This window comes from Lycorma delicatula, chromosome 4 (assembly GCF_047948215.1).
Source record: "Lycorma delicatula isolate Av1 chromosome 4, ASM4794821v1, whole genome shotgun sequence".
NCBI classification, from domain to species: Eukaryota; Metazoa; Arthropoda; class Insecta; order Hemiptera; family Fulgoridae; genus Lycorma; species Lycorma delicatula.
Window position 1 is genome coordinate 205,068,785 of NC_134458.1, and position 120,018 is coordinate 205,188,802.

General features: G+C 32.2%; 1 protein-coding gene across 8 annotated transcripts; it reads right to left on the reverse strand.

Annotated features, from left to right (window-relative positions):
- Nucleotides 1–19,414: 19,414 nt before the first annotated feature.
- On the reverse strand, nucleotides 19,415–84,238 carry LOC142324237 (uncharacterized). 8 transcript variants are annotated; one of them, XM_075365082.1, is made up of 7 exons: nucleotides 44,759–44,875; nucleotides 43,856–44,007; nucleotides 41,930–41,972; nucleotides 36,434–36,505; nucleotides 29,316–33,777; nucleotides 25,138–25,233; nucleotides 19,416–20,562 (listed from the first exon to the last, which is right to left on the reverse strand). In XM_075365082.1, the coding sequence occupies exons 3-7, from the start codon at nucleotides 41,938–41,940 to the stop codon at nucleotides 20,485–20,487; spliced, it is 4,719 nt and encodes a 1,572-aa protein (XP_075221197.1). In that variant the 5' UTR covers nucleotides 41,941–41,972; nucleotides 43,856–44,007; nucleotides 44,759–44,875; the 3' UTR covers nucleotides 19,416–20,484. The 8 variants fall into 8 exon arrangements, with proteins under 8 accessions (XP_075221190.1, XP_075221189.1, XP_075221197.1 ...); XM_075365076.1 differs by having other exon boundaries at nucleotides 36,224–36,505; XM_075365075.1 differs by lacking the exons at nucleotides 43,856–44,007; nucleotides 44,759–44,875 and adding an exon at nucleotides 84,014–84,238 and having other exon boundaries at nucleotides 19,415–20,562; nucleotides 36,224–36,505.
- Nucleotides 84,239–120,018: the final 35,780 nt, after the last annotated feature.

The window sequence follows — 120,018 nt, forward strand, 5'->3', positions numbered from 1 at the left end:
AAGAAATGAACAATAGCCTATTCTGCTTCCTTGTGGAGTCTATTCTTTTGAATGTAACATCTAGTAAGCAACAACCATCAGCCAAGCAGGAGTACAATAACTCAAAAAATAAAAACTATTTTTTTATTTAGAAAATCTATTTTCCTTACTTTGCTACCAGTTTTGGAGTTTAGTAATTATGTTGGTTACTAAAAACTTTCTGTTATATAAAAACAAATATTAAATACTTCATATTAAAAAATATACAAACGTTAACACACATGGCATTATTTAAGATGTAGTTAGTAGGCAGCAATGCATTCTTGCTTTTAAAATTATTTCATTTTACTAACAACAGTTTTAATAATGATATCATATTGTATGATATTCTTTTTGTTTTAATTTACTTATGACATAATATAAATACTTAGCTTTTATATTATTAATGTTAACTAATGCATTACCTTTTGTAATGTAAAGTTTGTATCATGCTCTGAGACTAGTGGTAGAATAAGGAAAACAGGATTGAAGGCTATGAATAAAAGTTATTGTTAATTAATTTTTATTATTTTAAATTAATGTAATGTAACCAGTACTTTTAGTAGTTATGGTTATATAAGATGCTGTAAATACTTCTGGCATATTTACTTTTATTGTTTGCAATAAATAGTTATATAGTATATAATTGATGTTAATTTTGGATTAATAAAGTTTATTTGGAATTTGCTGTCCCTTACAGTAGTTTTTTTTTATAATTACCACATTTCATTTCTCAGAATTTATTTCTCTGCTAGTTTGAATGTTAGACCTTCTGAACTATAGTCTATTTTATGATTACAGAAAATATTTTTACAGACCTATTATACAATAAAAAAAATCACAGGTTTGATGGTTTAATTTTTACTTGAAAATTGTATTATTCTGTGTAAAATAACTTCTGTATTTTAATGAAAGATCCAGGATATTTCACTTTTAAATTAAATCAATAGTAACATTAAAAAAAGGAAATGTTCAATAAACATTTAAGAAAATAATAATAAAATAACAGTTCTTGAGCAGTTTTTCTTTACTTTTATTTTAATAATTGTTCAGCACAGCTCTGTTTTGTATATTTAAAAATTAAATGCTATTGGCTTAAATGTATTTAATTTTTAATATTAATGTGTAATCAATTCAAAGCAAAAGAAATATAATATTTTTAAAAAATTAGATAAATAATTTTTTTATATTAACATTCAGTTAAATATGCCTATATTGTAATTTTATGTACATTTATATATCAACATAGCATCATATATTTTTCCTATACCCAATTATGTTAGCTTATAGAGTTCAAATGAACAGACTGCGCGTACAAGTGTTCAGGTGGCCGATTCACAAGCATCTCCTATAAATTCTGATGCATTAAAAGAAACTATGTGACGTTAATATTCAGTAACCACACGCTATTATATTTTACAAAAATTATACATATATTTTAAATTTAAATAAATTAAGACATGTTAAATAATCAATGATTATTTCTTACCTTGTTGTACATCTGATAACCCATGAGTATTTTATTCATTGAAACTTTCTATTGTTATGTAGTTTCCTTGAGTTTTTTGAGTTATGAAATTGCCAATTATCCATTAACAGTAAAATGTCACTAACATTTTACATTAATTCCTATGATAAGAAACAAATAATAAATTCAATTCAGTTTTCATCATTTGATTGCGAGAAATCTGTAGTGCTGCAGCATTTCCATTCCTGCTGGTCCATTTTATCAATGGATTTTAAGCATAAATTTTTATCTTCAAATATTTTAAAAGTAGTATTTTTTGATGCTGGGATGTAATCAAAGCATGATTTTACCACTAGAACTTGCTAACTCATCACTTTTATACATATTAAAATTACTTTTAATATGCAAAATCCTTTGCAATAATTGGGCCTTTTGAACAACAAGTTCATCCTTTTCAAAACTCATTCCTTTTGAAATTAGCCATATTTTGATTTTATTCTTTTTCCAAGACATGGCTGGAAATATTTCCTTTTTACATGATTGATAAGGGGCATTGTCTAAGACAATAACTGAATTATCTTCTAGAAGAGAACATATCGCTAAACCATTTCTAAAGACATGTTCATCTCATTATGATAGTCTCCTTTAGATTTAGATTAAAAAAGCCAGAGACCACCATTAAGAAACCTGGTATAACTGTTGATATATGTAATTATGAGATGCCTATTACCCAATGGAGCCTTATTACTGGTTGATAAGTAACAGAGAAAGGCATCTTTCGATGAATTCACAGCTTTATCTTTCCAAATGAAACTTTTTGTATGGTCTTCATTGACCCAAGTAAACCATATAGTGTATTCTGTGGTCTTCTTGCCACATTTTCTTTATTTCAGTGAGGTAATGTTTTTGCCATATAATGATATCATCCCTGTCAATTAAAGTACTTTCCTGGCTCTGTTCTTTGTATTTAAAATTCATACTTTTTAACAATTTGTAAAGTCATTCTTAAAAAATCTGGTAGATCATTATCATCATTTACAACTCATACACTTTGTCCATTGTAGGCAGTTGGTTTCAAAAATAAATTCAGGTAGTTTTTTTTTATGAATCCTGTTTTTACTGAAATCATCAACTTTTTCTTCAACAGACCAGTGTTTTTTTATTCTTAGGAGACCGCAATTCAGTAGTAGATTTATACTTTCAAATCACATTGTACACTGAAGCAGCACAACTTCTACTTAGCAGTTTTATTATCGACTTCCAAAATCAATGCCACTGGATTACTTTGTAATTTTTTTTGTAAGCATTTAAAATTTGTTTTTCCGCATGACTTAAGGGCTTTTGACATGGCCTTTTTTTTGGAGTGGATCATCAATAATCGTGCACTATTATCAGCTGAATCGGTATCAGACATGGTGCCATAATAATGGTATAACTCAAGTTGTACAGACACAAATCTAGGAATACACTACACTCAAGTTCCAGTAAACTTAAAAAATTGCATTATATTAACTTTAAATAACATTAGAGTAAATAAATAACAGAAACTCAAAAATTAAACATGAGAACAAAAGAGTGATCATTAGTAAAGATCAAGGGTTTTAATAGAACTGATAAGAACCCACCGGGTTGGTCTAGTGGTGAACGCGTCTTCCCAAATCAGCTGATTTGGAAGTCAAGAGTTCCAGCGTTCAAGTCCTAGTAAAGCCAGCTATTTTTACATGGACTTGAATACTAGATCGTGGATACCGGTGTTCTTTGGTGGTTGGGTTTCCATTAACCACACATCTCAGGTATGGTCGAACTGAGAATATACAAGACTACACTTCATTCACACTCATACATATCATCCTCTATCTAAAACGGTAGTTACCGGAGGCTAAACAGGAAAAGAAAGAAAGAATAGAACTGATAAGACATAACATTATATGAACATTTGATTACATAACTACTATATGACTAATTATACGGTGGCTAATGTATGGGTAATGATTATAGTGTTGTATATAGATATATGGCTGTGTTGTGAATCGGCACTGATTCATGGGATGTGACTCAGCAGAATCATAATGAACTCATTCACACAAATGTAACATTTGTTTATTCTTCACTCTATAAGCTATAAGCCTAATACTGTATAGTAGGTTTTGTAGCATATTTTCATAAATTAAAAACAATGTTAAACATGACTTGTAAACAACACACTTTGTATTTTTAATTTGGATTGCAAGTTGATGTTACTAAAAATGCAGGTGTATGCAAAAAATTCTTTGATTAACTTCTTTTCTTATTGAAAAATGACTCTTTGATAAATTTTAAAATTTAGGTACAACAAACAACTGCAACATCTAGTTTGTATAAACACAGCCTTATGGTGGTACATGTAGCAATTAAGAACAACCCTACAGCTTAATTGATCACTAAATGCTGCCTCTCGTCTTGAGCACCGCTTTGGAATTATCACACCATCCCTCCATAAATCTTGCTTTATCCAAAATGCAGTTCCCTTGAAGTTTCATATCATTATAATCAATCAGGACAGAATCTTTAATGCTGTCATAACAATGTTTAAGATCTATCTGATGGGATTGATTTCTTGTTTATTACCTTGTAAGCATATAATTGTTTACATTGTTGGGCAGTCTAAAAGATTATTATACTAAATATTTGTAATTCAGACACAGCACAATAATTGATTCTTCTTTTTTTTTGTTAGTGAATGCAACCTGCTCTGCCTCACATCAGTTTCTTTTGTCAATATTTAGACATTCATGGCTGACCATATTGACTTCTGTACTTCTAACTGATCCCACTCTAATCAGTGTAGGGAGAGTACTTTGAAGTCCTTTAAGACAGAACTAAATCCTTCAAGAAATCCCAAAATGTCCCAGTACATTAAAACTTTTACTCCTTATAAACACTATTCTACTAATTGCCTGCTTATACTCGTACATAAAGTGCAATTCATGTTTTTTGTGGTAGTGTTGGTATAAAATAACATAAATGAGAAGGGTTACCACCACCAGTTTAGTTTACTTTTACTAGTTTTAATAATAATTTTACAATTATTTCAGATACTGTTCATTTGAAAAAGATTTTATTTATTTGATAACAAAGTACACTAACTAGAAACTAAATTAGTAATAAAATTCATTACAACCTTTTTTTATGTTTATAATTATATGATGTGCATTGTTTAGTTGTATGAGTGTTTCTTTTACAGAGTTGCTTTACATTGAATCTAATCATTACTTACAAAGTTTGATATATTTTTACAGTTTTGTGCAGCTCATCCAGAGTATTTGCTATATGCATTAAGAAAAAAAATATTTTGTGTATAACAGTTATGTTGCTGAAGATGAATTTGTGATTATTACCAATATGAGTAATTTATTTACGGTGATTTAGAATGTATTAATATATCATGGGCATCATTATTAATAATAAGTTTAATTTTGTACTAAATCATACTTTCCTAAAAAAAATGTTCTAAAATTCAAAACTGATCAGATCAATCTTTATCTGTTGTATTGGAAAATTGAAAACAAAAATATTCTTTTGATTTATTCTCATAAACTGATGATACCATGAAAACACTTTAGGACAAAAATAGCCAATTATTAATGCATATTCCACAATTATTATTATTATAACCACATGTAAATACCCATAGTGGAACTTATGTAATTTTTTATATATACATTTATACTTTATTTAATGATCATGCTGTTAATATTATAAAACAAGAAAAAGAAATGGCAGAGGTGTAAAACTGTTCAATTTAGGTTTCTCAAACATTTAAAATTTTCTCCCCTCAATGTTGGTATCAAAATGTATAAAAAGACTGTGATTTTGGTTTTTGTATCATAAAATACTATTGATTAAAACCCTGACAAGGTTTACCGACAACTAACATGAGGTTTTTAGGTATTCAATCACATTAATTTTATTTGTGAAGAAACTGTGTACCATTGTAAGTTGAAGCTAAGTTAATAATACAGCAGTAACTCAAATACACTGAGAAAATGATTTTAAAGCAACAATTTCAGCATAAATTAATTGCATTTTTATAAAAAAAGAGACAGCAGCTCTGGTATTAATTAGTGGGATATACAGTGTTTTGGGCCAAACACTAAATTACTCCCATTAGAGTCTATCCGTTAGTGGGGTAAAATCCCTTTCTTCCCATCCCATTTCCTAACTATCCTTTCTTCCTTGGTTCAATGTCAGTTGCTGCTATTGTTCCATCTATGAAATTATGCTAGCACTTTCTAATATGGCAGGACAATTGCTTCTTTATTGAGGCTCAGTAGGGAAGTGTTTAAAAACTTGTTTTCTGGGTTGCACAAAAACTCACACTAATGATGAGATGCCTACTTGATAAAGCTAGAACTGCTATACTTATAAAATCTGTTCAAAAGTGTTATTTTCAAGTACACAGTGTTAGTTACATTAAAAAATGTAGTGGCTAGATGTTTGATAATCAGAATATACAGCAATTTTATTTTGTTGAATTGTTTACTTTTCTTTGGAGTATTGCAGAAAAAAATGTGATATCTGTTGCATTTCAACATATTATATAAAGCCTGAGTGACCTTATCTGTGTAGATTATTAGTGCATTAAGTATGTACCATGCATGTTCATATATAAAGGTAGTTCATTAGTAATGCCATTTACCTAAATTTGATTGAATTTATCCAAAATATTCCAGATTTGGGCATTGGCCTCAAAACTAATTTTGTCAGTGTAATACAGCATTAGATTGTAGCTATTTCAAGTGTTGAGTCAGAATTAATTTTTGTGCTGTTACCTAATAAATTTTGAGATGGCTATATTAATGGAACAGTAGTTTGTATAAATGTTCTGTGTATCTTTTGGGAAAAATATAACAGACAGATAAGTTGGTCTTTGACAGAAACTGTGTCCAATCGGTCATTAGTATGCATTTTTGGTGATATGGGAACTTTAAAATTGATTGTTGTGATTATGATAACATGAAGGTCCCCACACTTTGTAACTATTGAAAAAGGTGCAAAAACATTTCAGTAGCTACTCTGTGATTATGTGTATTGGACTGATCATTACCTTATTGAATTCAATATATTTATAAAAAGGATCTGCTGAATTTTTTTTAGCATTGAGAATTTTTTATGATTCAAAAGGCTATTTTGAACATTATCATCAATTAATATCTGACCTGTTTTATATATATTACACACACACGAGTAAATCTTTAAAATATGATGAATATATTATGTTATGTGATGGATAAATAATTATTGCTACTCTAATGTTAGCATCTCTACCACTTAACAAAATAATCCAGAACAAATTGATTAGGTGCTATTGTAGATTAATGTAAATAAATACTTTTTGGTATCACCTTGTAATTGAGATTGGTTAATCTCAGTATAGTGTTTGAAGAAAATTTGCTTTAGCATTAAAACTATTTCTTTTAGGTGAAGATGTGATAATTTTCTTTAGTATAATCAATAGTATAATCTAGTATACTAATTATTCAAACATTACTGTGAAAGTCAAAATTACTTAATGCAATTAATTTTATGTGTATCAATGTTTATAATATATTGCACACATTAATTAATAATGAACAAATTAAATTATTTGTCTAAATTATACTGTTTCTTTATTTCATTAATCTTACCTTTGTTTCATTCAGTTAAATAACACTGTTGAAGGTAAATTGCATAGTTCATCAATCAGCCCTTATTTTTAAAATATTCAGTTTGTTCTGCTTCTCAAACAGTGATAGTGGTTGTTTTATAATGTACTTTTTTTAAATATTAGAAATTGGAAACTAGAAGTAAAAACATGTTAAAAGAAAAAAGATTATTATTTGTTGTTTGATAAAAAAAAAATGTATTTTGCAGGGCAGCAGCTTTGCTACGTAACCACTTGTGCTAGTTCAGAAATGAACCAGTCATATTGTTGACAGCTATTTTAGTTGAATTATTCCTCAGTTGGTAGCCATTTTGTTGATATGTTGTTTGTTTATACCTCATGTGGTTTACACTAGTTACTGTTTATTTTGTCTAATTATATTATAGTTATATTTCAAGATTAATGTTTGTGAAACAATTTAGCTTTTTATTAAGAAATGTAAATTTTAATTATAACTGAAGACTTTAATTATAACCTAAATGAAATGAGCTGAATTTTGACAGACTACATAAAATACAACCTTTACTTGACATGATATTGAACATTTAAACCACATCAGAATGTCACTGTCGATCATCGTATGATGAAATTTAAGGGACAACGTGTAATTAAACAATTTACGAGGGATAAACCAAATTAAAAGAGGATACAGAATCTGGATGTTGTACAGTGAATCAGCATACAATTTAAAATCTCAGATTTTTGTGGAAAAAATTAAGAATAAACTAAAATTAAAAATAAAGTAAAATAATCAGAGTTTTAATCAACTTCAATCTGGCGCGTCCCCAGGTGGCGGATAGGGGAAATGCTCTGTAGATATACAGAGTAGGTGGGAAATAAAATACCACCCGCGGACCAAAATGATTTAACAACAAATCCACCAGCATCTGTCTTGTATCAAGCGGCTGGATGATGGTCAGCGTCTGTTCACCAGAGGTGCGACTGTAAACCTAACCTCGAGGCTAACAACCCCGAGTGTACTCTTAGGGGGCTCGTCCTCCTAACACTTCAAAAACAAGAAATCAACAAAGACGAACATGCACAATGTAAGAGATATTACTCCAGGGAGTAACCAACCTCCCATCCATTCAAAGAGGATGAAAAGCAGGAATTCGGATTCTGGGGGCCTGCAATAATGTGCGAATGTGGATGAGTCGGAACATCCTTTAACTCTAGATAAACTACTAAAAATGAAACACAAAAACATAAATTATTTAGCTACATTCAATGTAAACTCACTCTTAAAAACTAGGAAACTCAAAATTCTCACAGACTATTTAAAGAAGAAAAACATTATGATTACAGGAAACAAGGTACACAGATGAGCACCCCTTTGACTCAGAAGGTTTTAGAATATTCAAAAGCAAACCAGGAAAAAGAGTCATGAGAAGCGTTATGCAGTTTGGCACAGGGTTCATTGTGAGTAAGAACATAATACACTCAATAGTGGAATTCAAGTCTATTAACGAGAGACTGTCAACGCTCACTCTTAAATCAACCAACAAGATTTTAATGCACAGTTAGGCAAAGAACGCAAACATAGGGGAATAGTAGGAAAATATCCTGCACACAAAAGAACCACGTTAAATGAGGATAAACTAATAAGTCTATGCAGAGAACATGGTATGGTAATGAAGTCTACGTTCTTCAAGAAACTTCCCAGAAAACAAACCACCTGGGTTTCACCTAACTCGCTCTATGGTGAGAAACAACTAGATCATGTGGCCATAAGCAGACACTCTGCTAATGAAATACTGAACATTAAAGTTGACAAGAGCGCTAATCTGGATTCTGATCACTACATATCAATAATTAAATTCAAGATAAGACCCATCAATAGAAAAAAGAAACAACACCAACCCAAGAGATACGACACACAAAAACTGACAAAAGATAATAGCTTCAAAAGTCTCCTAGAAAAGAAAACGCCAAAGAACTGGAAAGAACTATAGAAAGACATTAGAAATAGCAGAAAGCACAATCCCTCTCACCAAAAGGTGCAAACATGCCTGGTGGAATGATGAGTGCAGTGACTTACTCATCAAAAGACTGAAAGTATGGAACAGGAACAAGACCGATGATAATGAAAAACCTTTTGGTGAAATAAGAAGAATAGCATCAAAGGGATTCAAAAAAATAAGACAGCAATACCTTAAAGACCAACTCACTTCGATAGAAACAGATTTCAAGAAAAATAATAAAAGAGATTTTTACAGAACATTCAAAACCAACTTAACAAAATACAAACCACCTAGTTTACAGTTCAAAGACCCTAAAACTTCCAAAATAGCCTACAATAACATGGAAAACTGCAAAATACTTGCCGAATATTTCACCAAACTACACAATTGTGAACCACCACAGGAGATTTTTGACTTCCAAGAAATTAAGAGTCCACCTGACTCGAAACCACCAAGTCAAGAAGTCAAGGACATCATCTAACAAAAAACAATAAAGCATCAGGCTAAGACAACATAGTCGCAGAACTGTGGAAACACCCAGTGACAGTATGATAGAATGTCTGAAAGAAATTTTACAGGAGATCTGGAAAACAAACTTCCAGATCATTGGACTATGGTGTTAATACATCCATTACATAAGAAAGGTGACAAAACAAACCCAAACAATTACAAAGGAATATCCTTACTACCTGTAACTTATAAAATCCTTTCCAAAGCACTCTTAAACAGGGCTGAGACAACACTTGATCCACAACTGGGTGAATATCAGGGAAGGTTTAGGAAGGGCAGGTCATGCGTAGAACAAATACTAAACCTTAGAAGCCTGATGGATATTAAAAGAATCAGAAATTTAAAGTATGTCATAACTTTCATTGACTTTAAGAAGGCCTATGATTCCATAGACAGAGACACATTAATCAACATTTTAAGAGGACTGGGACTGGACAGTAAAACTACAGAGTTGATCAAAGCCACATTAACAAACACCACCTCCAAAGTTAAATTCATGGGAGAACTATCAGAGCCGTTTAAAATTAAAACAGGAGTAAGACAAGGAGATGGCTTATCACCGTTATTGTTAAATTGCGTTTTAGAGAATGGAGAAAGGCGATTAACACCAAAGGCCTACATCTCGGAACAAAAAACAAGAGAGTTGTTATAGACTGCTTAGGTTTTGCTGATGATATGGCGTTAATCACCGATACAATAGAACACAAGAACAAATAACAGAACTCCAAAGACAAGCAGCTAAGGCTGCCTTACAGATCTCCTTTGAGTAAACACAATACATTACAAACATCAAGAACGCGCCACAACATCGTAAAATAAACAGAAATAAAACAGCCAGAACTGACAGTTTTAAATACCTAGGAGAATGGATAACACAAAACAATAGTGAAAAAATAGCTCTAGAAAACAGATTACTCAAAATAGAAAAAGCATACAATATCACGAAGAATACCTGCAACAAGAAATCCCTTTCCTGGAACACCAAACTAAGACACTACCAAACAGTACTTAAACCAGAAATACTATATGCGGCAGAAACTACATAAAGTACATTAGAGAGAATAGAGAGAAGAATCTTACGGAAAATATTAGGCCCAAAAAACAACACAGGATTAGATTATAGACAAAGATCAAACCAAGAGCTATATTCCAATAGAAAAAATAAGATGTGATCAGGAAGAGAAGACTGCAATTATATGGACACACATACAGAATGGAGAACACCAGACTAACAAAACAGATCTTCACCCTACTAAAAACTCACAAGAACAAGATAACCTGGCTTAAAGAAATAGACAATGACCTAGTAAACAATTCAATAGACTCGGACATTTTAAAAGACAGAGCAACATTCAGAAATTAGAGTTTCAGGAGAGGAGAAAACTCACTTGTAGAAGAGGGAGAAAATGGACTCAAGAAGACAAAGAACACCACTCTAGAAAAATGAAAGAAGCATGGGCTAAAAAGTTGATTAAGCGTGCCCTCTAAATTGGCTATTCAAAAAGAAAAAAGTAAAGTAATAGAATAAAGTAAAATAAAATAAAAATTAAGAGTGGTTTTAGATCTAACAGATTAATAGACAAAAATCACAGTGTTCTTGGATAATCTCTTTTTATCTATTCAGCTGTTTGAAAAATTGAAGTAAGAAAATTTTTGCTTGCGTACAGTCAATACATTAATGATTTAATGTAGTTACACAAGCAGGGCAGTGGTTATACCACACAACCACTTTTAATTATGTAATACTATACAATTTTAGTTAAATTTGTGTTTTTAACATTTCTTACCTCTATTGTTAACCCTTGAAATACAGAGCTTTTTTGTTACAATTATTATCAAAGGGGGTTCCTAGGGCCTGCAGCAGTCGGGCTTCATTGGTACCAATAAAATATAAACTACCCATGTTAAGAACCAATATATTAAATTAATACAGTTTAATCTAAATTTTACTATATAATGCCTTTTTAGGGTTTACAATTATTAGAGTTTATTTTAAAAAAAGTGTTAGGTATTTACTTTTTTAGACATTGTTAAATAGAAACACATTCATTCAGAGTTACTTCAGAAACACAGAGTGCAGTTTACCAGTTTCTAATTGATTCTTGTACACATGTCTGTTGCAGGAACAACAATATTGAAATTGTTTGTTCACATTATATACTTTGTGCGTATAACATTGACCTCTACTCCTGGGCAGTTCTTGCCTCAGCGTCTGTACCTAATTAATTCTCTTATTCAAAATTTTCCATACCAACAATTATGTATTTGTGTTACCCATCAGTATTTCTTTCTTTAATATACAGCTTGATGAGATTCAACCAAACATCCAAAAAAAAAACTTCTTGCACCTTTCATGGAATTGTAGAAAAGATTTATATTGACTTTTTTCCTTTCTGCCTTGAGTTATGTCTTTGTTCACAGTGGAAAGCATAATTAAATTTCTCTTGGGTTTTTCTTTTATAAAATCAAATACCAAAGAAACTAACTGGTGGCCAATTTGTAGATGGATCTAAATAAAAACACAGACAAGTAGAGATCTCAGTTAGTTGTACTTCTAATAAGTGAAGGTATGTGTTGTTTACAGTTAGCTTGTAACGTCCCTGCTACTGTTAGTCTGAAATCTGTATAAAGAGTTTCAGGAGTTCAACAACAGTATAGTATTTTTTTTTTGTAGTTATCTTTCAACCAGTCTTTCAGTGGAGTTACCAACTGTTTGACAACAGCTGCGCTAGGATTAAATCCAGGTGGTGTATTTACATGTTTACCTGCATACGGTTCCATATTTAGAATATCTCAGGGTTTTCATCCATATAAATATTGAAAGGGCAATTACCACTAAAAAAGCTGAACATTTCATCTAAAGTTACATTTATTCAGAGATTATAGTCATGAAACTGTTGTTTATTTTTTCAAAAATTTCATAGAAGGTAATAAATCTATATGGAAATTGCTATGGAAAGAAGAAAATGCTCTGTGTTTGATGTGTGATCTGCCGACCTCCATGGCATGAGTGGTAGTGTCTCTGCCTTTCATCCGGAGGTCCCGGTCAGGATGGCATTTTCACACATCATTCATCTTCATCCTCTGAAGAATGCCTAACTGTGGATCCAGAGGTTAAAAAAAAAGTGTGATCTATTATGAGCTGCTAAAACCTGGCGAAACCGTTAATACTGAATGCTACAGACAACAAATGACTTATGACTTATTTGAATCAAGCATTGCGTGAAAAACAACTAGAATATCAAAAAAGGCAACACAGTGATGTTGCTTCATCATAATGCACAATCACACACAGCAAAACTGGTCAAGGAAATGATTGAGGTGTTCAGTTGGGAAATACTTCACAAGCAGTTTACTCATCAGACTTGGCTCTGTCCGACTACTATTTATTTGTATCGATGGGACACGCACTTGCTGAGCAGCGCTTCACTTCTTATGAAGATATACAAAAATGGCTTGATGACTAGTTTGCCTCAAAAGATAAACAGTTTTTGGAGTGGCATTCATAAATTGTCAGAGATGGGAAAAATATATAGCTGACAATATTTTGAATGAAATATTTTTTTTCATTTTCATATAATAAATGTGTATTTTCTATACAAAAATTCCAGTTTCATATTTACACTTCTGGTATGTATGACCAATCAGACTTGGCCACAAATCTTTTGGATCTCTTCTTTAGTTTCCTCACTACTACTTCTCACTAGTATTATCATCACGATTTTGTTCACTTCTAAAGCCTATAAACATCTTCATATTCACTCACTCCTACTTCCCCATTAACACTTGCATGTTCATTAACAGATTCCAAATCTTCTGTAACTCTTTTTACAGATAAATCAAGATTGCTGGAGCTCTTTTACTCGTGCATAAACAAAAGATACTAATAATAAAAAAAAACCAATGTACAACAAATATCTGATGGCTGTAAATGAAATATTAACTGATGAAAATTGCAGGTTTACCACAACACTAACAAAATATTATGGTTTCACAAAACTACCAGTATATCAAAGAATGAAAACAGTGCATTATAATTCTATTTCTGATGAACTTGTGAATTTAAGCAGTTAAGTTCACTCTTCCGAAGCGAGTGAAAAGTTTTTAAAACTCCCAAAAATCTATCAGGATAGCATAAAGCTAGGAAGGGTTAGGGCTAGGAAGCAGATGGCATAACAACGGGTTGCTCGGAAGCCACAACTATATGGTTTGTTTGTTTTTTACTCAAGATTAATAATCTTGTCATTTCTGACACAAACTCATATACCATGGTTTTTCCTGATATGTACTTTTTTTTGTGTTAGTTAATGCCAACCAACCACTCAATTTTCATTGTAATTATTCTGATTCACGTGATAGAAAATTAAAATAAAACACCTCTGCACAAACTTTAATTATTTTAGAATAAAATTGAACCCTTTAATAATGAAAAAGATGAGTTATCATGTAGACTGAGCTGAGTTATTTATGAACCCTGCTACATAGTGCTGAGAATCAAGTGTTTTACTTATACAAAATGCCTGTCACAATTTTAAGTTTTTGGTACACTTTGCAAATCATGCCAATTATTTTTTGTTTTTACTGAAAACAATTACAGTTCAAAGAAATAAATTAAAATAGAAATTGTTGAATAAGGCAGAAGCAAATACAATAAAATTAACAATTAAATAAAGGATAGTTTTCATAAAACTTTTATGTACATAAATAACAAGTCAAGAAAATTAAATTTTTTTTAAACGAGAAAGTATGGCTGATTTTGTAATTGAAATTTCTTCTGAAATAAAAAATGTATGGTGAATGTAATATGACAATTTTGGATTTTCTGCTGTAATTTGCTATAGGTAGATCTTTCTTTACATTCCTGTATTCCAGTAATCATCTAACATTTCTGTATTCAATTTTCCCTGGTATCGTGTTTCCATTGTAGATATTTCCTGGTGAAAGTGTTCTTCACTGATAATGCAGAGATTGTCAGGGAAAAAATTCAAATCTGAATGTAAGAAATGGATTTTGAGTGACATGTTACACCAAAGTTCTTTGTAAATTTGAAAGAGTTCACTCAAAAGTTCTCTGTAGTTACTTACCAGCCTTATGGCTTCTAAGAAAGTTGTTTACCACATTTTGAAATGATTGCAGCAACCTCACTGAAACAATTCTTCGAATGCCAGATCACTTAGTTTTCTTATTTGTGGTCCAACAAATATACCCTTAGTTTATTTTAGCATCACTTATATTAGGGAATTGTTTTTTAGAAACTGAAACCCTGCACCATTATGATGCATTGCTTTAACAAAATTTTTGAATATACTTAATGTGTAGTGGCAGAAGATAAGACTGCCTGACAACATTCTTCTACTACAGTCAGTACATCTCTCTTTGGCAACCATTCTTTATGTAATGGTTTTTCTTATCACTGTTGTCCCACTCGCACAAAAAGCAACAGAACTTAAGTGTACTCAAGTTACAGTCCAAGTAAAGCGCTATTACTTTCAGATCTCCACAAATACGCCATAAATATTTCTCATACTGAATCCTGCTCAATACAAGTTTCATATTTTCATAAGACTATGTGAACAGCATATGGTAATTGTATTGACAAGTACTTATTTTCAATTTGAAGTAGAAAAGCTTTCAAACTAAGCTTTGATGAATCAATAAAATGTCGCTATTCATCAAGGGGTGCATATGTCCAAAAGCTTTTGGTACAGAGAAGAAATGTTCAAATTCTGACTGACTTGTAACAGAAAACAATTGTAAAAGATGCCATCCTTTTCATTCTTGATGCCAGTACTTCTGTTTGATTTTTTGATAAATTTAGATCACGAACCAATCATTTAATTCTTCATCGCCTGATAAGTTAGCACAATATTCGACATTTTCATCTTAAGTTTCATGTTTCTGGTGGTACTGGAATTGGAAGCTCTTTGCTATATGGCACTTGCTGCATGGCATATTTAACAGTACGTCTAGTTTTAGCTGTTATCCCAGATATTATTAGATAAAAATAACAGTTTGTGTTGTGATTCTTTGGTTCTCTCTTAAATCATTGAAATTGCATTCACTTCAACAACAAAACAAAAGTCAGCTACAAAACTGTGACACACAGTTACACAAAAACTCACACTTGAATTGAGAGTAAAAATATTTCTCTAGTCTGCATGGACAGTTTATAAATAATGCGGCAGAAATAACTAATGAGTGGATGATATGTTTATAAAGATAAAATAGGAAGAAAGTCACATTCTCGTTCATTTTAATTAGTGTGTAAATATTAAACATAATGACTAATGTCTAACAAAGCTATTTATTTGATTAATAACGCTATGCTATGGAGTTCATGCATGATACTACGTGAAAATAAGAATGGTAATTATAAAAAACTAAGCCTGACAGAAGAATTCTGATTTCATATTTGAAATCAGCATGAAAAATACTATAAGAATCAGTTTATTCACTCATTTAACAAAATCATTGTTGATGAAGTACACATCAATAAGTATTAGAAAAAAACTTATAACCTTTTTATTTTCACTATGATCAGAGACCTTGCCGACTGTGAGCGCATATATAAAAGGGGATGAGAATTTAATAATAGTAGGAGATTGGAATGTAAGCATCTGAAAAGCCAAATAAAGAAATATAGTAGGTGAATACAAGTTTTGCATGAAGTATAATTTAATAATCATAATAGATTGGGGTTTAAAAACCTAAAGAAAGTGTCAGATGAATCTGTAGAGAAGCCTGAGGAAGAGGAGGTAAAGAAGATTTTTGAGGAGAGTATCGCAAGAGATCTGAGTAAAAAAGATAAGGTCATATTCAAGAAGAATGGGAGAATGTAAAAAGGAAATTCTTAAATCAGTAAAAGTAAACTTAGGTGGAAAAGGATATATGTCAGAGGATATATTGCAGCTGATGAACGTACAAAGTATAAGAATGCTAGTGGAACTAACAATAATTAAGAAATACTATAAACAGGAAGTGTAAATTAGTGAGAAAATTTGGTAAAATAGACTGAGCATACAGGAAAAGGTTAAAATCTAATAATGTGTTAAAAGATTGTATGCTGATTTATAATGCGAAATAAAAGGTAGATAGGTAGGTGGAATATATTTTAGTTATATGGAGGGAAATTAATTAGAAACTGGTGTTATAGAGGAGTAGGATGAAAAGGGAGATCTGAAGCAATAGAGTTCTATATAGAAGAATTGAGAGGAGAATGGAAGAAGCGACAAATTTGGTTTCACGAAAAATATAGGATCAAAGGAAGTAATTTTAGCAGTTTAATAGTAGAAGGAAGATTAAAGAAAAACCAATATACAGGATGATTCAAAGAAACGGGAAATTTTGAAAGTTGTGTTGGAAGCCGTGGATGATTGGTACCACTTGATAAGTGGCGCCAGCCTCTCTAACCTAACCTGCCATTTAGTTGTCATGGATCCTTGAAGTGGTGTGCAACGTGCATTTGCTATCAAAGCGTTTTACAAAAACAATGACAGTGTGGAGGGAGCACGTAGAGAATTTCACCCTCATTTTAATCTGGGACGGCACGACTGTTTCCATCAGCACATGCAATTAAAACACGGGTATCTAATTTTGAGGAAACTGGTTCGGCAATGAAAAAAAAACCTCCAGTCTGTGAGCGAACTGTCCATACACTACAGAATGTTCAAGCTTTACAAGACGCTGTCACACGAAGTCCACATCGGTCAATCCGTCGACTCTCAGCATCTTTACAATTGCATAGTTCCAAGTGTTCGAAGAATGTTAGTGAAGGACTTGCAATTCCATCCGTACAAGTTGCAGATCGTCCAGGAACTGAAACCGAACGATGCAGTTGTGCGAGCACAATTCTGTAATGTAATGCTTCAGAAGATAAATGATAGTTTGTTCACGAACTGTGGATGTCAGACAAAGCGCATTTCCACCTCAGTGGATTTGTTTACAAGCAAAATTTCAGATACTGGGCACAAGAAAATCCTACGCAGCTACACCAGCATCCGTTGCACAGCCAGAAAGTGACCGTATGGTGTGCTGTGTCATCTTATGGTGTTATAGGCCCTTATTTTTTTTAAGGATGACAACGGTCTTGCGATTACAGTGACGTCGGCTCGTTATGTAGCCATGCTTGAAACCTTTGTTGTGGAACAACAAAAGAGATTTCCACTAATTTTTAACACAGCCTGGTTTCAACAAGACGGAGGAGCAACGTCACATACTGCACGAATATCGATGGCAGCTGTACGCCGATTGTCTGAACAACGTGTCATTTCACGAAATGGTGACATTAGATGGCCTCCCAGATCGCCTGATCTCTCTGCTTGCGATTACTTTTTGTGGGGTCACCTTAAAAGCAAAGTGTTCCACAGCAGACCTGCTACAACGGAAGAACTGAAGGCAAAGATTCGAGAAGCAATTGCGGAAATTCCAGTTGAGATGTTACATCAAACCATGAACAATTTAACGAAGAGACTTTGTGAGCGTTTACGTAGAAGAGGTCACCTGCAAGATGTCATCTTTAAAAAATAAACTAAAATGTATATATCCTAAAATGAATTTTATTTCAAGTAACTTAAACATTTTCTAAAAAAATTTCATTAATGTTATTTAATTTTTTTAATTTCCTGTTTCTTTGAATCACCTGTACATGGGATTTATAGAATTTGTATAAGCATTTGACTGACAGACTGGAATAAAATGTTCAGCATTTTAAAAAGTTTAGGATCAAGTATAGAAAAAGCATTTTGATAACAAGCTGGAATAACATGTTCAACATTTTAACATATAAATTTTAAGATTCAAGTAGAGATATAGAAGAACAATTGCTAACATTTACAGGAACCAAACTGCAACAGTAATAATCAAAGAGCATAAGAAAGATGTAGTAATAAAGAGGAGCCTCATTTAGAAGAAACAGTGAATGGCATGGATGAAGTCCTTCGCAAGAACTACCGCATGAAAATAAACAATAACAAAACAAAAGTAATGAAATGTAGTAAAAATAAGGTAGATGGAGTACTGAATATAAAAAAAGGATGAGAAAAGACTAAAGAGGTAGAAGAATTTTGTTATTTGGGAAACTATTAAAGATAGATGAAGCAAGAGCAATATAAAATGCTGAATAGCACGAGCTTTCAGTTAGAAATGTAATTTGCTTACATCAAAAATTAATTTAAACATCAGGAAAGCATTTTTAAAATTATGTTTGGAGCGTAGTTTTACATATAAGCTTTTGAATGTGGTGTTATAGGATAATGTTAAAAATCAGGTGGGTGGATAAAATGATAAATTGTTAAAGAAAGAAGCATTTAGCAAAATACAGGTAAAAGTGGAGAGACTTAAAGGCCACATCTTAAAGACATCCTGTAATGGTTGTTTTGATATTGGAGGGACGGGTAGATGGGAAAAATTGTGCAGGCAGGCAATGTTTCGAATGTGTAAACAGATTGTTAGGGATGTAGGATGTAGGGGTATACTGAAAAGAAGCAACTAGCACTAGATAGGAAATCTTCGAGAGCTGCATCAAACCAGTCAAATGACAAAAAACCTTTTTATTAAAATGAGAAATTCAGATTTTTAATTAAGTAAATGTGTCTTCAATTAAAAATGCTCTTCAAAATAAAAAAAATATTACTAAGAAATATTAAAGGCAGTGAGAACATGCCACGTTAGGAATTAAAACCATATTTAATACAAGAAATATTGTTTATAGAAGACTTTCACAGAGTAATCAAAATAAAACCATAATAATTATCATTATTATTATTTAGGCAATACTATGGTGATATGTATGTTAACTATAAAATTATACAGATTTATATTTTGGATTAAACTATAATGTACTTTACCATAAATGTTTTTGAAACATTCTCCATTTTACTTCTCTGCTAATTAAACTTCTGATAAACTACTTGGATTAAGAGCTTTGTATTAAAAATTTGATTTTGTAGTACAATGTAAAAATTCTGCTAAGTTTTTACAGTTGGTCTGACTTTTTACTTTTTGAAATATTACTACTTATATGTCGGCACATTATCATCAATGAAATTTTTTTTAGTCTAATACAAAACAGTAGAGACCACAATCATCATATTTGCATCTTATCCAATGATGCTATAAACAATTTTTACTGTACAATGGAATTTATTTTAGCGAAACATACATGGCAACAAAATAAACATTTCCTCACATACTACACAAACAGTAAAAATTAAATTAACAAATAAAATAAAAGATAACAAATAATTTAAAAAAAATTTATCTTTCTCATGAAATAACATAAATATAATCATAAAAACATTTAACCATATATGTAAAAGCTTTTCTTTTAATAAAATATATTTTATGTATACTCAACATCTATATACCTACTACTATTAGTTATTATAACAATATGGTTAAATGTATTTTTTACACATAAAACAATAAAATACACACTATATTTAACTAGGCAAATATAGGCTACCTACACTTCACAAGTTTCATTAACTTAAAAAACAAAGTATTAAAAAAATAAAAAACAATCTACTTAAAAATAAATTATGAAATAAACTTAATGCAGATTCAATAAAAAATTCCCTTGCTTTTTCAATAAAAAATAGAAACAAAATAATTTTACAAAAATTATGAAAATATTGTTTATGATACGAATACGTAAAAATCCGTACATAAACTTACCATCTATCCAAATTTACTACACAATATAAAAAAATACCAATATTTCAGTAAGATACAACAAAATACAGGGTTAAAATAATTAAAATTTATTATAATTTATGGTAAAACTTATATTTAAATATTTACACTTTCTAAAATATAATAAAATATTTGTGTCTTTTATTTTACTATTACTGATTTTGTAAGTTTTCTTTAAAAGTTTCCAACTTTTGGCAAAATTGAAAATGAACGTTATTCCAGTCCTTTGTCTGAAACAAAATGAAGTAAAAAGTTGAAATTAATGATAAATTTAAATTCACATATTGTATAAATTAAAACCTTTTAACCAGACATTATTTCTTCTAACCATATTCATGTTTCATTTAATCTTAATCAGTTATCTATTTGTAATAGTAGTATGGTAATCAGATTCTCATCACTAATTGCAGTTTGAATTAATTGACAAATGCAATAATGATTGAAAATAATCCTCTTATACATATTTGTATGTTTTAATGCAATGTATACATTTTTGCAGAGAAACTTATAATTACTATTAAGCAAAACTTAAGTTGTCTGGAATGTGGTGGTAATTAATTTGCTTTAAGCAGGATGACTTGCTAAATTTCTATTTCACAATACAACATTTGACAGTGAAGACAAACAAAATATCTTGAAATATTTTGTATTTGAAAACTGTTCTGCCATAAACTGAAAGAAATGCAAAGGAAGTTTCTTTACAAAATAAAAAATGAATAATTGGTGCTTTTGACTTCCAACACAAACACCCCAATAACATCATCAGAATATCACCCTCCCATAATAAAATTAGTCTACAAAGCACTGGGCAAGATGAATTACAAAGCAACAGGAGAACATCAGATCTTTTGTAGAGATCTGGAAACAGCTTGTCAAATTACTACCAGAACACTGGACACAACAGCCCTATCCATCCGCTATACAAGGGACAAAACAGAACCTAATAATTACAAGGGAATCTCACTCAACATACAGAATTCAATTAAGAATCATCCTAATCAGGATCGTTTCACAAGAACTAGGAGAATACAAGGTAGGTTTCAGACCCTGGAGGAGCTGGCCAGACCAGATCATGAATCAAGCTAATAATGGGTTGCAATAGGAAAAGAAACAGAGACATGGTGATAACATTTGTAGATTTCAAGAAAGCTTACACTGCACCCACAAGGAATCTTTAGTAAAAATTCTAAGATATCGCTGACTACATAGTAAATAAACATGATAAAAACCTGACCCTCAAACACAAAGTTGAAGGTAAAATTTAGAGTTTAGCTCTGAACAATTTGAGATCAAAACAGGGAATGGCTAAAAAAAATGTCCCCAAAGTAAAAATAGGCCAAAAAATCAAAACAAACTGTCTTTTTGTAGACAACTTAAATGCCTATCAATAAATCCAAAAATAAGACACTACAAGTTACAAAACCACAAGCCATTTATGCAGCAGAAACACTTCCACCTCAATGAACAATGAAAGACAAATTCCAGGAAATCAAAATAATTTGAAGAACCTATATCAATAAAAAGTTCCAGAAAAATGGGCAGTGGTGCCTAACAGTCAAAGTTAGAACCCATCACTGATACCATGCATAAGAGACTAGGATTCTTTGTACATATCATGAGGATGCTTCAAGACTTGAAAAACACCAAGACAGGATTGCAGATGGATCAGAGAAATAAGAAAGAATCTGAAGGAAACTGGCCTTACACCAAACAAACAAACATTAAATTAAACAAGAAAATCAAAAACAAAACTCTTTGCATTCACAAGTAAAAAAAAAACTTTACTTGTAAACATCAATTCTGCTTTAATTTTCTATTTTGGCATGTTCATTACTCTTATTAGATGGTGTAATCGTGTGTGTAGATGAAATTATAAAGCCATTCTTTTATGTATTTCAGCCTATTTTCTTTTCTTGAGACTATTTAACCACACCACACCACACTTTATATATATATATATATATATATATATATATATATATTATCTGATTTATTTAAAATTTCTTGTCAATGTATTACCAACTTAATGCTTATAAGAATGTCCCTATCAAATTCTGTCTGAAGATTTTTACATATGTAAAATCGGTTAATTATTTCTAAATTATTTTCCAAACCAGTTATGTTAGTCAAGAAATAACAAGAAACCTATTCATTTAAAAATAAAAAAATAGTTTTCTTGAATGTTGCAAACCTGAAATGTTTTTCACAATTATTGCATTTTATTTTAAATACCTGAAGAATCATATTTATTTTTTACAATTCTATTATTATAATATTTTAAATGTTTTATATGATTATCAGGTTTATATTTTTTTCCATTATAAGCATTAAAATTTTATTTATAATATATATAAAATTTATTTATTATTTATTTACATATAATACATATAAAAAATATAATTCCAATCAATGAATGAGGTATAACCATTTTTTAAAAATGGATAAGGTTTTTAAAAATATTAATTTTCTGAGACCAAGGATGGTTGGAATTTTTATTCCTATAATAATTTCATTTGAGGTAGGTTTTTTATATACTCCAGGTATTTGATTTTCATCTATTTTAATGTTTACGTCTAGATATTTTATTTTTCTATGTTTTATTTCATATGTTAATTTCAATTTAAATTATTTTGTGTTCATTATTTATACTTTGTTCATATATAACTAAAACATCATCTATGTATCTGACCCATAATAAAATTTTATTGCACATGATTTATACCATAGACAATTTTACTTTTAAAGTCTTTTAGACAAATTTCTGTTACTACCGCAGATAAGGGGAAACCGCAGATAAGTTGTTTTCTTATGTGTAACTATTGTGTGTAGTTGTATATGAACAAAGGTATAAATAATGAACACAAAATAATTTTAAATAAATTAATTATTTTCATGAAACTTTGAAATTTACATATTTAATAGAACATAAAATAAAAATATTTACATGTAGATATTAAAATAAATAATCAAATAGTAACTGGAGTAATCAAAACAAGACAAATTATTACTCTGCCATTATATAATTCCTACCAGTTTAGTTTGATGTATCTTAGAAGGAGGTAGGTGCTTACCCCGCAGCAAACCATAAATAAGGATAGCTCAAATTCAAGGTTGTTTGATATCTGTGGAATAACATCAAGATGTTAACTCCATATATATTATGTTTCTTTTCCATAAGTATGCAAGGATTTTCATCAGACCATTAAATACTATTATGATGTTTAACTAGACCAATTTGAAGCATGCTTCATCAAACTCACACTGAGCTAAAAAAATCAAATTTGTTTTAAAAGAATTAACTTCATGAAACTCCACCTTTCTATCTGACACTGCCGATTGATGAAATTTTGCACAGTTACTAAGTTCAGGTGACAATACAATATTCCACCATTACTTTTGCAAACATGCTGGAGTAAATTAAGGATAAATTGCAAAATCTGCACAACTGCTATGTGGGGATTAAGGGGTCACACATAGGGGTTTTAGAGAACTGTATGAGAACGGCATATTATTGGTAATAGACTTTGGCAGAGGCAGCCCTCACGTAATATAGCCAAAAGTCATTAAATTAGACTTTGGCAGAGACAGCCCTCACATGTAATATAGCCAAGTCATTAAATTTCCTGCCCTCTATTAACTACAGAACTGCTGAATGCCAAATGCTGCCACTGGGCATCAACTGTCCATAAAATGCAAGGCAGCACTGTAAATTAAAGAGCTGAAGGTCAAGCGTATGTCACCTTAGACGAGTTGCAGAACAATTGGACAACTCCAAATTTAACAGGAACAAAACCTTGCAATAATGATGCATTATACGAGATGGTTTGAATGATCTTTTATACTCATGAAAACATTGAAATAAAAACTTTGTATAGTAAATGTAAGATTGAAAATTTGTTTGATATTTTATAAATACATTAGAAATTTCAATATATGATCTTTTGAAATCCAAATTAACCTACTAATTAAACTCATGCAATGTATAATTTGATTAAAGTAATAAAACAAGTAGCAAGTTTATCTGATACAAGTTTATTTGAACATTTCTTCAAATTTTATATTCAGCTTAATCAAATGTGTTAATTGCAGTATTATTTTTTCAAAAGAAAGGTGTAAAAACTTGTCCTTGTGTTAGTATTTTAACAGAATTTTCTTAATATAGTTACAACTGAAATGAAGTACATATGCCGATTGCTATCTGCTTCAAAACAAAAATTCTGTTTTAAATAAGTTAAGCTAGTTGTTTAAGTATGTCATTATTACATTTGAAGAGGTAAGTTAAGAATCTAATGAACGGCCTGGAATTAAATATCTTTTTTATAGTGCTATGTACATTTACAGACACAAACCATTTACATAACATTAACCCGTTCAGCCAGCATGCAAGGATTACAATACCCATAAACATTTGGCAAACCCAAAAGCAAGTATCTAATGGTACATCAAATTTTGATAACCTCAGAAGAGGTTAACATTCTTGATAAGATTTCCTGGGTTTTACAAAATCTCAATATTCCCATACAATTATGAATGGCTTCAGGGAACATTAAAATGTTGGGAGTACCTGAAGCACTTATTAAAACTATCTTCTTGCAGATAATCATAAACAATGTCGAGTGCAATCAATCTACAGTTACAAATAAGGAATTATAATACCCATATAATAAAGGATCACAAATATTAGAAAAAGAATTTATCTGCCGTAAATTACGTAGTTTAGCTGTGATTAAAATTACGCAAAACTTCAGGTATCTAAAAAAAAAGTTATTAATTAAAATAGACAAATTAAGCAACAGAAAACTTACAGCACATATTTCACTGCAATAAGCAGTAGAGCAACACTTCGAACACATTAAAGTTGCTGTACTTCGGCACACTTCACATTCAAATGCATCAATCGCCTGTTGAAAAAAAAAAAATTGGTGCATGATCATTGTGTTTCAGCAATGCAAGTTTTATAGATGAAAATTGTTACTGAAACGTGCATAAACATACATGCATGCATGCAAACACATACAAATTTAAACATTTCAGAAATAAAATTCAGACTACACACACAGCTCCTTAAAACAGTAAAGCAAGTGAAACAATTAAAAGCAAAAAAAAAAAATACACAGTGGCCTTTTTTTTAAAGTTAAACACAAATTTAAAAAAATATGGTCAGTAACTTAAATTGCTTAAAATATCATGACAATTTAAAATTTATTTAAAATTAAAATTAATATTAGGCTATTATTTGTTATGTTCTTAGATCACAGCAAAAGTTTTTTTAGATTAACAAGAAAAAGTTAACCCTCCATCGGTCGCTTAAAATTTGAATCGCCGACTCTTGCTCAGCAGAGGTTTCGTCCGAGTTACACAATAATGTACAAAATGTAAAGAAAATGCTTATTTTTATAATCAAACTTTTATAAAAATCCAGATATATGTTTAACAAAATAGTATAATATAAAAAAAGGTTTTTTATATTATAAAATGTATATATTATTTAGTTATTGTGAAAAATTACGTTTACAATTATTATATGAAATAAATATATTTTATACAAAAGTATGTAAAAACTATGTTCGAAAATAGTATAAGAATTCTTATACTATTAAAGTATAAGAAAATAGTATAACAAATACAAGTGTAAAATATATGCTTTAAAACAATTATTCAAAAATAATAATTATCAGGAAATATAAAATTTGTAATTGTAAATGTTGCTAAAAGTTGAAATATACTTGATATGAAAAAAATGTAAAGGCGTACATTCAAGAACATTGCTTACACATGGAAATATTGTGGAAAAACTACAGATAAAATATATTGTAAAAGGAAAATACTTAAAAACATGTATAACGACGCCAGCCATCAATTAATTGTTTTGATTGTCATTCATGGCTAGGTTGGCCAAAAGCAAAGCCTTAAAAAGGCTTAGACAGATGAATCACTGTCTACTGGAATTTCTTCATCTTCATCACTGGAATTAGCACACTTGGCACACTGTACTGCAGAATGCTCTCGGCATATGAAAAGCTTGCACTGAACACACCTTGTTTTCGACGGCCGATTTTTCTTATAGCTGCAAAGGAAGCATCGCCCCAAAGTGACTACATCTGGTGGTTGTTAACGTTGTTCATCTACTTGTTTGCTGATACCCGGAATCTCACACATCCGTAGTTTCATCGGCTTAGGTATATTTATGTAAGAAATTCTCTGTTGACCATAATCTTTGCACAAGGTGAAAGCTAGCTCTTCAATAAACTTTCTTAAAGATAGACTGTTCAAACATCCAATATAGAGAAGGGTGTAAAAACAGCCTCATCGACCATCGATTACAGACTGCCGTTGAATAGCTTTCCTTATATTTGTCGACTGTGTCCACTCCTACTTTGCTTGAATTGTAGAACAAATTAATTTCTGGCTTTCCATAAGGGCGAGAATTCTTAGTTGTGTCTACAGTATCGGTGCTATGCATTGATGACAGCAGGACTACATTCTTTCTTTGTTTTAAATGAAACCATTATGTAGTGTTTCTTAAAAGCAAAACATGTACTTCCTACAGGACGTTGTTTGGTATCGATGAAAGCAATTTGTATTTCAAGTTTGTTTGTCTGAACTGGATTAGTTGTTTTGCAGTCTCGTTCTCTAGTAAACTTTTGTTTGTTTGCGTTTATATAAATATCTGTATAGCCCGTTATGTCTGATTGTTTCATCAGGGGAAAAAAGGTTCCATGCCTCAACAGAAGACTTTGCTTCTTTTGCACTTCTGGGATGGGCCCCAGATCCCATCCTCATCCGCAAAATATTTCTATTAGAGCCAGCGCACTTTGATTTGGGTGCAAGTCCCAGAACATTTTCCTACTCTTGCTCATGTAATCTGCTTTACCGTTTTGCCTAGTTACAATAATTGCAGATTGCCGTTCTTTCAATGGAATACATTCTATGTCATCAAAAGCATCTTCATATGTAATACAGTTATTGATATTGACAAAGTCATCTTGCTCACCTGGTAATTCATGTACTCCTTTCATTTAACTCTTCGTTTTCATCACCGGAGTCCAAAGCCGTATCTTCTACATGTTCTTCAGGAAATAATTCACGAGTAAAACTCCCAGTGGGCCTAGATACATTTGCAAAATGTTCCTCTCTTTCTATGCTAGCTAAATAAAAGTCTGGCGAGTCTTTCTTGAATAACTTGAAAATGTAAGTGACCTAAAAAAAAACTCTGCAAAACACAAATAGACGCTTGTGGAGGTTTCATCCAGATTTCCAAAACACAAACAGACGCTCGCAAAAGTTTCACACAGACGCTTGTGGAGGTTTTCCAGCCTTCTACTTCACTTGTGACTCTGACCTTGAACAAGGATTGGAGGTGGAGGGGTCTGTCAGCTGTTCCTCGAGAGTGTCAACAATGTTACTAATGGACAGTGCTGCCAACCCCAAACAACACATTTACCCAAGCAAAACCAACTTTACCTGGAGGAAACCTCTGCTTAGCATCCGCTGGAGGGTTAACAAGATAACAAAGACTCATTGATGCAAACATTTTTGGTGGTATGTTCAAATTATGAGACATTTACTAGAAGTGGCTAAAAGTAGCTAGTTCAGAGGACAACAATGTAGGACACATTCAAGATGTCCGGACGAGGCCTGCAGCAAAGGCAAAAGCAAAGTTTAAAAATCACTGATGTAAATGTCTACAGAGGCATTTATATCAGTGGCATCCCAACGAGGCCTAGCTTATTACCATGAGATATAAAAAGTTAATGAGTGCGAAAGACAACTCCCGTTCATCAGGGCTAGAACAGGGGGTGGTGACCGGAAGCGTGACAAGATGCTTCCCCTACGGGGTTGGGATGTAAAATTCTATAAACTCTAGAAACAATGAAAAAATTTCAAATCTAGAAAAATCTAAATAAAATAATTTTATTAAACAAAGCTCCACCTTACAATACAAGCGAAAACAGATAAGGAAGTATAAAAGAAATTGCTATTAAGAATCTGTATGACCAGTATGGTGTTTTTGTAGTTTTTTAGCTTGCACTGAGATTTAGGTTAGCAAAATTTGAAAGATGAAAGTACTTTTATTAACTATAATCCAGGCTAAGATGTACTATACAAACAAAAAAATCTATTGAAAATAATAATTTCATCAATAACAGTCATGTTGGACAGATCATTCATAGTTGGTATGAATACTAGGTAGTGAACCTGTTTCCCAGAAATTGTGAAAAGTCTTACCAATTGTTTTGGGAACTGAAATCCTGTGAAATCCAAGCAAAATTTTTCATTAGCCACTGCACACAAATAAAGCAATTTATGACATATGAACTTCTTCCATTATTTTCACGAGTAAATCATATTGTTTGTTTGGTCGGTGAATTTCGTTAGTAATTTAATTACACAAAGGTTCATAACATTAAAAACAATAAAGTGATAAATTGTGGTAAATATATAATTTGTTGTGAAATGAAATAAATGATGCTATGGATCTGATGGACAACTACTGATTATATATTTTTCAAACAGCCTTTAAATTGACTATGCCAATTCTACTTGAAATCAATTCTAAGAAAATTGCAGAACTACCTTGAGTAATGGATAAAATGAAATTCCATACTATCTAAATCTAATATTTGAACAAATGTGAATATTAAACAAAATCTTGCAATGAATACGCATAAAATTAAAGTTTCATTCATTACTTAATTTTATGTGTATTCATTGCAAGGGAAAGAAATGTAAAAAAAATCTTAATATGAGGGATCTGTGTGAAATTAAAACAAAACCTCTCCCCACCATAATCAATTAGGAAGGCTGTTAAACCAAAGTAGCACAATTGTTGCAGAATGCTATAAATTCTCTCTAGGATGTAATTGCAGTCTCAGTGGAATAAATTGACTTCAGATGCCACTTTGATCATGATAAAATTCTTATGAATTTGAACCAGACATTACATTAATATTATCATAGTTAAAATGATTAAGTTACATACCTGGTTATAGTTACTGAATCCATTCATTTGTTCAGTTCTTTTACTGTTTTCCATAGACGGCAGTTGCTTATCAACACTATGTTCATTATTTATGATGATCTGTGCATTTCTATTATTGTCACCGCTGTCACTATTTGTTTCACTGAATATCTGATGATTGGGCCCAGTAATAACAGTACTTTTTTTTGAAACATAGTTTCTTTTTCTTTTACGATTTTCACTATTACAATTTTTACTGGTAATAATCGGAGGGAAAACTGTTGTCGCTGTAATTCGTGGTTTATAACATCTTGTACGAGGAATAGGTGGTGTGTTTAGATTAACATTAACAGGAGACTGTTGCAGAACATCAGATTGCATATCTATTATAACATTACTACTACTAGTACATGCATTAACAGGATGAACATTCTGTGGATACATATGCATCTGTAACTGTTCACTGCTCTGTTGAATTGTTTTAGAAATAACTGGCATTCTGATAGTTTGATTCACTATATTTTGCTGTATTAACGCATCACTGACACTGTTCTTGCTTGCAAGTGAATTTAACAGAGGATCATGAGAACACATATTACAACAAACATTTTCTTTGCATGCAATTTGTTGAATTGTATTTAGAGACTGATTAGTAATCTGAAAGGTAGGGTTTATAGCTGCAGATCCTACAATAGATGGAACAGAAGGAAATGGATTGGCAACAGGCACGGAAGAAGCAGACAGAGTTCCACATGCTATTTTTGAAACTGTAACAACTGGAGGTGGATGAAAAGGAGTAAAAGGCATGAGGGGTTTTGGGGCTGGTGGTAAAATATGTTGAATATTATGACTGGGACGGGTGACTATATTTTGGATATTGCTGTTAACTTGTTGCTGATGCTCGATTCTTAGATCAGAATATGTTTGATAATTATTACCTGCAGTGTTTATGCAAGAAGAAAATGAAGTATTTTCTTTAGGAAAATTATTATATGAGTGTGAATTAGTTTCAGCATTATCAGATTGAATGGTATTACCAGAGATAATTTCATTACCACCACAGCTTACATTGTTCCTGTTCTTTACTGTAAATGAATTATTATTTTTAACATTTTTATGAGCCACAAATTTTACACTTTTAATAAAGTTTTTCCTCCCTGCCATATTACAAATATCCTTTGTAATAAAAAGCAGTATTTTTTCCTCTGTTACTTTTTCACATTTCTCTGAAGCTATTTTAAATACTGGTTTAACAACATGTTTCTTTAGATTTTCTTCATTTATAGGAAAATTTAATAAATATGAAAGCCTATGAACAGCTTTTAATGCTTCTTGCATACGTATAACACATAACATAGGCACTTCTAACATACGTCTCTTAGCAATAACAGAATGACAACAACTTTGAACACCGTTTATATATGCACCAGTAGATTCTATCGATTTAGCACTAAATGCAAACTGATAGTATGTATCAGCCAGAAATTTAAATAAACTATATATACTTTCATCAAAACCATTATCTACAATATTATTTGGATAGAAAAGTTCAGAATTTGGTCTGACTTTTATTTTCTTAATACTTCTGTCATCAATAGGATTCTTGAATGTTACTTTTTTTGATAATTTTGAACTATTTTCTTTAATATCCGTGATTTTTAAATCATCATCAATTATTTCTTCCACATAAATATCATCATCAAGATCTGCTGATAAATCAATTATTTCAATTGGTGGATCTGTGTCACAGATATTTCTAATATCACATTTATTACGATTTTCTTCCTCACCACAAACTTTTACATTCTCACAATCGCTAATTTTTCCACCAGAAGACTGAATACAGCTCTTTATGTTGTTGTTTTCATTTATTTCACTAATTTCTGTGCTAGATGGAATGCCATTTTTTATATTCATGACTATAATTACATTTCCTTCAGTAGATTTTATATTTTCAATTACTTCAATAATTTCTGTGCATGAAGAATGAATGCTATTTTTTACTTTCTCATTATTTATTTCACTATTTTCTGCGACAGCAGATTGAATGCTACTTTTCATATTATTACTATCTATTTCAACTTCAGAGCTAGATGAACTAATTTCTGTCACAGGAGATTGAATACAATCCTCAACATCTTTTTGATCATTTGTTACACTAAATCCTACAACAGGAGGTTGAAAACAGATTTTTTCACTTTCATCAATAATTTCATTAATTTCTGGAATGGGTGATTGAACAGTGTCTGTTATATTTCCATCATCAGTTTCACTCATTTCCATAATAGGAGATTGAATGCTATCATTTAAATTTTCATCAATGTCTTCTTCAAAGGTTTCTGTAACAGGAGACTGAACATTCCTTTTTACAACCTCATCATTTATTTTGTCTAGGACACATGATTTAAAATTATTTTGGTCTGATTTTATTGATTCATCAACATTTATATTATCACCAATTATAGAAAATAGGTTGTTATTATTACTACTACTACTACTACTCTCATTACTGTTATAACTATCTTTGTTGGTGATTACTACTGCATCATTTTTGTTAACATCATTATTCTTATTACCATCAGTACCTAATGTTTTAGTAACATCAACCTTTTCTGAAGTGGCAGTGGATGACTGTAGCTGTAAAGGAAGGCCATCTATATTAATTTCATTTAAATGTAAATCTGTTTGAACTTCAATAGATTTAAAATTATTTGATTTATTTTCTAGAATTACATTATTTTCATCAATAGGGCACTTATTCAGCTGATTACTAAGATAATTACCACCACCATTTAAACAAGCCAACTGATATTCAACATCATCTTGAATAGATGTTAGTTTCTCATTTTCGTTACTATTATTGTTATCTGTTGATTCAACATCATTATCAGTTAAATCAGATTTGATCTTTAAAATATCAGGATCTATCAGTTTTCTGTCAATACTAACTACAATTTTGATAGGCATCTTTTCTGATGAAATTAATTTCTTGCTATCTGATCTAATTATTTCTACATTATTATCAGTACCAAATTTTTTTACAACTTTACATTCTACTGTATTGCTTTTTTTATTATTAGAGCTACTATTTTTATAAACAGAAGTAAGGCTACTATTAATTTTTTTTTTAGGACCATTATTTATGACAAATTTTTTCTTGACTGGAGACTTATTTTCTTGTTTTACTTCTAACCTTTTTTCTGATCCACTTTCTTTTTTTTGCAAATTTTGAACAGAAGAACAATTTATATTTTCTTCAGCCGGTTTATGCTTTGGTAATAATACTCTTAGTCTTTTACCATCCATTAGTAATTTTTCTTTTATTGATGAAACTTTGTTATTTTCTTTCCCTTGTTTTTTAATACATGAAACAGTATTTTGAGTAACAGAATTTCTTATTTTATTTACTGGTGATACAGGTGAATTACTTTTATGGCTAGTTAGATTATTTCCTGTAGTAACTTTTACATTGCGATCAACTTTTTTTGCTAATACTCGTGGGCCATGCGCATCATTTACTTTCTTTTCATTATCCAAAGCAGTAGAAGTATTCTTCCTAAAAGAACACGTAAATCTTCCACGAGGATCTTTATTATTACTTTTCTGCAAGCAGCCAATACTTTTAGTGTAGCTTTTACATGGAATTTCTATTTGTTTAAGTTTATAAACACACTGCTTTTCATTATTCACACTAAAAATACTTTTTTTGGTTTGAACTGAATCTGTAACACTCTGTTTTTTAATTTCATTATGCATTTTTGATTCTAGATTATTTTTATTACATAGAACATTACTTTTGCAAATATTAAAAGCAGCTGATGTTGGTATATCTTTCAATACCTTAATTACACTTTCCTTTCTATTATTCTTATCAGAATTACTCTTATTTTTACAATCCATTTTGAGTTCATTAGTTTTGGATTTAGATAACCGGTTCTGATCTTGTAAAGAATCAAACTTTCTTTTACGAGGATTACAATCCATTTCGAGTTCATTAGTTTTGGATTTAGATAACAGGTTCTGATCTTGTAAAGAATCAAACTTTCTTTTACGAGGATTATTTACAGAAATTTTTGGCAGTAATGGTCGAATCAATATTTCATTATGTTTATCTTTATTATAGTTGTCATTCAAGTTAATTTCAGAAGTTTCAAAAGTTTTTCTCTTAGATCCAACTTTTTTATTATCTAAACTACTCTGTCTTTTCAACAAATCCCTATTGTTACTACTAAAAATACTAGAAGAACCAACAAGTTTTTTTTTAACTTCTTTTCTATTTAATGACAAATTTCTTTGATCATTGTTTAATATATATGAAATGTTATCTGTACTGAAATAGTTTGACTTATGTTTTGAAAAGTTATATCTTTGATCAGTAGTGTTCAGAGAAGTGAAGTAATTAAAACTAAACATGTCTGGATAAAAGTTATCTTCAGATATTTTTTGATTAGCAGATTTATGTTCAAAATTCACAGCTTCATCTCTGTTGAAAGAAAACAATTCAATAGTTACTTCCAAGACAAATTCAACATAGCTAAAAATACATTTTAATATAATAAAATACAATTACATAACTAAAATTAATAACTGCTTTTGTAAGATTTTAATCACTTGACTGATATCAAGGAACAAACAGATTTTGTGCTTTTATGCAATGAAGGGAAAAAGAATATTAAGCATTAAGCTTTACAGTATGTTTAATATTTCTTTGTAAAATTTTGAGCATCTGGAAATCGTGGACAAGAATTCAATAAGTAATCTGGCTTATTTGAATAAAAGTACAACTACTGCTACATGGGAAGATCTGAATATCTGTGGATGTGGGCACACATTTATGCAAATGACAGGCAATGTCTTTCTTCACATAAGTTAGGACAAGAATTTTACTGAAACATAGTACTCTGTTGTATGTAAAGTATAATAAATATTTGCTTATACATGAACACGAGGGTTGTCAGAAAAGTCTTCTTTTTTGCATAATACATAAAAAGTAATGATGCATAATACTGTCCTGTTTTTGTTTTGTGTTTTTGAAGATATCTATAAACAAAATTCCATTACTATCCCTAAAAAACCAAGTTGCCATCACGTTCCCAGCCAAGGAACAGTCTTCGCCTGTTTTGACTGTTTCATCTCAGGAGTGTAGTGGTGGATCCACATTTCATCTACAGTTATGAATTGATGCAAAAAATCTGACGTTTTGCTTTAACTGCTCCAGCAGGGCCTTGGAAAACTGAGCAAACGTGGCACCCAATGCATGGACAGCTTGCATATATCCAATTCTTCAGTTAATATTTGACAAATACGTTCTTTTGATATGCCCATAGCCTCGCTATCTCTCTAACCTTAATTTATTGGTTGTCCAGTAACATTTGGTGAAGTTTTTTGATGATATCAGTGGTGATTGCAGTTTTTGGCCATCCCAAACGCTCACCAATCAAGCTGGTATGACCATATTTAAATTCAGCTGCCTATCTTTTCACAGTAGCAAATGATGGGACAGAGTCCCTGTAAACAGGATTCAACAGTTTCAATTTGTGTAGGCATATTGCCTTTCAAAAGGTAAGTATTTAATCATGGCATGATATTTGATTTTTTCCATTTTCACAAAAACACTCAATGACAAACAACTATCCAACAACTGAGTGTCCAAAATGGTTGAAAGTTAGGAGAGTACATTTTCAACACATGCACGAATACATTCCCTAACTTTTTTTTGAAGAGTGCTGCCATCATGTTGAGGCTCAAACTTTTCAGACAACCCTCATATGTAATGAACAAGTGCATAATTTTACATTGCAGTACAGAATATAAAGTAAGGAAACACTAATATAATCCCACACTGGATATGTATGTCTGTCTTTAAAGAACACTTAATACATAATATGAAAATAAATGTAATAAACACTTCTTGAATTTTACTTAAGCAAGTAAAGCTTTTCTATAATTTTATATCTTCCCACCTATGAACTGCTTTTGCAACAAAATTTCAATTGGCACACAGTACAGTAAAGAGTGAATGAAAGCAGTGACATATTGAAAAATAATAGAATGGGAAGTTAATAATTTCTTCTTCTACCCTAAAACTTTAAAAAGTAAATCATATAAATAAGAAAAATACAATGATATTAAAAATGGGTCAACAAATTTAATATTTCAATCATTAAAAATAACTAGCATTTATTCACAGCTTCTGGGAAATGTTTAATACATTTTTAGTTCCAATTAAAAAGAAATTCTAAATTCACAATAAATGAGCTTTCTTATTTCTGTGAGCTTAGAATCTTTGGATGACATACAAAAATGCTACTACTGTATCCTGTGGTCAGTAGTATATAGCTAGTAGATCTCTGTTAAATACATTTATTAAGAAACCTGTCTTAATGCAGAGTAAGAGGATTCAAATTAGATACCTGCATAATCAATTAGTACACAGAAGTTTGAGGACGGACAGAAAAAGATGGTGAGGAAGCTTCTTCCTCACACATCTTCCAAAACACATTACCAAAATACATTAAATTCTTATAAAAAAATTTATTAATATCAATTTTTATACTATTTGACATATTAATATTTGTGATCATTTCTACTATTAAAAATACACTAGTATTTTTCCCAATTTTCTTTTTTGATAAAATTAAAGATTTTCTTTGCTATTTATTTTCATTCATTCTTCTAATATGTCCAAAAAATTCTAATCTTTTCTTAAAAATTTGCTCAGTATTTTTGAGAAGTTCTGCATCTGACAGTTCATTTTTTTTGTCAATCTTGATTGGTCCTGGAATCTTTCTTTGCTGCAGAGTTAGCACATTAATTCCATTTTTCTCTGCCTTATTAATGATCCTTTTGGAAGAACTGTTGGGGTTATTTCACAAAGATATTTGAAGAACTATTTATAAATTAATAATTTATTTAAAAAATGTTCTAACCTTTTTTTTTTTAAATTTCTATCATTCACCACATTGCAAGTTGAATGTTTAGAATCACTACTATACTTGTTAAATTTAGTTATATTAGAAAATGTATCAATATCACTATAATAATCTCCAACTGGTGAATGATTGTAATCATAAACTATAGACTTAAAATTTGTTGAATGATAATACTCTATCTTGTCAATATGACTATCATATACTGACACGTCATCAGCAGTAAATATTCTTCTAGTCCAATCTTCAAAATCACTTTCTAATTCGCTTTCAACAGAATATCTAGAAACAAAATAAATAGAATAATATGAACACAAAAATTATTATAAGCAATTATAAAATTGAAATTAAAAACTGGTTTTTGTTTCAGTTCAAGAGTATGACGTTATATTTTTCATTATTTAAGGCTATTCACACTCAAATTTTTGATAAATCATAACATATACTTCCTCTCAAATCTTTTGCTTAAAAGTTGTATACAGCTTTACTTGTGTGGCAGGCACTGGCATATCAGGAAATATTTCTTATACAGATATAAAGTCCTTGTGTTTCACCAATACTGAAAGATACACAGAATTCTGTATTTTTAGTTCATGACATGTTTACCACTCAATACAGAGTCCATGCAGTGGTTGTTTAATAGGGATACCAATCCTGCAAACAGAAAATACTGTTTGTTGTTAATTTAGTTAAATATATTCTGCTTTTAAGGAGACTTAGTCCTCCAGTATAATAAAAATGTTTGATTTGAATGGCTGTGATAGCCTTCCTAATTTTAGTGATGCTTTTATTAGTAGTATCAATTTTCTGGAAATCACTGGTATAAAATAAATTGTTACTTCATGTTTTATAAATGCAAAATACAAAAAAAATAATTAAGTTTTACTAATTTTATCTTATAACAACTAACTGTAATTGAAAATTTGGTGATGTATTAATGGTTGAATAAAATACCCATTCTTCATATGAAATATACTATGCATACATGTGGTACAGGGCAATGTGATATACAGGGCAGTCTACCAGGTTTCAGGTATCGGCAAAAGTTTTATACCGGCTCTAACAGTATGTCTGCAGTTCTTCTTCCAAAAAAGTCAGACTGTCTTCTTCCAAAAAATTTCTGATACTCACCGTATTGTTAAGCTTGTTGTTGTTTATCATGATTTCTTTGTCCTTAGTTTTGCATTTGCATTTTTAATATATACACCCTACCAAGGAATATTTAGAAAAACAAGAGAACTCTTGTTCTTGTTTGTCCTGTCTGGTGAATTTGTTTCTGAAGGTTTTCTTGTGCAACATGAACTAGAGTTTTTTAATGTTTTTGGTGAATTATCTACATATGTTGGAATGGTATCATGGTAGGAGCTTGTTTGGTGAAACAAATGTTATTGCTGTCTGAAGAAATATTCCTTTGTAGAATTCATGCCTGGTCTTTTGGTTGATGACTGCTCTATGCATAGGCAGGAAGTCCCTTTACACTAGTTATGAAATTAAGGATATCTTCTATGGATCTAAAACGTCTGTATGCACCTCCAAATCTGTTCATCTGCAACAGCATATCTGGGGTGACCACATCAAATGCTGACCAAACGGCATCAAATGGAGCCGGTAACTTGGAGGTGTCTGGACATTCAAGGCAAAATGTGTTGGAGCAGTCTTACTGAAATGTAAAGATTTCAGCAATCCCTTTGTCGTTAATTCTGAAGCAACCACTTGTCAATCATTCTCAGATTGACAAGTGTGCCATCAAAACAGGGATCATGGAGATGTTCGTTTAACTGCCATCCCTGAAGACGGATTGTGTTTGATTTCCTAAAAAAAAGTAAAGATTGTCTTTCGCCCAGAAAAAATGTTTTTGTTATAAGCACAGACAAATTACACACAATCATCTGAGAACATGACATTTTCGTTGTTTGCTCTCAGAAAGCGTTAAAAGAAATAACCTATGTGCATAAACATGTCGATCAAGGTCATACTCACTCCCAAATCTAACAGTGGTCGGACAAAAACACTTTCAAGTTTCAAGTCCTTCTGCATATGATCTCAATATCCTGCAATGCCTAACACTGTAGAACATTTATGTGCTGATTTCATTGGTGATATCTCCACAGCAGCACAGATCTTAGCTAGAGTGCACAGCCTCCTACTGCACGGCTCATCAAGAACACTTCTCATTGCAAAATCCTTCTCCAGTGTAGGTATGATGATTTCCCAAAATGTATGAAAGACATCGTTCATAATGTTCTCCATTGTTTTACACCAGTGTGTGGTTGTTTGTGGACCCACACTTTTATCCGCTATCGATCCACACTAATACAACTAAGGTCATCCCACCATGACTGAACACACCAGATGAACATAGCTTTATCCTCCCCACCTGTTCTGCCAACAGTGAGCAATATCAGAAGAGAGAATTAGCAGCAGAAGATTAAGCTGGATTTATTACAGTATAAAGGGACTTCCTATCCACAGTAGTGGCCATTGACTAATTGTCGAAGAATTGAGATTAACAAGCTTCATGATGTTTACAGCTGCACATTCCTGTTCAGAAGCGGCACTTCTGAACTGCTTTCTCACTTTTTTCTGCTAGACTGTGTCAGACCGATCATCGATGCCGTTAAGAATTCAATTTCCACAGTTTAGGTCAAGAGAGAATTGCTCCTTGGTGGACTAGGGGGAGTAATTGTCAAACCAATTCACTGACCAGTAATGGTAAGGTCAGAATATTTTCCATAAGCAAGGTCAGAATATTTTCATACAGTAAAACAGCTAACAGTTTTGTTAGGAAAGAAGGAGGAGGCTTCCTCCTTCTTTCAAAATATGTATATCCTTGTATATACATATTTTGTATAGGAGTCCTATATGGGGTATTGTATAGGAGTCCCATATGGGGTTGTTTCTTTCTCTTTCTCTATTTTATACATAATTTATTGCCTGGTGTTAAAGCTAATAAAGCCTTAATCATACGAGTTCAAGAAGTTGCTAATTTCTGCTCTGATGTTGCATCTTCAGAGATGACAGAGGCTGAGGTACACTAGGTGATTTGTAGTTCTGGTTGGAATAAAGCCCCGTGTTTTGATGGAATTATGGGGAACTCCTTTTCCGTTCCACTGGAATGTGTTGATCTTGAGCATGATCTTTGCTGGTTATCTGTTTGTTGTAAAGAAAGGAGTTCTTATGCTATTGTTTAAGGTGGCAACAAGGACCCTCACAGTGATGATTGGAAAGGTTTTCAAGAAGGTTCTGTATCTAAGGAACGTCTCCACCTGACGCCAGCCAGGCGCACGCCAATCGCGTATATATTGATGCGCTCGTGCTCGGCACCTTAGTCAGCATCCAGTCGTGACAACAGGAAGATCTCTGCACTGCCCTTTTTTTTATATACAAATTTGAAATGTGTGCTGCAATCGAAAATCCCGCCAGTTGTGAGGTGCGGTGCGGTCTGCGATTCATATTTTGTTGGCAAAAAACTTACCAATAGAAATTCATCGGGAACTGTGTGAAGTGTACGGGAACAATCTAATGAGTGAAAGTTCTGTCAGGAAGGGGTGCATTCAGTTTAAAAATGGCCGAACAAACATTCACGATAAAGAGATGAGTGAACGTCCGAGCATTGTGACTGACGATCTGGTCTCCAAAGTTGACGAAAAGATTCGTGAAAACAGCCGTTTTACAATAACTGAGCTTTCTTTGGACTTTGTTGTTTGAAATTGTTTCACAGAAGATAGGTTACCACAAATTTTGTGCTAGGTGGGTGCCACAAATGCTTACAGAACAACGAATAAGGCAGCTTTGACGTTTTTGGAGGCCTACCACAGTCATGGAGATGCACTACTGGATCGAATCGTAACAGGAGACGAAATCTGGGTGAAACATGTGAATTGTGAGACAAAATTACAGTCCATGGAGTGGGGCACACAAGTTCCCCTAAAAAACCAAGGAAATGTCTGCAAACTCTGTCGGCAAGGAAGATCATGGCAAGTGTTCTGGGACGCAACAGTGATCGTGGTGCAACAGTAAACTCTAGAGCGGTACTGCAAAACATTTCAAAACCTTAGAGCTGTCCAAAACAAGCGCCGAGGAAAATTGCCATCTAAAATTTTGCTTTTGCATGACAATGCCCGACCTCACACGGCAAACCATACGCAAGAACTCTTGAACTCATTCAACTGGGAAGTTTTCCTTATCGCCCCTACAGTCCAGATCTTGCTGCAAGTGATTTTCACTTGTTCTCAAAAATGAAGACCTGGCTAGCAACACAGTGTTTTGACGGTGATGATGAGCTCCAAGTACGCGCCACTGAGTGGTTGAGATCACAGGTGGCAGAATTCTATGACACAGGAATTTCAAAGCTTGTCCACCACTATGATAAGTGCCTGAATTTGTATGGTGATTAGTTGAAAAGTAGTATTTTAGTCCCTCTTTCACATAGTTTTTCTTGTACTTGGTTTTTTAAAATTCCAAAACGTTCCTTACTTTCTGAATAGCCCTCGTATTAATGATATGCTGAATTCAAGGAAATTACTGATGGATGATCAACAGGATCCTCTTATTCTTGAAGTTATGGACATCTTGTTTTGGATATAACTGGGCCTTTTAATAATTTGTAATCACCCTCTGTCCAGTTTCAGCTTCAGAAGCATGACTCAAGCAAAATGAAAATGTGCTATTTAGTTATTTCAGCAATCAAGATGTTCGAGATGGCAGCTCAGAAGTAGGAAAGACACTCAAAGGTTCTCCACAGAGTAGTGTGCTAGGACGTTTGCTTTGGGTTGTTGAATTTGACAGATACAACTGAGATTATCCAATGATGATAAACAAAGCAGTCACAATTTTGCCATGGACATTCTTGATATACTGAACGAAGATAATGTGTTTTTAGAAAAAGTAATCTTCTCTGACAATGTTACCTTCTACGTTTCTGGTCACATTAAGAATCATAAATGTTGTATTTGGAGTAGCGAGAATCCTCATGCGATTTGACAACACGATAGCCCTAAAATTAACATTGGTGTGCATGATCAGACCATTCTTTGCTTACTGGTGCTATTATCTAATTTTACATCAGCAACATGTTACATTACTTTTAGGGACTACCTGCATGAACAATTTCGTCAATGTTATATTGGCTGTGATGGACGAATTCCATGAACACCTCAATTACCTGAGGTTACACCACTATTTTTTTTTCTTTGGAGTTTGTCGAAGAGGGTGTATGCAACAAAGGTTGTCTTCATCAATGAAATAAAAGGAAGAATCGAAGGTGTAAGGGAATTAATTCCCGATACTCTTCATAATGTGTGGTGTGAAACTGAATATCACCTAGACAGTTTATGTGAGTTGCTCATGTGGAACTTGTTTGATGTTAATAAGTGATAAAACTGCTAAGTACATTTCTTTATTAACATCTAAAATCCAATAATTTTTGATCACTCTGTATTGAAATACATTATAAAATAATTTCATTAATCCAAAAACTGTATTACATAATAGTAATAAAAATTGAAATTAAAATTTTTTACCAACAGCATAGACATAGTACTAATAATCTTTTTATTGAATAAACTTGTTTACTGACTGATTTAAGAACCACAAGAATGTAAAATAAGTGTACTATATAATAAATTGGCCAATAAAACAATTAACAATAGAACAATTTATTAACAAATTAATAAATAAAGCAAATTTATATTTTGTTTAGAGTACCTTCGATCCATGTTGTAGGCTTGAAATAATTTACAGCTTTGACCTGAAAATTAAAAAAAAAATTTATTAATATTCTCTAAACACTAATATAAAATTATATACTGCAGTTAAATACATGAAAACCATTAAAATACAATCAATTTAAAGAAAATTCACCTTCAAACTTTTTTATTTATAAACTTATATAGCTAGTTAGCAGAGGTTAGAGAAAATAAAATAAATTTTAAAAAACCATATTTTTAAAAATTAATCGTAACAATAAATAATTAGGTTTACCTATAAAATTAAAATGTTCAAAGCAAAGCAAAATTGTTATTATTTGAATTTATGATAATATATAAAAATTAAGAATATATGGAAAGCCACAAATTGGAAAAATAAAACTAACAAAGTTTTACAGATGTCTTTTTCAGAAGAGCAAATGGAAAGCCTAGATGATTCTGAATGTACATTCACAGTAGTAATCATGTACTGGAATAATTTAAGAAAAATCACTAGTTTCTGCATGTAAGAAAACTTCTTACAATTTATAATTGTAATGAAGAGGAAAATATGTCCTGAGAAAGATAAACTGCATTCTTCATAATGTAATATTCCATAATACCCAGAAGGTCTCATTAGTAAAATCTTTGTAAACTAGATTGTGAATGAGGATAAACTTGAAAAGAGAAAAGCAGGGACAAATGCAATAAACTGGTTTTTTATTTACTACTGCAACATTTGGTGCAGTATGATTTTCAGGATTATATTTTAACATTCACATACAATAAGCCTGTCTTATTTGTACAAAGTAGCTCATCTGAAAAAATTAACCACAGCCATGCCTAAGCCATATAAAAGAAATGTCATATGTAATATTTACAATCATATCTCAAGTCAATATTTCTTATGGTACATAGTTGGACAAATTAACTAATAAGTTAAAAAATTACTGAATTTGACTAATAAGTTAATTACTCAAATTCAGTAATTTATATTTGAACATTAATTTTAGCCCACAGATGTTTAATATGTTATACATATTGATGTTTAATATTGCCAGTAATGGCAATATTAAATAAACAGAAGGTACTTTTTTGTTATTGCACAGCCACTTTTCCTCAATTTTTTTATGCAAGTCATAAGAAAAAAAGTACTTTCAATAAAACAATAAACACCTCACAATCATAAACAACGATAATATAAAAACTACATCACGCTCTCGGTATAAAACTCACGAATGTTATTGAGACGAATTCTCACAATATTAAACGTTAAATAAGAGGATAGCGAGCGTAGGTCATGTTTGGTAAAGTTGTTGATATACGTACGATTCGTCAGTACACAGAAACAACATAACTCACGCTCGCTAACATATTTTTTGCTCATACATTGTAATAATATGTTTAATACCTTGTTTTTTTTTTTTTGACAAAGTTGCATCAAAAATGAAAAAAGTGGCAGTGCGATTACAAACAAATTACATTAAGTAATGTAACTACGAGAATAATTTTAGGATATTATTATCTTAGAATAATATCACTTCAGCTAGTCAAAATTTGGAGAGAATAGAATGCATGAAGACAAAATATTTCCCCCTATAAATAAAAGTTTACAAGATTATGCTTACTTTTATGAAAGCAAAGTTTTGAATTGAGTTAGATTTGGATAAAAGCTCAAATTCATTAATCCCAAAATCAATTGATGTTTAAATTCATCAAATTTAGAATTAAATAAATTTACTAATATACGTTTTTGTAAATTAAGTACGAATATCAAATAAACCAAACATAGCTAAATCCTACCGTAGATTACACATGTTTTAACTAAGCATTCCTGCAGTTTTAAAGAAATCACATAACCTATTTTACAAATCACACATAACCTATTTTACAAATTACTGTTCTACATATGTACCACGATATATATATATACAAACCATCTTACCTATATACCACAATGACAATTAAAAGTAACCAAACTCTGTAGAAATGAATTTAAAAACGTTCATAAGACCGTAAAATGTACAAATTTATCAATAAACGTCATAAAACCTCACAACTTCCCAAAAAAATTTTGAACCGAATAAAAAGATGTACCTACGACATTGATGTAAGCAGACAACGTTTGAAACAGAAATCTGTACTTACGTATTAACGCCATCGCAGCTACAGCTTTATTTAAGAACAAAGTAGTCAATCGCATTTCGGTGGAAAAGGGGCCGATATAGAGTTTTACATAAATAAATAAATATTTATCTTATAAATATAATTTAACCAAACTTAACCTACGCTCGCTAACCTTGACTAATTTTAACATCTTAATTTTTTGAGTATTTAATAAATTCAGTAATTACGATTATTTATTATTTAAATAATCAAATTGCAATAATTAATTTATTAAATAAATACTCAAAAAATTACGGTGTTAATTAGTCAAAGTTAGCGAGCGTAGGTTAAGCTTGGTTAAATTATATTTATAAAATAAATAAAAATAAATAGCCATTTATATTCTGTTTTGAATCTGCTTCGGCCCATTTTCTACCGAAATCGGATTGACTACTTTGTTTTTAAATAAAGCTGTAGCTGCGGTGGCGTTAATACGTAAGTACCCAGAAATCTTTAAAAACACTAGGCATAAAGACAAAAATATCAATTAATTAAATTTACGTTAAAGGTTAAATATTGAAATAAAAAGGATTTATTTATTATGAAGGATATATTTATTTATTAAGTAAGCAATTTTAATTGCTTGCAAACCATCAAAAGTGGGTTAATAACGAGCAAAAGCTCAACCAATTACAAACGTGACACGATTGCGTAATTTAATAATATATTACTAAAAAATTACATTATATCTGAAGTTAATTCGAGAAAGAACTATAGTGATATTGACACAATTAAAAAATAAATAAAATTGTATAATGGTTACTTATGCAGCAAAAAACACCACATAAATATTTATTACTGAACACACTGAACATTTTAACTGTACTAAATGTTTAAATGCATATTATTACAAAAGTAAACCGTTGGCATATGTTCAACAATAAAGTTAAGAATTTCAGCTGGAGATTTAAACAAAGACATTAAAAACAACAATATTTTGAAAACTAGCAGTACTTAAGATATTTATAAGTAAAAAAATGAATTCTTTGGTGACAAAATTAATGAAACAGTTTTTTCTTAGAAATTTTTAAAAAGTAGTTATGAAACCTTTCTTTTTTTAATATATTCAGGTCTTAAGTCTTATCAATGAATAAAGTGGTCATACGGATTTATCAAAGTTATAAATCGAAAGTTAGATATTTTTTTTTTTTGTTTAACCTCCGGGGCCACCGTTAGGTATTGATTCAGAGATGAAATGAATAATTTGTAGCGTGTTTGAAAATGCCATGTCTGACCGGAATTCGAACCCGGGACCTCCAGATGAAAGGCCGGGACCTTACCACTCGCGCCACAGAGGCCGGCGCAAGTTATATTTTACGATGAGTTTTTATTACTTCTATGAACACATTGATTTAGTATTTAAAACCTGGAACGGGCCACAAAGTAGGAATCGTTATTAAAAATCATAATAAAAAACTAGTCAGTAATACAAAAGTTTTATAAATACAATTCATTACTATTAAATAATTTATAATGTTAAAATAATAATTAAAATTAAATACAAAATTAATTTAATAATAATTGCATTATAAATACCAAATACAGTTCTGATTTACTTTATAACATTGATTCTCAAACTTTATCATTGAGAATCAAAACTTTTCTAGCGCCGCGAAAATTTTTCAACTTACCATCTGTTAAAAATAATAATGCAATTCCTGTTTTTAGGATGCGCTCGTAGAAACAGCAATTGCAGTTATTGTTTTTAAACGTGGCATATCCTATTTCTGAGTTGAAACTTACATTTTAAATGAGAGCAATTAAAACGCATATTTAATCATATTTGGAAGTATTTTTATTAAAATTGCTTTCAAGAAAATTACAATTTTATCTATGTAGTTATCTATATAACAACGATAGTGTAGCATACTCAATATAACAATACAATAATTAAAATAAAGTTTTCATTTGAAAAATTACACTTATATTAATGTGAAGGATGAATCTAATGTGCTTTGATGTAGTAGGTAATTTAATTTTAGTTTGAAGTATCAGGAAAACATAATTTTTCCCTTTTTTTTAATCAACCATCGCCTTCTAGACCGCCTGAAACCCCCCCCCCCAAATTTTCTGTGAGCCTTCTACCGCCCCTCCAGAAGGCATACAGCGCCCTCAAGGGGGCGTTATCACCCACTTTGAGAACGAATTCTTTATAATAACTAATATAAAATGATATTTAATTAACAATAAGGTAAGAAGAGAAAACATCTACAATTCATACAATACACTTTACGCAAGTATTATTCACTTTAACTGTTAACAAAAGAACTACACTGCACTTGTGAACGAATAGAATACTGTCAGTCTCACTCCTGTTCACAAATAACTTACCAAACAGCTTCTTGTTTGCAACCGCTGTTCGCAATTGAATACTTCACTAGTTTGTTACAAACACTGTGATCGCTTCTATCTCACACTGCACCGAACTCGAACTTGAAAAACTACTAACCGTCACTCCGCTGGTCCCCGGCAGTATTTAAAATTCCTGGCCTACAGTACCAGTACACTAGACACTGGATGCCGACATACTGTAGTGGCTGGGGTTCAAAAATTCCCTTATTTACATGTCATACATATCATTGGGGGCCCTGTAGGGGAGGAGGTTGCTTACTGTTCACTATATGCAATAAACAGATTGAACGACCACATTAGGAAGAAGAAAAAAGTCTGATGCACAACACATACTTCCTTGTACGCCTATTAAATTACATTTACATAAAAAGAACATAACTTTTTATTCATTAAAAACTTCTTTTTTTTGTTATTGAAGTCTGATTGATTCGAACCAATGTGCTTTCCCCTAAGATCCAAATATTTCATTAAAATTTTATTTGAATATAACTCTGGAAAAAACTAAAATAAGTACCACTTATATATCGTTGAAAAGCTCTTAATGAGGGCTTATTACTTTCTTTTTCCTGTTTAGCCTCCGGTAACTACCGTTTAGATAATACTTCAGAGGATGAATGAGGATGATATGTATGAGTGTAGTCTTGTACATTCTCAGTTCGACCATACCTGAGATGTGTGGTTAATTGAAACCCAACCACCAAAGAACACCGGTATCCACGATCTAGTATTCAAGTCCGTGTAAAAATAGCTGGCTTTACTAGGACTTGAACGCTGGAACTCTCGACTTCCAAATCAGCTGATTTTGGAAGACGCGTTCACCACTAGACCAACCCAGTGGGTAAAGGGGGAGGGGGCTTATTACTACAGTTAAGAAAAAGTCCAAAATCCAGATTATTTTTTATTTTGGGGTTTTTTTACACCTTTGGTTCAGTCGATTGTAATCAAAAGGGGAGGTGCACGACTAGATGACAACAGTTCTAAATCCAAAATTTCAACATCATACGGCTAAAAAAAACGGTGCCCAGAAATTTGTTTTTGAAAGACTTGGAAGACAACACGAAAAGCCATTAATTCTGTGAACGAAGAAGAGCGGAGTAAAAATCGCAAACATGTGGAACACACCGAAGAAGATAACTGAAGAAATGATGTTCTGATGGAAGATATCATTGAAAATTTCGTCATATCAACGAATAATTTCAGCTACTAAATTACTACAGATTGTGATGATGTCGATAGCTACGTCAATGATGTAACTGGAGCCACTTGCAGAAATTCTACCGGAAGAGGAGCCTAAATAAAGAATATTGGGAACGTTTCTCATTCCTTTCTCTCATAATCATACATTTTTCTCGAATAAATAAAATTATGTAATACATAAAAATATACTACAGATAAATAAAAAATTTCATTTATTAAAAAGTATTAAAAAAAAAAATACAAATATATAAGGAAGTATATAATACAGTAACTAACATTTTTTTTTTTTTTGCGCGGGCGTGAGTATGTATATTTGCACACGCGCGTAGAACGGTAGAATGACGAAGTCTGATAAAGAGAAAAAGAGTGGGAGAGAAAAAATGATAGGGCCTGAACGGCTGGGATAATGTGTATGAAAGAAAAGACGACACTTTTAAACGTAGTTAGTTAAAAATTTTGGCAATGATTGAGAAAAATTATTGACCTTCCAGAGAAAGGTTACTCGGTTACGACAAAAATATAACTTTTTACCGTGGCAGATAGCAATTCCGATCAAACACCAGTTTACTTCGACAAAACAGCAGATTCAATAATTAATGCTGTCGGTTGCATTCGCGTGCATACTTGAGGTTGTGAAAAACAGTGATGTAGTCATGTTGACAGTGCTAGCAGATGGCACATAACTTATTACCATTTATTGTATCTAAAAGAAATACTCTTCAAAGAGTGAAAAATTTGATGTCATCGTTAGGGGCCAAGAAAAAGGACGGTGGATAACCATTTTAATTTTGGAATGGGTAAAATATCGGTGGGGGTGGCGACTTGCTGCTCTTTTAAAATTGGATATTATGTTAGTGATGGACGTGTAATGAAGAAAAAGAGACTTCGAAAAAATAAAACAGTGTAAGTTTGTATTCCTACTGGAATGATGTCATTATTCCAGCCAATCGATATTTGTATTAAACGGCCTTTCAAAGCCTATTTGAAATATTCTTATTCAGAGTGGATGGCCAATAAAGTACATGAAACGACTCCTACAGAAAGACTGAAAAAGCCGAGTTTGACATTAATGTGCGAGTGGTTCTTTTTTTCTATATATAAATTGTTGTATATAATGTTTTTTTTTGTCTTCAGTCATTTGACTGGTTTGATGCAGCTCTCCAAGATTCCCTATCTAGTGCTAGTCGTTTCATTTCGGTATACCCCATACATCCTACATCCCTAACAATTTGTTTTACATATATTCCAAACGTGGCCTGCCTACACAATTTTTTTCTTCTACCTGTCCTTCCAATATTAAAGCGACTATTCCAGGATGCCTTAATATGTGGCCCATAAGTCTGTCTCTTCTTTTAACTATATTTTTCCAAATGCTTCTTTCTTCACCTATTTGCCGCAATCACTCTTCATTTGTCACTTTATCCACCCATCTGATTTTTAACATTCTCCTATAGCACCACATTTCAAAAGCTTCTAATCTTTTCTTCTCAGATACTCCGATTGTCCAAGCTTCACTTTCATATAAAGCGACACTCCAAACATATACTTTCAAAAATCTTTTCCTGACATTTAGATTAATTTTTGATGTAAACAAATTATATTTCTGACTGAAGGCTCGTTTCGCTTGTGCTATTCGGCATTTTATATCGCTCCTGCTTCGTCCATCTTTAGTAATTCTACTTCCCAAATAACAAAATTCTTCTACCTCCATAATCGTTTCTCCTCCTATTTTCACACTCAGTGGTCCATCTTTGTTATTTCTACTACATTTCATTACTTTCGTTTTGTTCTTGTTTATTTTCATATAAATTTTCATAGTTCTTGCGTAGGACTTCATGTATGCCGTTCATTGTTTCTTCTAAATCCTTTCTACTCTCGGCTAGAATTACTATATCATCAGCAAATCGTAGCATCTTTATCTTTTCACCTTGTATTGTTACTCTGAATCTAAATTGTTCTTTAACATCATTAATTGCTAGTTCCATACAAAAATTAAAAAGCAACGGGGATAGTGAACATCCTTGTCAGACTCCCTTTCTTATTACGGCTTCTTTCTTATGTTCTTCAATTATTACCGTTGCTGTTTGGTTCCTGTACATGTTAGCAATTGTTTTTCTATCTCTGTATTTGAACCCTACTTTTTTTAAATGCTGAACATTTTATTCCAGTCTACGTTATCGAATGCTTTTTCTAGATCTATAAATGCCAAGTATGTTGGTTTGTTTTTCTTTAATCTTCCTTCCACTATTAATCTGAGGCCTAAAATTACTTCCCTTGTCCCTATACTTTTCCTGAAACCAAATTGGTCTTCTCCTAACACATTTTCCACTCTCCTCTCAATTCTTCTGTATAAAATTCTAGTTAAGATTTTTGATGCATGACTAGTTAAACTAATTGTTCTGTATTCTTCACATTTATCTGCCCCTGCTTTCTTTGGTATTATTACTATAACACTTTTTTTGAAGTCTGACGGAAATTCCCCTTTTTCATAAATATTACACACCAGTTTGTATAATCTATCAATCGCTTCCTCACCTGCACTGCGCAGTAATTCTACAGGTATTCCGTCTATTCCAGGAGCCTTTCTGCCATTTAAATTTTTTAATGCTCTCTCAAATTCAGATCTCAGTATTGTTTTTCCCATTTCATCCTCCTCAACTTCCTCTTCTTCCTCTATAACACCATTTTCTAATTCATTTCCTCCGTATAACTCTTCAATATATTCCACCCATCTATCGACTTTACCTTTCGTATTACATATTGATTGGTGTACCATCTTTGTTAACACATTATTAGATTTTAATTTATGTACCCCAAAATTTTCCTTAACTTTCCTGTATGCTCCGTCTATTTTACCAATGTTCATTTCTCTTTCCACTTCTGAACACTTTTCTTTAATCCACTCTTCTTTCGACAGTTTGCACTTCCTGTTTACAGCATTTCTTAATTGCCGATAGTTCCTTTTACTTTCTTCATCACTAGCGTTCTTATATTTTCTACGTTCATCCATCAGCTGCAATATATCGTCTGAAACCCAAGGTTTTCTACCAGTTCTCTTTGTTCCGCCTAAGTTCACTTCTGCTGATTTAAGAATTTCCTTTTTAACATTCTCCCATTCTTCTTCTACATTTTCTACCTTATCTTTTTTACTCAGACCTCTTGCGATGTCCTCCTCAAAAATCTTCTTTACCTCCTCTTCCTCAAGCTTCTCTAAATTCCACCGATTCATCTGACACCTTTTCTTCAGGTTTTTAAATCCCAATCTACATTTCATTATCACCAAATTATGGTCGCTATCAATGTCTGCTCCAGGATAAGTTTTGCAATCAACGAGTTGATTTCTAAATCTTTGCTTAACCATGATATAATCTATCTGATACCTTGCAGTATCGCCTGGCTTTTTCCAAGTGTATATTCTTCTATTATGATTTTTAAATTGGATGTTGGCAATTACTAAATTATACTTCGTGCAAAACTCTATAAGTCGGTCCCTTCTTTCATTCCTTTTGCCCAGCACGTATTCACCCACTATATTTCCTTCCTTGCCTTTTCCAATGCTTGCATTCCAATCCCCAACTATTATTACATTTTCATCTGCTTTTACGTGTTTAATTACTTCATCAATCTCTACGTATACATACTCTACCTCATCATCATCATGGGCGCTTGTAGGCATATAGACGTTAACAATCGTTGTTGGTTTAGGTTTTGATTTTATCCTTATTACAATGATTCTATCGCTATGCATTTTGAAATACACTACTCTCTTCTCTATCTTCTTGTTCATTATGAATCCTACTCCTGCCTGCCCATTATTTGAAGCTGAGTTAATTATTCTAAACTCACCTGACCAAAAGTCGCCTTCCTCTTCCCACCGAACCTCACTAATTCCTACTACATCTACATTTATCCTATCCATTTCCCTTTTTAAATTTTCTAACCTACCAACCTTTTTTAAACTTCTAACATTCCACGCTCCGACTCGTAGAATGTTATTTTTTAATTTTCTGGCGACCCCTTCCTTAGTAGTCCCCACCCGGAGATCCGAACGGGGAATAGTTTACCTCCGGAATATTTTAACCAAGGAAGGCGCCTCCATCATTGCTATATGAAAATGCAGAGAGCTACATTTTCTTTGAAAAAAAGTAGCTGTAGTTTTCCATTGCTTTCAGCTGCGCAGTACTCAGAGGACTGAGTGATGTTGATATGGCCGTTTAAGTCGTCCTGACTTACGCCCTTAACAACTACTGAAAGAGCTGCTTCCCTCTTTCAGGAATCATTCCTTAGTCTGGCTCTCGACAGATACCTCTCCGATATGGTTCCACCTTCGGTCCAGCTACTCTCTATCACTGAGCACTCAAGCCCCCTCACCAACGGCAAGGTCTCATGATTCATAGAGGAGGGTATATAATGTAGTGTTATTTAATTACAATTTAATATAAAAATACATATTATAGTTTTTAATTTTTGTTGTTCAAAGAATAAATAAAAATAGATTGAAAACGTTACGCGTTAACCATTTTCCCAAAAACTACACCAAATTTTTCGGGTGCTTGTCTTACGCCAGTGGGCGTTGTATCCGAGTAAATACGTTGTGTGTGTGTATATATATACATATATATATATATATATATATATATATATATATATATATATATATAAAAAAGAAAGAATGGATATAACAAATAAATAAAAAATCATTAGAGGGAATGAGTAATACCCTGGTAAATTAGTTCATATTTCCGGCTTACAGCTCTGACGGCCTAAGTTGCCGTCAGAAACTATGAAATATGTCGTGCTCACTGACAACCGTGGGGATTTTGCAGATATCATTTCTGTCGTTGAAAAGTTTCTCTTCAATCCTAGTACCGTCTGCCGATTCGATAATCCCGTATCTTTAAGCGTAACTCCTGGAGAATGAGAAAGTAATTAGCACGCACGGGACACGATGCGAACTATTCGTTTGTTTTCGTAGTTAGTCAGCGGCATTTAGGCAGCAAAAGGGTACTATCGCGGTGCTGGAATCAACAGTGTTAGGCAGTTAACAGAAAAAATTTTTGTTTCAACATGTTTTACGCAATAAGTAAATCGATTCCGTCTGCGAGTGTTCCAAATATTAGGCGCCTAAATTTATAAAAGTACATTCAGATTTTTTCTTTATTACTAACATCGATTTCGTTGGAGAAAATAAAAACAAACAACTTTTTCTTTTTGCACCCGTGGACATATATTATACATTTAAACCGTGTTAAAATTGTATATAATACGTCACAGGTTATAATCCGGCAAAGAAAAAATAACTCCTTTGAAAATGTATAATCGATGCCCGAACGCGATACAGAACTCTATTGATTTTCTATTTTAATATCGGTTATGATTATTATTGGCCAGGCTTTACGTTCGCAAAAAGGTTTTTGAAAATAAAACATCGCCCAATCTTTTATTATTTCACTATTTCAATCGTGGCAAAACGCTTACACATGCGTCATCATATCAATAAAAAGTAATTTAATGCTCGTATTGCATTATTCATATACATAGTTAATAACTACAGATAATGACTGAAATAAATTGTAACTTCAATTCTATATAATTATTAGCTTTTTGTAGGTCTATAATTAATATAACACCGCTTTTTGTAGACGACGATCAATATATATATATATACATATACATTTTCAGTGCTTGACCGGTTTAAAGCCATTCTCCATTTCTTTCTGTTCTGTGCTAATCTTTTAACTCGACACACTATATCGTACTTTCTTGATTACCAGGACGGTACATTTCTGTCTGTGTCTTTCTCACAGTTTTTACCTTTTACAAGTCCCAGCCCCTTAAGTTCTATTTCTTTATAAAAATTCTGACGCAAATTTCTCTTCTTTGCTACTCATCTTAAAATCTCTTAGTTTCGAATTTTATCGACCCGCTTAATTTTCAAAATCCTTCTTTAACACCGCATTTCATATTTGTTTACTCTGTTTTTCCTGTTGTCTGTGTTTTACTAACATTAAGGTTTACGTTATACGCAAATTTTTTCAAAGAATATCTTTTTAATTTTTAGATATACATTTTATATAAACAGACTTCTGTTTTGCATGAAAGTTCTTCTTGCTTGTGCTAATCTAGTTTTGATAATCGCATCGCTTCATCCAAACTTTGTAACTTTGCAACCTAAATAAAAAAGTTCTCCCGCTTTTACTAATATTGCGTTTGATTGTTTTTATAAATATTCACCTTTTTATTATTTTATTTTCTGTCAGATTATTTTCAGACTGGAATTTCTGTTAAGCAATAAATCCACACACACTGGGCAAACAATAAAATTCAGAATGGAATTTTCAGCAATAAATCCACTCTTACGGTTATCAATGTATAATAAATATTACAAAAAAAAATAACAATAATAAATAAATAAATGTAATAATAATACTAATAATAAACAACAAGAGATTGAAATTACATAAAAAGTAATGATGCGAAACATAAGAAAATTCATGACGTTTCGTTTAAAATCCCAAGTTTTCTTTCAAATGTAAAAACACGTTATGCATTTTATGCATTTGCACACTTAGTCGACTAAATTAGATTGGCCAATCTTAGTTTGATCGGCCTAATGTGTTTTAAACTTTAAAAAGCCTAGGATCTAAGATAAGCGTCTTATAATTTGTTTGGCTTTTAATTCAAATTTCTTTTTTTGTGAGAACAATGCTAAACGGTTAGCGAAATAAATTGAACGTGAAAAAGCTCAAATAACTTCGCAAAAATGTTTATTTAAATTAGACGGCCGTTTTGTTAGAAATGTTAATTTCCCAGTGCGTCTTTAAGTTAATCGATATATTTCTTTATTTAATATTCACACGGTGAAATCATTTTTTCCAAAGGTAGTAATATTATACACCATCTGATACGTAAGTTTTTATCACGGCTTGCAGATTAACTCGAGGAATTATTTTCTCTGAAGAGTTTGTAGTTTAATAAATAGCTTCATAATGAGGATAAAAAATTAAACGCGATCCTATTTTACTTTCCAGTAATTTTTCTGTTAATTTCATTTACAAGTTCTTTCTTTTAATAAAAGAAATCATTCTTTCTATTTTTATTACTTTTGACAACTTCTACATACGGACACTTTTATTTCCGTATGAAATAAGCGTAAAAGTTCTAAAAATATTATTCCCTAACTGCGCAATAACTAATATTTTTTACACGCGCTTTTCTTTAGCTCACTTTCGTTCCACGGTTAGCGGATATTACACATGCGCAGAAGATGGAGAGGAATAGTACACATGCGCAGTAGGTTTTGAGATTATATCGATATAGTCGATCAACCAACGTAACACTTCGAACACCCCTACGAGATATCGAAAACTCCCGTGTTATATTTACTTCCGAAAATATTTAATCGTTCTAATAAAAAGTATTAAATAAAAAATGAAATTTAAAAACGTGCTTTTAAACAAATCTAAAAAATGGATTACCCAATAAACGTAAATAGAAGATAATTCTGTTTTCAACAAAATATGTGTAAAGTTGTCTATTTTCAAAACCACAATGAAAAGCACCGGGCGGGCGACCTTAGCTATATTTTGCACCTTAAATTTAGTTCATTCAAAGAAATTTACTACATATTGTATACTGAAGTTATCATTTCCATTTTGCATCAAAACCTTTGTCACATTTAAAGAATTTATGTAGATATTGAATATGAAAGCGCGTCCCATGCTTTTCATCGTGGTCTTGCAAAAATAAACAACTTAATACATATTTTTTGTTGAAAACAAAATTTTCTTCTATTTATGTTTACTGGGTAATCATTTTTTTTAGATTTGTTTAAAAGCGTGTCTTTAAAATCTTTTTATTTTTATCGTCTACCCAATATGGATCTTTTTAGGATAAAAAATTTACCAGTTATCTGCCATTTCCAGTAGTCAAGAACGGTTATTAAAAAAAACAGAAACTGGTATCTTAACAAAATTCATAATAATAATAAAAAAGTAACTATTGCTATAAACGTAACAGATTAACTGTTACAAAGATGGAAAAATACTGTTAAAAACCACTTCAATCAATTTAACTGCCACAGAGGGTCAAGCCACCGGCTTAAATAATATTCTATAGACACGTACCTTATCTGTACGTGCTTGCTTTGTGAAAAATATTTATGTACAAAAAATGATATCTACATCATAAAAATGATGCTTTTAATTTCAGTAAAAACTGTCTTCATTTTTTCAAAATTGACATGATTCAATCATTTATGATGAAATTTTATTTCTTGAAATACAGCCGGTAACCGAAAAATCGTGTGTAGAGATATCCAAATTGCATGGAGAAAAATGGGAAAATATTTAAATAAAAGGTCCGCTTTCTAATTATTTTAGGCTAGTCTCGCACGGGCGTAAAGAAGAGTTAAGACTTTTTTTTTAATTTTATAGCTGTTGAGATTAATCACATGTAATACTTAATAAAGTTGTGTTTATTTATTTATGTTGGTAACGCCAAGTAACAGATAAGAAAAAAGAAAAATAATTTTAATAATAAAATAGTCAAATGGTATATGTACATAATCACTTCAATAATTGAATATGAACTATTATAATCTGATTAACTATAATCTAATTCTAACATTTATTCAACCAGTTCTAACAAGGTAGCAGAGCGTGGCTGTATTAATAAAAAGTGTGAAAATAAATACTAAGTGGCTGTTGAAAGTTAAAAAGACGAAAACTTATAAACGAAGAACAAGTTCTATTTTTCGATTATTAAAAGCTAAGCAAAATTGCGTATATGAAAATAAATGATAATGATATCGTTTTTCGATGGGACTGAGAATTAAATTGAAAAAAATTATCAAATTTGTTAAGTTTAAGACATTGCTACAAGAGAAAAGGGAGATACGGATAATACTGATGTTTGGAAAACAGCTGATATTAAAGCTACAACCTATATTTATAGTGCCATTTCGAATAAACGCCTGGAATATATCTGTAAACGTGATTCAGCGTACAAAGTAATGAAAAAGTTTGATGAAATTTATTTTAAAGAATCTACGGCATTATAAATATGTAAAATCGATTGAATAAAAAGTCAAACTGAGCTAACCGAAGAAGTTTTTCCTTGGATAAAAGGAACCTCGTATCAATGGAAATTCTTTCATTACTGAAGTAAATACATCTGAGATTAATAATAATAAAAATATATTAGATAAGGATCAGATAAATTGGATACTCGATAGCGGTTGCACTGATTATATTCTAATCCTTTTTTGATGAACAGGAAAAAGCAATCGATGTAGAATTAGGTGGTCCTACGTTAACTACCACAAAAATAAGCAAAATAAAAGTGAAAATAATGAAGCGACTCAATTTTTTTTTATGTAAAAGAAATAATACAAAATTTAATAAGCTGTTTTCTAAAACAATGAAAAATAAGATTGTATCAGCTTTTTAAAATTTACAAGCAAAATAGAAAATTAATAGCTATTGTTATAAAGGATGGTAATTTATATCGTATGAGTTATTTATAATCAAACCAAAGAATAATGTAAGTTAAGTAAACTATGAATGTAAAAGTGATTATGAAAATAAAAATGATTTTAAAAGAAAAATGGCATCGTACTTTGGTACATACGCTCTTTCGAAATTTCCTCCCCCCGTAGGTTTTTTCTATATTTTTGAACGATATATTACGAATTGTACGTGTATCAACATAACCTATATCATAGCTAAAGCTCGCTTAGAAATGATTCGTTAACAATATCATAGATTATAGTAAACTAGCATATTGTATTACGCATGTTTATTGCATTACATTTACCCGAAGTTTGTAATTGTTTCATCCATTGTCAATGTAGAAGAAAATGTTGTAAAAGAAAAAACTAATATATTATGATAGTAAAGAATATTTGACGCAAACGTTTATTCAGAAAGAAGGGCATACGTATGATTCCATGCTCGACTCGTGAGTTAATGGTTTGGCAGAAATATACAACAAATCAGTTACGGCTAAGTGTTTGTTGGCCGAAGTAAGCTTACTTGAAAAACAGAACTATAGTTAATACTATTGAATGTTAACACTATGTAATACCTTATGAAACCTAGTGCCAAGTTTTTAAAATTGTTCGCACTTCTTATGAGAATACCAGATCGAAATTGAATGATAAAGCGAGATTAGAAATATTGTTTGAATATGAAGTAGGCAACCGAATTCTAATAAAATACTAGATGCGAGATATCTTTACATAGTGGAAAAGAATGTAAAACGCATAAGTTTTAAAGTCAACATAACTGATATTAAAAACTGATCAAACTAAAAAAAATCAAACGGTAGTAGCGAGTCTGAAGAAAACAACTAATGATTAATATAATGAGAAAGAAACTAGACGGTCAGTTAGAGTAAGAAAGCCAGTATTTGGTGTGTAAAACTAATGATGTATGTAATTTTTGGTAATTGTACAAAATATATGCGAGGAGGCAATGCTAAGCAGTGAAGCGGTAAAGATAAAAAGGTAAATTGACGTAAAATGGATTTCTAGAAAGAAAAGAAAATACTAAATTTAAGGAGATATGTTGAATATATAATAAATTATATGTAATATTTACTAAATTTGTATTTATTTATGATGGTAATGTCATGTAACAGATAAGAAAAAGAAAATTTAGTCTTAAAATACTTAAAAAAATAGAAATTATAATTCGGAGAATTCTAAGCCCAGTGAAAACGGCAATTATAGACAACGAAAACATAACGAAACGAAGAAATTTACTAACACACAAAGTTGAATGACGATGAAAAAACGAATATTATTTATCGTCGGACAACTTTTTAGAATGGCCATTAATCATTTAAAAGGAAAAATCATTTAGAAAGAAAACAGATTAGTTGATGTTATAATCGCTCTAAAAAACCAAAACCTCTCATATCAGACAAAAAAGTATAAAGAGAAAATTGAATCGATACAGGATTCCAAGAAAAAGGAAAAAAGGTAAATCTGATCAAGAAAGAAAGAACAGCAAGCTCAAAGAATAAGAGAATATTGAACAAAGAGAAAACTTCTAGAAGGTGAAGATTGGAACGTGTCTTTCAGAAGCCAAAATCGAAAAGAAAAGTCGACTGGTGGTCACATCAGCACATGAGTAACTGAATATTACCATTTAAACTATTTTATGTTGGTGGTCATTTTAAACTAAGTTTATACAATTTAATTTTAACGGTTATTCAGATTTTGATCTGACTATAAGTATTAATGAATTTTATTATTTTAATTTTTTCTTACTTTTCTGTTTTTTGTTAATTTGTTTAATTTAAAAGTAAATATTTAAAAAAAAAGGTTTACACAAATGATACAGCAGAAAATACTATATAAAAGTATACAAAGCATGTTCTCCAGTTACTTATTAAATGTACAGATGTTTCTGTCAATAAAAAAATATTTAAATAACTTGTAAAATAAAAATGTATTCATATAAGTCGATTTCCGTAGTGGAGTAGTATCTCAGCCTTTCATCCGAAGGTTCGGGATTTGAAGTTTTCACAGTAGAATTTTATCATACAGTAACTATTATTGGAGGGTTGGCCTGTTATTATTTGAATAAATAATCTTTGTAGATGAGATTACATAATAAAAAAATATGTTAAAATGCAGTTAAAAAAAATTAATTTAAAACTCACCAGAAATTCTAGTGAAATTTAGTCCCAACTAAATATAATAAAAAAGAACGAAAGTAAAAAAGGACAGGTAAACAATAAATGAAAGGTGGTTTTTAATGAAGAGAGAACGAAACATGTTCTGTCTGACTTTTTACTTCCTTGTACGAAGTAAAGGAAGTATTATGATCGCTAAAAATTTCGGTTTCCAGATTTCAACGCAAATATCCATTTTGACCATCCCTGAATCCATTTTTACTAGTTTCGGCCTAACGTCTGTATGTACGATTGTATCTCGCATAACTCAAAAAAGAATAGCCGTATGATGTTGAAATTTTGGATTTAGAACTGTTGTCATTTAATCGTGCACCTCCCCTTTTGATTACAATCGACTGAACCAGAGGTGTTAAAAAAAACCCAAAATAAAAAATAATCTGGATTTTGGACTTTTTCTTAACTGTAGTAATAAGCCCCCTCCCCCTTTACCCACTGGGTTGGTCTAGTGGTGAACGCGTCTTCCAAAATCAGCTGATTTGGAAGTCGAGAGTTCCAGCGTTCAAGTCCTAGTAAAGCCAGCTATTTTTACACGGACTTGAATACTAGATCGTGGATACCGGTGTTCTTTGGTGGTTGGGTTTCAATTAACCACACATCTCAGGTATGGTCGAACTGAGAATGTACAAGACTACACTCATACATATCATCCTCATTCATCCTCTGAAGTATTATCTAAACGGTAGTTACCGGAGGCTAAACAGGAAAAAGAAAGTAATAAGCCCTCATTAAGAGCTTTTCAACGATATATCATAAGTGGTACTTATTTTCGTTTTTTTCCAGAGTTATATTCAAATAAAATTTTAATGAAATATTTGGATCTTAGGGGAAAGCACATTGGTTCGAATCAATCAGACTTCAATAACAAAAAAAAGAAGTTTTTAATGAATAAAAAGTTATGTTCTTTTTATGTAAATGTAATTTAATAGGGGTACAAGGAAGTATGTGTTGTGCATCAGACTTTTTTCTTCTTCCTAATGTGGTCGTTCAATCTGTTTATTGCATATAGTGAACAGTAAGCAACCTCCTCCCCTACAGGGCCCCCAATGATATGTATGACATGTAAATAAGGGAATTTTTGAACCCCAGCCACTACAGTATGTCGGCATCCAGTGTCTAGTGTACTGGTACTGTAGGCCAGGAATTTTAAATACTGCCGGGGACCAGCGGAGTGACGGTTAGTAGTACTTTACTTCCTTGTACGAACTACAAGGAAGTAAAGTTTTCAGATTACAATGGAAATATCCATTTGGACCATCCCTGAATCCATTTTGACTAGTTTTGGTGTGACGTCTGTACGTATGTATCTTGTATAACTAAAAAACGATTAGCCGTAGGATGTTGACAATTTGGATTTATGACTTTTGTAACTTATAGTTCTGCACCTGTCCTTTTGATTGCAACCTACTGAACCAAAGCTGTCCAAAAAAGCCCAAAATCCAAAATAATTTGGATTATAGGCTTTTTCTTAACTGCAGTAATAAGTCCTAATTGAGAGCTTTTCAACGATATAACATAAGTGGTACTTAATTTCATTGATTCCAGAGTTATAGCCAAATAAAAATTCAATTAATGAAATATTTTTATCTTACAAGGGGAAGGCACGTCGATTCGAATCAGACTTGGTCTCCTTTTTTTTAACTTTTTTTTTAATTTAAATATATTGATTTATTAATAATTATTAACCACTGATTGTAAAAAAAGTTACGGTAAATAATAATTCAATAATAACAATATAAAAAAAAACCGTGAAAAATATCAAAAGTTATTAGTGAAATAAAATTTTATGTACTTTTAAAAATGTGTATATGTAATTTAATAGGCATTATTACATATATGTATATATATGTAAAGGATTTGGTGAAACGTATAACTATTTACTGTTAATTGAAAATTATAATTTAGAATCGTATTATGTTTGGATTTCCTACTTTAATCTCTGTTCAATTTTATTTAATTACTCTGGAATTTCTGTTTAATTTTATCTACGTTAAAGTTAACTACAGTGTTGGGTAAAGTTAACAAAAAACACACAGCTAGTATTTGCCAAAAGAAATTGGACTTTATTGAAAGTGAAACAAATGAACTTATGTTATAATCATAACCTTAAAACATAAAAGGAAATTATGAAATTAACATAACTTAATGATACTTAACATATCAGCTGAATCAACAAATGAACAATGATGTTAAATGCAAAAATACATGAATAAACATTTTTTAAATACACAATGTAACAAAGCCTGAAAACAGGAGAACATAAAACACCTTATTTTTAAATTAGATACTTAAAACATAACATCAATAGAGAGTGGAACTGGAAAACAGTTGCACTACTAACATATACTGTAATATGAAAATTAGCAATGAGATGTCATTAGCTTAGAAAAAATAAATTACAATAATTTCAGTATAGAAGGCGTTAATTACAATATAATCACATTAAAATAAGTAATAATATAAATGGAGTTTATGTTGATAGATAAGCATTCTTGAAAATACAAAAATCACAAAGTCCTAAAACATACCTGCACATCAGGAGTAATTTGCTTTAGGTTAATTTACGAGAAGTATTATGAATACAGTGCATAAGTAGCAAAGAATTAATCTCGGCGATCAACAAGTTGCACAAATAAATTATAGTTAATTACAATAACAAATCGTAATAATTAAACATGTAAAATAGCTAAGCCACCTATCATGATTGCACTTAAGCGAATAAATGGTTTTCTTTTAGCTAAACTTGAAATCGAAAGGCATAAGGTATGATGAACTGAATGTTCCACAAATTTCAATGATAAAATCACTGTTTAACGCAATAATGAAAATTGAACTTGCCTGTAGCACACAAATAATATCAAGAGACGAACTCGTGAATGAAGGTACATGAATACATACAGTAATCCTGGGCGTAGTCCGCACTGGTGTTTCAGGAATACAGAGGTGTGATGTGGTTTAGTGGTAGAGTAATACGTAGCATCTCAGATGTGTAGCGACGAGTTTGGAGATTCTGCTTGGATGAGAATATTATCACAAAGTTTGCAGGAGAATGGCCATAGGCGACTGTATAGGAGGAAAGTTGGATCTACTCTGCCGAAAAGATGGCTGAAAGAAAAAAAGGGGAAACCAGATCCAGGTAGTGGACAGGAGAGAGTGTGTGTAAAAAAACAAGAGATGTGTGCATGTATTAGTATGGGAACGAAAGAATAACGGGTGTATGAAAGGGGTAGTCAAAAATAATTGGAGAAAAATGCACGCGGTCACTAAGGATGACGGAGGGAAAGAGTCTGGCAGGCGCCAGAAGTGTCGAACACGAGAACAAATAATCAAACAGGTACAAATGACAAGCCCAAAAATGCGAAACATAGTAAAATTTAACATTCCTGTAACAAACAATAGGACCCAACCCTAGCTTAGAATTCATTGAAAATAACGGAAACTTTACGCTAAACGGCGTAATAAATATACAGAGTGACTGAAAAATACTCTCACAAGAACAATATATACACAGAGTCATACATGCCCGATCTTTAATAAATTGCAAAAAATTCTGATCTTTTTAAGTATTAAAGAAATAATCTTAAGAAGTATAAAAAAAAAGAGAAACGAAGTACGGTCACCTCCTAGTGTTGACCGTACCTCGCTAAGTCATCGGGCAAAATATATTATTTTGCTTTCAGTTATAACTAATATTTTTAAGATGGGGCAGAATGTTTTGAAAGCCACATTCTTCGATCACTCAAAGTTTCGGGCCCTGCACTGACCAAGCTGTTGCTCTGAAATTACAATACACTGATATTTTTTACAAATTGAACAGTCTTTTATTTTTATTTATCATTGTTATTCTCATAGGCATGAGTTTAATGAGCACAGCGGGGTCCAAGGGACACAGCCCTCTGGCTAGACGAGAAGGGCGAGCGAAGCGAACCATGACCGGCTAAATATCTAGTTACCGCGACGGGAAACGAAAGTAACCATATAGAGCGGGCGAGGCCGCGACGGAGATGCTAGATTGGGGATTGTTAATTAATTTTTCTTTTATCTTATTGGTGGACTTCTGCTGCTTATCAATTTATATGGAATTATTTCATTTCAGTAATAAGATGGATTGGTCTGATGGATTAATAAGATTGTCCAATTTTTTGTTTTTCCTTTATGTAAGCGTTGGACAACAATTCGTATTTTATCGTATATTCCTTCTACATTTGTAATAAAACTTTTATTTACAGTTTTATCACGATTTAAGGAACATTTAAAAACAATATTCTCGATTAAATAATTTTTATTTATGAATAAATAAGTTTGCTATTAAAAAAATATTGCGAGTAAAGCAGCAGTATATTTTATATATATATATATATATATATATACTACATAGAAAAAACATTAAATACTTTTGAAATAGTCGTATTCCACAGTATTTATACATCTCATTTCTGGACTAGAAAATACCTCTATTAGAAAGCATATGTTTTTTCCGTAATAAAAACTTCTTTCATAGTAAATATAATTTACTAGTTATGTGAATAAATAATAATTATCGGGTAACTAGTTCTACAAAAGAGCTAACCAGATGGTGAGGTACCCTTCTTGTGCTATGCAGGTGGATACTTCATGTCGAATTTATTGTTAAATTCACCAACCTTCCGATTTAGGTACTTAAGGACTGGCGCTGAGTGATATCGGTATAATTAGGTTTAAATCAACATTAAGTGGGCTTTATTCATTTGGTTTTTTAAAAATATTAATCCTACTTGTAAATTAAAATAATAACAATAAAACACGTTTTCTCTCAAGAAATTAAATTTTTATCAGTCGTAGCTGCTGCTTATTTGATTTTAGGGGCCAAAAATAAAGCGTTAAATAAAAAAATAATTTTACTTTAATGAGAATTAAAATAACGTCACTAAGAATTTTAACCTTACTGAATCCAGAATAACCACGATTTTAAATAATTTTACCGATCGGAAATTATTATCTTTTAAGTGGTTAGTTGGAAACTATTCAGACAGTCTTTTTTTGTGTAATTTATTTGTATTTATTGTATTTATATCCATTTATCATTTATTCAAAGATTCTTAGGTTCATATCCTAGTAAAGGTTAGTTGCTTTTGTACGGATCTGTAAAGTAGACAGTGATTACCGGTGTACTTTGGTGGTTAGGGTTCAATTAACCATACGTTTCAGGAGTAGTCGGCTTAAGTCTCTACAAGACTACATCTCATTTACATTTCATATAGATCATCCTCATCTCATTGGGCCGTGGGGAGGGGATTACTGTTGTTCGCCAGTTGAATAGATTGCAACGTACAGATTAGGGAAAAACATTTATTTTGATCAAAGACAGTGATTGGAAAATTTAAACTTTATGAGATGCAGGAGCTTTCTCACTAAGACGCTAATAAATATTTATATCGTTTGTCGTTCTCAGATGACATAGTTTAGTTGCAAAAAGCTAATAAGTGCAAACAGATTTACCTCTCGCATTATAATAAGATATCTTTGTTAATAATAAAAGCTGATAAAATGCGATAATAAAATCACCACATCAAAACAAATAGATTAAACCTTTGGTTAGATAGATAAATTATAAGAATTATAGTAATCACTGTTCTGTTACGCATGTTTTTCACGTTAAACATTATTAAATAAAAATTAAGTGGAAAAAATTCATAGTTGTAACTTTAATAAAAATTCAATGCTAAAAATACATACAAAAATAAATTACAAAAAAGTTTTAAGGAAGTTAAGCCCAAGATGGCAATCCAACTTGCAAATTTCAGTATTAATCTTTTTTTTGTGTGACCTCACACACAAGGGGAAGCATTCAAACTTTTTTAATTTTTAATAATTAAAAAAATAAATAATCCCTAAAATGGTGAAAATAAATTTTAAAAACCTACCTTTTTAAAATTGTTTAAAAAATACAACGTTACAGCCATAATTCTAAATAAAAAAGAGTAACAATTTAAATAATAAATTAAGAACACAGTGAACATTTTTACGTAATTTGTTTTTAGAGTAGATATTTTGATAATAGAATTAAATAAAATTTTATGTACTTTTCATTTAAAAAAAAAATTGTATATGCAATTTATTAGGCGTACAAGGAAGTCAAGTGGTCTCCATGTACTGGAGGGATGCAGCTAATTTCTGTGTTTTTCTATAATTTTTAATGGACTTACCAATAATGCAAATCTTGTTTTCAATTTTCAATAACAGTTTAATACAGCTCTTTATTGGAATTAAAATTATAATTATTTTTAATATTGTGCTAATATAAAAAAAAAATGAAAAGATATTACTTCTAAATAATCTTAACGGATTATAAGGCAATTTATCAAAATTTCGCACATACATTGTTTTTAGCGTAAATTTATTCACGTACAATACTGTTTATAAAAGTTGTTCGAGATTTTAAAGCTGTTAAAATTTAAAAAAAATTACTTTTGAGATTATAAATCTCAAAAGTAATCTCTACATATATCATGTTCCATCAGAGGAAATATTCTCGCGCGGATTTTAAGTATATCAACTAAATAATTTCAGTTTTTTACTGGTAATTCAGAAGTAGTATTTTAAAGTTAAATTATTTTCTTCTATAGAAATTAGCGAAATAGTTCAATTATATATTTATTATTGGAATACAGAAAATTAATTAAACGCGAATATTTTTAAATAATGAAGGCGGAAGATTCTGTACCATTCTTTAAAATACAGGCAAGAGATAGTTTATATTTTACATAAACAGCAACTACAATCTTATTGCGATTGTTTATTAAAAAATTCTATATATATATATATATATATATATATATATATATACTAGCGGACCCGACAGACGTTGTCCTGACGTGGCATTGTTCTGTAATAAATGCACAACACATAAATATAAGTAACTTATTTAAGTTAAAATTAGCAGGAATGTGCACAAAATTTCATTAATATGACTATTAGTATGACTATTATCAGTTTGTGATTGTTGTATTATTGTAATGGGTTTATTGATTAATTATGTGTAGTATGGTTAATATTTATTTCCACTAAATATTGAGATATCTGACGAAAATCGAAACGTCGTAAAATGAATAATTAGTTAATTAATAAATTTTGGTACTTACGTATTAACGCCACCGCAGCTACAGCTTTCTTTAAAAACGAAGTAGTCAATTGGATTTCGGTGGAAAATGGGTCGATATAGAGTTTAACAATTCAAAACAGTCTCTTTATTAATTTTAATAATGGTTATTTATATTTATTTATTTTATAAATATAATTTAACCAAACTTAACCTACGCTCGCTTACCTGGACTAATTAACAGGAGTGTTTTGATTATTTAAATAATAAATAATTGCAATAATTACTGAATTTATTAAATAAATAAATACTCAAAAAATTACGGTATTAATTAGTCAAGGTTAGCGAGCGTAGGCTAAGTTTGGTTAAATTATATTTATAAATTAAATAAATATAAATAACCATTTATTAAAATTAATAAAGAGGCTGTTCATTTTCCACCGAAATCCGATTGACTTTGTTTTTAAATAAAGTAGCTGCGGTGGCGTTAATACGTAAGTGCCTAAATTTTTATCTACGTTACTTCTAATTTTCACTTAAGATCATTTTAAAAAAGTACCTCCTGCATTATTTTAATTTAATAATTTTGAAATTTCATAACCATGTGATAGCTTAATTAATCAATTATTAAAAAATTAAAGCACTGTAAAAAAAGCAACGTTGTTAAAATTTTAGTAGAAATTTTTATTATTTTTCTCATTCTTTATTTTAACATCTATTTTACCAAATTTTAGATAATTGTAAATTAAAAACAATTTTAGAAACTTTTTTATAAAATTAATCAGCTACAAAAATTATAATTATTATACGTAAATTATATTTTAATTTGATAAATGTTATAATTTATTTTACAAACTGACATTTTTATTTTCAAAGAGCCGTTCAATACTTCATAAGTTGCATAGAATCAAATAAGAACTGACAATTTAAATTTGTAGGTTAAGTTGATTGTTATTGAATGCAGGTGTATACATTATTCAAATTCATGAAAAATCATGTAAAATACTCACGTCAATACTGCATCTTACAAATTTGCACAATGTGTATTTTTTAATTACACTTTAAAACGTTATTTAAATAAATAATATTCTCAATAAGCGCGCAATTCTAACAGACTCGGCAATGCTTCGCTATTGCTAGATTTGAGTACACATACAAATTAAATGAACACAATTGAAAGTTTCATAAAACCTTAAAAACAATGAACATTAGGAACTTCACAAAATTTAACCTTTCCCTTTATAAAAGTCAGAATGTAAATAAATCTAATTGTCAGAACAACAGTACCTATCGGATTTAATTCAAACTACTCTCTAAAGACAGTAGACTGTTAAAAATATGAATTTTAATGTAATAACAACATTAAGCTACGACGCAAGTAACCGATATGTGAAAAAGCAACAAAATAAAAAAAAATTCCTAGAATCTGATCGCACCACCAACTACCGATCTGACTGATATGCCAAAAATTAAAAAAATTCTAAAACGCGATCGCAGTGCTGCCTACCGGATTTAATTGTGAACCTTAACCATCGCAACCACCTTAACCTCAACAACACATAAATAAATAAATAAATTAAAAAACATTTTCTATCGCATCAAATTGTGAATCTAAATCATTCTCGAATCAACTTAATCACACACACAAAATTTCATCAAAATCAGTCCAGCCGTTTAGGAGAAGTTCAGTGACATACACACGCACAGAAGAAATATATATATATATAAAGATGTACTTATTTAATTATAACAAATTTATTCATGTCACATCATATTACTCAATTTTAACGTAAAGATTAAAACAAATATTTTGATTATTCAAATATAATTACGGAAAAAAAAACTATTTCGCAATCAATTTGCCAAAAACTTTTTCTTTAACATTTCTGTTTCTTTAATTTGTTATGGAAGATTGTTTTACCTAAGTAAAAATACTGGCGATTTTTTTATCCTTATATTAATAAGGATGACAGTGTATGAATTAATTCGCGTAACGGTCTTGGGAACGTAGGTATTTTTTTTTTAATTTAAAAATAAATGGGTATTTTTCCCTCATTCTTTTTTTTTTTAATTCCTAGTGTGTACGTTACAATCTGTTCACCAGTGAACAAAAGCAAGCCCTCCCGGCCCAATGAGATGAGGACAGCAGGGGTACTCATCTCATTGATATGTAAATGAAATGAAATTAACAGCTGTAAGTGCTCTAGTAATATTTTTAAAGATACTGAAAATTTATTAACTTTATAATCCACTTAATTTTAAAGTGAGGCCTTATCATTTATACGCGATATATTTATATATATTTGAATTTTCAAATTTTGTATTTTTGCTATATTGAAAGCTAATAAATTTGCATATGAAACAAAACCAATCGCAAAAAAGTTTTGAAATTTATAAATGTTTTTTAAATTTTACTGTTGGATATTTTTATTGTATTTTCAGTACAACGTTAAGGTCATACGTCAATCAAATTTTATTAACGTCTAGGACCTCAGAAGTATCCTTTTTTGCAAACTCAAAGGGAGATTGCTATGTATTAAATTTATGCTATTGTGCTATATATATAAAATTACATAGGTTATTTTATGTATACGATATGATTTAATTAATTACCGGAAGATTATAGGTTTTGAATAAAGATTATCTGTATAAATACAAAAAAATAAATCCAACAGTAACAAATAAATAATATTTATGAAATTTAATAAGAATTAATGCAAATGTGTAGTTAAGAACAATAAAAATTAGTCTTACTAAAAAAAAAAATAGAATACATTGTTTAGAGGTGAGGAATAGATTTAATGAAAATCTTTCAATAAATATTCATATACAGGTTAAGTATAGTTTTCTTTAAATCTTGCACTCTCCTCAATAAAGATTAAAAAAAGAAAAAGAAGATTTTCAAAAAAGCTTTTCTGCATTTTATGTCCGGGGTCTATAATTTAAAAAAAAATTGAAAGCATTTCTTTAAAAGTTGAATAAAAACTTTGAATAAACTTTCAAAAGATTACTGAAAAATATTTAAAATAATAGAGGGCAAAAGAACAAAAAAACATTTCAATTTTAAGAGATGGGGTTGACTTAATGAAAAAAACTTGTTTGGGTTATTTATATATGAACTGTATAAATGCCTCCAAAGACAACCGAAATTGGGGGTTTCCCGATACCCTCCTGAACCGATTTTGAAAAAAGACTAATATGATGAATGCCCCATATACAGAAATATTTGAGTCAAATTTGAAGAAAATCGGTTTGGTCAATCGTAAGAAATAAGGTCAAAAGCAGTGTGACACACATATGTGTATATGTATTTTAGAGCCCAACTAGTTAGACCATAAAACTTAAAGAATTAAAAAAACCCGATGCCCAATTTTTGACATGATCATCATACCTTCCCTTGTAATAAAAAAATATTCGTATGATAAAAATTAATAAAAAGAAAAGCTCAATTAAAAATATTAATCGATTAAATTTATCACAGTATATCTACGATAAAAAAAAATGGAAAAACGTAACATAAAAAAACGAACTTACAGATTTCAATTATGCTTATGAATCACCGTTAAAAAAATAATAAAAAATGTAAACACTAAAATTATTTCTCTACGGATACTTTCTAAACGCCACTCGTTAATTATACGCGAAATTCCACACGCAGAACAATTAACTACACGTGTTATATGTATTTCGTTAAAAGATAAAGAGGGCAAGATGTATCACGCAAAAAGTTTTTTTTTTACTGTGTTTTAGGAAAAAATGGGTGTTTTGGATCAATATATCTATTAAAGAGATCTGTGTAGAAAATGGTAGGTAACTTTTTTACATATTTTATTGATTTATCCAAACATATCCATGCCATGTTTAACATAACTTTCATATTTCAACATGTCAATATTATTCTTAAAGAAGTAAAAAGAAAAAAAATCAAATAAATGTGTGCTTGTATTCTAGAAATATTAAGTAATGAAAGAAGATAGATAGATATTTCTACATCCGATATTCGTTTTCAGTATTTTTTCTTCTATTTTCAATGTATGTAGGTATGAAACGGGAATATAGTAATGTTAGTATATAGGAAATAATCGTACACAACATTTAACTTTAAAGCATGTAGAAGAAAATGCTTTATCGTAAAACATGCGATATGAAACCCCATGTCGTGTATAATACAGAAATGGAACCATGCACGTGTGTTTGGTAATAAAAAAAGAATGCTAACGTATATGAAACACGCAACTCAAAATCAGCTTATTCATCTCAAAAAAAAACTGTTGCAATATACATTAGTATGTTATTTTACAATAAAATTAACTTTTAAAAAAACGTAATAATGGTTCTATAATTTCTATTATAAAAAAATAACTATAATATAAATTTTTTACGTACTTATCAGGAATTTTTTTTCTTTTAAGTCAATTGACTATTTAAATCTCAATATATTTACAGCATCCTACACCCTCAAATATATGTTTCATAGATCCAATCTTTGTTTCATTAATTGTACTTTCAGTACTTAATAACCTACAAACCTAGTTCGTTTATTTAAAACCTTTTTCCTCAGTTATTCTTAATTTTAAACGAACTACCTATATTTTTAAAAAATTCTCCGTGAACACCATGCTCCAAAGATTTTTCTTTATTCTAAAAAAAAAAAAACAAAACTGGCAATGAATTGCACAACTTGACCGACATAGTCAGTGTGCATTTCATTTTAAGCTTTCTTCGTACTTTATGATAAAATAATTTTTGGCTGTTTTATTTTTTTTCAATAAACACTAAAGAGAAGGGCTATAAAAAATTAATATTACGTTTTAAATGCAAGATAACGTGGAAGATGGATATAAATTAAAAATAAATTTTTAAAAAGTTTTTTACCACTGACCACCGTAGTGGGATGAGCAAAAATGTTTTATTGTGGTTTGGAGACCTAGAAAATATAAATAAAATATAGACACAAAAATCCATTAACTCCTTTTCTGAAGCAAGATATTGCTAAAAAAAATAAACAAAATTATTTTTTTTGAGGGGAAATATTAAAAAAAATTTGGTAATTTGTAATCTTGATAAAAATTTCAACCTTTTTTAAGAAAATCTTTTTGTAAATACCCAGTAAAAATTTGGTTTATTTTTAAAGATTTAAATTTTATTTTATCTCCACACGCCTTTTTCCAATTTTTGTAAAAATTTAATATACTATTTTCCTCCGAAAGTAGTACCTACCTACATAACGTACGTAAAACGTCCGGGAGACAAAAAATAATTTTTGGACTCGAGAGCATCGGAATAAAAATTTATTTCGCAGATTATTTATTTAATTTTTTTTTCGTCAATTTTTTTAAATGTCTCCTTAAGGCACAAACCTTAAGTCCTATTTTTTAGATTTTTTAACCGATCTCTGTATTACGTGTTCGACAAGGATATTGAGAGACTACGAACGTAAAGATTTCTTATAAATACAATTTACTTCTCTAAATAATAATAATAATATATATATTATATATATATAAAATACAAAATATAATATATTAAGATTTACTAAAATCTTTATAACGAATTATTTTAAAAAACTTATATTGAATTCCAAATGTTAAATTCCCAAAGTTAAATAGAAAAATCTAAAATTCATATGATTAATTTTCTGCAAGTATTATTACTTTTACCGTTTAAAAAAGTACTAACCTACCTTTTACGAATGAATAGAAGAATACTGTCAACTTCCCCTCCTGTTTCACCAATGATTCTCTGAACTTCTTGTTTTCAAGAAATGGAATAGCCATGGCGAACTCTTCTTCGCTCATTAACAAACGCTTACAGTTATATCGCTTTTAACGTTCGCTGCTCGGGTTTACAAAAATACTTACTCTGTTCGCTTGTCCCCGGCAGTATTTATACCTGCGACCTGCAGAACCAGTAGGCTACCTAACCCGTCCTTTTCATTGTTCAAGGGTAATAATTTTCATTGTCCGCGCCCTAACGTTTTTCTTTAAGTTCTTTTGTCGGTCCGGTAATCCTTCTGGTGGAACAAGAGGTTTTGAAGGTGCCATTGTTTGTATTACAAAGAAAAAATTGTTAAACGGACCACTTATTCTGAGAAAAAAATCCCTTTTCGTTCCTTCTAAATCCTTCTTTCGTTCAACAGTATATAGATTCCATTATAGTTATAGTTGCTGTTGTAGCATTCATTGCTGTAGCAGAGAAAATTAAAAAAAAAAACAATGCTGAAAATGAACTTTTAATTGGAATAAATAATCTGGTTAGATTAAAAAAAAAAAAATAGTTAAAGATAGAATTGTCTTAATACACAGTATGTATGCTCTAAAATATTTTGACAGTGCCCATAGTATTTATTAAACCCGGTTGACATAAAACTCAAGTTAAAAGTCTTATGTATGTACTGTATACATACATTTTACTTTTTTCATGTTTCCATTAATGTTTCCTAATAATTTATATTTTTATATTTATATTCAAATTTAGTAGTATTCTGCCCATAAAAATGTCATACAATTTTTTTCCTTTTGATAAAAATTGATGTAGACACCACATGACTTCCTTGTACGCCTATTAAATACACATACATTTTTTTAACATGAAAAGAAAATTTTATTTCATTAATAACTTCCGATATTTTCATTTTTTTTATTGTTATTGAATTATGTTTTTTACAATCAGAGGTCGATAATTATTAATAAATCAATATATTTAAATTAAAAAAAAGGAGATGAATTCCGATTCGAACCGATGTGTCTTTCCATTTCAAGATCCAAAAACTTCATTTGGCTATAACTCTGGAACCGATGAAAATAAGTACTACTTATAATATATCGTTGAAAAGATTTTAATGAGGGCTTATTCCTGCAGTTAAGAAAAACTCCAAAATCCAACTGTTTTTGGACACCTTTGGTTTAGTCAATTGTAATCAAAAGGGGAGGTGTACAACTAGATGTTACAGCAGTGCTAAATACAAAATTTCAACATCCTACGGCTAATCGTTTTTTAGTTATGCGAGATACGTATGTATATACATACACACGTACGTACAGACATCACGCCGAAACTAGTCAAAATGAATTCAGGGATGGTCAAAATGAATATTTCCGTTGAAATCTGAAAACCGAAATTTTTCGCGATCACAATACTTTTTTTACTTCGTACAAAGAAGTAAAAAAAGAGATAAACTTAACTTTATGAAACTACGTTCTTAATACACAATATATAATTTTCTAAAACAAATTAAACTCGTCAAAATACAACCAAAAAAAAATTGTCCACCAAAACTTTAGAAATTTCATCGTCAGAAGGTTTTACTTCCTTGTACGTCGTACAAAAAACATAAAATAAAAAATATAAATATTTAAAAAATATATGCAATTTAATACGCGTACAAGAAAGTCATACGGTATCCACATCAGATTTTTTTAATTAAGGGTAAAAGGAGGTAAACAATATGATTTTTTGACGACTTTATACTTAAATTTTTTTAATTTCTTTATTATTATTAAATATAAAGTTATTAAAAAAAAAAAAAATTATAATACAACCTAGCAGACCCGGCAATGTTTCGCTATTGTTAGATTTGAATATATATATGATTACCTGAACACAATTGAAAGTTTGATAAAACAAAATGAACATTACGGAACTTCACAAAATTTAACCTTTCCCCCTTTCCTTTTTACCATATTCTTTCCCCTTTTCTTTTTTCCTCTTTCCATTTCCAAGTTTTCCTCTTTTCATTTTCTCCTTCTTCGCTTTTACCTTTCTCGATTTTTCCCTTTCTCCCTTTTTCCCACGCGTAAAGTAGTTTTTTCCTCTATAGTGGACACACATATCGGAAACATTGAAATGGAATCGTAAAATATTTAGTATAGCGTTTGTTGATTTTACGTCCAACAGATATCGCTGTTTTTTACCTGTCACAGGTAAAAAAGTCATCTTAGGTAAAATTGTCATCTTAGGTATATAAAAACATGCGCATATTCGAATGCAAAGTTGTGTCAAAATTTCAAAGAAATCTGTAAAGAACTTTCCGAGATTTAAGATTTTGAATAAACGAACATTTACATTTTTATTTATGTAGATTAGTGTACTCTTTTAATCATAATAATTACAAAGATGACAACAGGAGATATATAAAGTATTCGAAAAAGCTTTTAAACCCCACAGTTAGAATTAAGAACCAGTATTTGGCTCGTTATTTCACAGAGTACGGTCACGTTCAAATAATGACTATAAGCTTCTGTGATCTTGTTATTTTACAATAAAATTAACTTAAAAAATCGTAATAATGGTTCTATAATTTCTATTATAAAAAATAACTATAATTATAATAACTAATTAATGTCCACTGATTTTTTTTTATATAGTCATTTTTGAGCAAAAACAGTTGTTTTTAAACTGTTTGAGATTATTGAACTACTTTTGGACAGACGGTAAGCATTTGGCGGGATTTTTACGGCTCTCCCTAGTGGTTCTCTGGAGGATGTGTAATAAGAAATTTGTAGCCCATAAAAAAATGTCGTATCTGACCGGGAACTTTCCGGATTAAAAAGAGCCACTACTACACGGCCACACAGGTCAGCGAAATTAATTTACCTATAATAATATGAGTAAAAAAAACACGCTGGTTATAATTAAATAAAACTAAAATAAATAAATTAAAATGTAATGCATTAATTAAGGAAAAATTAATTTTTGGCTGTACTACAACAATTAATACACTTGGATCGCACATCTAAACCCCTCTTCTTATGTTTCGGTCTCACCTTCATCAACTAAAAGTTAATAAAAGATATTTCTAAATTATGATTAGGGTAAAATCGTGATGTACAATTATTAATTTTCTTTACTTCGTTATTAATAATGTAAGAATGATACCATTTTAATTATTTTGCTTAATGTTTCGGGAATAGAAATAACGATTATTTTACATCTGCTGCCATTCCTGAAATCCTAGAATTAGTAAACCGTGCCATAATACTCAAAAGCTATGCGAGAATATCTACTTCGAAGTATAATACTTAATATCGAAAGGTGTTCTGCTATAGGGTTTAAAAAATGATCTAAACAAAGAAAAGAAAAATGTCAAGTAATGAACATTAATAAATTTTAAAAAAGTAAAAGTTTTTAGAAAATTCATTTTTGTAAATATGGACTAATTAATATTTCCAAATTTTTCTAATTTCTTTTAGTTACTTGTAATGTAACTATACTAATAAAACAACGGGGAAAATATTGCTATCAATAAAAAATACATCTATGACGTTTTTAAGATCTCCTAAATAAAAAATACTGAAGTCTAGATTTAAAAAAATCATTATGAAAGTAAAAATAAGAAAAATGTACACAAACTACAGTCACGAATTTCATGCAGCTTGTAAATAGGAAGATTACTCGTATTAATTTTTTTACAAAAAAAAGGTGAGAGGATAGGGAGACATTAAGAATATTGAAGGGGTTAAATGGTATGAAAATTCAACTACTGCCCAATGTTTTAACTAATAAAATATATTTCCTATTATTTTATTTAATTAAATACTGAATAACGATGTTAGTCCTTTATTTCCGTAACTTGTACAATTTCAGCCGCGGAGCAATTCGTTGGTTATGTAAATTGTATACATTAAGTAATGCATACAAAAAGTAAATAAAGGAAGTGATTAATAATCACTTAATCACTTCCTTTATTTACTTTCAAAATGTAAACTTCATTAATTAATCATTGCAATGAGTTATAATAATTTACGTTTTTAAATATATATTAAATATGTCCAGCTAGAACAATAAATATAGTGATGTTACTAAAATATCTTAAAGGAATGTAATTCATATAATTAATTCTAACAATTAAGATCAGCTGGTTCATTAACAAATAAAAAGAAATAAGATTTTTATATTAAGCAAGAGGACGAAGAAAACAAATGAATCTTAACATATTGCCCGTCATTAATACAATTCAGTAGCACAAGATAAACTAAGTATATTTATTTTACATTTTTTTATCAATATAATATATAAGTGATCACAAATCAATGGCAATGTTTAAAAATAGTAATACAATAAGAATAATAACCATAATGTTCATAATATTAATAACTTTGTAATAATATACGTAAATATATATATCTATAATCTTATAGCGACCAGAATTGCTTTAAATATGTTGTTTGTGACACACCTATTGCGAGATGTGTCCAATGACCCGAATTACCATGGTATCATTGGCTAGAAAGTGTAATAATTATGTAATCTGTGTGTATGTTGTATGTGTTGCTGCGTATGTGCCTGCGTGTAGTATGCATGTAGATGCAAATAAAGTGTAATTATTAGCTTATTGAGAAGAGTGTTAGAAATTTAAGAGCATAAAGAGTAAGAGTTTAAGAGCAAGATATAAATATATTGATACAAATACAGAATATTATATTATAACAATATATAACATTTATGACCGTAATATAAATCACAATTGAAAGCATATTCATAAAATACAATAAATGAATTACAATAATAAAGTATAACAATCAATAAAATTATAAATTCTCAAAAGTTGAAAACATTTTTCGAGATTGTAATGTAAATATAATATTTTATATTCAATTTTTTTATTTAAAAAAAAAGTTATCTTCATAGCACTAAATGTTGTTTGGTTTTTGTATTCTTAAAAGATGAACGATTTAATATTTAAATTTTTATTTAAAATTAAATAAATCTTACGACTAATTTTATTGTATTATTTCCATATTAAAATTTTTTCAATGGTTGTTTTTAACGCATTTTTTTATATCTGATCATAACAGTACTTCAGTTTTAAAAAATGCCTTTTTCTAGTAAAGAAAACTGTTCAAAAATCATAAATAATACTGGTTAACAGGATTTTTGTAATATTAATGAAAACCCTCTTTTTGTATTTCATTTTAATAGTTATTAAAATATCTATTCTCAGAAATGTCATACCAAGTCCCATTTCTGAGTACCTATCAACCCTTCTACCTGTTAACCTGTTTTGAGTTACCTAGAATTACACCTGATTTTACTGGATATTCCAACGACAATCTACGAACCTTTAAAGACTGTTAAGTTTCTTTAAAACGGAATAAATTTTACATAAAATTATATAAAAAAAGTTTATGTCGTCGATGTTGTAAAAATTCAGCGAATAAGTTTTCTTATATATGAGGAAAATTTATTTAGTCATATCTTAGGGTCATTTTAAAGAAAAATTTATCAAAGAAATTTTGTTACCTACATGCATATATACCCAAATTTTTTTTTTTATTAAAATCAACCTCCACCTCTTAAAATTCAAACCGAAGATTTGCCCTATTCCCCTTTGGTTTAAATATTTTTTTTTTAAAGTCTATACTTCGTACGTTGAGGTATCAAGAAACGTCTACAATTTTTTAAATTATACACCCCGAAACTAAAATTCAGAGAATATTCTTGAAAACTTTTTTTGTTTATTTTAGCCTCTGTTGAAACGGTGTTAAATTTACAGAAGACTTTACTTAAGCAAATTTTTTTAAGCTTAAACTACTATGAGTATTTTTAGAAATTTTTTAAAATTTATTCCCCACCTCCAAAAAATATACATTGTTTTTTTGCACTTCACACTTTTATTTAGTTTTCTTCAGTTTTTAAATATAATTTAATAATGAAATGCGATTAAAAGAGAAGTGATTAGAGAAAAGAATAACATTATACTTAGTTTTTACTGTAATTATTAATTTTTAGATAAAACAGGAGCAATAAAATAAAGCCTCTATTCATTTTTAACTATGTACAATATTATTGCTGATAATAAATTCATTACTTCTTGATTTATTTCCGATAAGAAAAATTATTATAAAAAATACATATAATAATAAATGTTCAATTATTACGTAGTCCGGTGTTATCTAAAATAATAATACTACGCTTACATACAATTTCCTGCTCTTTGTATTTCCGGTTACAATACGCTAACTATATAAATAATAAGTTGTTTATTAATAAATTAAAGTTATATTTTACACTGTTAAAACAATTCTTAAATATTTTTTTTAACAGGATATGCAAAACATAATTCTGTTCAAAAATCACTTAATTGGAAATGGATGAATTCTGATTGTTATAAATTCAGATTAATATTAAAAAAAGAAGAATGTATAACGTCAAAATTCCACCAATAGAGCAGAAGATTATGATTTTTTATATCGGAATTCTTTGGCCCGAAGATTATTTAAGGATCTTTACTAGAACTACCTAAATTTCTGAAGTTTTGAAAAATTTGTATCGGTGCGTACTCAAGTGTTATTCACTGGAAATAGTTGAAGAATTGATATTTTTTCATGAAAATTCAAAATTTGTTAATTATTGTTATAAAATCAATTTTTTTGACAATATTCATTAATAAAGGTGTTTTTTTTGTTTTTTAATTACAAATTCAAACTTTAAAATTAATCCAGTGATTCATTACTATTAATTAATTATTAAGCAATCACGGTTTAAAATAATCACAAAGGGCAAAATGTCATAACTTGTATTCAAGTATGAATTATGACTTAGGGATTCAAAGTTATATAAAAAAATAATAAAACGAGGTTGTTGTGAGAATTATTTTTTGGATCATAAATCATATGTTGCCTCCTTAATACTGTCCACGGTCAACAGGAAAATAGCTTGTTATGCTTGTTGTGTAGTTTTTGAGGAAAAAATGTGCAGCACTAATTATCAACTTAAGTCGATGTGGATATGATTCTGAAAGAAACCGGGGTTGTTTTTCTTATTCTTATATTAGTTTTCTGAAACAAAAAAGATAAATACTGTAAAGATAAACTGATCAGGTAGATTTGTCTGAATGAAATAGAATCCGGGTGAGTAAATAACGATCTTTTATTCTTCCTTAATATAAGGGTAGCGAAAAACTCTTCACCAAGTTATAAAGCACCAAAGTTTAGTAAAAAAAAGAAAAAAAAAAGATTCCGTAATTTTTTTTTGTAAAAAATAATGTAAAACAAAATGTTATTCATTAACATAAAATTTCAAAACAGACTTCAAACAAAATATTCAACTGAAAGTACAAAAATAAATTATTTAAAAAAATGGAGCGACATCAAAATGCGCTAAAAAGTAAGAAATAATTTCGTCCAAATACTTAATTCCTTACACGATTTTTTGGATGGGCGCCTGCTTCTACAAAATTAATTTCTGTAATATTGTTATTTTCTTGTTCAATAATAATATATACGTATACTTCATAAAAACTAATATCGATGTTACATCAGTGGAATTCATATTTATATGCTTTGATTTGTTTCTCGTTCTTATACACGCCATTCCATATCACATAGGTCCATTCAAGTATCATACAAATAACATCATGCATTTTGGCGTCGATTCAAAAGTACGTCCTAGGAATTAATTAATTATTTGGACGAATTATTTATTACTTTTTAGCGTATTTTTATGTCGGCTCCATTTAAAAAAATAATTATCTCATAATTTTCTGTGTCTAATAACGATAAGTTATTTGGCGGAATAATAATAACGGAGTAATGTGTTCCTTTTTGGTGATATAATGTGCATACCTCCAGTCAAAGGTCATTAGTGTTTTGTTCCATCTCCTTGGTGCAAAGCAGAAATAAAATTTTCAATATCACATCACGGCGAAAGCAGCTGCGTCAATTTCAAAAAGACTTATTTGAATCGGATTAATAGGAAAAAAGTTATGCGCTAACAAATATAAAATAAAATACGGGTTGAATACATAACCTGTTTTTTGAAGTCGGTTAAAGAAAACCAAAACAATTGTGCAGCTTATTACATAATTAATCAAGAAATAAACATTACCTCAAACTTTAAAAAAAATAGGTATTAATTCTAAAAATAACAGTAAAATTTTAAATGTAAAAATAATACTAAAATTAATTACTTATTCATCAATATACAGGTTGCCCCTTAAGTTTCCACATATAGAAAAAATAAACATTATTTATGAAAACCATTTTTATTAATTTTATGAATTTACTCGTATAATAATAATAATAATTATTAATTATTTTTATGTATTCTATGAATGAAAACGTACGGGACACTGTATAAAATTTCAATGGAATTTAATATTTTATATGTGCAGCATATTTTTACATATTCTCACCGTATGACTTCAACAAAAGGACATGACTTTAAATTGGACAAAAGGACATAACCGCTTTTCATATTAAAAAAAATATATATATATATTTATTTCCCAAATCTGTAAGTTCTAATTTATTCAACTAGTGAACAATAAGTAAGCTCTCTCACGGCCCAATGAGATTAGGATGATATATATGACATGCAAGTGAGGTATAGTCTTGTACAGACTCAGGCCGACCGTTTAGAATAATATTCTAAAATGAAATGTAATTTTTTAATTCAGTAAATGACAACAACACTGTTTATGTTAAATAGTTGCTATAAATAGAATATAAAAGTAACAGTTGCTTATTGCAAGAATACAAAATATACCGATCAGCTGTGTTATTTACTGTTCAAAAACTCATTTCACTTTTGGAAGACAAAAAATAATAATAAATCTGAACGGATAGAAAATTGAAATTGATAAATGAAAACATTCGCCAGTTCATTTTCCTAACTCAAAGAACAAGGTTGTTTAAACATTGTTTTTTAATTTAAAAAAAAATTAGTGTAAAATGGAAATGATAAAAATTTATTTGAAAATAAAATGCAAGCTTCATAATGTTATTAATAGTTGTATAAATAAATATATTGAAATGTACATATTATAAAAAAAAAATTACAAGAATGCGAACAATTACATCAAAAGTATCTTAATTTTATATCGCTGCCAGAAATAGAAATATTAAAATTTAATCCCTTTTTGTGAAATGAAGCAGCAACAAACTTAATTAGAATATTTTGAGTTATTAGATTTACTAGATAAAACTTCCTAAAAACAATCATTATTAATTAACTCCTAAATAAAAATAAAATTATCTACAACCATTAACTCCCCTAGATGTAACATACACCTTACCTAATCATATTTTAAGATTTACGCGGCAAGTTATTTCTTTATCAGGTAAACAGCAGTTGCTCAAGACTGTTTTAGATTATAAAAAATGAACAGTTCATAATTGGGACGGACCCTGATGCCTTTTTGAAGGTATACAATAATTGTTTAGATGAGGAGTATTCCTCCAGAGGTGGAGACGGCAGCGCCTGGTCTTGGTTCCCAAGCCGGGGAGGAACCCGGAGCTACCGTCCTCTTATAGACCACTGGCGATGATCGACACCATGCCAAAGATACTCGAGTGCATGTTGCGCAGAGGCTGACCAGAGTTATTGAAGACGCAGGGGGACTTTCGGATAAACAAATGGTTTTTCGCAGAGGAAGATTTGCTTTGGAAGCGGTGTCGGAAGTTGTTGGTATGGCATGAAGAATCATTGGAGGGAGGAAGATCTGCGTGCTCGTGGCGCTTGACGTTGGCAAGCCATTTAACTGTGTGACCCACGACGCTATTAGGACTGCGCTGGAAAGCATGAGAGTCCTCCCATATCTGAGAAGGATAATTCCTTCCTATCTCAGTGGGCACAAATTGATCTGCGAAGTGAAGGACGGAGCGGTCTAACGGTGCATAGATAGAAGAGTTCCACAAAGGTCGATCCTTGGGCCGGCTCTTTGTAATATAGTGTATTTCGCACTCCTCTACCGCCGGACGTCACTCTCGTAGGTTACGCAGACGACTTGGACCTCGTGGCGGAGTCGAGTACTCTGAGAATACATCGCCCAGATTCAAGGCTCATACACAACAATGAAAACCTGGATGGCCGAAGTCGGGCTAACTATGGCTCCAGATAAGACGTAGATTGATGTGATTACAACAACCAAGCGAAGGCCAACATTGAAGATGGTGCTTGAGGGTCAAAGGATAGTTTCAAGGACTGCGATACCTTGGAATATGGGTGGACGCCGGGATGCGGTTCAGCACCCAAGTCTTAGAGGCTTGAAAAGCCTCCAAGACTTGAAGGCTGAAAAGGTCATGCGTCTGGTGCCAGATTACTGCCGAACTGTGGGGGACCAAGGCAGCAGAGGAGGAGGCTGCTGTCTGGAGTGATATACTCCACATTACTTTACGGTGCGAGATATGGGGAGGGTCACTAGATACGGCGTATACAGGAGTGATCTCGAATCAATACACAGAAGGAGGTGCCTCCGTATTAAAGCTGCATATCGCACGGTTTCTCGGGAGGCAGTCGAGGTGTTGGCGGGAATATTACCTGTCGATCTGGAGATCATCCGCAGGAAGAACATTAAAGAGCAACGGGTGTCAACACCAGCGGAAAAAAGGAGAGTGGCTAGCTCCATTATAGGAGAGAATGGCAGATGCGGTGGGACACTAGTGATAGAGACCGGTAGACACACCGCATAATTGGGGACCTGAGAAGTTGGTGCGAGAGGGCCCATGGCTCACTGGATTACTGTTTCACACAGTTTCTAGCGGGCCATGGAGGGTTCAGAGAATACCTTTTTAGGTTTAAGCTAGATCATTCCACTAGTTGTCCGGTGTGTGTAGACGAGGAAGAGACAGCATATCACGTCTTCTTTCGCAGCCCCCGATTTGAGGATGCGAGGAGGGAAATATTGGAAACCATAGATAGAAAGAAAATGTTCCTCTCCGAGGAACTGAAGCAGATAATGTCAAGCGCGGAAAACTGAACGGCTGTAGCAAAGTTTGCTAGGAATATCATGGAGGAGCTGTACGTCTGGGAGGAGTTTCGCAGGTGTAGAAGGAGTCGTTGGAGGATGCGGGGGCGGACAGGCACGCGGCTGAGAGCCTAGGGAGTTTCCCGTACGTATGGGGATCGTCTGGGTGCAATAAGGTCGTGGGCACTACGCTCCCGCGTCCGATGATGACCCGTGAGGTAAGTATGCGGTAGTGTTTGATTATCTGCGAGGTGTTTGTTTATGTAATTGGATGTGACTGGCTTTGATGTGATGTATGGAATGTGCGGCGAGAGGTATGTTTTCTGAGTGATGATTGGATGTCGTGGAGTTTTGGTGAGAATTTAGTCTGATGTTTGGTATCTTGTGGGTGTGAGGTCCGTGTCTGTTGACTGTGGTGTCTGAATGTGTGTGAGGGCGTATTCCCCATTCCTGAAGTAATGCACACCAGCTGTACCAGGAAGGGTGGGTAGCCAGGGGTGGAGGTTTAGTCAGTAGTGCGCAGGAATACATACGCATTTAATAACATCTTGCGGACCCTGTTCGCTAGCCCGACAATGCCCAGGCGCCCGTAAATGCGGTTCCTTCAACTCTTAAAAAAAAAATAAATATAAAAATAAAAAATAAAATATATGTGATCCAAACAGCATCATATATTTCATTTTTGAAAACAGTTTGAACAAATAAAGTGATGATCTCTACTTATAGTAATTTTTTTTCAAAAACATGCACACTTGTAAAAATAGAAACATGATATGTTACTTTTAGTAATGCAATGCACCCGTGCGAAGGCTGATATCCACCGAGTACCGTAATTACCACACACTCCGTCTACTGATTTAATTTATTAAGGACACAAATCTTAGGCTGCTACTACTACAACTACTGAATTAGTTTCCACTTACGAATCTGCTCCGAGATAATAACAGAGAACGCACAGGTTTGAATGCCACCTGCCATGATACAACTTCGCTTAAGTTTCCCCGACTCTGGTTAGCGCTCTAAGGCCGGAATAAAACAATTCACTAGATAACTAGCGCCGCATGCTCCGAATTCGGTTTTAAACATTTCTCACTTGTTCACCACGATCTAACTTATGCTACGGAGAGAACTCTCTCATTCCCTCTCTCTTGAAGCGGTCAATCGCCTCTCGCGCTGCAAATCGACTACTGAGTTTCGCGGGGTCGCCAGGAAGTATCACTCGATGTAAAAACACATTTCCAAGTGCTTATCTCAGCACCAGCACCAAGTGCACACATGCAGTACTATATCGGTTCTCTATCTGCATCGTTTTTAACATAATTAAAATGTTAACTACGATTATTATTAAATGCATTTATTCTCTTAAGAACTAATTTATCTATTTCAATCCATATTATTACAATAGTATCCTGAATGAGACAAATTGGAAGTTGTTAGTTATTAAAAATATTCTTTTATCTTGCAGAAAGAGGTTAATAAATAAGTTTAATTTATCTCAAGAAACCGTGCAACAAACCAAAACATAATATGATGATTATAACGTAATTAAATTTAGCGCAATTCCGAGAAAAAGACACTTCTCTCTACTTGCAACATAAAAATGAAGTAAAAATAACTTATAATATAGAAATTGGAAAATTGTGATAAAATACATATTTTGTTTAAAAATAATAATTTTAAGCTTAAAATTTTAAGATAATTTTAAAATAATAAGTACGTTACCACTATATTAAAATTTCAAGTAAAAGGAAAAAAAACATTTGTTACCTCAATGTATTTCTTCAATTCCCCATAAGCTGCTGCTGTTTGTTTAACTATTGTCATCGTTTCCCAAATTTATTATCAATATCCTCAGTAGTATTTTCACACTAACTGTCCGCTTTTCGTGCTTTTTTTTTCTTTACACGTAGAATACAATTTTTCCAAGCATTTGCATCTACTCTATTTACTTTCTATCAACAAATTTTTTACACCACTTAACTTAAATGTGTTACTCCAAACGTAGCCCTTGACTTCTGCCTATATCAATTCTATCGGGTTAAAATTTTGCAAGGTAAGGAGGAAGACGCAACACAACACAATTTTTTGATTTGGTGATTTCATCTACTTGATAATGAATATATTTTTGTCTAGCTGTTTTACTGTTTTTAAAATTTCTACTTTTAACATGTCTTCGGTGTACACTCCCGATTTCGGGTCGAAGCATTTGGAGTTTTTTTAAAATTTTAGTGCATTATCCATTACTGTGACGGATACTTCAGCGACAATTTCGAAAATTTTTTTAAACCACGGCATAAAATTGCCCCCATTCATTTCATCGTGGGAAGATCTGGATTCCAGTATCCGTAAACCACGATTATTGGAACGTTCAAAAACCCATTTTCACTTCCTACGTTCGTTTATATCAATCTACCTTTTCCAACCGGGATTTTCATCCCAGTTGACAAACCTTTCATAAAAGCGTTTTTTTGCACTTTTTATTTTTTATCCACCTATAACTTTTCCCGTGTATGGCCTGCATTAACCCAGGTTTCATCTAAATAATAAATTGTTTAACCCTCTTCACGAAATCAATTAATTTCTCTTAAATATTCCCTACGTCATGAAATAATATCTTCGCGTTCACTCAATAAAGAATAATTTTTTCTGGACCTGAAACGAAAATTCATTGATTTTAAAACATGATGTAATGTACTTCTAGAGAAGAAATTTCTCAGTTCGGAATCGGTATTCATGGCACTTAATATTTTGTTCAAGTTAGGAACTGCGTTATTGAAATAAAACGAATAAATTGTTTATCTGATAGCGATTTTAGTAAAATCGACCAACTATTTAACAGTTTTCACACGGTTTTATTAGAGCTCACATGTTTACCATCAATTTTGCTTGTCTTTATTTTGTTAAAACAGACCAACGCTTGTTGCACTACTTGTTTTTCGAACAATGTCATCAACTGGAGTTTCAGGGTTATCTTGTTTTAAGGTTATATATAAGTTGCTGATTTTTTTTTAGAGCTATCTAAGCGTTTTCCTGGTTTATATTTCACGACAGAATGACTCATTGTTAAAACCAGATTGGCACAAAAACACGGGTAAATTAAAATTAATTAAAATAACATTGAATAAAAATGTTATAAAAAATGAACTATAAAACTGTATCGTACCGTAAAGTGTAACATGATAACATGAATGAAATGCTTTCTTTCACTGATTGAATAACTGGGAAACATTAAAATAATGTTATCGTTATTAAACATCAATAAAAAAGGCTCAACAAAATTTTTAATTGCTTATCATCGGCATGCCACGGCGCCAAAGAAGCTAGCACTTGCTAGCTTACAAGTGATAGCTTACAGTACATTATTATACGCAAAAAGAATAATTGCATTTGCACGGAGTGACAGACTGACAGCTTGAGATATATACTCATACATGCTGAATTCACATTTATATCTGTTGCAAGGTTTTCTGAGACAAAAATTAAGCACATTTATTATATTTTATTTGTACGTTTGCCGATAAGAATAGTAGCATTTTTACCTTTCATTTGCAGGTTCTAACTTCGAGCCCTGGACAGGTTTGAAACTTTTTCACTTGATACAAAAAATTAATTTCATTATTATTCGTTCGTTCCGTTGAAATGTTCTGCTGATATAGACAATGAGACCTAGTTTTTGAACTCAATGCTGCAGGAGGCAGCTTGGCGCTCAACGCTTATGTAGTGGCATGAAGGGGGGAGGTAGCGACTATCCATGAGAAGTGTTGGATCTTACAACTACCAATAGGCAGCTTAGGAGGAGGTGACAATATTATAGGAGATCCGAGTGTAGAACATACTTGAACAGAGCTGCTCGCAGACTAAAACGGTTCCCAAAGTCTATCAAGAATAAGTCGTTTAAAAATTATCTTTAGAATCTTTATCCTTTGAATAGAAAACATAACTACTCGTTATGTAAAACCACGAGGAATTTTCAACGGCTGCCTCCCGTGTTCCCACCTCTAAAGGCCTCGAAGCGACAGCCAAAAGGCCGACTTTTTTGCTACTGTGTAAAGTCTTTCAGCCACTTAACGTCCGTGGAACTAGTGAAGAGGAAATTCTTGACTCTTAAATCAACCCGATTCCTATGTGTCTTCTGATTAAGCCTTTCTCATCAAAGGAGGTACTGCAGATGACTAGGAAGGGCAGATCTCAAAAGGCCGTACTGCATATATCACAACTTTTCAATGGCATCCTTCATACAACGTGCTATCCGTCGGAATGGAGGTATTACAAATACCTAAGCCAGGTAAACAGTGTACGTGATATCTTCGTACAGGTCAGTAAGACTGTTATCTATTATGTCTAGGGTATTTGAGAGGATATTTCTTCGAAGATTGTGGCCTATTATAGAACAGGGATAAGTTCTCCTATTTTTTTGGCTTCCGCGGTGGACATTCCATCATTGAACATACAGACAGGATTGTTTATGTTGTCACCAAATGGTTGGATCGAGTGTTCCTCAAGACTCAGTTTTGGGGCCTATTCTCTATTCTATCTTCACTGCGGACCTTCCGGCTCCGGACCATACCACTGTTGCTTCATTTGCTGATGACACATCGATCCTGGCTGTCGATGATGATCCAAGTCAATCTTCGGCTAAGCTGCAATATGGGTTGGATCTAATCAACGCGTTGCTGACTTAATGGATAATGAAAGTCAGTCAAACGAAATCGACTCATATGACGATTGCAATGAGAAGATGTGACTGCCCACGGATCTACCTGAATACAGTTTATATTCCGTATGTTGGTAGAGTGCGGTACCTAGGTCTTTATATGGATCGTCGTTTAACATGGAAGATTCATGTGAGGGGAAAAAGGAAACAAGTGAACATCAAGTTTAAAGAGCTGTACTGGTTATTAGACAGGAAATTGCAGGTATAACTATCTAACAAGCTATTGTTATACAAAGTGATTCTGAAGCTGATTTGGATCTATGACATCCAAATCTGTGGGATAAAAAGCGCCAGAAACATTGAAATCATTCAGCGATTCCAGAAAAAATTAGTAAAGACCATAATGCAGCCACAATGGTTTGTGAGGAACAGCGAGTCAACAACCATCGGGTTTACTGTACGTTCGGAAAGAAATCCAACGATTCACATCAATGTGCAAACTAAGACTTAACGACCACGTTAACTATGTGGCCGTGAACCTTCTAGACAATAGCAAAGATGTTAGACGGCTGACGCGGCTCCTTGTGTTGAACCTTCATTTTTCCTGTTTATCCTCCGGGAATTACCGTTCAGGTATTATTTTAGAGGATAAATGAGGAAGATATGTATGAATGTAAATGAAGTGTAGTCTTATACAGTCTCAGTTCGACCGTTCCTGAGACGTGTGGTTAATTGAAACCTCACCATCAAAGAACAACAGTAACCACGATCTAGTATTCAAATTCGTGTAAAAGCCTTTACTAGGACTTGAACCTGGAACTCTCGACTTCCAAAGAGCTGATTTGGGAAGACGCGTTCATCACTAGACCAACCCAGTTGGTTTTGTGTTGAACCTGGGAGACTGTCAGAGATACTCGGGATTAAACTTTATCTTTTGAGTGTTGTGCATCATCTCAGTACTTATTTGGAAGCTAGTTATTATGCTTCCACTGTTTCTACGTTTCATTTCTACTGTTTTCTTGTGTTATTTTTTGTTTATTTGATATTATTGTTTTTATCTTTAATTTTTTACTGTGTTGTTTGTAGTGTTATTGTTTAGAATTAATCAATGTTAAGTGCCTTCTTAGATGTACTATACGTGGGTTTTGAATGTATTTCATTAAGGAGTTTCGTTGGACGCTCCTTTTCATGTGATTTATTTTGATGCAATTTACTTGAGGTTTCTGGTTGAATGAAATCGACTGTAAATAAATTATTATTCATCAACAGAAGTTACATAGTGCCTACTAGAATAAAACAGAATACAGGAGATTTAATTGCTGTTGGGCTTTCTTTCCAGAAAATCATTTTTCAGACAGACATTTCACTTCAGAAAAAAAACAATTACCTAAAAAAAAAGAAATATTTCGTCTAAAAAGTATTCTTCAGTAAAATTTAATTACACTAAAAAAAAAAAAAAAACAAAAAAAAAACACGTATTAAGGAAATAAAAATATTTAATTATTTTTAATGAATAAAAGCCTTATCAGCGGTTTAAAGCAGCCAGTAAAATGAATCTTCATGTTGATAAAAATAGGAAGTTAAAGCGAAATCACAAAGCAAACAAAAGAACAAATAACTATTTTTATACATTTATCTCATTAAAAGATTAAATGAACTGGTTAAACGAAAACAAATCACAGGAAATTCTTATTTCCAACGGAAATCGTTATCTTTTCAGATTTTTAGCAAATATATTCGGCTTTCTGTAGATAAATATGAAATAAAAGTACTTAGTTTTCTACAGCATTTTTTTTTTTTTATAAATGTCCAATTTAGTATCACGATAAGACTGTGGTCGAATATTTGTGCATTTCAATAGTATCATTGAAACATATTAATAACACACTGCAATCTGGGTTCAGAGTGAAGCAGCGTGCCATATTTTTTTTATAGTCTCTCTACGAGCTCTCTAGAAGTATTGTTTTTTTTAAAGCTGTTCTCAATAGTTTTATAATGGAAGAGGAAGTAACAAAATTATCATCAGATTAACGACAGATTAAAAGCTACAGGATAAAGAAATTTATGACAAACAAAACAAGAAGTATTGCTGAATCGGGAAATGCGAATCAACAGATTGATGGTAATATATCGGCACGTAAATTTCTTTCTTAATAATTACACTAGCATCTTACAAGGACATCAGAAGACAGAGAAAATAATACGTGACATTATCCTGCTTTGCTTTGCAGCGCTCTGATCAGACGCTATGCTTGTCATTATTAAATGTTTACTATTATGCTTACGTATATTCCCATCTAAAGTATAATGTAATCATCTTTTGGGGCTCTCTCAAAAAATCAAAACGAGTATTTAAGGTACCAAAATGGGCTGTAAGTTTAGGGACCCATACGAATAATTGTAGACCAGTATTTAGAGATTAAGAGTGTTAACTTATCTTAAAATCATGTTTATAAATATGAATGTCAATCTTTTTAAAAAGAATAGTCATTTATTCTTAAAAAATAAAAATATTCGCCCCTACCTAATCAAGCAACGGAACTGTTTTGTACAACGTAACACATAACTTCGGCTTACAAGAAAAGGCCTCCCCAACGAGAAGTCTTACTCTTTAAGATTTTCAGGGCGGCATTCCTATAGCCCTAGCCTTTTCAGCGTTTCTTCCTCTACACACTGAGCTGCTGAACCTTTACACCATACATATACAATAAAGCACAAAATAATAGAAATTACAAGGTATACCCTTACACAGCAACACAACAGCTTACACTGTTTCTTCTTACACATATACACTTGGTGTTGCATGGCTTATTCGTTCGCTCGGTCCACCGCACTTCCAATGAATGCTAGATGCAGTCCATCATTCATTCAACCGTCTTGCTGTAGGTGCATTTCGTTCAAGCCCTGTGGTAAGCTTACTGGTTCAAAGTGGTGAGCCATCCCTTTGGAATAGACAAAGCCAAATGATCTGCATTTATGTAGTTCGTATTAAAGCTCAACGAAATCGTCCAACGTTTGATGCGGTGTTCTGTAACCCACATCTGAATCGATACCAGGAACAGCCAAGATCTACTGCTCCGCTAGGCATCATAGCTCAGCATCTTTTCTTACCTCTAAATATACAATTATCTTTTAGTGTTCCATGTTATTACCCCCCTTGGCGACCTTCTCTCTTTAATTATTGCTTTGGTCTTTGTCTTAGGGCCGTTTAGAATGAATATCTGCTCCTTATGCCTTCTCCCAAATTCCAGTATCAGTGGGGATGATCTGTTCAACCTGTTTTCACAGTTCCTTTGTCATGCCTAATAATTGGTGATTTCAACGCCCATCTCTATTCTTGGGCTAATCATAATTTTCTTCCCGAGACACTGTAGTTGATCGACTGAGGCAGAACTTGGATCTCTGCTTGTTGAACGATGGAACGTTCACGTTTATATCATCTTCATCAGGTGCATTTTCGTGCATTGATCTGCTATATTCAGCATCCCTACTTCCACGTCTTACCTGGCGTGTTTCCATAATGTTTTTTGGAAGCGATGACAGACTGGTTTTTATCTCAGTGATTTGCCTCAGAGTCAGCCACGCAGGTGGATAGTTGAGAAAGCAGACTGGATGGAATGAGGTTCTTTTAGCCAATACGATAAGAGTGGTAGCCCAATCCATTAACTTGCCAAGTTTACACATTTGGTACTCTATAATGCATGTGAATATCCCTCTTAACAGCTGGAAAGCCAAGGCTGCCTGCTTTTTCTTGGTGGGAGGAAGACTGCAGAAGTGCACTAAGGGTCGTCGCAGGGTTCTACATAATTTCAATCGCAGGCCTACGAAAGAAATACTCTACGCCTTGCGCAATGCGAGAACTGTATGCCGTCGAATGTCTCGGTGTCCTACACGGCAATCATGGCTGAATTATGTCGATACTATTTTCTCGGACAACTCCATCATTGGTTGCTTGGAAAAAGGTCGGACCATGTTGGATCAAGGCAATCACCGCAGCCGATATGACTGGAAAGCAACGGCTTCGGTTTGGAGATGGAAACGGAACGGGTACAAAGATACATTTAGCTAATACGATGCAAGTGGTGACGCGATCCACCAACTTTCCATGCTTGCACACCTGATAACTCGATTGTGCAAGTGAATATATCCCCCTGACATCTGGAAAACAAGACAGCCTGCTGTTCCTTGGTAGAACGATGAATGCAGGACGGTATTGAGAGATCGTCGCAGGGCTTTGGGTATTTTCAATCGTAGGCCTACAACAGAACTGCTCTGCGCCTAACGCAATGCGAGGACTGTATATCGTCGAGTATTTCAGTGTGCTAAGCGAAAATCATGACTAAACTATGCCGATACCATTCTCGGACAACTCCGTTATCGGCTGATTGGGGAAAGGTACGGGCCATGTGTAGATAAGGACAATCTCCAGCGTCAGTTGGACTAGAAACAACGGCATCCTCGTTACCGCGCTAATTGATGTGCCGAATACGTTTGGTTAAACTTTTAGGTCAGTTTCACTAACATCATCCTACTGTCCTGAATTTATGAGGTAGAAAGTGTGCGTCTATTATCGAAGATTCGCAAAATGAATTAAACATTCCTCTTTCTTTTGATGAACTAAGATATGCATTGAAAGATCCCCGTGACACTTAACCCGGAAACGATAATATCAGGTTCTAGGAACCTCAGATTCTAGCTATGTTATCTCATCTCCCGAATAGTGCATTACGACATCTTTTGTCTATTTATAATAAAATATTCTGTAACCAAGTATTTCCAGATTCCTGGTCAGAAGCATTGGCCATCTCCGTACTGAAACCTGATAAAGATAAATCACACCCTTCCAGTTATCGTCCTATTTCCTTGACCAGTACTCTGTGCGAGCAAATGGATTGTATGATAAACCATCTCTAGTGTGGCACCTGGCACCTTGAGAGAAATGCTATAATTGCCCCCGCACATTGCGGTTTCCGCCAAGGCAGATCGGCTATCGATCATGTAGTTGCCCTGGAATCTGTTACTCAAAACGCCTTCCTACTTCGTCAACGCCTTAGGCATTTTTCTCAACGCCAAGGCCTTAAATATAATTAGCCCGAAATTTCGACACGTATTTGTCTGTTCTGATTCCGTGGATGCCTTACAGGGATAAGTGACATGTACTCCAGACACCCTATCGTCTGTGAGATTCAGAGTGTTATTTTTCAAATGACTTAACATAATAGTACTGTGAGCTTCTGCTGGATCCCTAGTCAAATTGGAATTTCAGGCAATGAGCGCGCTGATCGTGCGGCAAAAGAGGCCTGTTTCCAGCCTCCTTTCACTAACCGCGTTGTTTTGAACTATCTAGTCTGTTTTTTGAAGGCGGTGGTTTGTGGTGAGGGACAAAGTGAATGGAGTGCGAACATCAACGATAAACTTCGTCCGCTCAAGACCACTGTCACCGTGAAGCTCCTGATGGAGGAATAACCGTTGAGAAGAGGTTATTATTTGCCGTTTGCGAATAACGCACATAAACTCATGGACACCTCATAAATCAGACCGATATACCCGTCTATGTTCACTGCAACTGCCGACTAACGGTACACCACACTTTTGTGGACTATGTCTGTTATGTAGCGTTCGGAAGTTTAAACTAGGGGGCTAACATCCGAAATAGGCAACAATGTATCGATGTTATCTAATGTCTTACGATTTCTTAAGGCAGTACATCTGGATTCAAATGTTTGATTAAAACTGTAATATATTTTTGCCTTTTGACGAACGGAAATTTTGATTTTTTATGTTAGATTTTTAATATTGTTTTTATTTCCCGCTTAGCATACCACGTTTTACATCCTTTCAATTTTAAGCGCGCTGTAACGTCACTTCGTTGTACCTCCAGGGAAAAAAGAGAAAAGGCCTTATTATACTTCCGTTGTCATTTTTAACAAAAAATTACCGAACCATTTAAAAACTTTTTCTCACTAATTTATTCAAAATACAATTATAAGGTCTTTTTTATGAAGACGTTATTCGTGATTTTAAATAATATTAATTGAAATATTTTTTAAATCTATATTTCTCTGCATTTTTAATAACGCCTTCTGAATTGTGAATTATTTTGGAGTTATTTTTATATTAAATATATTCATATTGTTCATGAATTTAATGTATTAAATGAGTCTATATTTTAATAATAATAATTAATTAAACTAATATCTATTTTTTATTTTATAATTGTAATTTATCTTAAAATGACGTAATCTATACAATGTATCATTATTTATCGTTCGGAATAAAAGATTAATTTATCAAGCAAATATATGTTTATTGAAAAATAGTATATATATTAGCTTTAAGGATTAATTATTTTATAAGCTTTTTATTGATTATTTCTGTTGAAGATAACTCTCGAAATACAATTTACAAGCTTCTCATTGAATTTAATTCAGTAACAAGAAAATAAGAGGCCAAGGTGTTGCTAAACTATCCCGGTAAATGACTCGAAGTATGTACCCCCTCTCACAACCTACTCCTTTAAGACCCCTAACTCCCAACTTTATTAGCATCAATGACCTTCTTTATTTTTTCCTGTTTAGCCTCCGGTAACTACCGTTTAGATAATTCTTCAGAGGATGAATGAGGATGATATGTATGAGTGTTAATGAAGTGTTAGTCTTGTACATTCTCAGTTCGACCGTTCCTGAGATGTGTGGTTAATTGAAACCCAACCACCAAAGAACACCGGTATCCACGACCTAGTTATTCAAATCCATGTAAAAATATCTGGCTTTACTAGGACTTGAACGCTGTAACTCTCGACTTCCAAATCAGCTGATTTGGGAAGACGCGTTAACCACTAGACCAACCCGGTGGGTTTAGCATCAATGCCCTATGTGTAGAAAACACCACGCGAAATTTGAAGTTCGTCCAACTAGTCCCTGCTTATTAAACTAAATAGAAGCCAACACGGCGTGTCGTACGTACGTACACACATACACACACACACACACACACACACACACACACACACACACACACACACACACACACACACACACACACACACACACACACACACATACATACACAAATTTTACCCCTTTTTTATACATTTCTCAACATTATATTACTTCTTGAGTACAAAAAAGCAAAATATCGTGTTCCAGCACGACTACTATAACCTTGTTATAGTAATTAACTCCCTTCTGATTAATTCTCTTCTTATAGTAGTAACTCTCTTCTATATAAAGATTTTGATTTGGTTATCTGTTTGTGACTTTCTAAGGATAGGACTCTATAGGATAGAAGGTTTAGAATATACAGTGATTCAGTAGGAAAGAGATATAATTTGGGAACTGATTCCTAGAGCTTGAAATAGGGGAAAAACTTTATATAAACATATGTCCGAAATCGCTTTTTTATCGAGTTACGGCCTGCGAAAAATTTCGCCTGGATTTCAATTCCCCCGGTGAAATGAGATCGTAGTGAAATTTTTAGGACGTTAATTAAGGGACAGAATTAGTGATTTCTTATGGTTTTTGACCTGAGAGATCGAATAAAATAGGTTCCAGAACCGTATATGCAGTAAATTTTGAGATATCTGGTGTGAAAACTAATAAATTGTGGTAAAAACCCTGTTTTTTTTATCTTTGACGTACAATAACTTTGTTAAATGGGTAATAACACATAAAACTTTTAAACAAAACTTGTTGAGAATTTAATTCTGAATAAAATGGTGTAAGGTAAGTTGAACAGAACAAAAAAATAGAAAAATTACAATTTCATTTAGACCCTGTATACACACACACACACACACACACACATACACACACACACACACATTTTTTTTAAAAAACCATGAGGATCAAATTGAGAATTATGAATCTCCTCTTTTTAAATATTGTTAAAAATGCACAGCAAAGTAATATTTTTCATTTAAATCACTAGGCGAGGACTAATGGAAAGAAAATTTTCAGTTTTCTTAGATTAAAAGCAATTTAATAGAAGACAAGGAATGAGTAAAAAAACTAAAACTTAACCCAACTAAAAATTATATTATCTTTAGTAGTCAGAAGGATAGATGTAGGAAAAAAGGATTTTTCATTGAAAAAGTTTTGATGAAATTTATGTTCTATGACATCTATCCGTGCAACAGCAGACAAAACTAAAAGTAATCAAGGTTGATTCATGTGGAAGTCTCCGTATAAGTAGTACCGCTTTTTCTATTCAAGGCAGTTAGGCATCAGTGTCTTTTTCTTTGAGTAATGAATGTATCTGAGGCTTGTTATTACCGCGGGCTCCAACCTTCCGCACGGAAAACTAACGTTAACCATCTGCACCATTCCGATACTGAAAGTAATCATGATATTAATCAACACCTGGAACGGATAGGGCAAAAATAGGATAGGATAGGGATGAAAATGAAACAATTTGTGGATAGATTATTGGTATGATAGCAAATACGAGTAATTATATAAAGAAATAGCGGAAAAAATGATGAATTGATACGATATAAAAATAAATAATATTCCAAAGCTTTCACTTATTCTATGATTTTTTTACAAATACGGGCCAACGTGTATTCGTAATGTCCTATGTTTGTTTACTAGCGCAATAACTGGAAAAAACCGATAAAAAATGTTTAACACCAACATTCCTGTCGTAAAATTGTAATTTTTGGTGTTGTAAAAAAATAGAGATTACAACTCTATAAATAGAGATTACAAGAGATGTAAACATTATCAACGGCCCTAAAACGAAATTCTTTTGATGAATCGAGGTAATGAATTTTTAGACAAATCGGAATAGCTTACATTCTAACCCCGATCACAATACCGCATTATTTTACAATAGCATGAAAATACCCGATCGGAATATAGCGTTTTCATCCGTAACATATACTATTGCCAGTTACTGTGGAGCATACAGCCTGTTTTGAAAAATGTTATTTTGTTTTAGAGTAAAACAATAAACCTTTTTTTATAGTGGTGGTTGACAGGTACAAATACTCGAAATACGTCGTTTAAGTTTTTTCTCTAATCTTCCAATAGTCGGTTTCATATAGCATCCACTTTTTTAAAATGTTGATTTTTCTCTCGATAAAAATAGGGATTTTTTTACACATAATTATGTTTTGAAATAACAGTGTTACAGAACGCGTGTAGTTGCATTATTTTGCTTAAAAACAGGGTGGAAAAAGGTTGCAAAGATGATAGAAATTTCTACTAAAATTTGCTGGAAGGTTTCGACCGTAAGATATTGAAGCGTACAGTCGCTTCAACGTAAACGTGCAACATTTACGTGAAGAAAGACGTACGTTGTAACTGTAAATGCCGTACACTGTCTCACCGTATACGTGTATCCTGCTGTACGCTGCAGTTACTGTACGAATACTTTTAAATATTTCTTAACTATACTAGATAGCTGTCTCGCCATGTTGCAACTGCGAGCGACTGTATTCATCTGCAACAAATGCCTGAGGATGTTACTAGTTAATGGAAATTCTTTCTTTCCTTTACAACCCTCAATTAACTGTAATATTCTACCGTTAATTGAAATTAGGGAATTATTTGCTTTCGTAATAATATTTGTTCGAAAAACAGTTCGATAAAAAAATTCAACCTTTAATAAGAAACAAAAAAACAGAATATTTTTTGACATGACCGCTATACTGAAAGTGACCTCTGGAAAAATTTGTAGTGTTATTATGTTAACGGGGGAGGCACTCGTTTGCGCTGTTTTAAGTACTGTTGTCTTTGCTGTTTTCTGTTGTTAATTTGTATGTTAATTATTGCGTTTAGCTTAAATATCACTTTTTTTATTAATAAATTGTATATAATTTGTATATTTAGAGTTAATTAGTCGAAGTAGGCGAGCGAAAAGAAGGTAGGTTATGTTAATGTACGTACGATTCGTCATTACACGGAATCAACATAATCTAACCAAAAAACCTATGCTGGCTTCGCTCGCTAACCTCGTCTAATTAATGTTAAATATACAAATTATATACAACTTATTAATAACAAAATTAAACTAAATACAATAATTAATGGTAATTAAAAACAGCGTAAATGTGGACCCCGTTAACACAATAGTACAAAAAATATAAACACGCCTAAATAATAGATGTAGATCTGTATTTAAATAAGCTTAAATTTTATATAATAAATATCCTAATGAAGTTACGGAACATAAAAATTTCATTATCTGAAAAAGAGACGAAAAACGTACCACGTTTCATAAGTAGGCTAACTTTCCATATTTCTTATAAATTTTTTCAAATAAATTGAAACTTTAACGCAGAAAATTCCAATGTAAACAGTATACAACTCAAATTTTTTCCAACACGATTTTCTTAAAATTTAACTTTTAAAGACAAAGGTTTTTTCGTTACAAATCGCAGGCTTCGATAATGTGCCCTCGATAATGAAATGACGAAGTAAAGATATAACATTCTTACGTTCCAAAATTTAGATTTAAATATTAAAACCCTTGTTTAATAACAAACATTATAAATAAGTATGCATTATGTAGCCCTGCTCCTCATACTTCTAAGCATAAACAGTACAGTAGTTAAGGTTGAATGCCCTTTCTGCGACCAACCTACACAGAATGCCATTAACATATGGTGTTGAGCGTCTATGTATTTATGTACAATTATAACATACGACTGCAAAATGAAAATTTCCCATTCTCTTACGAATAATTATATATATTACCTTCAACGCATAATATGATCGTGCCTTGTGTGTTACACATACCTGCAAAATAAAGGTATATTTATATACATCAATTAATAAAGTAACTCCGTCTGTCTGAGACGGGCTTAAATAGTAGTTAAAATTACATATTTAGTGTACCATATAACCATTTTCAAGATATCTGCAGAAAACACCAGTGACTACATCAACATTAATATAAATTCATTAATTATAAGTGTAAATTAATATATAAAACAGCATGTTCGTTTGTAAGTATGCTTGCTCGCCGTTACAAACAACAGAGTTCAAGGGGAGAACATACGTTAAAATATTGAAAAACCGCTTCAACCCCTACGTCAGGGATTGTAAGTAACTATTAGGGTTGAAAATTATACTACACATTGCTCATAACTGTTGTAAACTTTGACAAAAAATTGTAACCATAAGTCTTATATTTTTAAAAAAAATTAGCTTTAAACGTATACTCCCCCTTAAACGAACAGCATTGCTCGCTTAAAACTCAAGATCTCCGGGCAGATCTGAAGAATTCTTCTATGAGTGATTTTTTTTACATTTGTGTAGCGGCAATGAATTTACCAGCAGTCGTTATAAAATCATAAAACTCTTCTAAAATCGTTATCTCTATTTCTTCGACTCTGAAAATCTCGGTAAAGAACATAAGCACAATTCTGTTGTAAACAAGATAGATTAGAAAATAAAAAAATAAAAACTGCATTTTGTCCTACCAAGTATTTTAGCTCGTGGTTTACCAAACCACTTTAACTGATAATGTAAAACTTCGCAATTTTGTCTCACTTATCTTGCTTTGAATAACTGATTACGCAATAGATTAAAATAGACATAATCAAGAACCGATTACGAATTATACTGCGTAAATATAAATAACTGATGCAGAAAAAACATTTTCAGATAATTCTTAGTTAACTTTGAGTACCATTTTGTATCCCGTTTTTTTCTAAACAAAATGTGCAATAATAATATAAGTTTAGTTTAAAAAGTTTAATTTCAAAGTACTTAGTATTTCTAAAAATTAAGTCGTAAAACTTGTATCAAATTAAGTTATTGAGAGTATTGCGTTATAATATATTACATATGGCAATCGACGAAACTAATTAAGTTGCTATATTTGATAGCGGTGGTAGCGCTACGATTCAAACCGATATAAAAACTTTAATTGTATTAAATTTGATCACAAAACAATCGGAAGTCAAATATAACGTTAAATGTTTTAGCACCCGGGATAGATGTAAACGTAAAATAGAAAATCCTTTTTTTGAATATCCTCAAAAAATTATTCTCCGAGAGTTGTCTGCTAAAATGTGATTGACTTTCAAATATTCCCCAGTAATTTCTATTTATTGCCGGAAAATCAACAGTGTTAAAAAAAAAATGAAGCAGATTAAGAAATTATGTAAAATAGATTTTCAATTCGTACTTTTAGTATTATATTTCAAAACATCTCATATCGCGATAAAACATGAATTTTATAATTTAAAAATTTCATGTTAGTAAGTTGCGGTTTCGAAAAAAGCGACTTAGGTTTCCGCATTAAAATCACAAGTTAATTTGTGGTTAAAATTATTATTTATTATTTTTTTATTATGATTATTTCCAGCAAATGAGATGGCAGATGAAGTCTTTTAATTAATTAATATCAGCTTTCGAGTCAAAAACTTAAGCCCTTTTATGATTTCATATTAGAAAATTGTGTTAGCCCAGACTGCAGTTTTCCTCTAGAATTACGGCCAGTCTTCTCTTTTGTTAACGAACTGTTGAGCACAACAAATGGTCCTTTAATTTACCATTGACACTTAAAACGTTTATTGTACTCCAAGTTCCCTTCTAAGGAAGAAGCGCAGTGGATGCTGTTAAAAAAGTGACAGAAGTAGTGGTTGCGGGGGCCAGGGGGTCTAGGAATGTGAGAAAAATTCCCCTGGTCGTTTTCTTGGATGTCGCTAATGCATTCAATGCGGTGAGGTGGGAGGTCATATTGCGGCAGTTGGAGGAGTGAGGCATTTCACCTTACTTGTTGAGGATGATGCAGTTGAACCTCAGTAGAAGGAACTTGAGTATTAAGTCTGAGGAGGGGGAGGAGGTCGTCGTGCCCATGCAGCGTGGGGTGCCGCAGGGATCAATCTTGGGGCGCATCTTGTGGAATGTGGTGTACGACGACCTCCTTCGGCAGGAATGGCTGCCGGAAGTACATTTAGTGGCATATGCCGATGATTTGGCGGTAGTAGTGGCGGCGATGGAGCTGGAGAAGGTGGTGGGGATAGTTACGAGGACAGTTGAGAAGATCAAGTCATGGCTTCAGACGCAGGGGCTGCGATGTCAGCTAAGAAAACTGAAATTGTAGCAATGACGGGGAGACGGCGAATGCCCCCATCTGCTGTCCAAGTCGATGGAGAAGTGACCGCCCCGAAGGAAGCTGCCAAATCCTTGGGAGTGTGGCTCCATCAAGGGGTTTTCACTTCACGTGCAGCAAGTGACCATGAAGCTGGAAAAAATATTCCTTACCATTGCTGAGGCTTATGGCCAATGCCGGAGTTCCTAAGACAATCAAGCGCAGAATGCTGGCGTCTAACGTGGTTCGATGATTTTGTATGCGGCACCGGTATGGTGGGAGGCCTTTGGAGTGGTGAGAAATGCCCGGAGATTGAATGGCATGTATTGGAGGCTCCACCGGACGGTTTCATTGGATGCCTCACTGGTGGTGGTTGGTATGCCGCCGTTGGACCTGCTGGTCAAAGAAAGAAGAGATAGAGCCACAGATGGTAGGGAGGAAGCGAGGGGCCGCTTGCTGGCTGACTGGCAGGAGAGGTGGCGGAGTGCAAAGGAGGGGCACTGCACCTACACCTTGACCCCAGACGTGGCTGCCTGGTTCAATAGACTGCATGGAGAGTTGGACTTCTGGACGACTCAGTGGTTGCCGAGTCATGGGTCGTTCGGGGTCTACCTCTGTAGGATCGGAAAGAGCCCACAGAACTGTGCCAGTATTGTGACGACGTGGATACGGTGGAGCACACCTTCTTTGTGTGCCCCAGATGGAGACAGGAGATACCACGTGACGATTTTAAACTCGCCGGGGTAGGTCATGCAGTTGATGCTTTATTCTGGTGAGGGATGGACTGTGTGTGCCCGGAGGTTTAAAAGGATGCTACAGCAGAAACTGATAGAGGAGGACCGCAAGGCGGACAACGGAGATGTCGGTTGAGGGCACCAGCCTTCGTGGGCGGGTGAGGGGGGGGGGTGCCTCGGAATTGTCGTCACCAATGACTCCTGCGGGACGCGTTCCTGTTGTCTGAGGCTGGTGTAGCTGTAGTGTATGCATATGTTATTGATTGTAAATGGTGTCTGAATGTATTATGTAGGGTATATATATATATATATATATATATATATATATATATATATATATATATATATATATTTATATATATTTTTTATTTTTGTAAATTGAGTATGAATGAGAGGTGTGTAAATATTTGTGTGAATGCGAGGTGTGCCCGTGACGCGCGTGGTGCTGAGGTTATGCCATCAGCGGCAATTCCAGCATCACGTTGCGTGAGGGAGTGGTTTTTTAGAGGGTTCCACTGCAGTAGGCGGTGAACCCCACACACCCAGTATGTACGGGCTACTGGGCGATTTTCCCACTTCCGACGTAAAACAAAAAAAATATCCCTTTTATAAACATTCTAGCGGTGACCTCACATAAAATACAGTCAGAGATTTAAATTAAAGCGATCATTGGATCTAAGCATCTTTCAAAAAATAGGGAAAAATAAAAGTGCGAATCCTGAAGATCTTATAAAGTACACACTAAATTACATTTATTATTTAATTATTTATACAAAGTAAAATGTGCAATGACTGTCACCGCACAAGAGAATTCGTACTTTTATGTTAGAGTTCAAGGTTAAACCTTACAATCATCTACCATAATAAACAGTATTAATAAATTAACCAGGCCCAAGCACATCATTATGTTATTATCGGTATCATTTAAACGGATTCTCATGACAAAATAGTTACAGGTTGAAGAATGACCAGTAACTGGAAACTGTTGTTTGAAAAATGTCTAAACATTGGCTAAGAAGTTGTAATATAATTAATCTTTTTACACAGTATAGACTCTCGTTCGTTAAGAAAAGGCGGTAGCATTTTCTTGAGAATTATGGGCTACTTGATAGTCAAGGCGTGAAATAACTGATCACATTTTTATTTTAATATGTCAATTCATTCACGCCAAATAATAGTTCTTTTTAATTACATATATTTTTTTAATTATATATATATATATATATAATACTGTACATATATATATATATAATACTGTACATATATACAATATATAAACATATACTGTATATATAAATGCGAGAGTTTGTGGGTCTGTTTGTTTGCAACAGCATCACGAGAGAACCAACCGACCGATTGTTTTCAAGATTGCAGATACACTTGATTTACGCCAGGGAAGGTTTTAAATCGTAGATCGAGATCCTAGTCCCCTTGGGAGTTACGATATTAAAGAAAAAAATTAATCCTTTTACTTCATTATTATATTTCTGTTACATGATTTATTTCTCGGGCGCACAACGAAGAGTCGTCATCAGCGTCTGGACGAAATTTTTATATAGTAAACAAATAAATATTAACAATTAAAAATTAATTTAAAATTTAAACAACAGTAATATAAAAACACAACATAGATGGAAAACGCATATGACGTATACTAAAAGCAAAATAAAACCACAATAAAATATTACATTAAAAATGTAACTTAAAAGAACAAAATTATCATCTGCTATATGCGAAATGGCGCAATGAAAAAACGATACGAATAATTAAATTCTTGAATTCAGATGCACGGCCTTAAGAAATCGTAGACTACATTGTTGGCTAAGATAGTTCAGATGTTAGCTCCTAGTTAAACCACGAACCCACCGGGTTGGTCTAGTGGTGAACGCGTCTTCCCAAATCAGCTGATTTGGAAGCCGAGAGTTCCAGCGTTCAAGTCCTAGTAAAGCCAGTTATTTTTACATGGATTTGAATGCTAGATCGTGGATACCGGTGTTCTTTGGTGGTTGGGTTTCAATTAACCACACATCTCAGTATTGGTCGAACTGAGAATGTACAAGACTACACTTCATTTACACTCATACATTTCATCTTCATTCATCCTCTGAAGTATTATCTAAACGGTAGTTACCGGAGGCTAAACAGGAAAAAGAAGAAGTTAAACCACGAAGCGATGCTGCATACCACAGTTCACAAAGATGTGGTATAACGTTAGAATAACCGTGAGGATAACGAACGCGTAGGTGTTCTAGAGGTGTTCTAAAAAAAAAAGGTATTCTAGAGGGCTTCACCCTTGCTAGACGACAGCGATAGTCGAACTCTAACCGGCTAGTATATACTATTTTTGTTTCAGCTTATAAAAAAGAATGTATCAGTTTTATTCCGATGTCTAAAAGTAGTCATTCCTGACGCTTAAATAGCTATTTATTGAAAAAATAGTCAATAATATAAAAAAACTGTAAGTTTAAATTGGTTATGATACCAAAGAAAGCAGGGGCAGATAAATGTGAAGAATACAGAACAATTAGTTTAACTAGTCATGCATCAAAAATCTTAACTAGAATTTTATACAGAAGAATTGAGAGGAGAGTGGAAGAAGTGTTAGGAGAAGACCAATTTGGTTTCAGGAAAAGTATAGGGACAAGGGAAGCAATTTTAGGCCTCAGATTAATAGTAGAAGGAAGATTAAAGAAAAACAAACCAACATACTTGGCGTTTATAGACCTAGAAAAGGCTTTCGATAACGTAGATTGGAATAAAATGTTCAGCATTTTAAAAAAATTAGGGTTCAAATACAGAGATAGAAGAACAATTGCTAACATGTACAGGAACCAAACAGCAACAATAACAATTGAAGAACATAAGAAAGAAGCCCTAATAAGAAAGGGAGTCCGACAAGGATGTTCCCTATCTCCGTTACTTTTTAATCTTTACATGGAACTAGCAGTTAATGATATTAAAGAACAATTTAGATTCGGAGTAACAGTACAAGGTGAAAAGATAAAGATGCTACGATTTGCTGATGATATAGTAATTCTAGCCGAGAGTAAAAAGGATTTAGAAGAAACAATGAATGGCATAGATGAAGTCCTACGCAAGAACTATCGCATGAAAATAAACAAGAACAAAACAAAAGTAATGAAATGTAGTAGAAATAACAAAGATGGACCCCTGAATGTGAAAATAGGAGGAGAAAAGATTATGGAGGTAGAAGAATTTTGTTATTTGGGAAGTAAAATTACTAAAGATGGACGAAGCAGGAGCGATATAAAATGCCGAATAGCACAAGCTAAACGAGCCTTCAGTAAGAAATATAATTTGTTTACATCAAAAATGAATTTAAATGTCAGGAAAAGATTTTTGAAAGTGTATGTTTGGAGTGTCGCTTTATATGGAAGTGAAACTTGGACAATCGGAGTATCTGAGAAGAAAAGATTAGAAGCTTTTGAAATGTGGTGCTATAGGAGAATGTTAAAAATCAGATGGGTGGATAAAGTGACAAATGAAGAGGTATTGCGGCAAATAGATGAAGAAAGAAGCATTTGGAAGAATATAGTTAAAAGAAGAGACAGACTTATAGGCCACATACTAAGGCATCCTGGAATAGTCGCTTTAATATTGGAAGGACAGGTAGAAGGGAAAAATTGTGTAGGCAGGCCACGTTTGGAGTATGTAAAACAAATTGTTGGGGATGTAGGATGTAGAGGGTATACTGAAATGAAACGACTAGCACTAGATAGGGAATCTTGGAGAGCTGCATCAAACCAGTCAAATGACTGAAGACAAAAAAAAAAAAAAAAGTAAGTTTAAAAATTCTGAATTTAATGATCATTAAACATTCGTTTCTAAGCAGTTAGTAGGACATAATTTATTCCGCGTTCGCATTGGCTTAATTTTAGTAAGGTAGATACTAATAGTGGAAATGGTAAAACATCATTCATAAATTTAAACTGCACATCAACAAACAATAATAATTGTAAAAATGATTATTAATGATTTTTAACCGAAACGATCAAATAGCTAATTATATTGAAACTGGACAATAAATAAATAGATATACACTATATCCTTAACAAACGTTTAAGCTTATTAATTGAAATAAACAGTATTTAAATATTCAAGGAACGAAATAAAAAAAAAAGGAATATATATATTTTTTTCATTTACGAGGCATGAAGATATATATATATATATATATATATATATATATATATATATATATATATCAGATAAATAACGAATGAAGACTCCAATGAATGTCCCCCTCGCATACAAATCTTAATTTTTTACCTATTAGTTTTCGGAAGGAATAGAGAAGTGAGTTACCCCAAAATTTCCAGTTCATTTTTGATTTTATAGGGTGATTATGCTCATTGAGATACCACGGTACATTACTACATAGTACATTCCTCAAGTGAAACCGCAACTTTCCTGTGAATTTAAAATCAAAGAATTGAACCATTAACTTAATTATCATATATAATTTGAGATGTATCGTTTAATAAGTATCGTTTATAAGTTGATATATCAACTTATAGCGCAGAGAAGAATGTATATTATATTCTTTATACTCAAACATAAGTATATGTTTGTGAATAATGGAGAGAAATAATTGGTCATGCTAGAAGGAATAAAAAATGGAATTATTTTTAACTAGACATTTAGAAAAGTAAAAAAGCTGATCTCAGTAGCAAAACTTATTGATTTAGACAACGACTAGCCAAAACATGTATATAAATATATTTTTCTGTGACTAAGAAACTATAAATAATAATGATATTATAAGATTCGAAAGCTTTTCAAATATTATTGAAGACATTACTACTCCACAGACTTATGTGGTTGAGTGGTAGCGTTACAAGCCTTTATCTAACAGATTCAAGATCTGAATTTCTGTTACGTTTGACATTTTTCAATACTAAAGATTTCTACAACACATTCTTTCTAGTAGTAAGCTACTAGGAAAAGTATCTATTCTTTAAAAAAAACTCACTAAATACCCACCCACCGGCTTACCCCGGAAAACCAGGGAAAATGGGCGTGTAAAAAATGTTGGGTGAACAAGCAAGATCAGAAATGAAGACCTGCGATAAAGAATGCAGTAAAGCATTGGTGAAATAAAAACTGAAAAATACAAAGACAATAATAATTAGAGACAAAGATTACGATCCGGTGTAGGAATGATGGTAATTAGATAGATTATATCATTGTTAAGTATTAATAATAATAAAATCTTACCAGTAATTGGTAAATGGAAAACCTGGAAGACATTTTGAAGACTGAAATTAAAATCATCACATAAATCACTTCTGTCAGTAGTACAAGCTTATATAAGTTACAAAAAACTGTCCGCTATCCGAAAATATTTGTTGGAAAAATAAAAATATTATAACTAAATACGATCTCAATAATTTCCGCACTTTAAAATTATGAAAATATTAATATATATTTCTTCAGGCCAAAAATAATAAAGTTCCACTCCTAACAACAAAAATAAAACTGACTTGCACGGTCGCACCGATCACAAGTGACTGAATACGAAATAATTGATCTATCAGCTTGATAAAATTATCGAGTGACTAAATCTAAAAATATAAATAAAATTAGTGTAATATAATGACGCTAACAATTATGCAATACTAAAAGAATTTAAGTCAGGCAAGTTGATAAAAAACAATTGTGCAGAATGAGGTATTATACAATATATCATATAGCAGACAAAATATAAACAAATTAATTTAAGTAATGAATTAAAATCAATTAGCATTCGTATCACGTAATTCTATGACTCAACGCTAGCAGAATATTATTTTAGTTGTTTTTTCTAAAGGAAAAATAAGTTATTATTTATAATGTTTAAATCACGCAAAGAAAAAATATTTAAACATCTGATAAGGGTATAAACTCATTAATTTAATATTTAGCATTAAAAGGACTAGACGTTTATCACTGTAAATGATGTGGAAATTTATACGGGAAATATTTATATATATTCGTAAGAAATAATTTTACAAGTATATTTATTTATCTTACAAAAACTGAACGTGAATGAAGATAGACAAATCCGGTCGCCAAATCTTAGTTGACTCCATAACAAATTAAATAAACTTTCTGTCTTACATCAGTTAATATCTAACTTTAAAGAAATGTTATTAAAGTAAAAAACATGGGTTTTATATAATATAACAAATAAAATTGACCACCGTATTTATTTCTGTAATCTTGGAGCACAGTTTACTGCGCTATACCATCTAATTAATTGTGTTTGTATCATACGATTTATTTTAGTAAACATTATTCGTCAAAGTTTAGAAATTCAGTCGATGCGAAAGGAGGGTTTGGATGGCGACTGGCATTTTGGTATCTGCGACATTCTGTCGCGTTATACTATTCCTTACACTGTACTATTTGTTAATAGCCAACACTATTTTAGGTAGAATATCTAACTACGTGTTTATTACGTTTTCTAAATTTTGACGAGTAATACCTGCGAAATATTATAATATGGCTGTTGCAATATCGTCTTGTCAATCTTAGCGTAAATTTTAACTTTAGACAGCTTACCACGACTTAACGCACGCCTATTTTAAAGATTAGGAAGATAAAACTTATCTTAAGAAAGATAATGGCAGCATGAACCTTAAACCAATCGATTATTTGAGTAAACAAAAATATAAGATTACGTCCAGGAAAAGCTCTTACAAAAACGCTGGTTAAAATCATTTTATCGTTAAACAATATTATCGGTAGACTGCATGAAAAAGATATACTTTACACTTAAGAAAAAATTTCACTTAAATAAATTTCTTTCCGAGATTGTGGGTTCGAGTCCCGGACAGGCACGGCATATTTTCACAAGCTACAAAAATTTCATTTCATTATTACACATTGGCAGCTGCTACATAGTGCCAGCCAGAATAAAACGTAATATAGAGGAATTAATTGTTTTAGCCTTTTAGTCACTTATAGACATTCAACATATTTATTCATTGTTCCTAGGTAACAGATTGTAAATATTTAATTGCATAAAAAATACAGTAAATAAATGAAAAGATATACAAAGAAGTAATAATAAAAAGGATTAATCGACAAATAGTGTTTACGAAACACTATAAAACAAGCATTTTAGCAGGGTTTTTGGAAAAAAAAAAATCAAATAACTGTTGTCGTTTTAGGCGATTCCAGTAAAAGCGTAGTTGATTTAGTTAACCTTTAATCCAGACTGCCCCCAACAATTTATGAACGTCTTTTCTGAAGGCCGAATAGATTAAAACATATCTCAAAAAACATAAATGCAGCATGAACCTTAAACCAAGCAAAGAAATATTTCCGTTCACAAGCAGAATTCTAAGAGAGGGAATAATAGTTAATAGAGGGAATAAAGATCTTATCATTTAAAACTTTCGTAAAAGCATTTCTAATTTCATTTTAATTTAAAATTAAAAAAAAAAAAAACATTATTCTACTGGCCCAGTATCGTCGATCAACGTCAGATTTTCTGCGTCGTTACTAATAAATTAATTTACCTAACTAATTCCTATTTATTACGTACATTTTTTTAAATGTTGTTATTGTGAGTAGTTTCCAAGGAATATTAAGCGACAACCGATATCTCTGGTGTTTTTACAATATTTATAATGAGAAAAATGATCCTTTATTCTAGTTTAAATATTTCTTTTAGTGTGCCCTAACTATCATCCTAAGTCGGCAATTATTGTCGTTACAAATCAGTTTATATAAGTCTGCTTTTTCGACGGGTTTAGTTTTGTCTGTAGGTTTTCCGAGGATAAAAGTCAGTTTTCTAGATGTAAATACGGTAACTTTGATTTTAAAATATTTTTTACTTTGTTATATCTAGAGAAAAATTTGTAATTTTTTCCATACTTTACTCTGTTATTCAGAAGTAAGATTAATTTGCTGCATTTGTTAAACAAAATTAATTTTCATGTAGAAAAAGATTTAACGGTTTATATTTTGATTCAATGAACGAACAATTTTTTGTATTACAACATTCGCTTTAGAGGGTTTCATAAGTACTGGTTATTTTTTACTATTTTTTTTTTTTACCGATGAATTTATTTGTCAATTAATATTTTTTATCGTTATTTCTTTGTTTTCTTTTTAATTTATTTATTTTCTTTTATTTATTTATTTATTTTATTTTTTATTTTTCATAGTGTCCATTGATGATGATTCTTTAATAAACGAATTGGCCATTTTTCCGAAATTTAGATTTTAAAGTAAAATTCTTCTAACCGATTTTTGAATGCAATCATGTTTTTCGATTTATTTATATAACCATTTAGCACATAAAATTTGTAAAAGTGTTTAACTGATATTTCAATTAAAAAAGGAGGAATTCTTTCTTCTACTTTTAAAAAAAAAAGTTGATTCAACTCGACCCTTTTTTTATTTTTCATATTTTCATAAAACTGACCGACTTCCATTCTTTTTTTTAATTTGTAAAACTCTTTTGGTGGTTGTTAGTTTCCACATAAAGTGGACTTTTTTTAAACCAAAACAAATATAGTCTTTATGAAGACTATATTTGTCTTTGTTTGAAGACTATATTTGCTTGTTATATTTTGAAGACTATATCCGTCTATGGACGGATTGCAAATGTTTTTCACTTATGTTCCATCATCATTGCTCAGTAAAAAATGAAATTAAATTACTTCATTCAATAAAGACTAATTTTAACTTTTATGCAGACATATGACTCATTCTTATTTTGTGCCTGACGGAGGACACTCTTAAAGAAATATCAAACGCGTAACCAAGACTGAAAAAGTATTAAATTATCATTGTTTAATAGATAACTATTATAACGATATATAACCTGATGAAATTTCACGCGAAAATTCAAGAAAATTAATCCGAAAACCTAAGGTTGCAAAATAGCAACTATTCTTGAATTCCAGAGATCCTTAACTCATGTTCAGTATTATAGTTTTTATGTTGTTTGTTATATTCATTTTTTTTTTTTTTACCAAATCACCTAAAAATACATAATACATGTTTCCGGTATTCCAGACAGTCTTGATCACGCTCAGTAGTAGTCTCCAGGTTTCTCTGTCCACTTATTTTCTTACTTTTATTAACCAAGGTTTCGCCTTGCAAATATTTTTCTGTAGGCCTACCAAAAATTTAAGAAAAAAATAGTTAAAAGTGCACTTAAGAAATTAACATTAAAAATTAAGATTGCTCTGTCCACTTTTAAATGTCTACTTTTTGAAATCGATGGCAAATTAAAAACTAATAGTAATTTGTTTTTAATTTGGCGCAGATTTCTGAAAGTCGAAATTAAAAATGTATTATTATTTTTTTTAAATTTATAAATTATACAAAATAATACATTGCAGTTATACTTATTATCTTCAAATTTATAAATATACTCTTTTCCTACGTAAATACCGTTTTCACGTTAAATGAGAAAAAATAATTTCACACTAGGTAGGAAATAAAAATCATACGTGTCATTATACTCTCACAAAACAACACATAGATATACGTACACTATATAGGAATAAAATAATTTATCTCGTATGCTGTAATGTAACTTCCCGAAGAAGACACTTGAGTGTGAACTGTTTTTACTTTGTGAAGTTACAAGGAAAAAAAAATATATATACACAAATGTCATATTAAACATATTTATATTTCACATTACTATTTTTTTAAAAGTACTTTTAAACAACAAGAAACGCGTCGCGCCTTTTCTCACAAAAAATGCTTGAAAAATGCTTTCTACAGTCTTTCTGTAGTATATGTAAATTCTATCTTAGCTGTATAACATTAACAAAATAATTCTATAAATTATGTAGTTAATATGTCACATTAGTGGATTTTATTTTGTTACGAAAGAGCGGGCATCAACAGCTACGGTCATTAGCCCGGTGGAAATCGGTAGCATATGAAGAGATGTCTGACCGGGATTTGAACCCGCGACTAGTGGGTTTTTATTTTTACCTTCATAAAAGTTCTGTTCGTCATTTTGATGATTATTCAGGGATAGTAGGCCTTTAAAAAATGATATGATAATATAAATGACTCCATCTACAGTCGGTAATTTGTGTGGTTTTAGAGCCGTGCTTACAAAAAAGAAAAGTTTCAAATCGACCCGAAACGGATATAAAACGAGTAGAACTGATTTTTTTGGCACCAATCCTTCATACCGAATTACATTTTAGATTATTCCAAAAAATCTAATCTAAAAATCGTAAAAATTTGGTTTTCTAACGTGTCATCTTTCAAGTTTCAACGTGAAAATCTTGAAAACGTACCCAAAAACCCGCTTTTTGCCTCTAACTCCGGTTCCTTTGAACCGATTCGCTTGAAAATTATTACGGTTCTATTCCCGATAGATTTACATTGGCCTGCCGAGTTTAATCACAGTCGGTTAAGATTTGCGTCTGGTAGAATGGACGAAAAAGTGTTAAACATACATATTTATATAAATATTGCAGAATCGTATTCAGGAGACTACAAAGCGTAAAGAAAAGTTGGTCCCCTCCAACCGACTGGGCGCAGTAGCGATTTGAGCCGCAAATTCTTTGGATATCCGTAAATTATGAGAATTTTTTTCTGCTATAAAACCAGTTACACGCTGGAGTTTCATCGGCATAGAAATAATGTATTAGTAAAATTGATTGATGAATAATAATAGATTTTCTTAAAATTTTCTTAAAATTATTAAAAGCAAACAAAACTATTCGTTACATATATACGTATGTTATAAGATCGTTCTGCTGATCTTAAAAGAAATGCGGTTATAAAATTCTTCGTAGAACGATATGATGAATCAAATTAAATGGTACTACGTAATTAACAAGCGGTACTTCTGAATGTAGTGTAAATAATTAAATTAGAAATTCTGAAAGACGTCGCGCACAAAAGCTCTATAATATATAAATCTCTATTTTAAAAGCTCTATAATAAAATATTTTGTACGCGATTAAAATAACTTTTAATTAAAAACTCTGATGGACACCACATGATTTCCTTGTACGCCTATTAAACTACATATACACATTTTTTTTTAAATGAAAAGTACATAAAAATTTATTTCTTTAATAACTTCTGATATTTTTATTTTTTTTGTTATTGAATTATTCATCGTAAAACTTTTTTTACAATGAGAGGTTAATAATTATTAATAAATCTATATATTTAAATTAAAATAAAAAGATAACAAAAAGGAGATGAAGTCTGATTCGAACCGATGTGCCTTCCCCTAAGATCCAAATATTTCATTAATTAAAATTTTATTTGGCTGTAACTCTGGAACCGATGAAAATAAGTACCACTTATGATATATCGTTGAAAAGCTCTTAATGAGGGCTTATTACTGCAGTTAAGAAAAAGTCAAAAATCCAGATTATTTTGGATTTTGGGCTTTTTTGGACACCTTTGGTCAGCCGATTCCAATCAAAAAGGGAGGTGCACAACTAGATGTTACAACAGTCCTAAAACCAAAATTTCAATATCCTACGGCTAATCGTTTTTGAGTTATGCGAGACACGCACGAAGTCACGCCGAAACTAGTCAAAATGGATTCAGGGATGTCAAAATGGATATTTCCGTTGAAATCTGAAACCGAATTTTTTCGCGATCACAATATACTGTACTTCATACAAGGAAGTAAAATATTTTTTAAGTATTGTTTAAAAAATACTTTTATATTAGTTATTAAAATATATTGTATTAATGACGTCAGATTCATGTAAATTTTGATTTAAACAGCCAGTCGGTCGTTTTAGATTTACTATTTAGTACGTACACACATTTCTTAGCATTTCCAGAAGAAGGAATATATAAATATAACAAAATTATTAAGTCGATAAAGACACTTCATGTGTTTTGATAATTTGAATTGTAAACAAATAAATAATAAAATTTAACTAAAACTGATATTTAAAAATAATAAACATGCTAAACAAATAACTACTAATACCTGTTTATTAAGCAGTCTGCATGGAGAATGGGTAGTAAAAATATAAATCCTTCGATGGAACAAATCACAAGAAGGGCAACAAATTGAAATGAACTGAACACGATAGTTATAAAGAGTTTATCTGTAACTCAAAAATACATATTACCCACAGCAGTTATAATATAACAACAAAAATAACAAGGTATGATTCACTTTAGTAATAAATAATTCAGTTCGCAATTGTAATCGGAATATCAAAGTACATTCAGAAATAGCTGTTATCTATAAAAAATTAATAAGTAAGTTCATTTATATAAAACCAGAATCATAATAATTTTAGAAAAATTATTAATTTTTAATATGAACCAAACATATATAAACATAAAAAACGTTGGTCGTTCTTATATACCGTTTCAACTACGACTTTGCAAAATATTCAGTGCCTCGCTTATTTTGTCCAAAAATATATTTAAATTTTATTCTGTTCATCCACAAAAAAGGAAACGTTTTGCAAAATTTTCATTACCCTAACGTGGAAAATAAAAAATTTGATTAATAATTTTATAATCCACTATAAAAAAAATTTATTTGCTTTTATTTATCGTAGTTCTCATCGATTACCCAAAATTATTTGATTTGATTTGATATTAACTAAAATGTATTCTCAGCTACAACATTAAAAACTAAAACTTTGATGAAATGAAAGAATAAAAACTTTATTATTTATTCGAAATATAAAATAACATTTTCTAGAAAAATTCTTCCAAATTTTATTTCCCTGCGATTTTTTTTATTTACTATTATTTTTTTTATATTAACATATTATGTTCATTTAAATTAAAAAAAAAAATAATTTCGCCAAAAGGGAAACGGTTGCATTTATAATTTCCCGGTTGTATAGCGTTACACTATAGAGCTACGCAGTATACTATACAAGGGAAAGAAAGTATGCCAATCGGGACAAATTTTGTATTTCGGGATAGTTACAGATCTCGAAATTTTATGACCCTCCCCCTCTAACAAAAAAAAAAAAATTAACATAGAACAATTCCGGAAGGATCAGGAGTGCACTCGTAAATTTTTCCAGTACCGGAAGTTTGAGTTTGTATTATAGGAGACCGTAAGAATATGATTAACAGCCGCAGGCGGCTGGCAACGTGGCAGCGTTATGAAAAATGCACATTCATTTCAATGTTTACATTGATAAGAAGAAATTAAGTTTTGCATGTGAAATGTTTAACTTTTTTTCGTGAATTATATTGTTAGAGACTTATTTAATCGTAGTTTCCCTACGGTTATCCAAAAGCAAGGACCATTTTTGAGAGATTTCATGTTTATAATTTACGGTGGTGTCCTTCGTCACACCGTTTATGGAATTGATAATATCTTTCATTTAAGAACGATGATACCTATGAATACTTATGTTAAAATTAGGCTAGATTTTAAGTTAGAACAAGTTTTATGTGAAAGGAGAATTTTTTGTTTCTCCCAAAAAGCGGTACTGGAAAGGATGTGTGTATGAATGTATGCTGCTGCCGTTTTTTGATATCTCCAGACTGGATGGAATGAGATAATTTCTGTATATTGGACGCGTTGAATTTCGATCAAACTTTTTTAAAGAGGTAGAGAAATACGGATCTTATGGTTTCTGAATCTCAAAGTTTTATTTAAAGAGTAAGTAAATTTTTTCATATAATTTAATCACCCTTAAGTAGCTAAGACACTTTATAATGGAATTTGGTCTTATTAAAACTCCAAGAAAATGATGGGAAAACCCCTTTTTTATTTTTTCGATGTTTCAGGATTGAAAGTCACATTTTTGTACTAATTAGATGATTCTATTACATTATTATGCCAGTTTTTCTATATGATTGGGCATTTATTTTTTGTTTTAACCTCCAAATATGATATTGGTTGATATCTTCATGCTGAATTAAAGGATTTTTATAAAATTTTGTACGATCAGCTCTGAAAATTAAATTCTTCGGTTTTTATCTAATAAAAAATATAATTTAATTGTACTGTTACCCAGACACTTATGATTAAAGAATGCAAATAGTTATCATTTAAAAATATTGAAAACGTAAAAACACGATTTATTAATTAAAAAAATAATGTCAGATTAAACATGTACGCTGAAAAATTTAGAACAATATTTCAATCTTTTACAAAACTCAGAAGGACGTAAAACAAAGCGGATTACATGTTGTCGCGTGCTCGCGGTTCGACCAGGATATTGAGACTAAAAAACCAAAAATTTGGATAATCTTTTGGATCTTCTTCTTGGAATCTTTAATTCTTTTGGATGGCCCCCTCAGCATCAGTGCAGGGGCAAGGAGCAGAATTTTGCCTAGGCTTAGGCATGTAACAGGAATTCTTTCCGCTCTAGCGGAAGGTTTCGAGAAGTTGGTCTCCCGGCTCAAGCAGGTCAAAGTGATTCAGGCACCGAAAGTTCTTGCTCCTGTACAGCCGAGGGTTATGCCGAAGTTGTGCGGGGCAAACGTGAGGCTAGCCAAGCCTCGCAGCAGCCCGAGGTTTTATTTGTCAACAAGGTTGAGGGTTCTACTAAAACTAGTAGACAACTCAAGAAGGACTTCACGGCGGAACGTCGTCGTGTTATCTGTATTGAGGATCAGAAGTCCAGTACGCGAAGCCATGTCTAGAATTGGTTTGCTTGGCATTTCATCCGCAACCACCCCATTCGGTCGCCCTAAAATAGAAGACCGAATGTCTGTGCCAAAAACAGCTACTGAGCCTCGAAACAGTTTAATGACCAGTGTTCTAATAGCTCCTAGAGCTTTCCTAACAGCATGGGCGGACTAAACGCGGTGCCATACACCTCCGGCTTACGTGTCCCAACCGCTCACTTGTCATATGTTAACTAAAATGGGTAGGCGCCCCCGTCAACTACTAAAAATATATATGACAGCAATTCGCTGCCACGACTAGGTCGCTGAATGCCAGCAAGTGCCTGCCCACCATTTTAAAGCGCTTGAAGCTTTAAGTGGCTGGTGGCCGGCCGTAATTCTCAGGTAGCTTCCCACAGCAGCGAGGTAGGAGTTTTTCCCTTAGATAAACTGCTGATGCCGGTTTCAAGCAACTTGCCGATTACCGGCAACAGGCTAATAGGCTGATAAATGCCGACCTTACTCGAATCCTCTACTGATTTTAAGAGCACTCTCACCAAAGCCACTTTCCAACAAGTTGGGAAGCATCCTGCTTCCCAACTTGGCTAAGGCATCCCGAGAAAAATCTATCAAGCGGCTCTCTTATGACAGGAAAAATATGGTAAAAAATATCCGGGTCAAGTTGTCAATACCCGGTGCTTTTCTCAGTGCCATTCGAAAAACTACTCGTTCTATATCTACGGGATCTACAGCCCGTACGCCAGGAAAGTTTTGGTTTGGTTCTCTTGGCATTTCTCCCGCCACCACCACATTCTGTCGCCCTAAAGCATAAGACCGAATGTCTGTGCTACAAACGGCTACTGAGTCTCGAACAGTTTAGCGACCACTATCCTAGCATAGCTTCTAGAGCTTACCTAAAAGCGTGAGCGGACTAATCGTGGTGCCATACATCATCTGCTTACGTGTTCCAACCGCTCACTTGTGATATATTTGCTAAAACTGGTAGAAACACCCCATAAACTACTAAAAATATATGTGACATCTATAATAAAATTTATTTTGTTTAATCAGCAATTTCCTGCCACGCCTAGGTCGCTGAATGTCAGAAAGTACCTGTCCACCATTTTATAGCACTGAGAGCTATAATAATTGGTTGGGGTCAGCCGTACTCAGAGTTAGATTCCCACGGCAATGCAGTAAGAGTCTTTCCCTTAAGACAACTACGGATGCAAGTAGAACAAAGCAACCGCAACTAGGAACTCCCACACGGTCCTACAATGCGGCTCTCGCCACATTAACTCGCCACTTGTGAGTGGCCAATTTCCGCCTTGACCCCTAAGTTCCAGGGTACTCCCAGGGACCACCCTGAAACATAGAGGAGACCCCTTGGGGGGGGTCTCTGGCCCCCCAAGAATAGGCAGTCAAACATCAGATGTTAATTTGACTGCACCTACCTGCAGACGCACAGCTCATCAGCTGCCAGCGGAACCGAAACAGTTAATGGTTTAAGTTAGCGTGTTTGGTGAGCACCTGGGCACTCGGTGCCAGTAAAAACGAGCTCGAGGCATACCATCCCCCCAAATACTGCGTAAACTTATACAAGGATTTTTCCCTTAGTCGTGGTGTCCCATTCCAACTGCCATGCTTCCATCGGGAGATTCTGCAGCCTCTTCCACAGGCGGGAGAAGGCAACTAAACGAAATTTAGATCCGGTACATTGTCATCACCGTTCCGCTCCGCTACTGGCTCGGCTCGAAACCGCATCCCAAATACCTCGGCCTCCCGGCCTCTTTGCAATCTCCACATGGCTACCCGAACTTTCACCACTAAATCGATTGGGAGAGCCCTTCCCAATACGGTGGTAGCTTCAGCTTTGTACGCCAGGGAAGGGCATAACTCCCGCCCTAACTCCAACTTCTGCTTCACCCTCCGGAGCATCTGGAAACAGAGTATCCAGGAACGCCTGGTATGTCGCCACAGATGTTAACGTGTGGTTCCGACCATCAAACCTGCACCGAATACTGGAAAGCACGTACAATGGCTTTGGCCGGTAACAAGAGTTTGCGAGCTGCCAGGGGAGCGCTGCAACTCGCGCATGGAATCATTTCAAAACATGAGTTTGGCTTCCTTAATGGCATGAATGTATTCGCTACGGACGCGCCGGTAGACACGCAGATTCTCAGCGCGCACGTCATCTACAATAATCCCCGTCAGGAGGCGACGCTGGTACCTTCTACGCGCGGATCTCACTCTTGCGCGCAGCTCACTCAGGTCAGAGGACTACCAGTTTTTCCCGAGCCGCCGCCTGCGACTAACAGACGCCCCCCGGAAGCAGTGGTCATGACAGCTCCAGACTTTCTTTGATCAGCGGACTGGTCACTACCCAAGGGTTCGTCCATTGGCCGCGGCCACCGTAGGACCCTATCGCTGCCAGTCTTGATGGCCCGGCCAAATTACTCAACCATCAATTCCACCTCCTTCCTGTGCTCCATGCTCCATTCCAACACCTGTAAGGCAGCTGCACACTCGCGCTGCAGCCTGTCCTGATCCAGGTTCCTCAGGTTGTAGAGACCTGAATCTGGAACTCTTAGACCGCCTCCGTAAGCGATGTCATAGGTTATAAACCTATGATCGCTCACACAGGTCTCGGGCCAGACAGTCCATTTGCTTGTACACCTAAGCAGATCGCTTGTTACCAAGTTGACGTCGATGTAACTGTCCCCCAGTTTGCAAGAGAATGTCAGCAATCTTTCTGCCTCATTAAGCAAGTAGAGATTCCTGGCTTCCACGAACTGTGCGAGACCAGCGCCTCTGGAGTCAGTGAGTGGTAAAGCCCAAGCGGAAGACTTGGCGTTAACGTCCAGAGCAACCAGCACTCTGGTGTCCCGGAGACCGTCCAGAATCCTGTCTTAATTTCGCCAGCAAGTCGTCGATACTTTACCCAAGCTCGAAGTATCTTGACACTAGTACGACATCGAGAGTACCCCTCGTGATTCTCACGACGGTGAACTCTGGACATCAGAACTCTGGAGCATCTAGAAGACACCCAACGAAACCGAGCGGACCACGATTGGAGAGAGCGGCCGTCTCCCACGACAGTGACTAACATCAACCCCGTGAAAGCCGACCACCCTATCACCGACCGCGTACGGCTCCTGGACCAAGAGGACTTGGAGGTCGTACTCCTCAAGGATCCTCATGGCTTCATTGGTGGCCGTCCGAGAATGATGAAGGTTTAGCTGCCCCAGGCGCAAGCGTTTGATATGGTGACGACCGTCCTCGAAAGCTTCCCCCAATTCAGGCGTCTCTATAAGCCGTATTATGCACGATCTTCGCCCGGGCTATGTCGTGCGACCAGCATTGTTTGCCCCCGGCCCAGTGTCTGGCATCCAAACCTTTTTATCTAGGCACAAGGAGCGCACTTTGCAGGCGCGGTCTTATTAGGGCAGTTACTAGTCTTATTAGGGTAGCTGCGTCCGTTTGGGCGCGTAGGTTGGGAAAAAATCGAGCACTTATTCAAAATTTAAGGAGTGCCTAGCGCAGAGCCTTAATCGTATGCACTGGTGTGTTTAAAACATCCTCCTACTAGGCTACCACCGTATTGGGAAAGGCTCTCCCAATCGATTTATTGGTGAAAGTTCGGGGACCATGTTAAAATCGCGAAGAGGCAGGGAGGCCGAGGTATTTGGGATGCGAAATCGCATCCCAAATACTAATGTATTACGACTCTCTAAGTGCACTTACTGCAATTCAGAATAAGAACATTAAGGTCGTCCTTATTGCAAACATCCTATCCATCTTGTACGTTTTAAATCAACGAGGATAACGAAGTGTATTTGTTTGTACTCCAGGGCATGCTTGTATATCAGAAAATGAAAGTGCAGACGAAGCTTCCGGAGAGGCGACAGTCTGTGATAACCTGGATATAATTTCT

Bases quoted from the DNA above. Each gene is read 5' to 3' on its own strand.
- LOC142324237 (XM_075365075.1), bottom strand. From the start codon at position 84,068: ATGGCAGGTGGCATTCAAACCTGTGCGTTCTCTGTTATTATCTCGGAG. The intron at 25,234-29,315 runs GTATGTAACTTA...TTTTTTCAACAG, and splicing joins GATTCAGTAACTATAACCAG to GCGATTGATGCATTTGAATG. The intron at 20,563-25,137 runs GTAAGTTTTCTG...ATTTTGTTTCAG, and splicing joins ATTGCAGTGAAATATGTGCT to ACAAAGGACTGGAATAACGT.